The 144,179-nt window shown below is 33.4% G+C and overlaps 12 protein-coding genes, 2 long non-coding RNA genes and 3 pseudogenes across 17 annotated transcripts; 12 read left to right on the top strand and 5 right to left on the bottom strand.

The window, feature by feature from the left end:
- Positions 1-1,273: 1,273 nt before the first annotated feature.
- Positions 1,274-5,074, top strand: LOC148543669 (uncharacterized). The gene is made up of 9 exons (XM_088498631.1): positions 1,274-1,312; positions 1,406-1,582; positions 1,793-1,844; positions 2,759-2,852; positions 2,949-3,081; positions 3,286-3,347; positions 4,480-4,594; positions 4,709-4,855; positions 4,994-5,074. The coding sequence occupies exons 1-9, from the start codon at positions 1,274-1,276 to the stop codon at positions 5,072-5,074; spliced, it is 900 nt and encodes a 299-aa protein (XP_088354757.1).
- A 1,083-nt stretch (positions 5,075-6,157) lies between these two features.
- Positions 6,158-8,333, top strand: LOC107619666 (small ribosomal subunit protein uS14z/uS14y/uS14x). The gene is made up of 4 exons (XM_016321960.3): positions 6,158-6,294; positions 6,812-6,915; positions 7,915-8,014; positions 8,111-8,333. The coding sequence occupies exons 2-4, from the start codon at positions 6,854-6,856 to the stop codon at positions 8,117-8,119; spliced, it is 171 nt and encodes a 56-aa protein (XP_016177446.1). The 5' UTR covers positions 6,158-6,294; positions 6,812-6,853; the 3' UTR covers positions 8,120-8,333.
- Positions 8,334-14,212: 5,879 nt separating this feature from the next.
- LOC107616859 (uncharacterized) lies at positions 14,213-14,903 on the top strand. The gene is made up of 2 exons (XR_001614671.3): positions 14,213-14,454; positions 14,538-14,903. It is a non-coding gene; the product is annotated as an uncharacterized LOC107616859 (long non-coding RNA).
- Positions 14,904-16,828: 1,925 nt separating this feature from the next.
- LOC107618300 (putative F-box/FBD/LRR-repeat protein At1g78840) lies at positions 16,829-21,357 on the top strand. Of its 2 annotated transcripts, none has more exons than XM_016320323.3 (4): positions 16,829-16,965; positions 17,628-18,887; positions 18,998-19,177; positions 20,537-21,357. In XM_016320323.3, the coding sequence occupies exons 2-3, from the start codon at positions 17,730-17,732 to the stop codon at positions 19,172-19,174; spliced, it is 1,335 nt and encodes a 444-aa protein (XP_016175809.1). In that variant the 5' UTR covers positions 16,829-16,965; positions 17,628-17,729; the 3' UTR covers positions 19,175-19,177; positions 20,537-21,357. The 2 variants fall into 2 exon arrangements, with proteins under 2 accessions (XP_016175809.1, XP_016175810.1); XM_016320324.3 differs by having other exon boundaries at positions 16,952-17,350.
- Positions 21,358-22,213: 856 nt separating this feature from the next.
- LOC148543668 (uncharacterized) lies at positions 22,214-23,196 on the top strand (annotated as a pseudogene).
- A 4,152-nt stretch (positions 23,197-27,348) lies between these two features.
- On the top strand, positions 27,349-28,903 carry LOC107616653 (AP2/B3-like transcriptional factor family protein). 2 transcript variants are annotated; one of them, XM_016318607.3, is made up of 5 exons: positions 27,349-27,578; positions 27,645-27,740; positions 27,819-28,037; positions 28,264-28,470; positions 28,700-28,903. In XM_016318607.3, exons 1-5 carry the CDS (start codon positions 27,429-27,431, stop codon positions 28,745-28,747), a joined length of 720 nt encoding a protein of 239 aa, XP_016174093.1. In that variant the 5' UTR covers positions 27,349-27,428; the 3' UTR covers positions 28,748-28,903. The 2 variants fall into 2 exon arrangements, with proteins under 2 accessions (XP_016174093.1, XP_088356054.1); XM_088499928.1 differs by having other exon boundaries at positions 27,363-27,740.
- Positions 28,904-33,841: 4,938 nt separating this feature from the next.
- Positions 33,842-35,696, bottom strand: LOC110266636 (uncharacterized). The gene is made up of 3 exons (XR_002354093.2): positions 35,450-35,696; positions 34,471-34,589; positions 33,842-33,858 (listed from the first exon to the last, which is right to left on the bottom strand). It is a non-coding gene; the product is annotated as an uncharacterized LOC110266636 (long non-coding RNA).
- Positions 35,697-56,275: 20,579 nt separating this feature from the next.
- On the top strand, positions 56,276-61,232 carry LOC107618212 (uncharacterized protein At3g49140). Its single transcript, XM_016320211.3, has 11 exons — positions 56,276-56,464; positions 56,662-56,737; positions 57,509-57,731; positions 58,223-58,325; positions 58,411-58,478; positions 59,062-59,241; positions 59,354-59,482; positions 59,655-59,987; positions 60,080-60,232; positions 60,549-60,644; positions 60,943-61,232. Exons 1-11 carry the CDS (start codon positions 56,419-56,421, stop codon positions 61,045-61,047), a joined length of 1,512 nt encoding a protein of 503 aa, XP_016175697.1. The 5' UTR covers positions 56,276-56,418; the 3' UTR covers positions 61,048-61,232.
- A 384-nt stretch (positions 61,233-61,616) lies between these two features.
- Positions 61,617-62,789, bottom strand: LOC107618214 (NAD(P)-binding Rossmann-fold superfamily protein). The gene has a single exon (XM_016320212.3). The coding sequence runs from the start codon at positions 62,687-62,689 to the stop codon at positions 61,694-61,696; it is 996 nt and encodes a 331-aa protein (XP_016175698.1). The 5' UTR covers positions 62,690-62,789; the 3' UTR covers positions 61,617-61,693.
- Positions 62,790-65,752: 2,963 nt separating this feature from the next.
- LOC110266743 (uncharacterized) lies at positions 65,753-67,532 on the top strand. Its single transcript, XM_088498630.1, has 5 exons — positions 65,753-65,773; positions 65,867-66,134; positions 67,079-67,163; positions 67,267-67,399; positions 67,461-67,532. Exons 1-5 carry the CDS (start codon positions 65,753-65,755, stop codon positions 67,530-67,532), a joined length of 579 nt encoding a protein of 192 aa, XP_088354756.1.
- Positions 67,533-82,478: 14,946 nt separating this feature from the next.
- On the top strand, positions 82,479-84,909 carry LOC110272129 (uncharacterized). Its single transcript, XM_088498629.1, has 5 exons — positions 82,479-82,639; positions 82,682-82,875; positions 82,954-83,184; positions 83,278-83,844; positions 84,548-84,909. Exons 1-5 carry the CDS (start codon positions 82,479-82,481, stop codon positions 84,907-84,909), a joined length of 1,515 nt encoding a protein of 504 aa, XP_088354755.1.
- A 417-nt stretch (positions 84,910-85,326) lies between these two features.
- LOC107641165 (uncharacterized) lies at positions 85,327-85,973 on the top strand. Its single transcript, XM_088498628.1, has 2 exons — positions 85,327-85,432; positions 85,546-85,973. The coding sequence occupies exons 1-2, from the start codon at positions 85,327-85,329 to the stop codon at positions 85,971-85,973; spliced, it is 534 nt and encodes a 177-aa protein (XP_088354754.1).
- A 6,566-nt stretch (positions 85,974-92,539) lies between these two features.
- Positions 92,540-93,746, top strand: LOC107619115 (uncharacterized). The gene has a single exon (XM_016321338.3). It carries the CDS (start codon positions 92,610-92,612, stop codon positions 93,402-93,404), a length of 795 nt encoding a protein of 264 aa, XP_016176824.1. The 5' UTR covers positions 92,540-92,609; the 3' UTR covers positions 93,405-93,746.
- A 653-nt stretch (positions 93,747-94,399) lies between these two features.
- LOC107614908 (putative serine/threonine protein phosphatase 2A regulatory subunit B''delta pseudogene) lies at positions 94,400-95,876 on the bottom strand (annotated as a pseudogene).
- A 9,977-nt stretch (positions 95,877-105,853) lies between these two features.
- Positions 105,854-106,345, bottom strand: LOC110266716 (uncharacterized; annotated as a pseudogene).
- Positions 106,346-118,463: 12,118 nt separating this feature from the next.
- On the bottom strand, positions 118,464-118,913 carry LOC148543667 (uncharacterized). Its single transcript, XM_088498627.1, has one exon. The coding sequence runs from the start codon at positions 118,911-118,913 to the stop codon at positions 118,464-118,466; it is 450 nt and encodes a 149-aa protein (XP_088354753.1).
- A 10,097-nt stretch (positions 118,914-129,010) lies between these two features.
- LOC107619099 (Metallo-hydrolase/oxidoreductase superfamily protein) lies at positions 129,011-134,622 on the top strand. Of its 2 annotated transcripts, XM_016321318.3 has the most exons (13): positions 129,020-129,285; positions 129,486-129,613; positions 129,725-129,837; positions 131,100-131,141; positions 131,820-131,875; positions 132,001-132,077; positions 132,277-132,378; positions 133,043-133,162; positions 133,371-133,447; positions 133,543-133,606; positions 133,727-133,777; positions 134,205-134,253; positions 134,387-134,622. In XM_016321318.3, the coding sequence occupies exons 1-13, from the start codon at positions 129,144-129,146 to the stop codon at positions 134,503-134,505; spliced, it is 1,140 nt and encodes a 379-aa protein (XP_016176804.1). In that variant the 5' UTR covers positions 129,020-129,143; the 3' UTR covers positions 134,506-134,622. The 2 variants fall into 2 exon arrangements, with proteins under 2 accessions (XP_016176805.1, XP_016176804.1); XM_016321319.3 differs by lacking the exon at positions 132,277-132,378 and having other exon boundaries at positions 129,011-129,285.
- Positions 134,623-144,179: the final 9,557 nt, after the last annotated feature.

Here is a 144,179-nt window from a genome sequence, read left to right as displayed (position 1 = left end):
CTTAAAAGATGTTATGAGTAAACCGTCTGACAAAAAATTGATTACAAAATCGGTCAAATCTGTAGTTAATCGATGAACTGTTAGAACTGGCCACTTTTTTAAAGGGTTTTTGGTTTGTTAATAAGTAATAACTCCTCCAAACGGTGCTGTTTTGACTTTAAAAAAAAAATGAATCCCCAATGACTTAAGCCCGTAACCCGTAACCTAATCCCACTCCCACACTCCTCACTTCTCCTCTCTGAAATTGACGTGAAATTTTGATATTGAAAGAAGAACCTTACCTTAGCTCCCCAAATCGCGAGCCCGCAGCCACCGCAGCATCAGACTAAGAGAGAGCGTGCTGAGATAGAATTATCTACTATTGTAGTTAAAGCAATAGCAGAGGCTGAAGGTCAAGCGCATAAAGCAATTGACTGAGGATCATAAAAGGAGAATGCTTATAGAACGGATGCAAGGTGAAAGAGATAAATGGCTTGCTGCGATCAACACAATCTTTGGTTATATTGAAGGTACTATTAACAAACCTTTTAGGAATTATATCAGATTAAGAAACAAAAAATTGGTGCTATATATCAAATTTTATTCTCATACCCTTTTTATTCTGTACCTCTTGAAATGCCAGTATCTATGATATAGAATAATTTGACAACATACAAAAATAAAATAATTTCATGCCTTTTCGAAACTTCTTGTGATTTACAGTACCTAATTAGTGTATGTAAATATAGTGATTACCTCTTCAGCATATATTGCTTCTTATTTTGATTTTTCAAAATTAAACTCCAGTTTGCGATGTAAATAGAACACAATAAATGTTGGCCGTTAATTTCTATCCTAATTTTGATAATTATTTTATTGATATGATTCAGATTCTTTAATCCTGAATAGTCCAAAAATTTTCCGTGTTTTTTAGTTGGATTTTGATAGAAACATAAAGATTATTGCAATCCTTACTAATACTGGGACTGAAAAGTGTTGTGACTCTCTATAAGTATAGCATAGGTGATCACCACTCTTACTCTTTATCTAGATTGAAATTCATAATATTTGAGTAATTTTGTAGTGGCAGGTAGTAATGGCAGCTAAGTGAGTTTATGTGCCATGTGGATTGTTTCACAATATATTTTTTTTTAATTTTTCACTAAATATGAGGTCCTTGATTTTTAGGTATGATCTCATCAAGTGTATCAATGCTGGTCCAGTGTATAAGGTGTGACAGCTTAAAGTACGTGTCATTAGACTTTGAATCGTTTCTCACTTTGCAAAATCTGGGATGAAGGCACCTGTAGAGATGGTTGTCCTTGATAAAGAGGTAAAATCTTCACTTTGCATGTGAGATTTATTTTGGTAATGACTCAGCAATAAACCTCATTTATCTATGACTCTATAAAATTAATACATTCAGGGAAATACAATTCAATGCACTGTTAAAGACATATTTGTTCCTATCTTCGAGGGCCTACTCGCTGAGGGCAACGTGTACGTGGTCACTAATTTTGGAGTTGCTTTGAATACCATCAAGTTCAAGTCTACTAGACACGAATTTAGAATCCACTTCAAGAGGGATACGATTGTGCGTCCGGTATAAAATTCTTCAGTTCCATTGAACGGATTTAATTTTGTTCCGTTCAAAACAATTCACACAAAGTCTAAAGAAGATGGTTATTTAGTTGGTAAGTACTTTGTTAGATTAATCTATAATAAATGTGTTGTTTAATTCTTTGAGGTCTAATTTTTTAATCTTATATATTATTTTGCACCATTTGCTGTCTTTTTTATTATGAGCATATAGTGGACAGATATGGATTCAAGTAATGGTTGTTGCTATTCCTCTCAAGTCTCAAGTATTATAGATTCATATAATTTTCGTGAAATTTATTTAAGTAAAATTTGCTTTTCTTTTTATCTTCTGACCAAATATACACCTCAAAAGTTTATAGGGTCTAACCCGTAAGAAATTAGTTATTACCCATGGAAAAGAGTTTGGCTTTATTTTGGGCTTTTGCCGTGAATGTTAACTTTGTATCTTTTGAATTGATTGAAAATTTTTACATAATATAATATAATATATTGTGACGGAGCATGTCTTATTTTTAAAATTTGTTTCATTAAGAAATTATATTAAGGATTAATTTTTTTATTATTCCCTTCCTATAACAATTATTCCCTTCCTATAATTTTATATTAAGAAATAATATAATTTCTAACTCAATTAAATATTGTTTTATTTAAATTTTGTTTAATAAAAAAATTTATATAATTTTATGTATTATCCTTATAATATCCTATAACAATTAAATAATACTTTAAAAATTAATGAAAAGATTCGTGCCTTTATTTTGTAGATATGATAGGTCAGCTTGCCTCTAAAGGTAACTTGGTCGAGTTCACACGGGACGAAAAGCCGTCAAGTTATATCACCATAGAACTTGATGATCTTGAGTAATGCTTAATATCTTTTTGATAGTAGCTTTTGTTTTAAAATCTTATTTTAGAATTTTGTGCCTCTCTTTACTCTACAAGCATTGCTATTTCTTATAGGGGTGGACAGAAATTAAGGATAACGTTGTGACAGTCTTTTGCTTTTGATTTGCTCAAATATCTGGATAAACACCCGTGTCTTATCTATGTGGTTATTTTCCAAATGGGCAAGATGAAATTTTATAGTGGTTTATTTATTTTACTGGTATTTGAATGCATGTTTTGTGTCATCATATGCTTCTGATATTTTCTTTAATTTGTTATGTCTTTTTTGTAGGGGTTATGGGTGTTTCCAACATAAACTACAATTTGAAACTGTTTATCAATGTTGAGTTTTCAGTTGCCAAGGATTTTTTTTTGCAAGGTACAGTGTATAGATCAGTAGTGTGGCCAGCAAAATATTTATACAAGGCTTTTGATTAGTTAACTATTAGCAAATTTCATAAATTCTTATTTAAAAATGCAAGGGTGAACAAATTGGATCATGTTGACGGACAAGGCATAATGCCGCTGGTCTGTGATCAACCTATTTCAGTTGAGAACGATTTTTTGCATCTGTCAGTTTACAAAACAATTGTTGAGATAAAGGAGCATAATCAGGTAAAATTCTTTCTTTATTAGTCTTCCTTTTTTTCAATTATTAATTCTAATGTTTGTTGGATCATAATCTCAATTGTTGTGTTGTACCCTTGCATCCATCGATTTTATGATGCTGTATCTGTTACTGTCGGGACGATTAAAGAAGTTGAGACCGAGTTTGGTTGGTGGTACAAAGGATGTAAGAAGTGTCGTTGTGGCTTAAAGGAACTTGAGAAAAGATATTTCTATTCCAATTGCATTAAAGACTATGGGTTCTATGTGCTAAGGTATGACTCACGATACTTCTTTAACATTCACACACTACATACTCATTGTCTAAGAAAATAATGGTATAAACTAATCATTTGTATTATTTCTTGATAAATTTTGTTGTTGAGTTCTATCATTCGTGATTCAGTTAGCCTAATAGGTTAAAGATAATTGATTTTAAATAAGGTTAACCATCTCTTTCAAAGCATAACATATAGCAAGAGTTAAACATAATTAACCAAATAAAACGGTTTCATTGTCATTTAGAGGTGGATAGGTATATTAAAGTGTACATAGTATTTTTTTGTGGGTCGTGCTGTTTGGGATTGTGATGTGCTGTTAAACTATTCTCATTTATGTTTTCATTTAATAATCATATGTAATAAATTAATTAGTTACCGGGGTTATAATTTAATTGTGTCATTTTATTATCATATTTTTATTAGAATAGATTTATTTTCTAACGGTAAAATATTGTGAATATTGGGATTCACATATCTGTATGTTACAAAGGAGAGATGCATTTTACTTTTATGTTCTGTTCATTTTTATGTTCAATGCGGTGGATTGTTTAATTTTTTTTTTAAATTAACAATTTTTTGCTTAGACACTATTAAGTAATTATTATTTTAATTGATAGTTTTTCATTGTACGTTGTATATATTCCGATTACTTATGTATACTTTTTCAACAGTTTTAATTTATATATGAATTTACGTAATAGAATTATTTTTATTTTGGTAAGCTATAATTGAATAATTGTTACTTATAATTTACTGTTTGAAATATTATTAGAATCATGTTATATACTTTCAGTGCGAATTAAATTACATGAGAATGTTTTACATTAAATAAATATTTATTTATTTATTATCAATATTAATATATATATATATATATATATATATATATATATTAGGAGACATTAATGTAAGGACTAATTCACTTTTTTATAATATTTTTTTTATGAATTATATATAATAAGAATTATTTTAAACTATTCTCCTGTGTGGGATGGAGACTTTTGGATAAGCCATTAAAAAATTATTTGCGTCCAATTCAATAATAACATAGTATAGACAGTCTGACTATTTATATAATTTATGTAGTATATTGTTCTTGAATTGTAAATTTTTTGGTGAATAATAGGTACATCATCCACATAAGGGTGATAGACCACACCGATGCTGCCTCTTTTGTTTTGTTCGATGGAGAAGCTGCAAATTTTCTTGGAGTTTCTGCCAATGACCTTAGGCAGTGTCTTGTGTGACTAAGGTTTGATGTCATATTAATTTTTTTGTGTTATTTGTTTTGAACTATATCTTAATTTTTATTATTTATGAGAGCATGAATGAACTTTTTTTCGCTAAATGTGAAGGGTGTTGAGAAAAATTTCTGTCCCAAAGACATTGATATGTTTAGGGATATTAAGTTCATCTTCAAAGTGCAACTCAAGATGAGGAATCTGAACTCTTATGAACCATATGTGATTCATGTGTTAAGAATGACTAATGAGAATTCTTTGGTCTCTGCTTTCCTGGATAAATACAATCCTGACCCTATAACCCCTTCTGGCTAATAACTTTGTCTTTTGTTTCGGTATTGCAAAAACAGATCAACCAGATTTTGATGATGTCTTTTTATTGAATCAATTGTTTTGTAGGGCCTTTTGTCGCATGAAAATTCGGAACTATTGAGTTTGTCTACTGGTCCATACAACACTTCTAAGATTTGTGTCAAATAATTTCCAATTTAAATTGTTACAATGATGTTCTTAGTCTATATAGTAACTAAAATATTATTATTCTTATACTGACTCCCACTGTCCCACACTAGACATCGTTCAAGAGGTCAACAACCATCTGATAGCTATCATTCCTAGAGGAAAAAAAATTATATCTTAGTTCGGATTCCATTTGTATGGATGAAGGGAATATGGAGAGTCAACTAGATCTCTATGATTCTGAATTATTGAATAGCATAAATTGTTCTGGTTTGCCTCCACATAAATTAATACTCAAGGTTGGTGTTCCAGTGATGTTACTGAGGAATATTGACCAATCCAGTGGTCTTTGTAATGGTACAAGGCTACAAGTTAGGAAGTTTGGAAATCATGTCATAGAATGTGAAGTCTTAATGGGTAACAATGTTGGTCATATTGCTTTGATTCCAAGAATGAATATGGTACCAACAAATGAAATTGTCCCAGTTAGATTCCAACGAAGATAGTTTCCCATAATAGTATCGTTTGCCATGACAATTAATAAGTTTCAGGGACAAACTTTATCTCATGTTGGATTGTACTTGTCCAAACCAGTTTTTACACATGGCCAATTATATGTGGCACTTTCAAGAATTAAGAGTAAGAGAGGTTTAAAAATTTTACTTATGAATCACGTAGGAATGTCTGCAAATTCAACCATCAATGTTGTTTATAGAGAAGTTTTTGAAAAAATAATATTCTGATGTAAATATTTTAATTTTATTTTAAATTCTGTATCAGTGTATAATTATTTTACTTTAAAAAATATAAAATAATTAGTACTCACTTTTTTTAAGTTAAACTTTGATTTTGATAATAATTTTATAAATTTTTTAAAATAATAATTATTTTGTATTTTTATTTTAAATATTGAAGTATATAAAATTTTTTTTTAACTTTTATAAATTTTTTCGTGCTGAGCACGGGTTCATACACTAGTTATATTTAACAAGTGCAAAAAACTCATTTTTATATAATAGGATAGAAGCATAGAGAGATAGAAAAGGCACATAGATTATTATGTAGTCAAATTAAATTAAATTAGATTGAGTTTTTCCTAGTCACCACAAAAAAAAAAGATTGAGTTTTTCCTATGTTTTATGAGAGAATGAAAGTGTATATATGCATGTTAACTCACGGCGCCTAATACTAGGGTTTTCACTCACACTCTAAGGCAGGCGCTTCCATCGTCTTCTTCTGAGGTACGATTTTGATTCATCCTTATTTCTTCTCAACTATTCGGCGTTTAAAATCAAAGTTCTCTTTTTTAAGACTTTCTCTGCAATTTTTGTGTGTGAGTGAATGATATTGGAAGATTTATGATTTCTAATCTTTCGCACTACTTCTTGAATGGAATCATTACCATTAATCTTAATCTTAATTTCTCAATTCCCAATTTCAATAAACTTATTCTTTGAATTGAATTGAATGTATTGTATGTCATGCTTTGTATTTACTATTTAGGTTCCTTTTATAATAGCTACATTATTCTCGTTGTGACCTTCGATTATATTATAACTTGAAGTTTCAACTCAATCGCTTAGCTGAATTATGAAACTTCTGATTTGAAGCGTTAGGTTAATGAATGATTAGCTCATTAACAATTGTTTCGTCAATGCTTATGATATTTTGTATCTTCTGTCGTGCTCATATTGATCAAGATTTTTCGATGGATATGTTTGTGTGATGCTTGTTTTCTTTGTAAATTGGTATTTGCAGCTTGAGATTTTGTGCATTTGAATTTGGTCTAGCGGAAACATCATGGGACACACCAACATTTGGAACTCTCACCCAAAGAACTACGGGCCTGGTTCTCGCACTTGGTATATTACTGAGCCTTATCTCTGTTCCCATTAATTTTAAATTTTAACCATTTGTTTGAAATTTTTTTTTGTCAATCCTATGGTGTGGTGCTAGTAAAGATTTTTCTTTCCTTATTAAGATTTTTTTTTCTTATGGGAGTGAAAAGTGGGAGGAGATTTTTTGTCAATCGGTCATGCCATTTTTTGTGATAAAAGAAGAAATATTATGCACAAGAAGAAAGATAAGACAGAGCATGGAGGACGAGAGATCCTCAATACTTAAGCTTGGAATAGCCAACAAAATTTCAAAAGTGTAAAGCTTTCCCACAGTTTATATCTATAGAGACATTCCTCTGCAAAGATTCTCCTCCTTTGATGAATCATAAGATGGTTGGATCATTGCTACATGGTTGGCCTTCTCTATTTTCCACGCTTCGATGTGCCTTATGTAATAACGTTGTCGAATCACTCTCTAGTCTCTAGTACTTGTATTGACCCCTACATGACTTTCACATCTCTAGAGAATATTGCTTGCATTTGGTTCAATTTAGATGTTAGCTTTGCTTTCTTTTCATTTGGTTGTCCTGTTCTGTGAATACTCGTAGCCTTCCCCTTGTAGGATCTGTATGTGACTTGGTGTTTTAGAGGGGAAGAGAGGGTAGGGAAGGTTCTGAATCATAAACCTCACTTCAGCCGTTCCCTTTCCTTCCCTCCCTTCTCGAAACTAAACTTGCTAGCGCCCCATTATATGAAATCATTTGTGAGCTATTATTTACGTTGTACGGCTGTCCAGCCTAGTAGAGGGAACTTTTTAGCTTGTATGAGGCCTACCCCTTCTGGTGTAGTTTTAGTTTTTCTTTCAATATGGAATCAACACATGAATTCTAGACTATTATATTCTAGATATTCTCAAAATTGTCGCTGATTGAACTGAAGTTTTTATATAGTATTTTACTTATGCATTTTGTTTTTGCCAATTATGGCGGATAGTGATTGTTCGTTCCTGTTCTCTCCTTGCAGTCGCGTGTGTGGAAACCCACATGGATTAATCAGGAAGTATGGCCTCATGTGCTGCAGGCAGTGCTTCCGTAGCAATGCCAAGGAAATCGGATTCATTAAGGTATGAAACATTTGAATATAGTTAATTAATCCAAAGTGAATTTTTCTCTATATCACTAGTTCATTAACTTTATGCTGATTGTCTCTGTTTTTGCAGTACCGCTGAAGAGCTTTGACGCTTAGCTGCAAAACCAGCTGTTTTAGATTATTGATTTACGATGTTATGTTTGAAGAAACTTGATTTTTGTTTATGGCAACTAGTTAATCATCAGACCAAAGTTTTGGATTACTCAGAATATTTTCTATACATTGTTGATTGTTTTCAACGTCCAATCTGATCCTTTAATCATATATTTCAATTTTGTGTGTTTGCTGTGTCACGCAGGTGCATTACCATCTATTCTTCCATTTGCTTATTTATGTTTATATTTATAATAGGAAATATACTATCAGACAATCATTAAAATATACAGAAAACATAAGTTTGTTATATACAAATTATATATATAGTCATTTGTAATTAATCTTGACATCAATTTTGTTAGTGTTTTGACTGTTTGTAAAGTTGATTCTAGGTAGAATTAATCCTATCATAATTGGTTTTTGATAGAAAGGTGATTTTCATTGAATCAATTCTATGCTGTGCAATTCAAATATGATATTACACAACTAGAATCAATTTTACCCTCCAAGAACTAATTCTACGCACCTGAATGGATTCACCATAAGGAATATGTTAACAATATAGACGGATGAGAAATAATATAAGTGCACCTAAATTGATATTATGCTTTTATGTACACGTCAATTGTCATTTATAATTATTTGTCAGATTGTAATTATAAAGTAATACATTGTATACAAATCCTTTATAATCCTTTCTATGTGGGGTAGTCCGTACCTCCTAAACTACGGCTTTTGGAATTAAATCTATTTAATTTCTTATACAGTATTATAGAAAAAAATAAAAATTAAAAAAATCTATTTTTTACTTATTCTCACATCATGCACAAGTTTATAATTAAACTATCAAAATTCATGCTCCAAGTTGAGTAGCCTTTATGATTATGAAAGAGGTAACTATTATTTTTTATGCTCATTTTTGAAGTTAAAGTTAGACTTATTTAATTGGTTAGAGTAATTTTTATCTGGTATATTTTTATCTTTAGAGTAAATTATCATTTTTATCTACGAAAGTTGAAAATACTGACATATTTATCCATAAAAAAAAAAAATTACCATTTGTACCAATGAAATATGGATTTCGCACAACAAAATTATCTAAATATTAAAAAATTACCTAAAATTTCTAAATTACCCTTATCACCACCACACCACCCATTCACCCAATTACCTTTCTAACCCTAACCCTCTTCACCCAGTCACCACCCCTTTTTCCTTTCTAATTTCAACACCACCACCCCCCTTTCTCTTTCTAATCTCAAATCCCACCACTACCCTCTTCATCCAGCCACCTTTTTAACCCTAGTCCTCTTCACCCAGCCATCACTCCCTTTCCCTCCAAAACTCACACATGGAGACATTACACACACACTCCCACCCAAGGAAGAAGAAGAGAAGAGGAGGGGGAGGGAGACCACACTGGCAACGTGGGGACTCGCTGCATCATCGTCGCTGTTGTTGAGGGAGTCCGAAGAGGAGTTGCGAGCCAGAACCAAGGAAGGAGGAGCTGTCGCCGTTGTCGCGCCCTGCTGCTGCCGGCTTCGTCACGTCTGTCGCCGCCATTGATTGAGTCCGTCGCTGTCGTTGTCGTTGGCCTGGAAAGAAGAGAGCGCGCAAGAGATCGGAGAAGGAGGAGAGGGCGACGGCGCCGGTGGGTGTCACTGCCACCATCGTCGTCGACGCTGTTCAATGAGGGAGGAAGAACCGTTTTTTCTCTTTGCTTTTTCTATTGTTGTTGTTGTTGTTGTTGCTTTATGTGAAGAAGATGATGATGGAGGTATAGTAGTGGTGGTGGTGATGGTAGTGATAAAGGAAATGAGATGGTGGTGCATTTGAATTCAGAGTTTAGCTCAGGCGAGGGCAAGACAGGAAAGGAGAGAAGGAGGGGTGGATGATGCAGATGATGATAAAAGTAATTTGGGAATTTTACGTGATTTTTTAGTGTTTGGATAATTTTGTTACAAAAAACTCATGTTTTATGGGTACAAATAATAATTTCTTTTTTATATAGATAGTATCAGCGTGTTCAACTTTCGTGGGTAGAAATAGTAGTTTACTCTTATCTTTATTATACTTCCTAATCTTACTAGTAAGCAAATGTGTTAAACATGAAATTAAACAAAAATGAAGGAAATAGTTATGAAAGATAGATACGTAACGTTAACGTCAAAACCCATGTAGTTGTAGGCCACACTTTTGCTCTCAACTACTTTTGAAGCCTTTCTTCTCCTCTATTATTTGTCCCTAACCTTGATGTAATATTTCTTGCCTTGCTAGTCTGTTTAGAGGTTTATGATGATATTGAAACAAATATGTTAATTAGTGAAATAACGGTAAATAAATAACAAAGGGGTGTCAGTGTGTCATATCACTCGTTTGTTTCTTTGTGCAATCTATGTGAGATGAGAGACTCTTTGTCCTTATGAAACCATGGCAAATTACGTGATCTTAAAATTTTGTCGCTATTTCCTTTCCTTTTGCTTTTCACAAAATTTATCATGAACCAATTTGTGAGAGGAAATTTGCATTGCATTTCCCACTTACTGTCTTGCCGATTTAAGCATATGATGGAATTGAGTAACAGTCTAAAATATATAACAAATAATGAGAGTTAAAAATTATTAGATAATAATTTAGTTAAACGTATTAAATTATCTAATAATTTTTAACTATTAACATCACATGAAAATAATTACATATGATTCTTCACCAATAGTTAATCATTATTGCACAATATAATAAATAAAATACAAGTACGTTTGAGAACTATTATCTTCGTTTTTTAGTCATAATTATTTTCATTTCAATCATTTTTTAAATAGAAAACAAATAAATATTTGTGAACTCCCAACATATCATTTTAAATTGATTCATTCATAAAATTTAACATTCGATTGACTCTGGTATTTTGAGTTTTATTCATAAAAATATAATCTCTTTGGATTCCCATGATGAATGAATTTCACTAGTAAGAGTTTATAAGATTTGGGAAAAGATTAATTGAGTTTGGTCAAATAGGTACAAATTATTGCATATACTGTATCTAGTAAGGATAAGATTTTTCTAGAATTTACAAGTGTGAGTATCTTTCAACTAAGGAGTTAGCTTTTTTAGATTCTATTTAATTTAATGTTGTTGAGTTACTTACTTACAAATAATCATTCTTGTGCGTGAAGACAATGTTTTACAAGTCCCATATTAATTAAAGATAAAATCTCTACAGAATTTATAAATATGATACATCCTTTAATCTATAAATTAGTTTTTGAAATTGAATTAGACCCGGTTAATCTCAATTTTAATACAAATGAACTAAACACCGTTTTTCTGATCATGATTTTTAATAGCTAAGGTGTAGTATTTTTAGAGACCGCTGATATTTATGTCCTTAATCTGTTTACCAAAACTTCAAAATTGAAAGTTAATTTGTCTAAGTCTTTCTGCTCTAACAATATTTCTAAAAAAGAAAAAAGGTGTTAGGAAGTCTCTCATATTCAACTTACTCAAAATTTGGACAAGTATTTGGGTCAATATTGGCCATGAGAGAACGACAAAAAGAATAGCTCAAGAGGTAATTGAAAAAGTTCACATATTGGTCGAATAATCAGTTTACTCGTCCGTTTAAGCAAGTATTTCGAATTCCGCCTTGTGCATGCAGCAATTCATTGGCCAGCGGCAGACCCTTAAATGGAGATCAGATCTACGACGGATTAGTCCTTGACCTATCAAATTGGGTGATACCGTGAGAAACCAAAAAAAGAAAAGAACGTCTTCTCAACAATACGGGTAGACTGTGTTTAGTTAAATCAGATCTTTTGGAAGGGTCAGGTAGACAAGAGGGGCCTAGCTCTTGTGAAGTGGGAGAAGATTGTAACTCCTAAAAAATTTGGAGGTTTGGGAGTCCGTGATTCGCAACGTGTTAACGTAGTTCTTCTCGAAAAGCTTGTTTGACAACTTTTCCATAACAAAGACAAGCTTTGGACAGAACTCTTAATCAAGAAATATTTTTCTGCTACCAAAGATTGGAAAAATACGAATGGAGCATTTCAGGTTTACAAGAGTGTGTGATGAATGCTTATAACCACTTAAAAGATGGTTTTGTGTGGTGTTGTGGAAACTTGCATCAATTGTTATAGTTTGAAACGTGGACCCCTTTTGATAATCTGGCGGATGTCATTCTTGATGTACATATAACTGATATTTGTTTTTCGATTGGTAATGTGATACATAATAGAAGTTAGAATTTTAGCAAGCTATATTTTTCTCTTCTCAAATGTCAAACTGTTTTTAGAAAATTTGTCTATCCCTGGCCATTGTCATGACGTTTCAAGTTAGTTTTGGAATCTTTCCTCTTCTGTCGATTACACCACAAAAAGTGAATACCATTGGTTAGCTAAGAGAAATACCACTGGAATGAGAATGATAACTGGAATTGACTGTGTAAGATGTTTATTCCGAAGAAGATTAGGTTGTTGCTGAGGCAATCCCTGCATGATTCCCACTGAGCTTCGGTTAGTGCTGCGGGAATCATCCTAAAACTACCTTGCATTGTTTCTGTAATTGTGATAAAGTAAAGGCTATTTAGCATAATTTTGGTCTATCTTATATCGTAAACTATAGTGCTGTAGATTTTTTTTTTGGCTCAAGTAGAGTTTGAAGGGCAGAGAAGAACTTTTAGCGGTAGGAATTTGGTGGATTTAGAGACATAGATGTCAAGACACGTTCAATCCTAGCGAACCTTGGTCTGACATGTAGGTAACAATATTAATTAGAAGTCTAAATAATGAGTTGGTTTTTTTAAGGAACACCCAATCTACAAACTTCATTTTAGAGTGCAAATATGTGTAGATCTCTCCTTCTAGCAATTGCATCAAGGTTAACTGTAATGGAAGCTTAATTCAGGATACGCAGTTGGCTAGTCTTGGATGCGCTTTGAGAGACGAGAGAGGAAGATGGCTTCTTGGTTGTTCCAGTGCTATTCCACCTTGACTTATAAATTGTTGTGAGCTGTTGGTATTATGGCAAGGTCTTATACTAACTTGGGAAGTTGGTTGCAAGTGGGTGATTTGTGAATCAGATTCCTTGGAGGCGTATTTGATTCTAGGACTAGGAGTGAGCCGAGTTGAATCGAGCTAGACCAAACTCAAGCTCGACTCACGAAAATTAAGTTCGGCTCACGGCTCGACTCATTAACAATCGAATCTATTTCTTAAGCTCAAACTTGACTCACCGAAAGCTCACGAGGTGGCTCAAATAAAAAAAAAACATAATCTATAATTCTATATCAATAAATTATAACTTATATATTTTAAACAATATTTAAAAAGATAAATTTATCTATCAATAAATTGAAAATTTTTTATTTATACCCTACATCAAAATTATATATAAAAAATAAATATAAAATTTTAAATAATTAAGATCACTCATGTATATATACACTACTATTTCATATGTATATATATAATATTAAAAATATAAATTAAATGCATATAAGATGTGTGTGTGTCTATATAATTGAGTCAGCTCACGAGTTAATGACCTAAACTTATCCAAACTCAAACTCGATTCATTTAATTTATAAGCTCAATTCCAAACTCAAGCATAGGGCTGGCAATTTATACCCTACTCGCGGGTGTCCAACCCGTTCGGATAGGGTAGGCTATCCGACCCGCTGCGGATAGGGTAGGGTACGGGTTTAGGGTGTACCCTACCCTACCCTACCTGCACCTCATATATAACACATATTTTATAAAAATTAGATATATAGTGAAGGAAGTAAAAGTTGAACCCACAACCTCCCTTAAGTAATGACTTATAATAAGTGAATAACCACTAAAACTAATTAGTTAATTTAGTAGTTTAGAGCATTAGTTTTTTTATTTTTTATGTTATTAATAGGGTTAAGTACTATTTTCGTCCCCAAGGTCTTGGGCCAAAATCAAAATCGTCCCCACCTTTTTTTCTTATTAAAATCATCCTCAACGTTATAAAACGTTAAAAAATCGTCCTTTCTCAAATTTTTGGACAAAAATGCCCTCCATCCATCATTTACCCTCATCTGTTCTTTTTCCTTCAACAACATAGAGAGGAGGGAGTGCAAGCCATGAAGAAAAGAAGAGAGGGAAGGGTGGAAAACGAAGAGGAAAAAGAAGAGAAGAGGAAGAAGAAGACGCCGCCAGCGAGAAAGGGCGTCGTTGCTGACGTTCTCCTTCGTTATTGACGTTCATCTATGCTGCTTTCTGTTCTGCTTCCTGTTCTGCTTCTCTGTTTCTCTGTTCTACTTCCTGGAGCTCATCTCTTTTCAGATCTATTCATGTAGCTAGTTCTTCCTCTCTTCCTCTCTTTCCAGATCTCTACTCATGTTGTTTGATATGAAATTTTTGTTAATTTTGCTGAAGGTGGCGTCGGTAGTGTGCCGATCGTGGTGGTAGGTGTTGCGGCCGCTGAGGGAGGCGATGATGCTACTCCAATGGGAAAGAAGTTCAAGCACGGAAACCTACGGGTGAAGCAGAATCTAGAAAAGGCACGGAGTCGTTCAAGAAGGCGGCAGCGCATGGGTCACCACTCGCCATGGTGGATTTCGATTTATTCCTAAAATCTGCGTTCTCTCTTTTTGAGTTTGAAAGATTGGATTTTTGAAATTTTTTGTCTTGAATTTGAATGTGGTGGTATTGTTGTTGATGAATTTTTGAATTTGAATGTGGTGTTGTTGTTGTTGTTGGATTTTTGAATCTGAATTTGAATGTTGGTGGTGTTGTTGTTGATTCTAGGTTAGTTTTTTTGTTTGTTTTTTTTAATTAAAAAAATAATAATTGGTATTGTTGTTGTTGAAGATTTGGGTGAAGAGTTGTTGAAGATTTGGATGAAGAGAATGGAGCAGGAAGGCTGAGGAACGGTGGAGTGAGGAGGGTGAAGAGGAGAGATGATGATGAAGGGTATTTTAGTCTAAAAATTTTAAAAAGGATGATTTTAAAGCGTTTTTAAACGTTGAGGATGATTTTAATAAGAAAAAAGGTCGGGGACTATTTTGATTTTGACCTAAGACCTTAAGGATGAAAAAAATACTTAACCCTTATTAATATGTATAAAATTTGAAATGATTGAATTTTATATTTACTTTGAAAAAATTTGATATTTCTGCGGATAGGTAGGGTAGAGTAGGGTTTAGAATTTTAGGGTACAGGTAGGGTTAGGGTTGAGAGATCTGTAGGTAGGATAGGGTAGAGTTTTAATAAAATTTTCAACCCACGGGTAAGGTTAGGGTAGAGTCCAAACCCTACCCTACCCTACCCATTGCTAGCCCTAGTCAAGCATGGCTCACTAGCTCACGAATTCAACTTATCGAACTATTAACGAATCGAACTCGAGCTGGCTCATAAGCTGACTTCACTCACTTCTAACTCTATTTGATTCGGGGAGTGGTATTTAGATGTAATTTTCAATTTTAAATGTATCTGAAAGGAAAAAAGGGCTATTATTAAGGAATGAATTAAGTAATTGTTGTGGACCTAACCTCCAAGTCTATTGGTCCATTTGTACAACGATCTGGAGCCCCTAGCTGACTAGCTCCATACTGAAGGCCTTCAATTTCTGCCAGCTCAGTGCAATCTAAATTGATTTTTGGATTTGAAAACCCCAAATCTCTTAACTACTTGAAAGATAAGATAAATAACCAAATATATAGATAGAGGAGCCTCCCAGATATGTTACACACACATTTGTTAATCCCACTTTTTAAACTCTTTTTGACTTGATCACCGAAATTTTTTTGCAGCTCACCCTCCATCTTTCACATAATTGAATCGGAGACCGTAAAAATCATCAACTTAGAGAACAATGAATTTCAACATTTCAGAGATTCATGAACGGTAATATATTACTCCCCTCATCCAAAGTGAAACTAGTACAATTTTGCTCTTAATTCTTGAATGTATTCAAACACAACAATGTACAAACTACAAACACATTTACTTTTTGAGTAAACTGATTTTGATTAATTCTATGTTTTCATTCCGCTAATTGATTAGTCTTTCCAATCCAATTTGAAAAAAGAAAAATGCTATAAACATTATTTTTATATATACTTTTATATATATATTTTTCATTTTTGACAATAAAAAATTCATCTTTTATGCTATAAAAAAAATATACACATTTTCTCTTTAAAAAATGTTAAGAAAGTTAATAGTTAAAAACTTAAAATAGAAATGATGTCTCCTTCTACATTCAAATCCAAATTCTCTGTATTGTAGATTTCTATGAGTATCCATTCCAAGTATTATTGATAGGATTAATATTTTACTAATTTCTTAAATATCAAATCTGTGATTTTATCGAAAATAAAACATTATTGAGAGAGAGAAGAAGGAAAAAACGAAAAAGAGGGTCACTTTTGTCGCAGCCATTGCGTGCTACCAAACAGTGCCAATTAAACTATTCGAGTTGTGCAGTAAAAAACTCTCTCACTTCATTAAATTTCATTTTAAATCTTTTTTATTACATATCATTTATACAAAATATTTTAAAGAATTTAAATTTAAAATATTTATTATCTGAATTAATTTTATATTTATGTTTTTAAATATATTTAATAAATAAAAAGTTCGATTAATAATCACATCAATATTAACTAAGATAAAAGTAATATCATCGATTACAAATTTACAATAAAAAATAAAGCTACAATAATATAATATAATATTATTTAAAATATAAAGCTCTCTCTCCCCAGAAGGAAAAAAAATCCCAACCCCTGTCAACGCGCGTGCCCATCATCAACGTGATCATCATCATCTTCTCCTTCTTCTTTCCCAGGACCTCACCCAGGTGCAAAAGTCACTTCCTTTTTTCAACTGCCCCCATTGATTTTATTTGATTATTTATATTTTTAATTTTCCACTGTGTTGTTAGGTTGTGCTTTTCTGTGACTTTTTCAACTGTGGGAAATAGTAAAGTTTTGTTTTTGATGTTCGTTTCTATCTCAAAATTGGTTAGCTGAGTGGTTTTATACTTTGGTTTCTGATGGGGTTTTGCTTTAACATGAATTTGGGGTTTCTTTGTTTCAATTTTGTTGGAGTTCTGTTTGTTTGTGAGGAATTGATTTGGGGAGAAGGTTTCAAAAGGGGATAATTTCTCTTTATGAGAGGGAATTATGCTCTGTGAATTTATGCCCTGTGTTTTCATGTTTCAATTGTTAGAAGCCGTAGTGAAGGTAGGTTACTCTTGATTTTCACTTCAATTTCTTGATTATTCAATGGAATTTTGCTAACTATATTTTTAGGTATAGATGAGATTTTTTATTTTTATGTTTTTCCTTCTCTTTCTCTTGTTGTCACAGATAGAGTAGTAGCATTACTGCTAAACCACTAAGCTAATCACTTTCACTGGATTGCTTCTTAGTATAGATAACATTTCTTGTATTAATATGCTGGATTTCATGTTAACACTTTTAGTTTTTATTTGTTTTATTCTTTTTTCTTTCATGCCAGATTACAGATAAATTAGTACTATAGCTAAACTACGGTACTGCTAAAGCACTAAGCTAGTCACTTGGTTGTTCCAAATTTGGAGAGCAATAATTTGATGGGAATATGATTGAGGGCTTCGACCAGTGCAATTCGATGTTGTGCTGGGAAGAAGAAGCTGAAATGCCAAAAGTTGAATTTCAGGAATCTGGTCCTGCTTTGAAGAAAGCCAAGAAAACCATTTTGGCTGCTGAAAATGTCGACAGCTATGAAGTGGCTGAAAGCCAGGACAGACTTGGTGACTTACCGGATTGCCTTATCCATCATATATTGTCGTTTATGGAAACGAAGGATGCGATTCGAACATGTGTTTTATCTAAAAGGTGGAGGTATATTTGGGCTTCAGTTCCCTGCTTGAACTTCAGCAGCAAGTCATTCAATCGGTTGGTTGATTTCAAGAAATTTGTGTTGTGGGTTCTATCCCATCGGGATGATTCTCAGGTCAAGGTTCTTATTTACTATCGCTTCGGGGTGGATTACGCAACAGATCAGTATCTGTTGAATAAGGTTATTGAATATGCAACATATCATGGTGTTGAAGAAATCAGAATCAATCTTCGGGCTAAAACCTCTGGCAGCCCACCTGTTGAAATCCCTTTGCCTCTATTTACTTGTCAGTCTTTGAAACGGCTTGAGTTAAAAGATTGCAATCCTACAAATGTCTCGTCCCCCGTTGGCTGCAAGTCATTGGAAACGTTGCACCTGGAACATTTTTCAATGTATCCTGCTGCAGCTGACTTTATGAATCCATTTTCAAGTTTGGCGGAACTCTTTGGTTTTACAACATTGACGACTTTGCACCTTAACAGCTTCACTCTGTGTTATACAGGAATTGACTGTCTCAACCCATTTGCTACATGTGTCAATTTGAAGAATTTGCACTTAGGTGAAATGTCCTTTAAGTCCGATTTGAACCCTAAGGATTTTGTTATATCTGCTCCCAAACTCAAAAACTTGAGCCTAATGTGCAACCGCTTCAAATGTAAGATTGTAGTTGCTGCGCCAACTCTTACCAATTTCAGCTACTTGTATTCTACATCTTGTGCCTTCTTTGAGTTCAGTCTTCCATCTTTGGATGGCTTGGTCATTGATATTCATGAACCGCGTGATCAATTGGAAAAATCAATCCGGAGGAAGAGAGAGGAGACTTTGCATGGTTTGATCAATATGATACGGGGACATTGTAAATCTGAAGCAGTTAAACTATCATTCTGTACAGTAGCGGTTAGTATGTCAGAGACATAGACAGTTTGATTTTACTGTTTTGCATTTTCAAGTGAAATATCGTACGGTTTGCCTGATTTTTATTTATTTATTTTTGTGCTTTTTTCCAGGTTACCTGTGGTACTGCAGTTTTTCTAAAGCCAGAGTTTTACTCCTGTAGTAAATTGAAATCATTGAACTTCGGGGTGGGTTCAACATACAAAATCTTCATTAGCAACCTTGACAATATAACGGCCTACTTCCGCGATTGCTCTCAACATGCAGATTTTGAAATCCTGACTATTTAGAAGGTATTCATAAATCCCCTTCATCTTGAATTAATTTGATCAACTTTTATTATGCTAAACAATGCCTGTGGATATATTCGTTAGAGATTGCTTTCTTTACTATGGCTGATCATATATAAATCTGAATTCATGGTTAAAGTTTGTATGTGGATAATACTCTACATTGACTATTTTAGTATCTAAGTTTGTATGGTGTCTTGCATTTACTTTGCACACATGTTTTCCAATGTGAAATTATATTTTTAGACAAAGAAGCCCATGCATTTGTAACCTATAACAAATTTTCATACTAGTGTGAATTTACAAATTTTCACTTATTTGCGTCATCTTTCTTTGTTTCTTCATAGGATATTTGATGTAATGCCAGTGTAAATGTTGCATTAAGGTGTAGCGTTTGATAATTGTTTAGATATTTATACTAGTTTTGCTATAGATGTCGATTATGGGGAATAGCGATCTATAAGAAGGATAGTATAAGCTTATAGTACAATGATAATGGGCTACAATCTATTTCAGTTTTTTCCTTTATTCATTTCTTGTTTTATTTGATAATTACAATAATACCATGTTTTTGTTTTGCTTCAAGCTTTCTTGAGTGAAATTCCTTTAGAATTATCTTAAAAAGATGTTATACAAATGACCACATGGTATCTTTTTTTCAATTAACTAAAAGATTATCTTTCCTTTAGATTTATCTTATTTATAGTGTACTTAGAACTTTTACAGCTTATCAAACTTTTAAAAGATTTAAATTGCTATAGTGATCAGTGACTTGGCTTCAATCTTTTAGTTATTAGGATGAACTGAGGTGTATCATATGTGTAACATGTATGGTTATTAAGCTAGAAACCGTGAAGCGTTGATTTAGATTTTGATGTCTTGGCTATAGACGTGATATATGATAGTATATAGTAGCATGGTTTGTCCATGGAGTAGACTCCACCAAATGGAAAGTGGCTAGTTTATTGTTGTATATGGTTATGAAGTATAGTGAAAGATAATACTCGCTCTTCTTTTTTACCTTCTGTCATAACTATTTTTTTGTCACTTCCCTGGATCAATTTGTATATGGATACAATACAATTGTACCGAAATACCTTGACAAAGATGTTCCAAAAAGTGACAATGATGTATAAAAGAAATTTAAGTCTTCTGCATTGTGTTACATATCATTAAACCTTTTGTGCATCTAATTTAAACCGTGCTTAGGGCTTATCACTATTAAATGTCTGTGTTGCTACTATCTATTCTTGTTCTAAATAAGCTATTGTCTCCTTATTTTTACCATTGAGGCTGTTGATATTAACTCCTTAATATTCTTTCCATTCCTCTATTTTTTTTTTTTTTTTTTTGATTTCAAAGGATACATCGCGGAGCAGGCTTGGCTTATGCTGGGGTGGAGGTTAACCCAATACTTGGATCATTGTTGTATAAACAAGGATTAGTGCTCGGTAATAGTTTCACTGGGAAAGGATTGGGGTATACTCATATGTGGTCAATTTTAGAAGATAGGTCACAGTGAAATAGAAATTCAAACACTTTTTGTATCTTGATTCTCCTTTTGTAGTCATTTTCACCCCAAAAAAAGGGGAGAAAAGAAGCAGAATATAGACCCTTTTTTTCCTTAATATTTTCTAGTTTCTTTTATGGGGTAAAAGGAAGGAAAAGGAAATAAAGATCCAAGTTATTAGCTTGCTTAGACAGTTTTAGTTTAAGTGGCTATAAATTGGGAGTTGATGTGAAATGAATTTGGATTCTTTAGAATGAGGAGGTTTGTAGAGTGATAAAGCGAGAAGATCATTTGACAGTTGTAGTTTTAGTGATCTAGGGGTGTTTATACCCTCGCTTAATTACTTAACAGATATCTTCATTTCGGAGGATTCAGATTCATACTAAAATAAGGCATTTTATGCTGATAATTTTTAGATAAAAAGTCAAAAGGATTGATGGCTGAAAATGTTGCAGCAATCTTTTTACTCCTATATTCACTGTTGACTGCTGAAACAGCCAAAAGAACAAGTGTTCATTTCAAGGTGAAAGACAAGGAATGCCAGAAACTATTCAATGGGAGAAATGTTTGCATTTAGCTGCCTGGTGAATGGTGATCCAAGGTTGTAGTTTCATTGTAATTCGGCATGTACTGATAATTTTAATATTTAGCAAGGATATATTTATTTTTGGTTTTTTCTTTTTGAATTATTATTATTATTATTATTATTATTATTATTATTATTATTATTATCTCCGTTTTAAAATATCTATCATTTTAGAATTTTGGTACTTGAAAAGCTTAATGTATTTGAATATAATTTATATTAAGATACATTAAATCTTTTTAACATAGCAAAATTCTAGAGTGATAGATAGTTCCTGGTTCATAGGAAATATTTACCACGGATATCAATTTGGTTTTTGGTAGTGGCGAGAATATCGTTTATTTTGGGGGAAGTTCTTACTTATTCTATGGAAGCAAAATAATTGTTTCTCCAAATGATTTATTTATTTAGGATAAAGGATAAATAGGTAACTGAGCTTTTAATTTGCAAACATCTAACTCTCTCAAAATTGAAAACTACAAAACAATTTCTGATCTCTCAAAATGTCGTATAAATTGGTCCTTTCGTTCAATCTGTTTTGCAACACGTTACGGATTCAGATTACTGGCGCTTATGTGGCGTAGCAATGGGTACGCATCTTCAACATACTATGAATGGGGCTGGCGTGTTCCACTGGAAAAAAGTTATGGGACATTGTGGTCCTTGTGCACTAAGACGACGTCGTTTCGAAAAACGTTGTGTAATAGTTCTTATGAGATATGCCCATATAGGAAGCGCTAACACTTACGTTTTTCCTCCAAAAAATACAACGCTTCGTCTTCGTGTTGTCGTCGTTGCTGTTCCGTGAAGCAGTTCCATTGAAGCTTCGTGGTGCTACTTGCGTCTGCTGTAGAGAGTGGTAAATACATTGTTATTCAAATTTGTTCTACTTATGCATTTATTTGTTATCAATGTCGTAGGATGGGACTTATATGGACTGTAAGTGAGTGTAGTAGCTGATTAGTTGTGGGGTTAGTCATTTGTTGGGTATTGTTTAGTGAGGTTTTGGAGATTTTGATAATAAGGGTTGGTTTTGTGTCGTGTTGTGTATTAAAAAATGTTACAGATGGTTGATGTATTTGGTGTTTCCATGTTTCATCATGGGGCTATTTTTCAAGAGTACCTACCAGTGAGTTAGTTTATCTGCATGGTCAAGTTGAGAGATTTCCGTCGATGGACCTGAATTTTGTCAATTTTAGAGATCTGATCACGATGTTCAAAGGACTGGGGTATCAATCGTATAAGGATTTTGTCAGGGTTGCATGTACTGAGGAGGGATGTAGGGATCAACCAAATGCGACAGGCTAAGTTGAGGAACAAAGACACGGATGAGTTTTACATTTTTTTTGACCATCTTGTTGATCAACCTGAGATCGCAGATGGTGATTGTGAGAAAATGATGAGGTTGAGGAAGAAGTCGATCCAAATGACTTGGAGAAGTTGGATGACTCATCTACAGATGATGATAGTGATGGTAGTGAAGAATATGAACTTTATAAACTACCACCTGCTGGTTATCAAAGTGGGAGTGAGAGTGGTGAAGATGATGAGGGCAGAAGGATGAGAGCTGCCAAAGAGAAGAGGAAACAAGTGTTTCCATCGTCGAGAAAAGGGGTTGAACCAAAGCAAAAGCAAAAAAAAAAAGCAACACATAAGTCTAAAATGCAGAGATTTAAAGCAAGAAGAGTGGGCTCATTTGAAAAAGGTTCCTCAAGGTTCACTAGGCCTGCTAAACAGCCCGGTACAAGTGGGCCAAAAAGACAGCCCAATAGAGCTAGGCCTGCTAAGGAGCCCAGCATGAGGCCAGCCATTGCAGAGTATGTCAGTGATATAGACACAGAGGATGAGGACATTGTGTTCGAGTATGAATCTAAGGAGCTGCATACCCCTGTCTCATCAGAGGAGGAAGGGAACAAACTACACTAGCCTGAGTTTGGTGAACAGTATGGCTTCGGAGAAGGCAGATTTGAGCTTGGAACAAGATTTGCTACAATAGAAAGATTCAAGGAGGTTGTGAAGGATTCATTTATTGCTGAGGGGAGGGAGTTGGTCTGGATTAAAAATAACAGGAAAAGGGTTAGAGTTGGCTGCAAGGGTGAGAATTGTCCTTGAATTGCCTATCTCTCCTACTATAAACAGCTGCAGTGTGGAAACACATATTGGAGTGAACATATGTGTGCAAGAGATCTAGGAAGCAATGCAGCTGACCAACACTGGATCAGCAAAAAAGTAGAGAAAAGGATGACCACCCATCCCACAATGTGTGAGGAAGTGCGCTACTATCTCATGAGGCGTATGGTTCAATACAAGAGACTAATAGATTGCCATCACAGAAAGCTTGCACCAATTCAAGAGAAAAGGTTGAAGTCTCAAGCCAAGTAACAAGTGGACTGCGGAGTGGATTGGTGATAACGAGCGCAAGCGTTTTGAAGTCACCTACAAGAGATCTAAATTGGATGTGGACCTGATCAAACATACATGCACATGTAATAGGTGGCAACTAACCGGTCAGTGTGAAATTATATTTACTTTAGTGAAAATTGCATTTCTCTACTTGCTGCTAGTATTATTATTACTTGAAATTGTATTTGTATACTTGTTTTGGCTGTCTTTGCCTTGCTGCTCATATTATGATTGCTTGAGTTTGTATTTTGCTGTTATCCTTACTTGCATTGCTGTTACCAATTTGTTGTATTTTCTGAAAAAGAAATGTCGTGCACTCATGCCATAGCTGCAATCAACAAAAGACATGATAACATGGAAGATTACGTGCATCCATGGTTATGCATGGAATCTCTGAAGAAGACTTACGAGCACTTCATCCAGTCTGTTACTAGTGAAAAGTTTTGGACACGGACTGATCAGACTAGGACTTCTGAACCTGTCATTAAGAGGGCAATTGGTCGTCCAAAGGTCCATAATAGGTAAAAAGACCTAGCAGAAATGGTTATTAAAGGTAAAAAATTGAAGAGAAATTTCTATGTGACCTACAGCAAGTGTGGTCAGACAGGACACAACTATAAGACTTGCAAGGGTGCACCATCGAACCCAAATTGAAAACCTAATACCAGGAAACCAAAGAGGAAGACCGATAACAACCTTTCACTTGTGATTCTACCACTGTCACAATCAGCCCCTCGGGCAGAGGTACTTGACTGGACGAAGGATCTTTATGTCCCCCTAATAAAAAGTTGTAGGATTTAGTTGTCCATTTTAAAAGTGTTAAAGGACCTACTTGTATCTTTTAAATTTGCTTGATGACTTTAATGTCTTTCTTCATTCATGACATGAACATAACATGGTGTTTTAGGGTGAAGAGTAAAATTCAGCTGACGTAACCAACCAGAACCATTCTGCAGCTAGCACAACTCCAGATGTGGTCCAACAAGAAGCTACTCCAGAAGCTTCATATGTGCCTGTTTCTGCAATTCCTACAAGGCAAGGCCAAATTCCATTCAAACCTCCAGCCAAAATTCTAGCAAAGCCATCCAACAAAACCTTGAGACCAAAACAACCAATTAGAAGGAAGGATGTTGGCAACAACATGTTCAACCATCACAGCAGCCAAGTGCAGAAGCAAGTGGAAGGCCATCTGATGAGACTTTGGCTATAGCTAGCACTGAAACTAAAAGAATGTTTTGGTTTATCCCCACCCCAAGAGTAAAAAATTCCAAGAAATGATGTTTCTATTTTAGAAAGTCAGTCGTAGTTGATGTAAAAATTTGACAAACTTATTTTGGTGTGTTATGCATTTTAGTATCTTTTTGGCAAAATTATTGTGCTCAGGTGGTTCAATGTTTTGTTAGGATTGTAATCCTTCAAACTTATCTTATTTGGTGTGAGACTGCTTATCATATTTTGTATATTTTGTTAGGATTGTAATCCTTTAAACGTATCTTATGGTTCAATGTTTAATGATCTAAATTATTTAATGAATTTTACATACCTGGACCATCAACATGATATTAGATATAGCCATTTAAACACATGATATTACCGCAACAAAATATTATCATTCATCAAAGGATAAACATAACTACATTATGTCAATTGTTCCTCACAACATCTAATAACACCTAATAACAGCAACAGCGGCACAAATTACTACCAAACATACAACAATAACTCACATATTAGATTTTTTTTCCCTCTCTAGACAGGCAAGCTTCTTTTCCAACTTAACCAACCTCTATTCTACTTTATTCTTGTACAAGTACTGCTCTAAGTCGTCAACCTCGTTGTTACAAATTGACTTCTCTATACCCCCAATTTTTGTAATCAAACCAGACAAAGAACTTGCAGTAGGATGGATTTTTCAACTGCAACATCAACAATAAAATCAAAATTCAGCTAAATACATGAGCAGCTTCAAGCTTCACAGAACCATGTTACCTTGAAGAAGGGGCACCCAAGAAGCAACTGGTTGGGGTTAGTTGGCGTCTTGGACTTGTACAGTACAGCATACACGCCATACTTGCACATCGGAGCAATGCCGTTCTTCTCTTCTCCAGCCTTCACGCAACGAATGTGAGATGGCAATCGGACTCGTTGGGTGCTCGAAGAACCTCTTTCACTGGCCATAGATGCCCTAGACGCAACAACTCCCTAACTATACAAGTGCGATGGCGTCTGGGACCAATTTGAAGAATAAGGACACCTCCTAAAACGTCATTGTTTTGGGAGCAGAACAGAAGGACCTTCTTGTCCTCCAAATAAATGCCAATATCTCATCTTACACCGTAACGGATACATCACTACATTATCGCTATATGGACACTACATCAGTCTTGTCCATTTCACATTAGAGAACAGATTGAACGGCAGGACCAATTTATACGGTGTTTTGAGAGGTTAGAGATTATTTTGTATTTTTTAATTCTAAAGGTATTAAATATCCGCAAATAAAAAATTCAGGAACCTATTTATCTTTTACCCATTTATTTATTATTTATATTTCTATATTTTATTCTTTCTCTTGTTTTGTGTTGCTTACTTATTTTCCGTTGTATCTTTGCCTTCTATTAGTCTTAGGTAGATTTGTTCAAGGCGAAGGTCTAAATATACCTTTGGACTTGTTAAACACTCAGAACAGACCAGTAGTGTAGGTTCAGTCTCAACAAATTAATAATAGAGTAATTATTTAAATCAATTTGTAAGGTTTTTAATATCGGATAATTCTTTAAATTTTAAAATATAATTTTTAATATTTATTTTCATTAGACAATATATTTTTTCTCCAATTTGATTAGGTTAATAGAAATAACTGTTTGAATTTTTTAAGATTTTTTAAAAATTGTTTTGAAATTTTTTAAATTCTTTTAGAATTGTTTTGTATTTCACTCTTCAAATCAAATTGAAAGAAAATTTTATTGTCTAATGAAAATAAATATTGAGAGTTATTTTATATATTTTAAAATTTAAAAGGCTATAGTATTTAATTTTAAAAATTAATTTGAGTAAGGGTGAGTGATTACTCTTAATAATAATAAATAAATAGAGTACTTCAATTGTAATTTTTTTTTTTCAATTGAATTTTATAATCATCTTACGAATGACGAACTGATATTATACGATAACAGATAAATTCTTAATTTATTTAAGTATTATATTTTGAATTTAATCTTTAAAAATTAGGTATGCAACAAATTTTATAGTCAAGTTTTATTCAACCAAAAATAAACTAATAAAATTAAGAATTAGTTGGTAATTTCTGCTCAATTGAGAATTTATACATAAAGAAAAAATATTATATCAAATCTATTCCGGAAAAAAAATCCTAAGCTTAGTTTGTATCTTAAGAACAAAATTTTTAATTTTTTTGAATTAAAATTATTAAAGTTTTTGGAAAATGAAAGTGTTGTTAAGTATAATATTAATTTTTAGAATTAAGATTATCTAAACACATGAATTGAAGTATTTTCATAAATGTCATTTTTCTTTCCTGCCCTTTGATTCCTAGTAGAGAAAAAGAAAAAAAAAAAATTAAATATTGTCATTTTTAATTTATATGTTATTTTAAAATTATTTTAATAATAAAATTTGTCTCTTTTTAAATGGCATCCCCTTGTGTGGGAAAACAACGGTCGTCTCCACACTGCCCTAGACTCTGGTCCTCATTTTGAATCTCTCCGTTGTAAGAAACTTGAAAGAAGAAGAAGATGACGGCAAAGGCCAGTGAATACGAGGAGATTCGGCGGAAGAGGTTGGAGGAGAACAAGAAGAGGATGGAGGCCCTCAATCTCCCCAACCTCTCTCAGGCCCTCCACACCTCTCCTCTTTCCAAATCCAAATCACACTCTCCCTCTCCGGTATCTCTTCTCTTCTCTTTTCTCTTCTTCAACCATCATTTCCCTCACTCTCCTCTTTGCCTGCAGCTGAAGCGCGTCAAGTCACGCACCATTGAGAAGCAGGTGGTTGTGGTGAGGAGGTCCAGCCGCGTCGCCAACATGCCAGCTCCTGTTTACAAAGAAGTCTCTCATCTTTCTCTCTTCTTCTACTTTTCCCCTTTTCCCTTCTTCACTTAATTTCTTTTCAATCTCGCATGGCAGGTGGTTATTGATCGTGTTGTCACACCTAGAAGCCGCAGATATGGCGGCTCCTACGATCGCTACAGGGATTATTCAAAGCGGGTGTATGCTTCCGATGAAGCCAGACAGGAAGCCCTAGACAAGGCCGATAAGATACAATCGGATTTGCAGTCTAAGTCTCATCATCCATCCTTCGTTAAAACCATGCTCCAGTCTCACGTCACCGGCGGATTCTGGCTGGTCCGTAATCTTAATTCTCTCTCTTTTTTTTTTCTCGTTATTTTTGTGGAATTGTTCTAATGAAAAGAATTAGGAGCTCAGCAAGGTTTACAGCTTTTGAAGTTTTGTTAGGAATAGAATGTTGTAAGTTTATTTATCTTTAGAAAGGATTAGTAAAATGCAATGTTTGATGTTTATCCGCAATGATTATAATCGGTTTATCATTGTGGCTATCTTTGACAAACAGGGTCTTTCAGTCCAGTTCTGTAAGACGCATCTTCCAAATCGTGACGAAAGAATTACTTTGATTGATGAGGATGGGGATGAGTATGAAACACTATATTTGGCTCGAAAAACAGGACTTAGTGCAGGATGGAGAGGCTTTTCAATTGCTCATAACCTAGTTGATGGGGACGCTTTAGTTTTTGAACTAATTAGCCGCACTACATTCAAGGTGACTAAACATTCATCATTTTCGGTTTTTAGTACATTCATCTCGTATAATTAAGAGAATGGTATGTGTGAATGTGATTATTAACACTGCTATGGCATGTGATGACTACTGTTACACAGTTTTCTTTTCCCCTTTTATGCTATCTCATTTCTGCAATTTCTAATCCTTGCATTCTCCCCATTCTGCAGGTTTTAATAACGTTATTGTGGTTTCTGTTATTTTCTTTCAGGTTTACATTGTTAGAGTGAATAGTCCTGCAGAGGGTGAAGAGCAATGAATTTCAATAGAAATTTGGAGTCAGTAAAACTAATGTGTAGGTATTATTTTGTTGGTAACTAATTAAAGTTTGTAGTTAGCTCCACTCCTGGAGTCTTTCAAATACTGCTATAAAATTGTAATGATATTTAAGTTGTTAGTCCTCAGACCCTTAAAATTTTAGTGCTATGGAATTTTGATGATCTTTGCTGGATAAAGCTATATAGAGAGAAAACAATGTGTCTTAAAACCATAAAAGTGACAAAAAGCTTTGGAGTCCAAAATTACTCATATTTATAAGAAATAGATCAGCATTGTATTGCTATTGAATACTAATTGAAAAAACTACCATCGGTTAAAAATACATATAAATTTTACTAAGAAAATATTGAATTAATAAATAAAGGTCAAGTGATGTTACTGAAATACATTGTGAACCATTTATTTTGTTTGGTTTCATTATATACATAGTTATCAGACCCGGCTCAACCCAGTCGGTTCAACCGGAAACCCGGTCACCTAATTATTTGGTCGGACCGAGTCACACGTTGAACCGAAAATACAATTGATCCGGAGAAATTCGATTTATCCGGTCGGATTTTGATGAAAACCGGCGACCCAAACGGGTTATTTGACCCGGTCCGAGTAGTACAGAATTTTTTATTTTATTTTTTATTTGTATACTAAAACGGCGTCGTTCTAATATCCCGTTGAAATGAAACCCTAGGCTATCCCCCTTTTCTATTGTCTTACATCTCTGATCTCCCTAATGGCAGTAATGCAGTATCTCTTGAGTCTTGAGAGTTGAGTGAGTCACTGCCGAAGTCACCAGTCACCGCCGATATATAGGTAATGCTAGGTAGACAAAAAAAAAAACCAGAATTTGCCTTATTTAGCATTCGACAATTAATGAATGCTAAATAAGACAAGTTATGGTTGTTTTTTGCTGATTTTCTTTAGTTACCAAACATTTCCGAAAATATATTATCATGCACGATTTTAATAACTTAAAATGCTTGAAATAAATATCATAAGAAAATAGAATTATAACGGGTTTAAGTAATAAAAAAATTATAATTTTAAAATATGAACAAAAATTATAACGGGTTATATTTTATTATTATTATTATTATTATTATTATTATTATTATTGAATAATGAATAAGAATTAGAATTATATCAATATTTTTAAAATTAATATAATTAAAATATCTAAAAATATTTAAAATTAATGTGCGTTATTAATATTATTATTATTATTATTATTATTATTATTATTAAAAGTATTTTTAATTGATAATTGACAAGTAATTTAATAGTGCATTAAATATTGATTTGATATAATTATAATGAAGATATGTTTCTAAAGTAGTATAATTATATATTATTCATTAAATATTAATTATAATATAATTACAATAAAGATATTTTTTATAAAATAATTTAGAATAAAAAAAATTTTACTCATTTTGGAGGAAAACGGAAGCGTGAGAGACCTAATTTTAATATATTAAGTAGATAGATATTAACTAAATCTTTTATTTTTTTTTTGGGGGATTTCTCTTCCTTTTCTTTTGTCAGCATATGACATTGAAAAATTTTTAAATATAACATTGATATTTTAGTAATTTTAATCATTAATTTTAATTAATATTAATATTATATATATAATTAAAATCAACAGTTAATTTTGTCAAAATGCAAACCCTCTCTCAATCTCATTTCATTTTTTCCTCCAAACCTGCGTGACATCTCTCCCGCAGCTCTCTCTCATTTCATCTCCTTCCATCCTTTTCCCTCCAAAGATTACAACAATTCTTTAATTTCTTGGTGTAATTTCAACGCAGATAACTATTTATTCTCAGCTTAGCTTAATTTTTCTTGCTGCCCTCTTTCTACACGGCCTCTGGCCGGTATTCTCCTCTGTTCAACGGCTGCGGTAGGTTTTTTTCAACATTATTCTTTTTTTATTTTAACCTTTCGATTTTTTTCTCACTCTACTACCTTGGATCTTGTCTTTCGTTGAAATGAAATCCTAGGGTATCCCCCTTTCCCATTGCCTCACATCTCTGATCTCCCTAATGGCAGCAATGCAATATCTCTTGAGTCTTGAGAGTTGAGTGAGTGTTGAGACTCTGAGTTCATCAATCGGCCTCATCAGTCACCGCCGATACCCCTCAGCCAACCTCGTCTCTCCGTCACCTTCGTCGTCACTCTCCGCGGCGTGGTTCCTTCTCCCGGCCGTCACTGCTTCTCCCCTCACCTCGCCGTGCTCTGAGTTCATCAATCGGCCTCATCAGTCACCGCCGAAGTCACCAGTCACCGCCGATACCCCTCAGCCAATCTCGTCTCTCCATCACCCTCGTCGTCACTTGATATTTGATTATTAATGTTTGTAAGACTCGCATTTTAAGTTTTAAGACATTATTTTAATTTTATTAATATAATTTTATATTTTTTTAATTATGACTGAGTTAACCGAATAAATTAGTGATCTACTAGTTGAATCAATAATCCAATAACCTGATCATATGACCGGGTTGATTACCGATTCGGTTTTGATAACTATGATTATATATAGTAGGGGTTTCATCGAAAAATATGCCAAAAAATAAATAACTATTATTTTTTATAAACATTTGTCATTGAAATAACCAATTTTTATTCTTTCATTGTTGAGATTGCATTGTGTCTTATGCTGACTCATGTGATCCATTAAAGTTGTTTTTTTAATAAGTCGTATATACCAGCTACCAGCTCTTTAAAGAAAACCCTCTTTTTGTTATAAAACTTTCTGTTCAATTTATTTAAAACTACCTTTATATCCGTTAACACCAAGTATATTTGTTTTGCATTATAACTCACAGTGTAACATATAGCGAGAGCTGTTTCATAAATTTATTTTATCTTTTGATTTTTCAATTTATGTATAGAAGTATTCATATATGAATGACAAAGTTTTCAATGACATATTCATGTACTTGTCCAACCAAAACTATGTGTTTCAAAAGGTTACTTCAACGAAGATTTTATGATTGTTATCATATAAAAATACTTTATTTTGATTATTAGATGATAAGTTGTAGGGTTTGATTTTTATTTGAAGTAAAAGTATTACTTTTATTTAAAATATTGCTAAATAAATAAGTCACACTTTTTAAACAAAGATCATCATAAAAAGATGTTTTTAGCATTTTCATTGGAATAATTGGCTAAAAAAAAGTCAAAAAAACATTTAGTCGTGTATGCCCACACTTGGCGGCTAATTTTTTTTATATTGGGAGAGTGTGTGAGTTGTGTTTGGTTATGGTGTATACAGGTGTTAGACACAGGTGTGGGACAGGGAGAAATCGGACCGTCCGAGTTCTTTGTTAAAAAATTCGTTAATCACAAATCGGACCGTCCGATTAGTTTTTGTTTTTTTTTTATTTAACATGAAATCGGACCCTCCGTTACATTTTTTGTTTTTTTGTTTTTAAAAATTTGAAAATGGACCTTCCGTTAACAATGTTTTTTTTTCCTTTAAAACAAAACGGACCCTCCGTTTTCAGTTTTTTTTTTTTTTTAAATCAAAACGGACCGTCCGAGTTTTATAAAAGAATTATTTTTTTGTAGATTTTCTCTAATCGGACCGTCCGAGTTCCTTACTCTAAATCGCTCGGTCCGATTTCAGCCTCCTGACACCACATGCAAGAAAAACACCCATATTCTCCATAACAGGATTACACCCCACACCTTCCTCCATATTAAAAATAAAAACCTCACACTTGGTAGATTTGCTTTGATTGTCTTCTCTTCAATCAATTTAATGATCAGCTTGCACATCACCTCTTCTGCTAATCCATAAGTCTTGTAGCAATTGGCAACTAACACAAAAAAAAAAAAAAACCTTACACAATAATCTATAATAATCAAAGAGACATTTAAGTAAATTTGATTAAAAATATTATCATAATCTAATTTGTATGAGATCATTCTTTTGAATTTTCAAAGTCTTGTGTGACGGCTTTGGATAAAATTCAACGCTACTGTATTTGCACCCAGACTTCAATGCTAAACTCAAAGAGTTAAGACCAAATCAGTCTAATCCTCAATATTTAGCAAGAAAACTAAGAATACAAGAGAAAAAAAGCTTTGGTTAAAAGAACACTTTATTATTCAAGTGTTTGTTACAAATGACTTACACACCCAAACTTTAACTCTCACCTCTATTTCCACCTCTTCAATAGATGGTTATGATTAAAATTTAACTAACGGTCCAGATTGATCATCCAGACCTTCACTACAAATATCTATCCTACTATATTTTTCTAAATACTTCTAGATTATTTCATACTACTTTTCATACTTCTATATACATCCACACTCTTCTAAAATATTCTATGACCTTCCAAAGTCTTTTAGAACCTTTTAGGATATTCTGGGACCTTTTAAAGCATTCTAAAATATTCTGAAACTATTTAAAACATTCTCAAACACGGTAGAATATTATACAAACACCTTAAATCTAACATTCTAAAACCGTGACACTTGGTTCCTGATATCACTCGGAACTCCCTGATTGCAAGCTTTCCATTGAGTGAATAACTCAGATTTCTTCAGAGGTGCCTCAGAGTAGCTAACAGGAGATGATAAGCTTAAAACACTAACTTCTTACTATTTTTGAGAGTTTATGTAATACCCTAAAAAACTTTGGTTTGCATTTTCACAAAGATATAGCTTTATCAACCAAAAATTAAAGAAGTTACAAGTTATCATATAATAAAGCTTCCACTGCAAAATTATAATCTAATATGTACATTCTACATATAGAGATAACTAGCATATCTCGTACAGATATTCTAGCTCTATTTCAGTGGCTGTCTTAGGTGCCCCTCCTTTACTAAATACATATAATGATGAGGAATGCTAGGGGCCAACAATTTTGGTATTTTGTAATTATCAATTGGCCATCAATAGTGTTTTTAATGGTGTAAGATTACATCTAATGGTGAGAAATCACTCACTTTTATTTTGATGGTTAAGTGCTGGTCAGAAAACACAAAAGTTGTTGGTCCCCTAGACTTTTACTTATGATGATTCACCACAATGTGGACACTTAAAGCAGCTCACGTTCTCTACAATTCCCAAAATCTGCAAGAACGGTTGAAGATGTCATATGAAATGAGAGAAAACATAGTATGCATTCAGGGTTTCAGATATTATGTAAACACCATATATGAGGGTAAGGAACGATCTATATATCAATGCTAGCCTTTTGGAGTTCATTCAACAGTCAACAGTGAAATTGTATTATGAAACAAATACAAAAACACACATAAAAACAAAACATATAAGCACAAAATGAATTTGCTTCAAGTACACGTTTGATATAAGATATGCTTCTCATCCTTAATTAAAATAATTCACAGAAATAAGCCACTAAGATTTACAAAATCAAGACACTTGCTTTCATAACTAAAAACTAATTCCAACCTAATGTAATATAGTGATTCAACATAGTTCGAAATTGCAGATAATCAAATAGTGGTTCAACATAAACGAAGTGGAACATTGAGATATATTATCATAGGATAATCTCTATTAAGAAATATATACAATTGGAACATTGGAACGTGTAGCAAATTAACTCCTCTATATTAGTAAATAGATAAATAAGAAAAAAAATTAAGGAACACCAAGTGACTATCATACCGGAACACCAAGTCATAGAATAAAGACATAAGAAAAGAGGGAATAATATACCTATAACTTTTGGATAAGAAATTGGTTTATTGGAGAGAGAGACTGGATTTCTTGATCAAGCTTTTGTAGTGCTTCTCGAACCTTATTTGGATTTACCTCATATTGTGCTATGAATCTTCCTGCATGAACTATCCAACCATTAGATGGGTTTAATATTAGCCCTTTATCCTTCAATAATAAGCCATTATTATGATCACTGTGCACTAAGTTTTCACATAATATTTTTTTCTTTTGTTTTTTTTACTCAATTCAGTTAAAACATCATCAATGAATACAAATTTTATCCCATGTTATATAATATTGTTACATGCCTAAATATGACTGCATAGAGGAGAGTATAAGCTTCTAAGAGTAAAAGAGGAAAAATTCTGCTATTTTGTATAATACTGTTATATATTTTCTTTCTACTTTCAAAAAAAGATGAACTTCAAAGAGAAGAGTATTATTACGTACCTAAATATGATTGTAGGAGTGAGAGTAGAAGCTTCTAAAACTAAGAAAAGAAAAATTATGTAATAAAAATAAAAATATTCTTGTAATTAACGTGCCACTTGGCACTAGAAGTGAGAGAGACGTGAAAGAATGTCAAAAGAGTGATCCTAACTGAATTAGTTGTGGATGTATAGGGGTATTATTAGTAGTAACAGAATGAAGAGGAAGGTAAAAATTCAGCATAGAGAATAGAAAGGCTTAGGAAAAAGGCTAGCTCTCCAAATTCTCATCTAAGCACCTTTGTATTGTTCTTATTCTTTATGCAGTTTTTCTTCATAATAATATCAAGAGAGTGTGATCATCCTGATTCACCCATTTTCTTCTTATTTGGTTATATGTGTGTGAATTATTTTTCTCAGGTACTAGTTGTAACAATTGGTATCAGAGCAACAATGTTAGGAGGTTAATGAATGGTGTTTACGCGACCTGCAATTATGGAGGCATGTATGAAACATCTAGAACGACATATAGAGGAGCAGGCTCATACCATAGAGGAGTAGAGTGGCACCATGGAAATGATCCTGAAGAGGTTGGAAGAGTTAGGCTGCCGCGAGAGAAAGCACATTGAGAGAGAAGAAGAACGAGCAGAGGTGGAGGGTGAGAGAGTGAGAGAGTAAGCAAGAATTCCACACTGTAGCAAGGCCCAAATGTCCAAACGAGTAATAGAGTGCGAGGTGCAGGAGTGGCCAAGTGTATTGTGGGCCCAAACATTACTTCTACTTCAATGAATACTGTCGGAATAAGTAGTAGTGGGTCAAATAGGCCAAAAGCGTAAGGAGTGAGGAGATTGTCTCAAGAAGAATTGGCTGATAGACAAAGAAAGGGATTATGGTTTTAAGTGTGGAGAGAAATGGGAGCAAGACCATGTTTGCTAAATAAAAAATTTTCAAATTATTTTGATGGATTAGGAAGAGGAGGAAGAACTTGAAGATGAAGCTTTGAGTCTTGTGGAGCAGGAAATTGAGACTGAACCATTAGAACTTCAGCTTTTATCCTACATTTTTTGGGGTCTAACTACTCATAAGACCTTTAAGGCATTGTTTGGATGAAACATGAAAAAATGAGAGGGAAGAAAATGAGACGGAAAAAAGAAAATGAGATAAAAGAAAATAAAAGAAAAAGTAGATTTTTTTTTTGGATGAAGAAAAAATGAAAAGAAAGAAAATAAATTTTTTTTTTGGATGAAAGAAAAAGTAAGAAGAGAAAAAATTATAATAGAATAAAATTATATTAATATTCTTACTTATATTATATATAAATTATAATTTATTATAGCTTTTTCTATATTACACAAAGGATAAGTTTATAATTTGTTAATTTTCATCATTTTTCTTTGCATGATTGAAGAAAAAATTTTGACATAGACCCCACATCACTTTTTCTCTCTTCCACAACTCCACCCAATTTTTCTTCTCATCCAATCAAAGAAAAACTTATGTTTTCATTCATTTTTTTTCTCTACATTTTCTTTTTTCCCAAATTTCTTTGATCCAAACATAGTGTTAAGGTGCAAGATGAGATGATGGGTTAGTTATAGTTTTAATTGATCAAGAGACTTTTATCAGTTTCATTGATACTAAGGTGGTGAAAAAATGTGGTTGAGACTTGCCTCAATGGCAAATATATTTGCCTCCTAAGAGTGTGAGATGAGTTTGAATCTTTCTTGATAAAAAAGAAAGTATCCATGGGTGTGCGAGTAGGGTGGGTCGATGTTCTTTGTTGTATTGACAAAAAAAAAGTGATAAAAATTTAGGATAGAAGTAAAAAATAGTGCATTTAAAAGTTGGAATGAGGGTGTAACTTGAGTGGAATTGAAGATTTAAGAAATCACTATTGGTCAATCTTAAGTTTTGGGAGGACTACAATGCCATAGTTCTTTACTAGAAAGAGAGAGGTAAGAAACAACAAATTTTAAATAACGTTATTTTTAATATTTTTAACATTAAAAATGTTAAATTTTAATTTTAATTATAATTTTGTAAAATATTTATAGTGATAATTATTATATATATTTTTTAATTTTTTAATAAAAAATTCATATATTTTTATGTATTATCTAACCAAAATAATAAATAAAATACTAAAATTTAGTAACCATTAGAATTTATTCTATAAATATTATTTATATACACTTTTATTATCACAATTTCTTTCAATTTTTTTAAATATTTTTTTCAATTTTTTTAGACTAGAATTTTGCTAGTATTTTTTCTTCAAAAACTAGCCTAAATCAATTCAATTCTTTTTGAAATTGAGTAATGTTACTAATTAGTTAAAATTCAAAGTATATATTGTTTATTACCATTATTATTTATGAAGTTATTAAATTTTTTTTGTATATCATTAATTTAATAGATTATTTTTAATTTATAAATTTAAATAATATTATTGTAAAAATATTAATTTAACAGTTATATTAATTTATTTTATTTTAATTAATTAAATAGATGAAATCATAATAAAAATTAAAGCTATTTTTTTAATTGGAAAAGAGAGATATCTTTAATCCTTATTTATTATTTTATAACATAAAAATTAATATAAAATTATTTTTTACGATGAGTGAACCATAAAGAGAAACGAGTGAATTTTTGAGTTTTTCACTAAAGCAGTAAAACTCTCTAAATCCTAGTAGGTAACCCACTCAGAATCTGCTAGGGGTGAGCACGGGTGGCGGGTACCCGATTACCTGTCCGAATCCGAACCGAACCAATTAAATTGATTTTGAAATCAACGAATAGTCGGGTCCAACCCGAATCAAAATGACGACTTTTGTTAGTGATTGGTTCGGATATCGGTTTTGAGGGTACAGAACCCGAACCAACCCACGAACCCGATCATATATTAATTAAATAAAAAATAAAAAAATATATATGACTTTTTCATTAGACAATGATTATTCATTATTAATATGTTTGGATTTTAATAAGTTTAGTTTTTAATGTAGTATTTGGTGTTTAACATTGATGGTTTCAGTGGCTAAAAGAAGGGGGGTTGAATCTTAGCCCCCTTTTTGACTTGATTACGCTTTCTGGTCTTTGAGGAGACTTTTGTGTTTTTATCTCGTCCTTAGCCACGAGACTTTTTATTTTTGTCTCGTCACTTGGCACGGGCTATTTCTGGTTTTAGCTCCTGTGCAGTAGAAACAGAAATGTAGTAGAGAGAATATTACACCCAGATATATCCTGGTTCAGCTGCTAAGTGCTATGCAGCCTACATCCAGTCTCCATCACAACAATGATGGAATTTCACTATAATCAATCCTGATTACAAACTGTAAAGTGCTAACCCAATTTACAAGGAAATTCCCACAGAATCATGAAATACAACATAGATGAACAAAGGAACTCTAAGAACATCTATGGCTTTTTTCTTTTAATTTTGCACTCTCTACCTTTTTCCGCTCTATGGCTTTTTCATACAAACCTCACTGTTTGCCTTTTTCCATGAGACTCAAGACATGACAAAATTAAACAGAAAAATACTAAACATAATACATTGAAGGAGAAGAAAATCTGTAAGCTTAGGTAGCTCTGAGAATCCTGTGCCTTGCACTCTCACTGTTTACTTCTAACTCCTTGCTCCAAACAGTGGGTGTTCACTCTTTTTATAGAAGAGAGAAGCCTCCACACTTGAAGTCAAAAACCCAAGCCAACTTCTTCTTCTCCAAGAAACAGAACTGGTTCGGCCACATAGAGAGAGAAGAGATAACTATGCAAAACCCAACATGCAATTACCTCTAGTCCTTCCTTGGTCATCACCCTTCATCAATCCGAGCTCTCCATCCTTGACTTGCTCTCCAAGAAGGATTTCTGGCCTTTGATGCTTCATGATGATGATGACTTCATCTGCTTCAATCTCTGCCTCTATCATCACTTCGCCACTCTAGCTACTTCCTGTGGTGGTTGAGCAGAATCAAAGACAAGCCATGCCTCCAAGAATCTCTTTCTTGCTGGCCGAAATCTTCTTCAACCCTTTTTGGTATGAAGAAGCCAAGATCTTGTCACCATATCTTACCATTTATGGTCGAAGATCTCAGCCACAACATACTTTTTTTTTTTTATGTTTTCTTGCCATCATTGAGATGGTCTTTAGCTTGCTCATAGCTTCATCTTGATATGTTGCAAGAGCTTTCATGGTTTGCTGTGTAAAGACCAAAACAGGAAGCAAAGATGAGAGAGAGGAGAGAGAAATTTAAACACTAACTAATGGGTAATGATAAAGTAAAATTAAAGTTCAACTTCCTTGCATAAGGTAGCGTGTAAAGCTACTGAAGCCATCAAATCAATTTCTCTCTCTCACATTTATGTTTCCAATGCTAGCAAATTAGATTTTGAGATCCATCCCATAATGATAAATGGAATCCGTTGGAAAAATGAATTAACTTTGCTTTCTTTCTCATTTTGGTTTCGGACCAAACAAGCATGAGAGGCATTCATCAAAATTAAAATTGGGCTTGGTAGCAACAACATTTAATCTGGCCCAATAATATTTTGATTTAGCCAAACCAATTGGGCTTATGGTAATGTTTGAGTTCTGGCCCAATTTATCATAAATTGCTTCAGCCATAATGATCACAATAGTTTAACACCAAGGCTGATAGTTTTAAGCCTATTAGGCTTGCAACATTTTCTTTTATTTTCGGCCCAATATAAACATGCATTGCAAAATTATTTTAATCAACATTTAATCCAAAATTAATTTTGCAATTAATAATGTTTAGTCATCACAAATATTAATTTAGAGTTTTCCAAACTCATCAATCTCCCCCTTGATGACAAACATTAAAAAAAATTGAAATGGAAAGAAATTAAAGATTGAGTAAAGAATACTCCCTTTGAATTTGAATTTCTCCCCCTTTCTAATTGTCACATAGCTCCCCCTTAATATATGCCATTTTTACCAAGGGAAGCACTAACCTGTAACAATTTTAATCAAGCTTCAAGTGACAATGTTATTCAACATATTAATTTTGAAAATGTTGAATGCTTGATTTATGAGCAGAATTGGATGATAATCAAAACTCATTTGTTATCAATAAATTGATTTTCTGCTCAAACTACACCATAATCAATCAAATCTGTTTTTGGCAAAAGGCTTGCTGTTCAAAAATATTTTTCAATAAATCAGAGCAATCTTGTTGGGAAAAGTATTTTTCAATCATGATTTAATCTTTCCAAACACAACAATTTTCACCATTAAGAGCTAAAGGAACTGCCAAAAATAAATCCAACATAAATCATTTTATCAAGGTAAATAACATGTATTATAGGCACAGTAAACGCCTTTTACCAAGATAAACATCAAATAATGGCAGTAATCAATATAAACCAAATGCATGAACCGATCGCATTATCAATTATCAACAGAGGTGATCATAAATTCTCACAGAATTTCATCCCCTGTTCCAGTTTCAATTTTGGAATCATTTTCCTCCCCCTTTTGGCATCAAGGGGCACCTGCAAAGAAGGTATTGACAGCACAATAAAATATGCATATTAAAGTGATAAAAGTATATCAAAGTGTCATGGAGCAGTGAGTATCAAGTCATGCCTCTACAAAATAAGATTGAGCCTAATAATTCCAATATCAAATAAAACACAGAAACAGTTATCAATCATCAGAAAGATTGAACTCTGAAGTAGAATCATCTTCTTTATCCTCTGTCCCCATCTCATCCTCAAAGCTTTGAATCATGAAACCCACCCTTTTGTGACATTTCTTCCAAACCTTTTCATTTTCATATGCCAACTTCCGGGCAGCCTTGTGGAATTAAACCATTAACTTTGACATGTTGAGGAATTCATTAAGAACTTCCCTGATTGATGCAGTTACTTTGGAAGGTTCAGGGGGACGACTCTCAAGATCGCTGAGTGACGGCTCGGAGGGGATTGAGCGCTTGCTTTTCCTACCCGAAACTCTTCCTCCTTTAATCGTCGAAACCTTGTTCTCAACAACTTTATTAGATAAATCAACCTTAAAATACTCAAAGATACATGTGAGGAACATTCCATAAGGAAGATTGGCCTTTTTAGTACTTTTAACTGCTTCCCACATATGACGTATCATAATATAAGCAAATGAAATTGGAGAGGAAGTAATAAGGGCAAAGAGAATAATGGAGTCAGAAACTGTTACTCTATGGTGAGACCCACTTTGTGGAGTGAGGATGTGAGTGATGATCCGATGCAAGAGTGAGTTCTCAGGACCGAGTACTCGATGGGTTGGGATCAAACCGTCTAATCCAGAAAGATTTGCACAGATGTGTTGCAAGACAGTTTGCTGTGTGACTCCAACTTGATCATCCCATTTATCAATCATGTAAATTTTTTGTCCTTCATCCTCGTACCCAAGAGCAACGCTTATGGTTTGAGGATTGAGAGTCATGTAAACACGCTTGACATAAGAATGAATTGAGCCATCTATCAAACGCATATTTGCATAGAATTCCCGGACCAGCCCCGGGTAAACAAGTTTCTGAATGTGAACCAGTGGAGTCCACTTCAGGGCATCGAACAGAGAAGAAAAGTTGATTCCTTTGGTGGCCAGATTTTCAAGATTTACCAGGTATGAGGGGCAGAGATGACGTTTCAGCAGAACCTCTTTGTGGAATTCGTAGAAGGCACAGGAGTAGAATCGAGAGGGATCAAAATGTGAATGAGTTTTGTGAAATTTGTTCTTGAACTCTAGTGATTCCAAATTTGCGGGTTCTCTAGTATCATGCAACACAAAGCTTTTCTTCTTCTGAGAGCTTTTTGCATGTGGAGTGGATTTCTTGGGTGGTGATGGAGGGGGTGAAGTATGTGATTCCTCTTCATCTTCTTCAACACTCGGTTGCTTGTTCTTTCCAGTCTTTCCTCTCCCTGAAGTTTTCTGAGCAACGACTTTCTGGCGCATAGTTTCGGTCTCTTTGGAGGGGGTGTATGAGTAGAAGAGGATGTTGAATGAAGATGGATATGTGTGTGAGTTTGAGGTGATGAAAAAGGTAGATTTTTAGGAATGGGGTTCGGCCACTTCTTCTAAGTGCCGTTTTCTTTTTCATGGTGATCGAAAAGAATGGGGTTGGAAGATGAAGTGATGCCAGAAGGTGTGGTGAGTGGAGGGAGGTTAGAGGGCATTAAATGTTGATTGGAAAGAGATGATGGGGAAGTTAATGACCATTATGGCGCGGTTATTTGATGCGTGAGCATCTTTCCTATCTTTTCCTAGTGAATTTGCATCTAATTTGTTGAGTTTAATTAAGAATTAATTATATTTTAGCCACTATGGATGCTATTTTGAGTTTTATGCAATTTTATTTAATTTAGGTAGCATTCGGATGGATTTGATGAAGTTTCTGCAGAGAAAGAGAAGAAGCCAATGAGATGACCAGCGAATACCGACGCAGACACATAGCTCACGCAACCGCGCGGAATGGAGGAAATCGCAATGACGCGATCGCGTGCCTGACGCGAATGCGTGGACTGGAATCTGCATAAATGACGCGAACGCGTGGACGACGCGGACGCATCACATGAGCGATCTGCAGAATTGACAGAAAACGATGGGGGCAATTTTTGGGCTGTTTTGACTCAGTTTTCAGCCCAGAAAACATAGATTAGAAGCTGCAGAATGGACAAATCAAGTGGTCCCCATCCATCCATTGAAGATTTGATTATTTAAATTAATTCAAATTTAAATTCAAATTTGAATTCTAGGAAAAGATATTATCTTAATTTTAAATTTTAGATTTTAAATTAATTAGGATTAGTTATAAAAATGGGAGACTTCTCTCCTAGTAAACAGTACCATTAGGGGGATTCCATTAGGGAATTCTATACAAATTTACATTCCGTATTCCATAACATTCTACCATGAGCAACTAATCCTCTACTGTTAAGGTTAGGAGCTCTGTCTATTTGTAAGGATTGATTTTATTACTTTTTCTATTTTAATTTATGTATGGATTTATATTTAAGAATTGTTTTCGCTCTTTATTTTATGAATTTGGGTGGAACGGAAGTATGACCCTCTTTCTATTTGAGTTCTTGTAAAACTTGGAAAAGCTCTTTACTTGAACAACAGTTTGAAAACATATTCTCCTAAATTTTAATTATCTGGATTTAACGGGATACGTGTCATATAATCCTTTTATTTTTAGGTAATTAGAGTTTTTGTGGCATATAAACTGGAATTTGATTATCACCCTCTAATTGGAATTAATTGACCAAGGAATTGGCTGTTGATGAATTTTAGAGGAGACTAGGAAGGTCTAAGGAATTAGGGTCTAGTCACATATAGTTTGCCATAAATTAAATCCTGCATAATTAAATTAGTTAGTAAGAAAAGTTAATCCGGAAAAATAGATAACTCTGAAACCTTAACTATCTTCTCCATATTTTCTTCCCAAAGTATTTACTTGCCTTTCTTCAATATTCTTTATATTGTTTAATGTCTTTTATATTGCATCTCAACACTATTTTCTATTTGTCTAACTAATCCTATCAAACACTATTGTTGCTTAATCCATCAATCCTCGTGGGATCGACCCTTACTCACGTAAGGTATTACTTGGTACGACCTAGTGCACTTGCCGGTAAGTTAGTGGGTTACAAATACCGCACCAAGTTTTTGGCGCCGTTGTCGGAGATTGATTGTGATTAACAACTATTAGTTGTTTGATTGTTTAGATTAGGCGTTTTAATTTTAATTTTATTAAAAAAAATTGTTTTATTATTTTTCAAAAAAAAAAAATATTCCCTTGTTTCGCGTTAGCAATTCCCCTCCCCTCCCCTGTTTCGTTCTCTTTAATTTTTTTCTTTTATTATAAAAAAAAATTTAATTTTCCTTGTTTTTTTCCGTTCCCCCTTACTGTTTCGTTCTATTTTTATTTTTTTTGTTTTGTCCGTTTTTAATTTTTATTTTATCCTTTTTTTATTTTATTTTTATTTTCGTTTTTTTTCCTTCCATTAATTTTTTTATTAGTTTTGTTTTATTTTTGTCTTTAATTTTCAATTAAAAAAAATTTTTATATTAGTAATTTTTTTTTATTTCTAAAATTAAGTTTGGTGTTTCCTAGTTAGTTTTATTTTAATTTTTCTTATTTTAATTTTTAGAATTCTGTTCTTTCTTCTTTGCTTTCCTGTGTACCACATGGTGCGTTTAATCCTTTTTGGTGTGTTGTGCTAAGGAAAAATAATGGAGAGAGATCATATGGGTTACTACTCACACCCGAGTAGTGATTCATATCCTTATGAATGGGGAAATTACCCAAATTTTGGTTGGCAAGGTCAAAACCAAAGAAACCTCAGTGCTCCATGTTCCAACTATCAAGAACCACCACCTCTCTATCCGTATCATGAACCATCATCTTTCTACCCATATCAAGAGCCACTATCTCCCTATCCATACCAAGAACTATCCTCTTTTTACACTTATCAAGAACCATCACCTCCTTCTTATTCATCTCAAATACCATCAGATCTTGAGCTTCTCATGAAAGAATGCTTACATGATATAAAGACAAGTGTCAAAAATATAGAGAAGTATATGCAGTCGATTATCAAGTACCAGGAAGAGGAACAAGCAAATTCCCAAAAGATACAATGCAAGATCCTATGGAAGAAAGTGAGGAAATCAATCAAAGGAGTTTATACTCCAGTGCATTAGAGAACTTTCCATCCTCACACATGGAAGAAGAGGAAGATGCAAAAACAAAGGAGGAAGATGCACCCACAAAGGAGGAAGATACACAACCTCCCATGCCCTTGGTAAGCAATGAAGAAGAGATTGAATTAAAAGAAAGCTACCAAGAAGAAGAGGTTGAAATTGAGGAAGCTTGCAAGGAGGTGGTAGAATTCAAAGTAGAACACAAGGGAGTAGAGCTTGCAAGACCTCTTCCAAAGCCATCACCATCCAATACAACATTCCAGTGGGTAAAATTCCTATCATTAATCCTTACTTTCTCACTTGAATATAGGCTACTGGAGACAGATGGTCAACTTAGAGCTCTTTGTGGCATTAAGAGTAAGAGAAAGATGGTTAGTGGTAAGAGTTGTCAAGCAAGTTTCAATATGGTTGCATGCTCCAAATCGAAGTACAAGGATTGGTGTAGAGCTCAATTGAATGGGTCCAGAAGATTGTTTGGATGCCTCTGTGAGAATTCAGATTGCTTGCCACCCGGTGGGAACAATGGTGATACACAAGAAGACGAGTGTAAAAGCAAGGTTTGGGACCCTGGAATTCATTCCCACAATCAACACCCTTGGGGCCCTGTCACTTGTTTCCACTTGCTCAAAGGCGTTATGCGCCTCGTTTGGGATCCTGGTAGCCATTGGAATTACAAACATTGGTGGAGATTCCTGGATCAGTACAAGCACAAGCCACCATGACAAGAAGCTCACAACATGTCCAACTTAAGGACTTTAACTAAAAGTGCTTGGTGGGAGACAACCCACCGTGGTATGATCGTTCTTTTTCATTCTTAGTTGTTTTTCGTAGTAGTAGTTTTTACTTAGTTGATTTTTATTAAGTTCTTACTAATTTTCTGATCATGCAGCTATTTTATGACAGGAACCAAACACCTCAGGCTAAAAAAAAAAATTTGCATACGACGTGCAAGCGTCATCGACGCGAACGCGTCATTTATGTGTGCATGAAAAATAAATTTGAACAGAGAGTTGCGAAGGAGTGGCGCTGGAATAGTGCCTTTGGCACAAATTGTTCCACGCGATCGCGTCGATGACGCGCCCGCGTCATGTGGAAAAACTGCCCCCCACGCGTCCGCGTCACTCACGCGAACGCGTGACCTGCAGAATCGACGTAAAAGAGTGTTTGGGCAGAGAGTTGTGCTGGCTTGGGGCAAGAAGTGTGCTAAAAGCACAAATTTGATCACGCGAACGCGTACCCCACGCGTCCGCGTCGTTTTTTTTTAATACCGGCCATCCACGCGATCGCATCCCCACGCGTTCGCGTCACTTCAACAGTGCACTAATCGCGCGATCGCGTGACCCACGCGAACGCGTCGCTTGCGCCGCCCAGTTTTCTTTCTCTCTCTCTCCCAATCCTAATTCTCTCTTATTCTCTTATCCTTTTATTTTTCTTTCATCTAAATATTTGTCTCTTCTATTTTCAGTTCTTCTTTGCTTGAGGACAAGCAAACCTTTAAGTTTGGTGTTGACGCTTCGCTTAAGGGTTTTCTGTTTATTCTTATGGCACCAAAGGGAGGCGAATCATCTTCACAAAGGAGCACAACCTGAAGAATAAAACGACCGCTAAGATAACCCAGGTGGTTGAGTTCCTTTCATTTTTTATTTCCTTCCCTCTTTTTCTATGTTATGTTCCGATTTTCTGCTATTTTTGCTTTGTTTGTTGCATGATCCTTTATTAGTGAAAATCCTAGGTCTAGTTTAGTTTTCTCTTTATTGCTTTAATTCTGAAAAGACGTCTCATGTATTACTCACTGAGCTTAAATTCAAATAAAAAAATACAGGAGTGATATATTGCATGAGAAAGTGGGTCTATATTGAAGAATGGTCTTATTTACTTAAATGTGGTGGTATTTTCTGTGATTCTGAATGCATGACATAAACAGTACATATTTTTAATAGTGAAGTTTAAGAATGTTAAAATTGTTGGCTCTTGAAAGAATGATGAAAAAAGAGAAATGTTATTGATAATCTGAAAAATCATAAAATTAATTCTTGAAGCAAGAAAAAGTAGTGAAAAAACACAAAGCTTGCAGAAAAAAAAAGAAGAAAAAGCAAGCAGAAAAAAAAAACCAATAACCCTTTAAACAAAAAGGCAAAGGGTAGAAAGGATCCAAAGCTTTGAGCATTAATGGATAGGAGGGCCAAAGAAATAAAATCCTGGCCTAAGCGGCTAAATCAAGCTGTCCCTAACCATGTGCTTGTGGCGTGAAGGTGTCAAGTGAAAAGCTTGAGACTGAGCGGTTAAAGTCGTGATCCAAAGCAAAAAGAGTGTGCTTAAGAACTCTGGGCACCTCTAACTGAGGACTCTAGCAAAGCTGAGTCACAATCTGAAAAGGTTCACTCAGTTATGTGTCTGTGGCATTTATGTATCCGGTGGTAATACTGGAAAACAAAATGCTTAGGGTCACGGCCAAGACTCATAAAGTAGCTGTGTTCAAGAATCAACATGCTGAACTAGGAGAATCAATAACACTATCTGAATTCTGAGTTCCTATGGATGCCAATCATTCTGAACTTCAAAGGATAAAGTGAGATGCCAAAACTGTTCAGGATTGCAGTTGTAAACTCCACTATAAGAGAAGACATGGGCTTAATCGAACTCTCACTCATGCAAATTCACATCCTAAGCTTATATTAGTTTTGGTTGCTTGAGGACAAGCAACAGTTTAAGTTTGGTGTTGTGATGCGTGAGCATCTTTCCTATCTTTTCCTAGTGAATTTACATCTAATTTGTTGAGTTTAATTAAGAATTAATTATATTTTAGCCACTATGGATGCTATTTTTAGTTTTATGCAATTTTATTTAATTTAGGTAGCATTCGGATGGATTTGATGAAGTTTCTGCAGAGAAAGAGAAGAAGCCAAGGAGATGACCAGCGAATACCGACGCGGATGCATGGCTCACGCGACCGCGCGGAATGGAGGAAATCGCAATGACGCGATCGCGTGCCTGACGCGAACGCGTGGACTGGAATCTGCATAAATGACGCGAACGCGTGGACGACGCGGACGCATCACATGAGCGATCTGCAGAATTGACAGAAAACGCTGGGGGCAATTTCTGGGTTGTTTTGACTCAGTTTCCAACCCAGAAAATATAGATTAGAAGCTGCAGAATGGACAAATCAAGTGGTCCCCATCCATTCATTAAAGATTTGATTATTTAAATTAATTCAAATTTAAATTCAAATTTGAATTCTAGGAAAAGATATTATCTTAATTTTAAATTTTAGATTTTAAATTAATTAGGATTAGTTATAAAAAGGGGAGACTTCTCTCCTAGTAGACAGTACCATTAGGGGGATTCCATTAGGGAATTCTATACAAATTTACATTCCGTATTCCATAACATTCTACCATGAGCAACTAATCCTCCACTGTTAATATTAGGAGCTCTGTCTATTTGTATGGATTGATTTTATTACTTTTTCTATTTTAATTTATGTATGGATTTATATTTAAGAATTGTTTTCGCTCTTTATTTTATGAATTTGGGTGGAACGGAAGTATGACCCTCTTTCTATTTGAGTTCTTGTAAAACTTGGAAAAGCTCTTTACTTGAACAACAGCTTGAAAATATATTCTCCTAAATTTTAATTATCTGGATTTAACAGGATACGTGACATATAATCCTTTTATTTTTAGGTAATTAGAGTTTTTGTGGCATATAAACTGGAATTTGATTATCACCCTCTAATTGGAATTAATTGACCAAGGAATTGGCTGTTGATGAATTTTAGAGGAGACTAGGAAGGTCTAAGGAATTAGGGTCTAGTCACATATAATTTGCCATAAATTAAATCCTGCATAATTAAATTAGTTAGTAAGAAAAGTTAATCCGGAAAAATAGATAACTCTGAAACCTTAACTATCTTCTCCATATTTTCTTCCCAAAGTATTTACTTGCCTTTCTTCAATATTCTTTATATTGTTTAATGTCTTTTATATTGCATCTCAACACTATTTTCTGTTTGTCTAACTAATCCTATCAAACACTATTGTTGCTTAATCCATCAATCCTCGTGGGATCGACCCTTACTCACGTAAGGTATTACTTGGTACGACCCGGTGCACTTACCGGTAAGTTAGTGGGTTACAAATACCGCACCATTATTAACCAAAGGGTGTTTCAAAAATTGAAAAAGGGAGTTTCCTTGAATCAAGTGATTAGTTGGAAGGAAAGATTTGATTTGACAACATGCTTCTTCCAACAAGATTTGAAAAGACAACCAAGAGATTTTGTGATTATATTTTTCAAAAGAATGAGAAACTAACTAAACTGTCATGGTGGGGTCAAAAACTATTAGGTGGGGCCCATAAAAATTGAATTCTGCATTGCCTCCCCCTTGATCATAGCTCTTCCATCGTCATGCCCGTATTTTTATCTTGTCCAAACCTACGAGACAAAACTGAACAGAATCAACTTGTCACAAATTATCAATGAAACTTAAATCAAACATTCCCAAACTTTTCCTCAAGGTACAGAATCTGTCTTCACAGAGGGTTTTATAAAAATATCAGCAATTTGGTCTTCAGATTTTACAAATTAAATATCAATAGTACCCTTTTGCACATGTTCTCTAATGAAATGATATTTTATCTCAATGTGCTTGGTTCTTGAGTGCAGAACATGATTTTTTAAAATATTTATAGCACTTATATTATCACAAAATAAGGGTATACTATTGATCTTTAATTTGTAATCTTCCAATTGGGTTTTTAACCAAATTAATTGAGAGCAACATGCAGATGTGGAAATGTATTCTGCTTCAGCTGTGGATAAAGCCACTGTGGCTTGCTTCTTGCTTGACTACATGTTGAGTGAGCTTCCAAGGAAGCAACACATGCCTGATGTGCTTCGTCTATCCACTCTATCTCCCGCATAATTTGCATCACAAAACCCTACTGCACAAAAATCGTCAAATTTAGGATACCATAACCCATAATTACAAGTTCCCTTAATGTATCTAATGATGCGTTTAACAGCCGTAAAATGGGATTCTTTTGGGTGAGATTGAAACCTTGAACATACACCCACACTTTGGACAATATCCGGTCTAGAGGAGGTAAGGTACATGAGTGAACCTATCATTCCTCTATACCTTGTTTCATCTACATCTTGGCCATCATCATCCTTTTCAAGTTTTGTGTTAGGATGCATTGGTGTACCTATTGATTTGGAATTTTCTAGGCCAAACTTTTTGATAAGTTCTTTTGCATACTTTCCTTGGTGAATAAAAGTACCACTAGTAGTTTGTTTGATTTGGAGGCCAAGAAAGAAAGTTAGCTCTCCCATTAAACTCATTTCAAACTCACTAGTCATAAGTTTTCCAAACTCTTCACACAAGGATACATTGGCCGATCCAAATACAATGTCATCAACATAAATTTGAACAAGGAGTATATCATCATTAGATACTTTAATAAATAAAGTAGTGTCGGTGGTACCCCTTTGAAAATGATTTTCCAACAAGAAGGCACTAAGCCTTTCATACCAAGCTCTTGGAGCTTGTCTAAGACCATAAAGAGCCTTAGTTAGTTTGAAAACATGATTTAGAAACTTTTTATCCTCAAAACCGGGGGGTTGTGCCACATACACTTCTCTATCAATAAAGCCATTAAGAAAAGTACATTTAACATCCATTTGAAACATTTTGAAACCCTTATGGGCAGCATAGGCAAGAAGCAATCTAATTGCTTCCATTCTAGCTACCGGAGCAAAAGACTCACCAAAATCTATTCCCTCTTCTTGATCGTAACATTGTGCCACTAATCTAGCCTTGTTACGAACAACTTGTCCATCTTCACCAAGTTTATTTTTAAATACCCATTTAGTACCCGTTACTTTCTTACCGTCTGGATGGGGTACTAGTGTCCAAACCTCATTCTTGTCAAATTGAGCAAGTTCTTCTTGCATTGCTTTAACCCATGATGGGTCTTCAAGAGCTTGTTTGACATTGTTGGGCTCCATTTGTGACAAGAGAGCAAGATTGCTAGGTTCGGTTTGCCTTTTGGTGGAGGATCTTGTTGTTACACCTTGAGAGGGATCACCAATGATGAAGTCATGAGGATAACCCCTCATGGACTTCCATTCTCTAGGCTTTCGGACAGGTGTTGAGTTTTGATGAACTTCTGGTGGTCTTACTGTTTCAGTTTCTCGTGCCTGCTCAGGAGACAAAATGGAAATGTCTCCTCCAATCTGACGAGGCAAAACCGGGCTGACAGATTCTTCATTTTGCACAGATTTGGGATTTTCTTTACTTGTTCCAGCCTCTTCACAATCTGAATCATTATCCTTTACAATACTGGAAAATAAGTTAGTATCACAAAAAGTAACATGTATGAATTCCTCTATGGTTCTATTCTCTTTGAGATAAACTCTATAGGCCTTGCTTGTGGTGGAATATCCAACAAATATTCCTTCATAAGATTTTGGATCAAACTTTCCAAGGTTTTCTTTATTATTAAGCACAAAGCATTTGCATCCAAAAACATGAAAATACTTAAGATTTGGAGGGGTTCCCTTCCATAGCTCATAAGGAGTTTTCTTTAACCCTTTTCTAATGATTGTTCTATTCAAAATGTAACAAGCTGTATTCACAGCTTCAGCCCATAAAAATTTAGGAATCTCATCCTCACAAAGCATAGCCCTAGTCATCTCTTGAAGGCTTCTATTCCTTCTTTCAACCACCCCATTTTGTTGGGGAGTTCTAGGGCATGAAAAGTTATGAGAAATTCCTAAGTCATCACAGAATTTTTCAAAATCTTGGTTTTCAAATTCTCTTCCATGATCACTTCTCAAATGGGCAATTTTTAAATCCTTTTTATTTTGAATTTTCTTACAAAGGGTGGAGAAGGCATAAAAGGCATCATTCTTATGAGCAAGGAAAAGTGCCCAACCAAATCTAGAGTAATCATCTATTACCACAAGACCATAATGTTTACCTCCCAAACTTTGAGTTCTTGTTGGTCCAAAAAGATCAATATGTAATATCTCTAATGGCCTTTTGGTTGAGATTCCATCTTTAGGTTTAAAAGAGGATTTTACTTGTTTGCCCAATTGGCAAGCATCACAAGTAAGATCCTTATCAAATTTAATTTTTGGAATTCCTCTAACCAGATTTTTCTTAACTAGCTTAGAAATTTGGTACATGCTTGCATTACCCAACTTTCTATGCCATAGCCATTTTTCAGATTCAAGGGATGTAAAGCATGTCACATTTTGTTCTTTTAGGTCCTCAAGAGTCAATCCATACACATTATTGCATCTTTTAGCTTCAAATAAAATATCCCCAGTTTTCTCACAAACAACTAGACCAACAAACTTCCTAAAAATAACCTCAAAGCCTAAATCACACAATTGACTAACACTAAGTAAATTATGTTTCAAACCATTCACAAGAAGAACATCATTTATACAAGAAGAAAAGTTTTTACCAACTTTCCCAACAGCCACTATTTTTCCTTTCGCATCATCACCAAAAGTGACAAGTCCTCCATCATATTCATCAAGCTTTATGAAGAAGGTTGTCTTTCCGGTTATATGCCTAGAGCATCAGCTGTCCATATACCACATACTTTCTTTTCGTTTGGATACTAGGCACACCTACAAAATAAGCTCAAGTGACCTTAGGTATCCAAATTTTCTTGGATCCTTTCACGTTAAACCATCTCTTATGCCCTAAGCCATTATAATAAAAAATAACTTTACAAACTTTATCACCAATCATTCTTTCACCAAAGAAACATTGAATAGGAAAGTGTCCATTTCGATTGCATAATCTACAAAATTTTGCTGTTTTGTTAAAGTAGGTGGGGTCTTGAAATCTTGTATCATTAGAAGATGATGCAAAGTTTTCAAAATGAGATTTTTCAGCAGATTTATAAAACCCCAACCCAGCCTTGTCATAAAGAGGTTTTTGACTAGCCAAGATTTGATTCAGATTTTCAGAAATTTGGGTGAATTTGGCTAAGTTTTCCTTAAGCCTTTTAACCTCTTTAAGCAACTCTTCATTTCTTTTAAAACAATCTACATATGCAAGAACGGAATGATCACTTCCACAGCTCTTAATTTGGGCTTTTAACTGCTTATTTTCTTCAACAAGATCACAAACAGTTTCGGCCTCCCTTACTTTTTCTTTAAGAAAACTGTTTTCAGCTTTAAGAATGGTGATTTGTTGTTCAAGTTCTTGATTTTCCAGCAGAAAGCATCTTATTTTTTCAGAAAGGTGGTCTATCATAAGATGAAGATCTTCAGTGTTAGGATTATGAAAGACTACCTGATTTATGTGATCTGCCATGAGACAAGGTTGTGACTTGGTCTCGGATTCCTCATCATCATCATCCGAGTCATTTTCCAAATCTTCCCATGAAGCCATCAGTCCCTTCTTCTTTCCTCTTTTTGGCTTTTCTTCCTTCTTCAACTTGGGACAATCAGATTTGAAATGCTCCATTTCCTTGTAGTTGTAACAAGTTACTTTGCTAAGATCTTTCTTCATTTTCCTTGAGCTGCCACCTTTGCCTTTGAGCTTCACCATTTTCCTGAATTTTTTTGCAAACAACACAAATTCATTTTCAGATGAGTTATCACTGGATTCATCATCCAGAGGGTTAGTGACAGAAGAAAAAGCTATTCCTTTCTTTTTTGAATCTTTTTTCAAGTAGGTGTTTTCAAAAGCAAGTAAATTCCCTCTCAAATCATCATAAGTCATAGAGTCAAGACCACTACTCTCAGAGATAATTAAAGCTTTTGTTTCCCACTCTTTTGTGAGACATCTCAACACTCCTCTCACTAGCACAGATTCAGGATACTTGATTCCCATAGCATCCAAGCCAACAATGATGGTGTTGAAGCGTTCAAACATCTCATCAATGGATTCTCCTTCCTTCATTGCAAATATTTCATACTCTCTGTTTAACATATCAATCCTGGTCTTTTTCACAATGGTTGTTCCTTCATGAGTAACTAGGAGTTTATCCCAGATTTCCTTTGCTGTTGTGCAACATGATACCCGTCGGTACTCCTCAAAACTGATAGCACAGTTGAGCAGATTGATGGCCTTGGCGTTGAGCTCCACCTTTTTTCTATCTTCATCCGTCCAACTTGCTTCAGGTTTAAGAGAAACAACTCCTTCGGCACTTGTAACAGTTGGATATTGAGGCCCTTCCAGGATGATCTTCCACAGTCTGTAATCCACTGCTTGCACAAATATCTTCATCCTCTCCTTCTAATAGGTATAATTTTTCCCATTTGAAAAGAGGAGGTCTATTGCTTGATTGTCCTTCGGTCAGATTGTAGGACACCACATTAGAGCCGCTGCTTTCTGCCATCTGGATCTTTTCTCCAAGCTGCAAAGCTTGATCTCTTTGAGACCAAGCTCTGATACCAATTGATGGTTTCAGTGGCTAAGAGAAGGGGGGGTTGAATCTTAGCCCCCTTTTTGGCTTGATTACGCTTTTTGGTCTTTGAGGAGACTTTTGTGTTTTTATCTCGTCCCTAGCCACGAGACTTTTTATTTTTGTCTCGTCACTTGGCACAAGCTATTTCTGGTTTTAGCTCCTGTGCAGTAGAAACAGAAATGGAGTAGTAGAGAGAGAAGATTACACCTAGATATATCCTGGTTCAGCTGCTAAGTGTTATGCAGCCTACATCTAGTCTCCATCACAACAATGATGGAATTTCACTATAATCAATCCTGATTACAAACTGTAAAGTGCTAACCCAATTTACAAGGGGATTCCCACAGAATCATGAAACACAACATAGATGAACAAAGGAACTCTAAGAACATCTATGGCTTTTTTCTTTTAATTTTGCACTCTCTGCCTTTTTCCGCTCTATGGCTTTTTCATACAAACATCACTGTTTGCCTTTTTCCATGAGACTCAAGACATGACAAAATTAAACAGAAAAATACTAAACAGAATACATTGAAGGAGAAGAAAATCTGTAAGCTTAGGTAGCTCTGAGAATTCTGTGCCTTGCACTCTCACTGCTTACTTCTAACTCCTTGCTCCAAACAGTGGCTGTTCACTCTTTTTATAGAAGAGAGAAGCCTCCACACTTGAAGTAAAAAACCCAAGCCAACTTCTTCTTCTCCAAGAAACAGAACCGGTTCGGCCACATAGAGAGAGAAGAGATAACTATGCAAAACCCAACATGCAAGTACCTCTAGTCCTTCCTTGGTCATCACCCTTCATCAATCCGAGCTCTCCATCCTTGGCTTGCTCTCCAAGATGGATTTCTGGTCCTTGATGCTTCATGATGATGATGACTTCATCTGCTTCAATCTTTGCCTCTACCATCACTTCGTCACTCTAGCTACTTCCTGTGGTGGTTGAGCAGAATCAAAGACAAGCCATGCCTCCAAGAATCTCTTTCTTGCTGGCCGAAATCTTCTTCAACCCTTTTTGGTATGAAGAAGCCAAGATCTTGTCACCATATCTTACCATTCATGGTCGAAGATCTCAGCCACAGCATACTTTTTTTTTTTTTTTTTTTTATGTTTTCTTGCCATCATTGAGATGGTCTTTAGCTTGCTCATAGCTTCATCTTGATATGTTGCAAGAGCTTCCATGGTTTGCTGTGTAAAGACCAAAACAGGAAGCAAAGATGAAAGAGAGGAGAGAGAAATTTAAACACTAGCTAATGGGTAATGATAAAGTAAAATTAAAGTTCAACTTCCTTGCATAAGGTAGCGTGTAAAGCTACTGAAGCCATTAAATCAATTTCTCTCTCTCACATTTATGTTTCCAATGCTAGCAAATTAGATTTTGAGATCCATCCCATAATGATAAATGGAATCCGTTGGAAACATGAAGTAACTTTGCTTTCTTTCTCATTTTGGTTTCGGACCAAACAAGCATGAGAGGCATTCATCAAAATTAAAATTGGGCTTGGTAGCAACAACATTTAATCTGGCCCAATAATATTTTGATTTAGCCAAACCAATTGGGCTTATGGTAATGTTTGAGTTCTGGCCCAATTTATCATAAATTGCTTCAGCCATAATGATCACAATAGTTTAACACCAAGGCTGAATAGTTTTAAGCCTATTGGGCTTGCAACATTTTCTTTTATTTCTGGCCCAATATAAACCTGCATTGCAAAATTATTTTAATCAACATTTAATCCAAAATTAATTTTGCAATTAATAATGTTTAGTCATCACAAATATTAATTTAGAGTTTTCCAAACTCATCAAACATGTTTGGATTATTTCTATTGATGTTACATGTTTATTGTACTTGTTGAATTTTTAAGATAAAAATTTGGTTTTTTTTTTTTATGAATTTCAAAGTTATCGGGTATCCAATTACCCGAACCGAACCAATCCGTTCTTAATCGGTTTGGTTTGGTTCGGATACATGTATAAAAAAATGCAAATCCGAACCAAACCGAACCAATTATATTTTGATCGATTCAATTCTAATTTTACCATAAACCCGAACCAAATCGATCCGTGCTCACCCGTAGAACCTGTTACTGGCTCTGCTAGTCTGCTGGTACGAAACGACATCGTTTTACTTGACCAGGATTCAACAGGCAGCCAATGAGAGTATGCGAGATGTGCGGGTGTACAGAAATAACTATGTAGGTGCCGTATCTGATCAAAATACAAAATACCGAAGCAAGAAGGAAGAAGCCAATCACAAAAAAGAGAACCTCATCTTCAAAATGATGACGATGATGTTGTTGTTCTTTTTCCATAGGTAGGTAGTACTTTTCTTCTATCAGAGAGCAAAACTTGAAACTGCACTAACGACGATGTTTCTTGAGACCACCGTGGCCGCCTGCTTCCCCGCCATCCTCCGTACTTTCTAAACCACCCTCTTACTGTTTGTTGAAATTCCTCAAGGAGATTTTTATATACTTTTCTTCTCTTGTTTTCAATGTTAAGAAGAAAAACAGCATTTGTGTGGTTTGCCGTTTGCTACAAACAGAAACAATAATGGTTCACTGAAAATGTTGGTTGAATAATAGAAGACTAATGGTGCATTGCTGTTGCAGATAAGAGGGTTGTCCATATTGCAGCTTCATGCAAGCTCCACCCTTACAACTCCAACTGTGCTCATCATATGCTCTGGTATATTAATCATACATTCTGACTTGTGAATTGTGAATTATCATTCTTCTCACTTTGTTATTGAAATGAGAGATTGAGAGTGTCAATGTTTGTTGGAAGAGAATGAATACAACATTTTGTTTTTTTTTGTTTTTTGTTATTATGCTATTCTCTCTCTTTCATACATTCATCCAATGGCAATAGTGAGGAACATTAGGGTTCATAACTCATAATACTATGCTCCAATGCCTAATTCAATGCAAATCCATGGGTCTTATGTAGCATATTTATTGGTTTCTTTTGTTTAACATAGCAGAGGCATAGGGCCCTATGACAAACAAGTGGTATGGAATTAAATGCATGATTTGGGAAATAAAATCTTGCACAGATTTTCAAATGGATTAGATGGTGCCCTATGGTATTTTTTAGGGTCTATTGTAAAGCTGCCATCAAACGGCTTGATCCATTTTAGGAGAGTTGACCATGGAAATGGTATCAAAGCCTACCCTAAATGTGACACTAGTTAGGATTTCCATTCTTGCCACAGCCAATAGAGCTGAATGAAAGAGAGACCTGTGAGATTTGAGAATTAAATTCTAGATTTGTACACTTGTTAAAAGCAGCATAATTTCAAAACCCTCTTTTTTCTCCCTAACCTGAAATACGTTTCTAGAATGTGTATTTTTAATATGTAATCATTCATTGAAATTTCTTGATAGAGCTTAGCTTGCCTAAATGACAGTAGTAGATGCTAAATTAGGAAATATATAATAGACGAAAATAAATGCACAGGGAAAAATGTCAGAAGTGCAGTGGCATTCACTTCACAAGAAGGAACAAACTTGTGCCTGTAAAGAATAGTATTCGTGCATCAACGGAGTATCTAGGCTCAGCTCCAGATCCTATAAAGAAAAACGTGAAGTCATCATACCATCCATTTGAGGAATTTGCACAGCCAGAGAATAGTGGAGATGCTAGGCCTACATCAGCAGAAACAAGTAGAACAATTATAGAGGTATTAATTTCATAAAAAGAAAACTATTAATTAGTATTCATGTTGCCGATCAATGAAGTAACCCCTTTCGACATAAGAAGAAAGAAAAATACAAAATAAGATTTTTTTTATATAAAGGGAATTTAGTGATATAGACAAATGGTACATCAATCAAAATACCAATGTAAAATTCACGAAGTTTCTTTAATAAATTCATTGAAGTTAGATGACTAACTTCATTATCTTCTCATTCAATCAGCAGATATTCCATCTAATTAATATTCATCTTTGAAAAAAGTCAATCATCTGTACTCACTTGGAACAAACCTTAATAAATTATGTACCTTAGGTCTTTTATCTTAATGTAGTATAATATAATCAATCCTAAGCTCAACTCATGTACTTAAATGCTGAAATTGTGGCAAGACCTTTATCAAGCAGCTACTCAGTAGTTTTTCATTCGCATCCTGTTAACCACCAATGCATCGATGAATGTGGTATATCTTTTTCAGGTCAACAGCAAAGCAACACTTGTGTTCTCGGTTCTGATCAATGGTGAAGACCATGAAAATGTTGTTTGGCCAGATGTGCCATATTTGACTGATGAACGTGGAAGTGAGTGAAAATATTTATCAAATGAATAAATTTTCTTGTGTGTACGAAGTTTCATCCACCAAATTAAGTTACATGTGCATTGCAGATATATACTTTCAAATGAAAACTGGTGAAGATATTTTGCAATCCCTTACTTCAGAAGAAAACTATGTGGTATGGCCATATCTATAACATTCTATAATCATATATTGTCCTACCATTTCTTTTTTGCATATACTCATGCCGGTTGGCCTTCTTCATAATAGTTAGTGTTATGTATGTGCACTCTTCATATCTTGTCATGTCACCTAATAGGAAGTGGGAACATTCAGATGTGCTATTGGATATTTGGCTTGAGCAATCATTTCATGTTCTCACTATTTTGTTTGTACTGTTGTCAATGTACTCTAGAGGCACAGAGCACCAAGCCTTGTCTATAATATGCTTTTTTGGGACAGTTCAGCTTTCTATTTCGTAATTTATCCAGAATGTCTACACTCTTCTTGCCATTAGACATCAATAGTTCTCATGTCTTTTGTAGATTTGGAAACTGGATTCATAGTTTATCTTCAATCATCTCTCTTTCTAATCTCATGATTCCAGTTGTTCTATGCAAAGCTTGCATCTCTTCTATGTAATGACTTCAATCATCTTTTCTTTCTAATCTCATGTTTCCAGTGGTGGTTTGCAAATCTTGCATCTCGTCCAATGTAATAACAGTCAGTTTTGGCTTGTCTGTCTGTACACTGTATTGTAGCAAGTCATTGTTGGTGTGGATACCATGGAAATGATATCTGAGATGGACTTATCAAATCCTTCAGAAATTAACTTTGGGATTGAAGAAATAGGTGATGAAGATGTTGATGACTATGATGAAGAGGATGAAGATGAGGATGAGGATGAAGACGAAGATGAAGACGATGATGATTATGATGCGGTATAATTCATTTGTTTCTTTTCAATATAATTCTGAGGACTGTATTCATTTCTGAGCTGTAAACTTTACAGATGGAAACATTATGCATTATATTCTATTATCATGTTTACAGGGATGGGTATCTGTTCATTCAGATGATGATGAACAGGATGATTCTGATGAGGAGACACTTGCAGACTGGGCAAAACTGGAAACTATGCGTTTTTCACATCCAATGCATTTTGCCAAAACGTTGGCTGAGGTAAATATTAATGTTAGGATATGTTAATGGAGTTTATTGATGATATTTGTTTAAGATGACAAAGTGAAACAAGTGTGATGTGGCTTCTAGGCAATTATATGCAGAATCTTTTGAATTGCAAATATACCTAGGGTTGTTGGCACTAATCAAATCATTTATGTTTTGGGATTAGATTGCTTCAGATGATCCAATTGATTGGATGGAGCAACCTCCAGCTTGCCTAGCTATCCAAGGACTTATAAGACCCGCCTTTATTGAAGAACATTCTATGATACAGAAGCATCTATCTGCCACTCAGACCAGTAATACTGACATGAGCGAACGGATCAAAAGTAAAGGAGAAAACGTTGATGTGGTCAGTGACCATGTGCACAATTTAGAAACACCTAAACATGATGCAGCACAGATGGAGAAGAATGACAATGAAGATATTCCAATTAACGAGACTGCATTTTACAAACTGGAGATGACTAAGATCCAACTATTTACAGCACACGGGGTTCCAGTAAGTTTTAACACTTTCAACATGTGTACTAGTTTTTTACTTAGAAATGTTTGTTTAAGCACTAACGGAAGATTTGCTCATAATTGTGGCAGACTGTTCTTGAAGTAGAAGATTACATGAAAGCTCAACCTGATGCCATAGCACATGCAGCTTCCAAAATCATATCGTGTCTGCAAGCTTGCGGAGAAAAGACTGAACAAGCCCTCAAATCTCTGTGTTGGAGATGCAAGGCTATTCAAGTGGAGGTATTACATGAACTGTTGGAAAAATTACCTAGAGTTATTTCTATGCATAGATAACTGGTTGTTATACATTTTAGAGAAAATAGTTGGGTGAGGCATGATATTTGCAGTTATCTCATTACACTAAACCGAAAAATTGAGTTGATATAATCCAAAACACTATTAAAACTACTAAATATATATTGTTAATGTGGTTTAAGTGAAATTCTCCATTAGTAGAATCTTCTGTTCCAGCACAACATATGTAATAGGTATAGTATGTATAGTGTTAATAGGTTATTTCTATTGATTAATCACATTCGCTTGCAACTTATAACAGGAGGCACAACTTATCTGTGTAGACTCACTTGGGTTTGACGTAAGGGTTTGTTCAGGCACGCAAGTTCAAACGTTGAGATTTGCATTTAAGAAAAGGGTACATCAATTTTTATTTTTATCTTTTTTTTTTTCCGAAACAAATTTCAATTTCTTTAATATGTCGTTATAAATGGATATTAATCATGCTTCATGCCAACCACTGTACATCTAAACATCAATAACGCTAAGCAAGAAAATCATCTAAAGATTGCTTGATCCAGTGCACCCTTGGTTAAGTAATTTGGAAACTGTTATGGTTTAAGTGATTAGTTAGCTTTATTGCACGCTATTAAATTGATTAAAATGAAGGCTACATATCTGTATTCCCCTTCATAGTTATTAAATTTTTTGTGCAGGCTACTTCAGAGTACAGTGCTGAGAGACAACTCAATGATATACTATTTCCAGGAAGTCACCAGAAGCCACAAAAATTGACTCAGACACATCAAAATGAATGCTAAAACTAAAACCTTCAAAATGTCGCATTCCTTTTAATTTTGTATCACTAGTGTAGTAGTGTTGTATGCCATTCGCCAATGATAGTTCATAGAGGTAAAAGAAAAAGGAAAAGTAGGCATGTATCATGTATGTGCCCACCCTGTTGCATTAAATTATAATTGAAAGTAATTGCTTTCCTGTGCTGATTCTTTTCTGATATCAATTTTTTCATTTTTTGCTCACACTTATTTGTAATTAGTCTATATTGCCCACAAATACAGGTTTAAAAGAAGCATTAGACATGATGAGGTGATGATAATAACTTTATTAAATCATAACTTTAGATTAACTTGTTCTGTTGCAATCCTCATTTTGTCTAACTATTGAACCATCTGAGACTCATGATACAATTTTCTTATTATCTAGAAAACATTCATAATCTAATCATATGAATTGACTACATGTATTGCATTATGATGTCTATGTATAATCATGCCAAGACTTAGAGTTCATAAATCAAAAAGTACTAAAAAACAGACTAGATTTTGAAACTTGAACTTATTGAGATGTGAAACTATTATCAGTCGGCCACGGAATAAAAGTTTAGTAAGCACATAGATCTCTTGTACATATTGAATTATTTGGCTTTAACTACACTCAATATTATACCTAGCTCCTGATATAAGTCTCATACACAAATTGTGCTGCAAGCATATCTACAACAGCAGAACCAACAGACTTAAACACAGTAATCTGCTCCAAACTGGTTCTCCCAATTTTGTCTCCTCTAATAAGTTGCAACAAATCCCCTCCAATCTCATCTTTTCCAATCACTCCTCTCTCAAAAGCACCTACAAGCTCCCCTGCTTCTACCAAAGCAGCTTCATTATCCACAAACACAGTCCCCCTCCTAATTGCCTCATCATCACATTCCATCATTGAAGGCTTGAATGAACCCACCAAATCCAAATGAGCACCAAGCTTCAACTTTTCACCCTTCACAAGGGGTGCCTCGGAATTAGTGGCACAACTCACAATATCGCCAAATCCAACAACCTCGTCCAAATCCTCACAACCCTCAATTCTCAACCCTTCTTCAAATTCCCCACTTTCTCTCAATTTCTGTGCCAAAGTTCTTGCCTTTTCAACTGTCCTATTCCAAATCAAGACTCTCCTCAAACTGGGCCTGGCTGAAAGATGAGCCCTGATCAAATGGGGTGCCATGGCGCCAGCACCAACCATGACAAGAACCTCACTGTCATCTCTAGCCAAATACTTGGAAGCCAAGCCAGAGACACAAGAGGTTCTGTAAAGGGTGAGTTCAGTAGAGTCCATGGAAGCTAGGGTTTGGCCATTGGTGGAACTGAAGAGGACATAGCTTCCCTGAACACCAGGCAAGTTGAGTGCAGAGTTTTGAGGGAAGTGTGTAACAAGCTTGACACCAATGTAAGGGAGATAAGAAGGAGAAGAGGACCAAGATGGCATCAAGAGGAGAGAGGAAGAAGGGGAAACTGAATAGTGGTGGCGGATTGGAGTTTGGAGAAAGGTTGAAGCTTTGGGGATATTTGATTGGAAGTGATCTATGAGAGTTTTGTGGGTGAGGATGGAGCATAAGGTCTCAGTGGATATGAAGAATGGAGAAGGAGAAGAAGAAGAAGAAGACATGGTTTTGAGGTTAGGAGCAGGCACAGGTGTTATTGACTTGTTCTTCAATACAAAAGAATTTGGCTAACCAATGCTACTTAACAAAAACAATAACAGTATTCCTACCTAAACATTCATATAAAAATATATTTATTATTAATTAATTATATATTTAAATTATTTTTTAATTAACAAAATAAAGATAATTCATGTGAGTAGTTAAAATCCTCAAATGAATAACGACTGAGATTTGCCAATCTATTCTATTATATAAAAATTGGATGTCTGCACTTAATGATGAAACTGACGTGGCATGCTGTTTCCCGATTTAATTGTTTTAACTCATTCAATATAATTTATTGCACTGACTTAATTATATCAACTAATTGATTTAATTAGATATTTAAATATTAATATAATTTATTATAATTTATATTACTTAATTAATTATATTACATTAATTATAATTCGTTATATTAGTGAATTAGTCTTTTCATTTATAAAGTCTAAAATAAAATAAATAAATTGTTATTTATTTTAATTAAATTATTTATATACTATATATGAATTAACATTAATTTATAAAACATAGAACTTGTGGATTGTGATAAAAACGCAAATAAAAAAAAACGCATACAATTATAGAAGAATTATATCTTTCCTCTTTATTTATTTTTAACCATCCTTTTAGATTTTATTTTTTTTAAAACCAATGATAGTAGAATTTTATTGATGCTAGATAAAATTATAGAAGAATCAAATCATAATTTGCATTTATTGATGCTAGATAAAATTATAAATTGTTGCTCTTTCAATCAAATCGATCATACCACATACAAAAATAAATTAAATTAAATAAATCGAATTTGCATTTCTATATAAATCGAATTGAATAAATTTGATTTAGGCAAATACGTAGTAAATTGAATTCATAAGGTTCGAATTATATGCAACTTCTGAATAATTATAATATTATGGATATTTTATATAAAAATTAATACAAAAATAATTTAAATTCCGTGCAATATTTTTTTGTATTTATGAGTTATTAAAAATGAACGAAAAAATATTGTATGAAATTTGAATTTTTTTTGTATAGATTGTTGTATAAAATACTAATATCATTATAATTATTTATTTTGAAACAGAGTACAACTAAGATTTTACTAACAATTTTAAATAAAATATTTTTATAAAATTTTAAAATTTTTTATTATGAGCACTTTTTGTAATTATTATAAATAATTTTATAAAATTTAAAAATGGCTTAACAGATGTTATGAGTAAATCGTCTGACAAAAAAATTGATTATAAAACCGGTCGTATATGTGATTAATCGGTGAACCGTTAGAACTGGTCAATTTTTTTAAAGGGTTTCTGGTTTGTTAATAACTCCTCCAAACGGTGCCGTTTTGACTTAAAAAAAAACTGAATCCCCAACAGCTTAAGCCCGTAACCCATTCCCACTCCCACACTCCTCTCCTTTCCTCTCTGAAATTGACATGAAATTTTGAAATTGAAAGAAGAACCCTAACTCCACAAATCGCAAATCCGCAGCCACCGCAGCGTCAAACTTAGAGAGAGCGTGCTGAGATAGAAGAAGAAAATATTATAGTTAAAGCAATAGCAGAGGCTGAAGGTCAAGCGCATGAAGCAATTGACTGAGGATCATAAAAGGAGAATGCTTATAGAACAGATGTAGGGTGAAAGAGATAAATGGCTTGCTGCGATCAACACATCCTTTGGTCATATTGAAGGTTTGCAACTATTAACAAACCTTTTGGGAATTATATCAGATTAAGAAACAAAAAATTGGTGCTATATATCAAATCTTATTTTCATACCCTTTTTATTCTGTACGTCTTGAAATGCCAGTATTTATGATACAGGATGATTTGCCAACATACAAAAATAAAATAATTTCATGCCTTTTCAAAATTTCTTGTGATTTACAGTACCTAATTATTGCATGTAAATACGGTGATTTCCTCTTTAGCATATATTGCTTCTTATTTTGATTTTTCAAAATTAAACCGCATTTTACCATGTAAATGAAACACAATAAATGTTGGCCGTTAATTTCTATCCTAATTTTGATAATTATTTTATTTTATTGATATGATTCACATTCTTTAATCCTGAATAGTCCAAAAACTTTCCGTCTTTTTTCTTAGTTGGATTTTGATAGAAACGTCAAGATTTTTGCAATCCTTACCAATACTGGGGCTGAACTGTGCTGTGACTCTCTATAAATATAGCATGGATGATCACCATACTTACTGTTTATCTGTACTGAAATTCATAATATTTGAGTAATTTTGTTGTGGCAGGTAGCAATGGCCGTTAATTTCTATCCTAATTTTGATAATTATTTTATTTTATTGATATGATTCAGATTCTTTAATCTTGAATAGTCCAAAAACTTTCTGTCTTTTTTCTTAGTTGAATTTTGATAGAAACGTCAAGATTTTACAATCCTTACCAATACTGAGACTGAACAGTGCTGTGACTCTCTATAAATATAGCATGGATGATCACCATACTTACTGTTTATCTGTACTGAAATTCATAATATTTGAGTAATTTTGTTGTGGCAGGTAGCAATGGCCGTTAATTTCTATCCTAATTTTGATAATTATTTTATTTTATTGATATGATTCAGATTCTTTAATCCTGAATAGTCCAAAAACTTTTCATCTTTTTTCTTAGTTGGATTTTGATAGAAACGTCAAGATTTTTGCAATCCTTACCAATACTGGGGCTGAACAGTGTTGTGACTCTCTATAATATAGTATGGATGATCACCATACTTACTGTTTATCTGTACTGAAATTCATAATATTTGAGTAATTTTGTTGTGGCAAGTAGCAATGGCAGCTAGGTGAATTCATGTGCCATGTGGTGAATTTCACAATATTTTTTTTTTATCTTTCACTAAATATGAAGACTTTGATTTTTAGGTATGATCTCATCAAGTGTATCAATGCTGGTCCAGAGCATAAGGTGTGAAAGCTCAAAGTACATGTCATTAGACTTTGGACCGTTTCTCACTTTGCAAATTCTGGGGTGAAGGCACCTATTGAGATGGTTGTCTTTGATGAAGAGGTAAAATCTTCTCTTTGCATTTGAGATTTATTTTCGTAATGACTGAGCAATAAACCTCATTTATCTATGACTCTATAAAACTAATGCATTCAGGGGGATACAATTCAATACTCTATTAAAGGCATATTTGTTCCTATCTTCGAGGGCCTACTCGCTGAGGGCAACGTGTACGTGGTCACTAATTTCACAATTTCTTTGAATACCATCAAGTTCAAGCCTACTAGACACGAATTTAGAATCAACTTCAAGAGGGACACGAATGTGCGTCCGGTACAAGACTCTTCAGTTTCATTGAACGGATTCAATTTTGTTCTGTTCAAAAAAATTCATGCAGAGTCTAAAGAAGATGGTTATTTAGTTGGTAAGTACTTTGTTAGAGTAATTTATCACGCATGTGTTGTTTAATTCTTTGAAGTCTATATTTAACGCAAAATAATTTATCATAATTTTTGTATTACATAATATGTCTATATTTAATGTATGTCATTTGAATTGGCTGATACGTCATTTTTTGTTATAGGTATAGTACTAAAAAAATTGTATTATTTAGTAAAATTATTCTTCAATTCATTATTGACTTTGTTTTCTATTATTTTGTGTTTTATTTTAACACATCTAAATATAGATTTCATATATATAACAACTAAAGAATTAGTACCTTTAAAGGAATCGTTGGTAACAAGTACTAACCTATTTATTTTTTGTTTCTTCACGAACTTCAATTTCTAGGCTCTAACTATTTATTAACAGTCTTTTATATTTTTATTTTTAAGAAAATTAAAAAAATCTGATTTCAACATGGATGAAACTTTGAAAAAGATATGTCATTTTTTGACAAAAATTTGAGCAGATAGAGTTTTGTTAATGGAAAGATTGGTGCCTTTATTTTGTAGATGTGATAGGTCGACTTGCCTCTAAGGGTAACTTGGTCGAGTTCACACGGGACGGGAAGCCGTCAAGTTATATCACGATAGAACTTGATGATCTTGAGTAATGCTTAATATCTTTTTGATAGTGGCTTTTGTTTTAAAATCTTATTTTACAATTTTGTGCCTCTCTTTACTTTACAAGCATTGCTATTTCTTATAGGGGTGGACAGAAATTAAGGGTAATGTTGTGGCAGACTTTGGCTTTTAACTTGATCAAATATTTGGAGGAACACCCATGTCTTACCTATGTGGTTATTCTCCAAATGGGCAAGATGAAATTTTATAGTGGTTTGTTTACTTTACTGGTATTTGAATGCATATTTTGTGTCATCATATGCTTCTGGTATTTTCTTTAATTTGTTATGTCTTTTTGTAGGGGTCATGGGTGTTTCCAACATAATCTACAATTCGAAACTATTTATCAATGTTGAGTTTCCTGCTGCCAGGAATTTCTTTACAAGGTATAGTGTATAGATCAGTAGTGTGGCCATCAGAATATTTATACAATGCTTTTGATTATTTAACTATTAGCAAATTTCATAAATTTTGATTTAAAAATGTAAGGGTGAACAAATTGGATCATGTTGACGGACAAAGCATAATGCTGCTGGTCTGTGATCAACCTGTTTCAATTGAGGAAGATTTTTTGCGTCTGTCAGTCTACAAAACAATTGCCGAGATAAAGGAGCATAATCAGGTAAAATTCTTTCTTTATTAATCTTCCTTTTTTTTCAATTATTATGTCTAATGTTTGTTAGATCATAATCTCAATTGTTGTGTTGTGCCCTTTGACAAATGGATTTTTTGCCGGTGTAGAAATTATCAAATGATCAATCGTAGTATAGTCTAAACCGACGCAAAATCCTTTATCAAACAAATCTACAATCTATATCCGAGAGTACTAGTCTCCCGAGTCGTTCTCCCTTGGAATTGCCAAAGTGTGCATCTTATTGATTTAGTAAGCTTTGTAGGAATTCTTTGAAGGTTTTAGCAAAGCAATGAGAAACAAACAATCAATTATCAAAAGACTTGGCTTAGGGTTGGCATTTGAAATCCTATCCTTATAGTTCATTCAATGTTGACAACAATTAGGCCTTGCTCCATTTAGTTATCCCCTAGGTATAGAGGAAGGTCAAATGAAAGTAATCAACTTGAGTCACAAGTCCTAGCTTCACCTTATGGGAATCTAGCTTTAGTGCACTCCAAGCCAACTAGCAATCCCTAATTCCAAATCAACTATTAATACACTATTCAACTTCTTCCAAAGACCAAACCCTATGCCAAGTGTGAGAATTCTACTCCATAGCTAGTGCTGTCATTTTATCAAACATGTGATGAGCAAGAAGGAAAGTCATAGTAAAATGAGAAGAAAAGTCAAATTAAAAGTATTGCAACACAAAGATCTAACAACAAGTCTCAAAGAGTAGCAATGAAAATCCAAAATTACAAAGTTGAATTCTAGATCTATGAGAATTGATCAATTGTATCTACTACTTGAAATTGGAGAAGAAAATCTATGACATGAACAAAGTGGAGTGAGAATTGTAGTGGATCTCACCAAAAAGTCATTGAAAATTCAGAAATTAGATGAGGATGAACCCTAGTGAAGCTTGGAATCTCCCTCTTCTTCTCCCAAAAAGTGTAACTAACTCTCTCTTCTCTCCAAAAAAAAAAGGAAAAATATCTAGATCTAGAAGAAATGAACTAAAAGTCCCCTTAACCCTTGCTCCTTTGGTCTTCTTAAGCTTTTCCCGCCAAGGTGCTTCTCCAAAAGTGGGATCCTTAACTGCCTCCACGCCTAAGTCACGTGACTTCATTAAAAAATCATTTTCGCAAATCGGCGCGCACGCGCAAGGTACGCGCACGCGCCGTTGAGACGTCTTGTAATGTGCGCGGAGGCGTGATGTACGCGTGCGCGCCCATGAAGATCCTGGCTTAGCCGCTTCTCAAGCCGGCTCTTGGCTTTGGCTTCGCGTTGCTCTATCCGCGCGGGCGCGCCAGGTGCGCGCACGCGCCCATGCGGAAACCTTCAAAGCTTAATCCTCGTGCTTCCTTCCTTTGTACCCATCTTCCTTCTCTCTTTCGGTCCATTCCTATTCTATATCCTGAAACCACTTAACACACAAGTCACGGCATCGAATGGCATCAAGAGAAGATTAGAAATGTATCTATTTTAGTGCAAAACAAGCATGTTTTCATTCATGAGGCAAAACTAGGGAAGGAATGCAAAATCTTGTATTTTCATATGGAAAGTGTGTGGAATCATTGATAAAACCCCTGAAATCAACACAAGATAAACCCTCAAATTGGGGTTTGTCAATCTCCCCACACTTAGATTCTAGCATGTCCTCATGCTTAGAGAAATGCAAAGAAACACAGAAGACCGAGGGATTGCAAAAGTATAAGACTCATGAAGTGCAACCTACTTACATGCATGCAACTATGACTAGTGCTACTATCCACTTGGTTGGGAGCAAATTAGCTTTCTTAGGACATATGCGAGCACATGAGGTACGGGGGTGGCCAAAGCATAGGACTTGCCACTTTCTAAGCATCAAATGCAATATGCGCAACCTTGCATGAGGAATGCTCGCGAGAGCCGAGAATCAAAGGATTGAGCATCGAACCCTCACCGGAAGTGTTTGCACTCTAATCACTCGGTGTTTGGGGTTTATTCTCTCAATTCTCCCCTAATCATGCTTTCCAAGATTTGTTTTTCATCTAACAATCAACAATTATTCAATGCATGCATACACTTATCATGGGGTCTTTTCCTTAGGTTGTAATGGGGTTAGGGTCAAGGTAGGGTCATATATGGCTAGTGGACTTAGGATTTGAATCTTTGATTAACTTAAACTTTCCCACCTAACCTATATAATGACCTATACAATTAGGTACTAACCTAACTACCCATTCCTCACTTTTCCACATACTCATGCATTTTTCTTTTCGTTTCACAATATTTATGCATTGATTCCTCTTGAGCTGCACTTTGGGGCATTTTGTCCCCTTTTCTTTTTCTCTTTTCTTTCTTTTTTTTCTATATTTTTTTTTCTTTTCCATATTGTTTTCTTTCTTTTTTTTTTTCTTTTGTTCTTTTGTTTTTCTTATATTTTTTTTTTCTATATACAAGAGCGTCAATGCATAAGATTTTACATTCGATCAATTCATGAATATGTACCCAATTCCCAATATTTTCCAATAATAATACAAGATACCCTCTTATTCACCCAATGTCCCAAGGTTCCCACACTTGAATGATACTCACATACACTAGCCTAAGCTAATCAAAGATCCAAATAAGGACTTTTATTGTTTTCCGCTTTAAGGCTTGTAACGTGCTATATTAAGAACAAAGTGGGTTAATCGTAGGCTCAAATTTGGCTAACAAAGGAAGATAGAAGGTAAGGCTGTTTGGGTGAGTGAGCTAATGGAATGATGGCCTCAATCATATAAATGCATGAATACACCAAATAATGGGCATAAAGAATCAAACAAATCAAAGATCACAATCATAGAGAGGGAATAATGCACACAAGAAGGAAAAATAAGTGGTTATAAGATGTAACCACACCATTAGGCTCAAATCTCACAAGCTTGTGTTCTTAACTCAAAACCATGTTCCAAAATATAATTCTCCATGCAACTTTGGCATCAAAGCATTTAAAATTTGCAATGCCATGGTCGTCCCAAAGTGTTGGTTTCCTAAGAGAGAATTTCATTGTTCCAACCAAGCAGACTTATCATGCGAATGGTGCCAACTAAAACCTAATCATGCAACCTATTCTACTTTATTCAGATTTATTCAGATGTTACCTACGGAGATCGGTCGGCCGACCTCCCCACACTTAAAACTTAGCACGGTCCTCCGTGCTAGAGGTTAGGCGCACTCGGCCGAGTGTGCCACATCTCCAATGCCATTGCTATCTCCGCTTGAAGTTGCGGTGGAGGTGGAGATATCGGGTTCTTCCATAGGTGGGGTGATTACGCTTAGAAGCCTCTTCACATGAGCATAGCGGCGTTGGTTACGCCTCTCATAGCGGTCTAATTTGTTGTGAAGGTCCTCAAGGCGTTGGGCGGCCGATTTTTGTGATGTAGATGAAGTGGTGGCGTGGCCAGTTGGTGCGGGCAGTGCAATGTCCATGGTGACTTCCGGAGGCTTGAGGCATCTCTTGGTCGGAATGATATCACCCTCGACCGGTATTGAGGTTCGCCTATCTTTAGTCTCCCGGTTGACGCCGGCTTTCGCAACTAATGCCGTCACTAAAGCGGGGAATGGGAGATTTCCCTTGGCATGAATGCGCCCCATGGATTGGCGGATGGCATGCGGAACGTCGACCGGTTTGTCGGTCAAGATGCACCATATCAATAGGCCAAGCTCGGCGGTGATGGATGACCCATGTGTGCTCGGGAGCACGTAGTGAGCTAGAATTTGGGCCCATGCCGTAGCTTCTTGAGTGAGGTGGCGGACATCTAAACCCTTGGGTCTTCGCTTTATGGTTCCCCGAATCCAATATGCGTCGGGTGAAGCAATGACGCGGAGGATCGCGCTCCAATCGAATGTGCGGTCAACGCATGCAGCCAAGACTTCTTGGTAGGCGTCATACGCATCCGTTGACGGTGCAATCCCAAGGACTTCTCGGATGGTTTCCACGGTGACTGACACTTGTTTCCGGTGCACAAATATTGATGTGAGATGGGGTGAGTGAAAGTTGGAGTAGAATTCCACCACCCATGAGAGATTGACCTCCGTTGGTTGCCTCAATAGGAATCTCCAATGCCTCCGGTCAATGTGTGGCATCACAATCGGACTGAGGTGAGCCGGTAAGACTAGGAGGGGTTCCGGATGGTAATTCCTTTCAATAATTCTGGAGTAAACAAGTTCGCAGTAGCAGTTGGGAAACTTGTTCGAATCCTTTGGAGGGTTGTCCTTCTCTAGAACGTCAACGGGGCCCTTGGTCTTCTTCAGGAGGGGCCTGGCCGTTAGTTCTTGGCGGGCTTTATTGGAAGCTGGCTTCTTGGGGCCTTTCCCGTTGTCCTTTTTGATGACCATCCTGTGGAAGCAAGAAAGGGAAATATCAAATCCAAAGAAGCGGAGATACATGAGCTCTATGTAATGAAAAGTTATGCCATAGAATATGGGTATCTTAGTTACATGACAGCTGTAACATGTAACTAGGATAATGTGTAAAGAGCAAGGCAAATTATTTTCATGTGGTGCAAGGGTAGTTTAAGCATGCGAGGAAGAAGCATGAGAAGCACACACCCTTGGGGACCATAAATGGGGATGAATGGTTTGTGGAAAGTGGGGATGCACTCGAAAGTGATTGGTTGAGAGGCAAGGTAGTCACAATAAGTCCAAAATTCAAGTGTGCCTTTCATCGAACACTTGGTGTGCATCCCTCAAATAGTATGTGATTATGTGAAAATGAGAGCAATGTAACTTTCCACAATCCATTATTAATGATTATAATGCATATTGGGTGCAAGAAAAGTAAGCAACACCATTCATCTACTCATGTAAGTGAGTTTGGGACCTAAGTGCTCATGAGGAACAAAGAAGAAAGAAGGAGGTAACTAGAGTAAGGGGGAGGAGAGAAAGAAAAGAAGAAGGAAGCTACCTAAAAGATGGTGCAACTAAATGAATAAGAACTACAAGAGATTAATGGACTAAGAGGGAGCTTAGTATAATACCTTGTGAGATGGAGAAGGATGTGGAAGAAGAAGAGAAGTGGAATGAGAATGAAGGGGTAAGTGTGTCCCTTTTATTTTTAAGGCGTCGATCACCGGCGCGTGCGCGCGCGCTGCGCGCTCGCGCAGGGAGCGAGGTGGGCTAGGGGCGCGCGCGCGCGCAGGTCGCGTGCGCGCCCATGCGCTTGGGCTGGGGGCACAGGAGAGGCATAGGGGTGGCCTAACTCTCTGGAAGAAGTACCAGAGATGGCTTCAGCGCGTTTTGGCGCGCGCGCGCACGCGTCCTCGTGGTTGTGCCCCAGGCATGAGAGGGGCCTGGAGGGGGCTCAACTCTCTGTGAAATGGCCCAGAGAGGAGTGCAGAGTGAAAGGGCGCGTGCGCGGCTGTGGCGCGCGCGCGCATTCCGTGCTTGCTTTGGATGGACGCGTGCGCGCCAGGTGCGCGCACGCGGCAAAGGTGTTTGGGCTGGTGGCTTAGTGTAGGCTTGAGAGAGGCTTAACTCTCTGTAGAATGTACTAGGGGGGCAGCAAAGCAATCGGCGCGGTCGCGCGCCATGCGCTTGCGCGTCGATTGGTGGATTTCGCTCATGTGCGCGGACGCGCCATGTGCGCGCACGCGCAGAGGGGTGGGTTTTTTCTAAATTTGCAAGTGGTTACACCATTTTCAACATTTCAAACCCCCCTTTCCATACAGCCACTTAAGCACTATAGCAAATGAAGTCAACAAATGAAGGGGAGTTGGCATTAAAATCTAGCTAACAAACATGAAGTCAAGTGTCTATGTACAAGTCTCAAAGGAAGATCTTACCATGGTGGGGTGTCTCCCACCTAGCACTTTTGTTTAATGTCCTTAAGTTGGACTTTCAGCAGCTTATAGTGTTTATTCAAGAGTTGCATCCCTCAAGAGGAACACTTCAAATTCCTTGGCGTTCTTTCTTTGCTCACCATGATACAATTTGAGACGGTGCCCGTTTACCTTGAAGATGTCCGGGCTTGATGGGTGGCGCAAGTGGTAGACCCCATAAGGTTCTACTTTCTCCACTTGGTAGGGCCCATCCCACCTTGATCTAAGCTTTCCGGGTAGTAATCTCAACCTTGAATTGTAGAGAAGGACTAGGTCACCGGGTTGGAATTCTCTTCTCCTAATGTTCTTGTCATGGATGGCTTTCAACTTTTCCTTATAGAGTCGAGAGTTGTCATAAGCTTCCAATCTCATACATTCTAATTCAGCCAATTGAAGCTTTCTCTCTACTCCGGCCCCACCCAAGCTCATATTACACTCCTTTACGGCCCAATAAGCTTTATGTTCAATCTCTACCGGTAGGTGACATGCTTTGCCATATACAAGCCGGAAGGGGCTCATGCCAATGGGTGTCTTGTAAGCCGTTCGATAGGCCCACAATGCGTCGGAGAGTTTAATGCTCCAATCTTTCCTATTCGGCTTTACAATCCTTTCCAATACATGCTTGATTTCCCGATTAGAGACTTCGGCTTGGCCGTTTGTCTGAGGGTGGTAAGCCGTGGCGACTTTGTGGATGATGCCATATTTTCTCATGAGGCCGTCTATTCTTTTGTTGCAAAAGTGGGATCCTTGGTCACTTATGATTGCTCTTGGGGCGCCAAAGCGACAAATGATGTTGTTCCTCACAAAAGAATACACAACATTAGTGTCATCCGTTCGGGTGGGGATTGCCTCAACCCATTTTGACACATAATCGACGGCTAACAAGATGTAGAGAAAACCATTAGAGTTTGGAAATGGTCCCATGAAGTCGATTCCCCATACGTCAAAGATTTCGCAAAAAAGCATATTTTGTTGGGGAATTTCGTCCTTCTTGGAAATATCTCCAAACCTAATACATTGGGGACAAGATTTGCAATAGAGAGAAGCATCTTTGAGAAGAGTTGGCCACCAAAATCCGCAATCGAGGATTTTTCTTGCCGTTCTTTGTGGCCCATAGTGACCACCTCCTTCGGAAGCATGGCAAGCGTCCAAGATTGCTTGGAATTCGGTTTGAGGTATGCACCGTCGCACTATTTGGTCCGCTCCACACCTCCACAAATAGGGATCATCCCAAATATAGTATTTGGATTCGCTTTTCAGCTTATCCTTTTGGTGTTTGTTGAGATTGGGAGGGAAAGTGCGTGAAACCAAATAGTTTGCTATTGGGGCATACCAAGGAACCACTTCCGAGATTGCATGCAAAGCATCTAAAGGAAAGGAATCATTGATAGGAGTGGTGTCGCCTTTTGTGTGTTCGAGGCGACTTAAATGGTCCGCCACTAGGTTTTGGGCACCGCTCCTATCTTTGATTTCCAAGTCAAATTCTTGTAATAAGAGCACCCAACGAATTAATCTCGGTTTGGATTCCTTTTTTGCCAACAAGTACTTTAGTGCCGCGTGATCCGAGTACACTACTACCTTGGAACCAAGAAGATAAGCTCGGAACTTGTCCAAAGCAAAAACAATAGCTAGAAGTTCCTTTTCGGTAGTGGTGTAGTTGGATTGGGCTCCGTCTAATGTTTTGGAAGCATAAGCTATGACATAGGGAATCTTACCCTCGCGTTGTGCTAACGCGGCTCCTATCGCATAATTCGAAGCATCACACATGATTTCAAAGGGTTGAGTCCAATTGGGTCCTCGTACAATAGGGGCTTGTGTCAATGCTACCTTGAGTTTGTCATATGCTTCCATACATTCCTTGCTCATCTCAAATTCGGTGTCTTTTTGTAGTAATCGAGAAAGAGGTAAGGCCACCTTGCTAAAGTCCTTAATGAATCTCCGGTAGAATCCTGCATGTCCAAGAAAAGAACGGACTTCCCTCTCGGAGGAGGGGTAAGGTAAGCTAGATATGACATTTATCTTTGCCGGATCTACGGAGATGCCTTCCTTTGATACTATGTGTCCCAAAACAATGCCTTGTTTGACCATGAAATGACATTTTTCAAAATTTAAGACAAAGTTTGTTTTGGTGCATCTTTCTAAGACTTTTTCAAGGTTACCTAAGCAGTGCTCAAATGACTCACCATACACGCTAAAATCATCCATGAAAACTTCCATTGATTGCTCTAGAAAGTCCGCAAATAGGCTCATCATGCATCTTTGGAACGTTGCCGGTGCATTGCATAGGCCAAATGGCATACGCTTGTAAGCGTACGTTCCAAAGGGGCAAGTAAATGTGGTTTTTTCTTGGTCTTCTAGAGCAATATGAATTTGGAAGTATCCGGAGTAGCCATCAAGAAAACAATAGTATGATTTACCGGCTAACCGATCAAGCATTTGATCGATAAATGGTAGTGGAAAATGGTCTTTTCTTGTGGCCGCATTCAATCTTCGGTAGTCTATGCATACTCTCCAAGAATTCTGCACTCTTGTTGCTATAAGTTCACCACTTTCGTTTTTGATGGTTGTCACTCCGGACTTCTTTGGCACTACTTGGACCGGGCTTACCCATTCACTATCCGAGATAGGATAGATGATGTCCGCCTCAAGTAGCTTGGTGACTTCTTTCTTTACCACCTCAAGAATAGTTGGGTTGAGTCTCCTTTGAGGTTGTCGGACCGGTCTTGCTCCTTCTTCAAGAAATATGCGGTGCTCGCATACTTGGGGGCTTATTCCCACTAGATCCGCCAAACTCCACCCAATTGCCCTTTTGTTTTTCCTCAATACATTCAGCAATTTTTCTTCTTGTTGAGGAGTTAACTCTTGTGCAATTATCACGGGTAGCTTTTGGGCTTCATCAAGGTATGAATACCTTAAGTGAGGTGGTAGTGGCTTCAATTCCATCTTCTTGTCATTCCTTGAAGTTTGAGTTTCCGGATGGCTTGTATGATGTGTGGTATTTAGTTCGCTTGACTCTTCATTTGCCTCTTTGACCATGTACTTCTCATCTAATCTTGCAAGATGCACTTCGGCTACTATGTTATCGATTGGGTCACACCGAAATAAAGAATGGTTCTCCGGTGGATGCTTCATTGCTTCCTCTAGGCTAAAGCTTACAATTCTTCCATCAATTTCAAATGAGTAGTTCCCCGAGTAAGCATCAAGCTTAAATCTAGAAGTTCTCAAGAAGGGCCTTCCAAGTAGGATAGAGGATGCTCTCTCGGTTTCGCTTGACGGCATTTCAAGGACATAGAAGTCAATCGGAAATATCAACCCCTTTATATTCACCAATACATCTTCCGCAACACCCGCTACGGTTATTATGCTTTTATCCGCTAGGACAAATCTTGCCGTCGACCTTTTTAGTGGGGGCAAGTTCAATACCCGATAAACAGAGAGCGGCATGATGCTAACACATGCTCCGAGGTTACACATACAATCTCTAAATTGAACTCCATTGACGGTGCAAGTGACCATACAAGGGCCCGGGTCATCACACTTCTCCGGTAATGTTCCCATCAAAGCGGAAATAGAACTCCCCAATGGGATGGTTTCCAATTCAAGAATTCTATCCTTGTTTATGCATAAATCTTTGAGGAATTTAGCATATCTAGGAACTTGATGGATGGCATCGAAGAGGGGGATGGTTACCTCAACTTTCTTGAACATTTCTACCATTTTGGGGTCGAGTTCTATGCGCTTTTTTGCTTTCTTTGCAAGTGTTGGAAATGGAAGTGGTTGAGCACTTTCTTCTTCCAAGGTTCTTTTGGCCTTGGTTGTCTCCCTTGTTGGTTGGGCTTCATCTTCAACTGTGGCTTGTGGTGTCTCATCTTCCACTACCTCTTCTATATCTATTCTCTCTTCCCCTTGGGCGGTTGTGATAGGACTTGGGTCCTTTGCTTCCTTCTCTTTTAGTTGTGTACCGGATCTAAGGGTAATGGCATTGATGCCCCCTTTTGGATTTGGTTGAGGTTGAGAGGGAATGGCACTTTGGATTGGGGGTTGAGGAGTGGGGGTCGATGGTGTGTCCATACGTGCAAGAAGAGCTTGTAATGTAGAGGTAAGGCCGGTGAAGCCGGAAGCAAGTGTGTTTTGTAATTCCTTTTGGCCTTGGATGATGGTCCGGAGTGTTTCGTCTTGGTTGGAGGGGGTGGTTGCATATGTGAGTTGAGGAGCTTGTGATTGATTGGGTGGTGGTCTTTGATGTGGTGGTTGATATGTTTGGTAGTTTCTTTGTGTGTTTTGTTGATTGTATGGTTGATTTTGTAAGTTGTATGGTCGGTTTTGTGAGAAATTTTGCGAGTTGTTGTTCCATCTTTGACCTCCTCCATTGTTGTTGTTATCCCTATTCCCTTGTTGATGATTGTCTTTCCAATTTTGATTATTGTGTCCACTTCCTTGGTTGTAGCCTCCTCCTTGATAAGGGTGCCCTTGGTTAGGATTACCTCCTTGGTAGTACCCTTGATTGGGGCGGTCATAGAAATTATGGGTGGCCGCCAAAGTGTTGTCTTCTTGAAGGTTTGGGCACTCATCCGTGTAGTGAGAGTAGCAAGAGCAAATACCACATACTCTTTGGGGGACCAATTGTTGTTGGTTGTGTTGTTGAGATGGTGGAGGGTGTTGTTGATATGATTGAGGTTGTTGTGGTTGTTGTTGATTCAATTGGAGTTGCCTCAAGACGGATGTCATCTCATTCAAGGATTGAGTTAGAGCGGTGGCTTCACTACTAGTTGATACCTCGTTCACGGTCCTTGGACGGTTGACTCTTCGCCTCATATGTTGATTGGATTCGGCTAAGTCAATAATAAGTTGCCATGCCTCCTCCGCGGTTTTGTATTTGGACAAAGAACCATTGCTAGAAGTGTCCAAGAGGGTTCTATCTTGCTCTCGCATCCCTTGACATATGTACCCAAGCAATACTTGAGTGTCGATCATGTGATTAGGGCACGCATCTAGTAGCTTGCGAAACCGTTCCCAATACTCATATAGTGGTTCCGTCTCACCTTGCATAATACAAGACATTTCTTTCCTTAGCCTATCCATCTTTTCCGGGGGCAAGAATTTATCCAAGAATCCCCTTCTAAGTAGGTCCCAATCGGAGGTAACTTCACTAGAGAGAGTGTAGAACCATTCTCTGGCCTTGTCCTCAAGAGAGAAAGGGAAAGCAAACAACCATATAGCAACTTCATCGGACCCTTCCCGTCTAGTAGTTGAGCATATGCGGTGGAAGTCCTTGAGATGTCGAATAGGGTCTTGTGCGGGAAGCCCATGAAACTTGGGTAGGAGGTTGATCAAAGCGGTCTTCAATTCAAAGTTCGCATTCAAATTGGGGTGAGTTACATGAAGGGGTTGAAGGACATAATCCGGTGCACCCGCTTCCTTGATGGTAACTCTCCTTGGAGCGTCCATGGTATTAGTACCTAAAACAAAAGAAGAATTGTTAGTTAGATTGATGGGAGTATGATTAATGCCTTCTTTGAGTGACGGTTCAATGTTCACTTGTAGTAAGGTGGTTGAGGTGGTGAAAACCTCTTCACCCTTTCCAAATCTTAGCCGCCTCCGAGCTTGTCTAATATGAAACAAAGTTCGTTCTATTTCCGGATCAAAAGGGGCTAAGCTCGGATTCGGTTGTGAACGCGTCATGCAATGAAGGAGAAATGGAATTCATTGTAACGATGAGAAGTTAATCAATTGAGCAATTTACAATGAAGTGCAACTATGTACATATATACATGCTTGATCCAAAACAATAACATGGCACACTAAGCAAGATTCCCCGGCAACGGCGCCATTTTGACAAATGGATTTTTGCCGGTGTAGAAATTATCAAATGATCAATCGTAGTATAGTCTAAACCGACGCAAAATCCTTTATCAAACAAATCTACAATCTATATCCGAGAGTACTAGTCTCCCGAGTCGTTCTCCCTTGGAATTGCCAAAGTGTGCATCTTATTGATTTAGTAAGCTTTGTAGGAATTCTTTGAAGGTTTTAGCAAAGCAATGAGAAACAAACAATCAATTATCAAAAGACTTGGCTTAGGGTTGGCATTTGAAATCCTATCCTTATAGTTCATTCAATGTTGACAACAATTAGGCCTTGCTCCATTTAGTTATCCCCTAGGTATAGAGGAAGGTCAAATGAAAGTAATCAACTTGAGTCACAAGTCCTAGCTTCACCTTATGGGAATCTAGCTTTAGTGCACTCCAAGCCAACTAGCAATCCCTAATTCCAAATCAACTATTAATACACTATTCAACTTCTTCCAAAGACCAAACCCTATGCCAAGTGTGAGAATTCTACTCCATAGCTAGTGTTGTCATTTTATCAAACATGTGATGAGCAAGAAGGAAAGTCATAGTAAAATGAGAAGAAAAGTCAAATTAAAAGTATTGCAACACAAAGATCTAACAACAAGTCTCAAAGAGTAGCAATGAAAATCCAAAATTACAAAGTTGAATTCTAGATCTATGAGAATTGATCAATTGTATCTACTACTTGAAATTGGAGAAGAAAATCTATGACATGAACAAAGTGGAGTGAGAATTGTAGTGGATCTCACCAAAAAGTCATTGAAAATTCAGAAATTAGATGAGGATGAACCCTAGTGAAGCTTGGAATCTCCCTCTTCTTCTCCCAAAAAGTGTAACTAACTCTCTCTTCTCTCCAAAAAAAAAAAGGAAAAATATCTAGATCTAGAAGAAATGAACTAAAAGTCCCCTTAACCCTTGCTCCTTTGGTCTTCTTAAGCTTTTCCCGCCAAGGTGCTTCTCCAAAAGTGGGATCCTTAACTGCCTCCACGCCTAAGTCACGTGACTTCATTAAAAAATCATTTTCGCAAATCGGCACGCACGCGCAAGGTACGCGCACGCGCCGTTGAGACGTCTTGTAATGTGCGCGGAGGCGTGATGTACGCGTGCGCGCCCATGAAGATCCTGGCTTAGCCGCTTCTCAAGCCGGCTCTTGGCTTTGGCTTCGCGTTGCTCTATCCGCGCGGGCGCGCCAGGTGCGCGCACGCGCCCATGCGGAAACCTTCAAAGCTTAATCCTCATGCTTCCTTCCTTTGTACCCATCTTCCTTCTCTCTTTCGGTCCATTCCTATTCTATATCCTGAAACCACTTAACACACAAGTCACGGCATCGAATGGCATCAAGAGAAGATTAGAAATGTATCTATTTTAGTGCAAAACAAGCATGTTTTCATTCATGAGGCAAAACTAGGGAAGGAATGCAAAATCTTGTATTTTCATATGGAAAGTGTGTGGAATCATTGATAAAACCCCTGAAATCAACACAAGATAAACCCTCAAATTGGGGTTTGTCACCCTTACATCCATTGATTTTAGGATGCTGTATTTGTTACTGCTGGGACAATTAAAGAAGTTGAGACCGAGTTTGGTTGGTGGAACAAAGGATGTAAGAAGTGTCGTCGTGGCTTAAGGAAACTTGAGAAAAGATATTTCTGTCCCAATTGCGTTGAAGACTACGGGTTCTATGTACCAAGTTATGACTCACGATACTTTTTTAACATTGACACACTACATACTCTGTCTAAGAAAATAATGGTATAAACTAATTATTTGTATTATTTCTTGATAAATTTTGTTGTTGAATTCTATCATTCATGATTCAGTTAGCCTAATAGGTTAAAGATAATTGATTTTAAATAAGCCTAACCATCTCTTTCAAAGCATAACATATAGCAAGAGTTAAACATAATTAACCAAATAAAATGGTTTCATTGACTTAAAAGTGTAACATATAGCAAGAGTTAAACATAATTAACCAAATAAAATGGTTTCATTGACTTAAAAGTGTCGAAGAACAATAATAATACAAATTTTGACATACATAAAAATGTGCATCAGATTACTACAAGTCAAAGAACAGTGTGTCGAAAAACTGGTACCTCATCTAATATTCTCAGTTTACAATCCAGTGAAGATAAATGTGACATTTTTCTCACTGTAATTGACTCATATTTATCTAAATTTAATTTATATCAGTTTAATGATGAAAATTTTCTATATATTTCTCATTACTCATTCATAGGGAAGCAACTATCTATGTATGGTTTACACTGTGCCTCGCATGGAATTGGACAGGAAAATACTCCTCCTAATTATGTAAGACCTTCTACATCAGAGATAAGATCTAAATCTTTAACTCTACGGACGGATCCCTCATTGACAAGAACTCCACTGTCCGTGTTAACAAATAGTACGTATAATTAATGATTTCCAAATGATTCATACACCAATATTTAACAAAAGGTATACTTCATCGAAAATCATTTATATAACATAGATTTATTACAATTCTAGCATACTCCAGTGTACAAGGACCCGCCAATAATCTAACGAAAAAATATAAGGACATTTAATTCAATGTTTTGTTTTCATCAATGGCCAGAAAAATTGACCGAGGGGTGAACAATGGGACTGCTCCTCCAATTTTTAAGCTTGGGGGTCAAAACTACTATAGCATTGGTAGCTTACTTCCTCCTGATAGTTTGTGACCAACATTTGCCCAGCTATATATCTATGACACAGAAAATGAGATTGATAATCGAATAGGCACACTTCAGTAATTTTCATGCAACCAGTCAAATTTTTTAGTTATTTCTTATCTGTGAGAGAAAATAACATAAATTTTATTATTTTTTTCGTAGCTCCAATAAAGCTATAAATGAGCAGAATAGAGAAATTGTTGCAATATTAAGAAACATGCTAGACAAATATAATAGTTTGGCAAAGAGTTTTCGCTATGCAAGAGATAGGTACCAACAGAAAAATTGCACAAACATAAAGTTTAAGTTGATTAGTAAAAGGACTAAAGATGGCAAGACATACAACTTGCCATCTGCATCTGAAGTGGCTGCATTGATTATTGGCGATGTCGAACAACTTAGCAAAGATAGAGATATTATTATAGGGAGTCAATCTAGAAAGCTCCAGCGGATTGATGTTTTTCATCCATCTTATTTAGCCTTGCAATATCCATTGTTGTTTCCGTATGGGGAGGATGGATTTTGTTTAGGTATTGAAACATCAGATTCTATCTCTGCTAGGCCTACAAAGAAAAACAAAACAATCACTTTGTGACAATTCTTTACTTTTCGACTACAAAAAAGGACGGGTGAATCTCCGTTAATTCTGAGATCAAAGAGATTATTCCAACAGTTTCTGGTAGATGCCTACACAATGGTGGAATCAGAGAGGTTAAAATTCTTTAGGTGTAAACAACCACAGTTGAGGGTTGATAAATACAAATGTCTACATGAAAGTCTTATAATCGGGGATGTAGATGCTGCAAGGCTTGGCAAAAGAATCATTCTTCCCAGTACTTTTACCGGTGGACCTAGGTATATGATGAATAATTGTAAAGATGCATTTGCAATTTGCAGATATGCAGGATATCCTAGCTATTTTATCACCATGACCTGTAACCCTGAATGGGATGAGATAAAAAGAGAAATGACTTCCATTGGATTGAAGGCAGAAGACCGTCCTGATATATTGTGTCGAGTTTTCAAGATCAAGCTTGATGGTTTGATTGATGACCTAAAAGAGGAAAAAATCTTTGGCAAAATTTTGGGATGTAAGTCTGTGTTTATGCAACGCTTTATTAAAATCTTATGTTGTAATGCTTTGCTCATTTGTCTTTTTCAATTTTCAGACGTTTGCACTGTAGGGTTTCAAAAGAGAGGGCTTCCGCATGCACATATCCTTTTATTCATGAGTAACGAGTTCAAGCCACAAACACCAGATGACATAGACAAACATATAACAGCTGAGATTCCTGATGAAAATGAAAGGCAAAATCTACATGGAGCTATTCAAAATTACATGGTACATGGTCCATGTGGTCCGTACAACAAGAATTCACCTTGCATGAAGAATGGATCCTGTTCAAAGTTCTATCCTAAAGAGTTTAGACAGCGAACACTCATTGATGAGGCCAGATTTTCCAAATAAAGGTATATTGATAACGGTCAAACAGTGAAGAAAAGGGAATGTGTACTAGACAATAAGTTCATTGTTCCGTATAATCCAAAATTGTTGCTCAAGTTTGGGTGCCACATAAATGTGGAATACACATGTCAAACAAGTTCTATTAAGTATCTGTTTAAGTATGTACACAAGGGTAATGACTGCGTAATAGCTACTCTATACAATACTGGTGATCTGTCAGAAGCCACACAAGTTGTTGACAAAATTAGGAATTACTACAATTGTAAGTACATTTCGGCATGTGAGGCAGTCTGGCGTCTATTTGGATACGAAATCCAAGAGAAAGAACCATTTGTGATTAGACTTCCATTCCATTTGGAGGATGAGCAACCTTTGGTTTCTGGTGAAACTTCTAATGTGAATGATATCGTCGAAAGAGCAATATCTCATAAGTCCATGTTTTTGGGATGGATGGCGGCGAACATGTCATATCCCTATGCTCGAAGTCTGACTTATCTTGAGTTTCCAACCAAGTTTGTTTGGAAGGACGATTCTTCAAAGTGGTTTCCTCGAAAGAAAAGCTTCGCAATTGGAAGGTTGACTCATGTACCTGCAGGTAATGACAAGTTTATATTCAATTTTGATCTTACTTATTTAATGATTTAAATTTAAAATCTTAATAGCCTGTACCCCACGTCCATTTTATTCGATTTATCTACACTAAAAAATAAATGTTTAAATAACTTTCAACAGTTATAATCTGTAGATTATACAATTTTTTATTTTCTATATTTTTTAGGAAACTTATTCTTATGCGGATGTGTAGCTACATAATAATTAAAATAGCGTAGCTTAATCCATTTAACAACTTAAAAGTGGGATTTTAACCAAGTTTTTTGCAGCAAATACTGAAGAATATTACCAACGACTTCTCTTGAATACTCAAAGAGGATGTATGAGTTTTCGAGATATAAGAACAGTAGGAGGAACAATTTATGCTATGTATAGAGATGCATGCTTCGTCCTTGAACTCTTGTAAGATGACAAAGAATTTATTGATGCAATTAAGGAAGCAATCTCATGGGCCTCAGGATCATATGTTAGGAGGTTATTTGTCATTCTATTAACATCCAACAATATGTCAAGACCAGAACATGTCTGGGATAGATGTTGGCATGAACTCTCAGATGATATTTTGTATCGACAGAGAGCCGTGATGAACATGAGGGGTGAATTTTTATTAATTACAATGATAAAAGTTTTTCCTTATTGATCATTTTTAGTTTAATTGAATTTTTATAGTATTGTATGATATGCAGAGTTAACAATGTCAGATGATGAGATTAAGCAGTTGTGCTTAATGGATATAGACAATATCTTACATTCCTATGGTAAAACCTTGAAAGACTATCTTCCTATGCCTTTAGCAACTGAAGTTGATAGTTATTTGTTAACCGAAAGTGTTATTAGGGAAGAGCTAAACTTTAACATGGATGATTTAAAGAAAAATGCCTCAGACATGTTAGCCATCGCAACACCTGAGCAGAGATATGCATTCGATAAAATCGTTACAGTTGTGTATTATGATGAAGGGGGGTTTTTCTTTGTGTATGGTCATGGGGATACTGGAAAAATATTTCTCTGGAACCCTATGTCTGCTGAGATTCGCTCAAGGGGGTGATATAGTGTTAAATGTTGTTTCGAGTGGTATTGCATCTTTACTTCTTCCCAATGGAAGAACGACACACTCAAGGTTCAAAATACTGCTGAATATAACTGAGGATTCTGTATGTAACATCAAACCTGGTTCCCCTCAAGCAATGTTGCCGTTGAAAGCCAAACTTATAATTTGGGATGAGGCTCCAATGGTTAGTAGGTACTGCTATGAAGCGCTGATAAATGCTTGGGTGATATCATGAGGTGTTCTCCAACATATAGCAAAGATTTTCCCTTTGGAGGAAAAGTGGTTGTACTAGGTGGAGACTTTAGACAAATTCTTCCTGTCATTCCACGAGGATCGAGACAAGACATCGTTCATTCAACTGTGAATTCGTGTTACCTTTGAAAGTTTTGTCAGGTGCTCAAACTAACAAAAAACATGAGACTCTCTATAGGGACGACTGCTTCAGATCAAGATGAGACAGAGCAATTTGGTGAGTGGTTATTGAAAGTTGGTGATGGTCTAATAGGTGACAATATGGATGGTGAATCTGAGATATGTCTTCCAGGAGATATTGTTATTCCTTCTTCGGACCAGGCATTTGATGAGTTGGTTCATTTTTCTTATCCAAATATTTTGGAAAACATGTCCTCAAAGGATTTTTTTTCAAAGCAAGAACTATACTGGCTCCCACACTAGACATCGTTGAAGAGGTCAACAACCATCTGATGGCTATCATTCCTAGAGGGGGAAAATTATATCTTAGTTCGGATTCCATTTGTATGGATGAAGGGAATATGGAGAGTCAACTAGATATCTATAGTCCTGAATTACTGAATAGCATAAATTGCTCTGGTTTGCCTCCACATAAATTAATACTCAAGGTTGGTGTTCCGGTGATGTTACTGAGGAATATTGACAAATCCAGTGGTCTTTGTAATGGTACAAGGCTACAAGTTAGGAAGCTTGGAAATCATGTCATAGAATATGAAGTCTTAATGGGTAACAATGTTGGTCATATTGCTTTGATTCCAAGAATGAATATGGTACCAACAAATGAAACCGTCGCAGTTAGATTCCAATGAAGACAGTTTCCCATAATAGTATCGTTTGCCATGACAATTAATAAGTCTCATAGACAAACTTTATCTCATGTTGGATTGTATTTGTCCAAACCAGTTTTTACACATGGCCAACTATATATGGCACTTTCAAGAGTTAAGAGTAAGAGAGGTTTAAAAGTTTTACTTATGAATCACGTAAGAATGTCTGCAAATTCAACCATCAATGTTGTTTATAGAGAAGTCTTTGAAAAAATAGTATTCTAATGTAAATATTTTAATTTTATTTTAAATTCTGTATCAGTATATAATTATTTTACTTTAAAAAATATAAAATAATTATTACTCACTTTTTTTAAGTTAAACTTTGATTTTGATAATAATTTTATAAATTTCTTAAAATAATAATTATTTTATACTTTTGTTTTAAATATCGAAGCATATAATTTTTTTTTTACTTTTATAAATTTTTCCGTGCTGAGCACGGGGTCATACACTAGTTAGTTCAATAATATATGTACCATGCGTCTACACAAAAATATTAACATAAATCTAAATACTTTAAAATATTATTACGTATTTTTTTAAAATTATATTATTATATTTATTCATATTTTAATTATAAGTATAATTTAATTTAATTATATTATTTATGAAAATTGATTATAAATGTGAATCAAGTTGAATTATATTATTTTCCAACGAATATGTGACTATCCTATATTTCTATAAAGATAGTTAATTGGTATCTCAGTGTTCATATAAAATAATGATTGTTTCTGTCAAAAAAATAATTGATAATCTAAAATAAAAGAAATACTAAACAAATATAAATATAGTTAAACAAATTAGTTGTTCCATCTACTAATTTCATCTACTAATTTAGCAATTCTAATAGTAATCTCAATAAGTTAAAAATACTACAATAATATTTTATTTTAAATACTAACTAGTAATTTAAAAATAAAATAAATTAATCCACATACATATACTACTTTTATTAAACATAATTACAAATCTACTTCCAATTTAAATTTAAATATTGCTCTAATTATAAATACTAACTTAAATATATAAACTTTACTTAAATAAAATATTGACCCTAAAATAAATACTAAACTAATTAGCATCTAGCCTATTATTTTTAAGTGTTAACCTTATTTTAAATCAATAATTCAATATAATTATAATTTTTTTGTGACTCAATATAATTATAATTTATAAATGAATAAATATATTTCTTTTTTTTTTAAATAAGTAATGGATTTACGTTCCCAAGGCATGGTTAAAGCCTTAAAGGCAGAAAAAAATATCGATAGAATATAGTAGAGGTGCACATGGGTCGGGTGAAGCCGGGTTTGATGTGACCCAGACCCGACTCGAAATATACACCGGGTCTATTTATTAGACCCGAATCCGGCCCTAGACCCGATGAAACCAATACACTTTCGGGCCACAATTATACCGGGTGAAAATCGGGCCGTTAACATTACATCACGTTGATACCTTCTTGTAAGCTAGCATGTAAAAATATCCAAATTTTCAAGACTCCAACCATTATTTAACATGGTAAAATTCACTTAGAAAAATATAACAAGAACCAACCCTTCTTCAAAATTAAAGCATAACCACAATCAATACTAAAGTATAACCACAATCAATACTAATATTGTCTAATAATACTAAATATTTAAATCAATACAAATAACGCAATATTATGCATTAGTCTAAAGTCTTATGCATTCTAAACATAAAACATTAACTTATAGTCTTATAATGACTAATAACACAAAATATTAAGATTTACAATACTTAAATTCCACATAAGAATAGTCATGATCCATCACTAATAACACAAAATATTAATTGTGTATGATGACCGGGTCACCGGGCCGACTTCGGGTGACCCGAGCTATGGCCCGGACCCGACCCGAAATAATGACCAGGTCTATTTTTGAGACCCTTACCCGGCCCTAAACCCGATGAAATCACACCAAATTAGCCCCAAAAGTGTTCAGGACCGGGCCGGGCCTTTGGGCCGGGCTGGGTTTGTGCACCCCTAGAATATAGGCTAATTTTTTTATGAGTTTCATATGTGAGTTACTCTCATATATGGAGTATTGGGAGATTTACAGTATTGTGATGGCGTTGAAGTTTTATTTTTAGTGAGAAAAAATCAGAGCATCCAATTTTATTGCAGAAAGAGAGAGAAGACACAAATCAGATGGTCTGATTTGTACAATAAAGAACGTTGAGGGTACTGAAATCGGTCTTAGCAATTTTAGGACAGAAAAATTTGGTTGAAACTAATCGGACGGTCTGATTAGTGTTATGAAAAAATTTGAAATGCGAAGACGCAGTCGGACCGTCCGATTTGCTTATTGCTGCTGTATACATAAAGGTTACCTTGAGAACTCTCCAGTAGTTCTTCTACCTCTTCGTCCAGTTCAAAAAAATCAGGAAGTTATGTAGCTTCTCTTCTATGGTTCTCTTTCTTCTTCATTTTTGCAAAAAAAAAAATAATAATAGCGTGATTTTTTTTTTTTTACCAAATATAGGAGACTCGAACCCGCAACCTCTTAATTGAGTATGGGGAGACTATGCCATTTGAGCTATAACTCATTGGATGCAAATTTGGAAAGATAGGAGACTCGAACCCGCAACCTCTTAATTGATAATTATAGTGTGATTGAGAGTGGTTAGTATATCATTGTTATCATGGATGATAGAGTTATTTTGAAAATATATTGTTTTGGACAGATTTTATTACAAACGTATGAAGGAGTTTAATTTGTATGTGAGAATCAGTTAAATGTTGTTATTCTGCACACATTGTCGTTTGAGGAATTAAAATGTGTGATTTGTGAGAAGATAGATCCTCATCTATCTAGGAGAGTGTCGTGTATTTTGTATAGGTATCTTTTATCCGTGCTCGGTGGGTTCGTTCAATTTCAAACCAAGTACGTGACAGATGAAGCAAGATAATTAATTAGTTCAACTCTATTATTTCTATTCTATTACTAAAATCTGATACACTATTATATTTATTAAATCAAAATTTAAAATAATAAAAATTTACATAATTTGAATGATCGAAATAATTAACAATGTGAAGTTCTGACTGATTCACTTCCTTAATTTTTGGTCTTCTTGGCACTGTATACAGATTTTTTTGAGCTACTATGTGGTCCTTGCAGCCTCCAAAAATAGAGATGGTGTAAAGTTGGGGAGCAAATAGAGAGAGTTTTGGGTGTGAGGCTAAAAGTGACGCTGCTGGAGGGTGGGATACATTCAGGGTTATTGGAAGCATTGGATTCATCCGGAGGGGAGCTGCATGCGTGCCACGTGTACCGAGTGCATAAATCGGACCGAGGATTTTGTGTACCGTCCGATTTTTGTACTCGATCCGTCCGATTATAGTATCTTCATCGGACGGTCCGATTTCTTTTGGACAGCCATCATACGCTATTGAAACACCATAACACAGCTATATACCAGCCCTTTCATCCTATTAAAAATAAAAAGTTCTAGAATATACCCGTGTATATTTCCTTCTTTTGTAAATCTTTTATTTTTAGTATTAATAATTAGAATTTAATTTTGAGGTATTGTAAGTGTATAATTTTAAAAGTGTATTCAATTACATAATTTCACATTATTAAAAGTAATTATTTTTTTTATTGATCACATAAATGATCATCTAAAATAACAAATGTGATTATATAATTGTATAAAATTTTTTATACTATTAATATATTAAAATTAAACTCTAATAATTATTGATGAAAAAATAAGATTAAACATCTTTGTGGACTTGACGGACCACTAACAGTACTAACATTTCATTGATTCAATTAGTTAAGCAGGATCTTATTTTTATAAATTATTTTTAATATGAAAATAGAGATGGTGTTTTGGTTGAATATTAATATTTGAAGTGTATTATAGTATTGTGGAAATCATTCAACACGTTTCCTATGTGTTTCAACACGCCTCTCACGTGTTGGCCAATATACTTATATACTACCACGTGTTGACTTCTCATTTATAAAATTCACCCATCTGTAATTACACCAAATAATTTTATTTATAAAAAAAACCAATATTTTTTTCATAAAAAAAAAATCAGCTTTCTCTAATGGGGTAGATCTAGTTATAGCTAAAGAAATAATGACGACATTTGACATTGTAAACCAAACATTCTGATTTCTGAGTAAATTATTAATGCAAGTTTTTCACAATTAGAAGTACAAGTTCAGGTGTACTTGGCTCTAATGCTCTATATACTACAGGTGTTGCTATTTTCGTTAAAAGTATACACAATTTTCCTTTTCTATATATGTACAAGACATAGAGAGCTGGAAAACGTTAGGGACTTAAATTTATAAATAATAATCAAAATAATAAAAAAAATTTAGACGAATTTGAGTGAAGAACTCATCCTAATAAAAAAAAAAAAATACATATTACATATATATATATATATATAGTTTTTATAATAAAAATATTTTTTTAATTTATACATTTTAATAATATTATTATAAAAAATTTAATAATTATATTAATTTTAATTATTTTAATTAATTAAATAAGATCATAATAGAGATTAAATTTAGTTTTTTCTAATAAAAAAATTAGTTCCTATTTATGACATAAAAATTAATATAAAATTATTTTTTATGACAAGTGAATCATAAATAAAAATAAGAATGAATTTTACTAAAAATAATCTTATTTTAAAACACTCAAATTAGTCATCATAAAATGTTTTTTTATGTGCAAATTACTACAATAATGTACTACGTGTTATTTTTCAACACGAAATGCCTTACAAGATCTTTTAATTGAAGTTTTAATTTTGATTTGTGTGCTACTTTTAAGTTTCTTGATCAGTCTGCGAAACCTCTACATAATTAAAAAATAAAATAAACTTGGATATCAAATTGTAGTAATTTAAAGCCACTAAGAGAGATATAGTGAACTCATATATATGTTCAAATCTTATTATCATCGATCGAAAATGGGCTACGGTGGAGAACTTTTAACATCAAGTAAAAAAATACAAGAAATGTCACATTCAACTTAAAATTTTAAAATATCAAATTAACAGATTTCTCATCTTATAAATTTTTATTTTTTCTTGTTTCATATACTCCTTTACACTTGCAATATTAACTCCTACATCTACATGTATCAAAAACCTCAAAAGATTACTTTGCATGTTCATCAGAGTCCAAATTAAAGTTGAAGAGGAATTAGCTCAACAAAAAAATAATCACAGTAGTTGGCTCAAGTTTGGTACTTTAGTTACACCTAGCAAAGAAATAATTGCAACATGTAACTTATATGAGAGAAACAAAATCAAGTTAACGTAACTTTATAGTCAGCATGTCAAAATTTTGCAAATACATAATGAAGTGATGACGAGATGCATGCCACCTTGATTTTTATCAATATAGAGTAAACTTTATGTCATGTGTATTTTACCCTTTAACATTAAAAAATAAGAGAAATTGGCCACCATTATACACTTTTTCGAAATGTGATAATATATGGATATTTTTTGTTAAATTTAAGGGGGGAAAACACATCTATCAAAGTATAGCTACTAATATCGTCTTCTAGTTAGATAAGTGGTAAACAAATTAAAATTGTTACCTTATTAATGGCCACGCATTCGAATTTTGCAGGAAAAAAATGTGCTAAAACAAAAAATCGATAATCATGGGTCTCCGAACCAAATTTGTAAGAATACTTAGCATATAATTACTAAAATTTCTGTGAAGCACTAACATACTAATCCCAGGGGTGTTGTAAGTAGTGGCATATAAATGGCAACTTAAGGATTCCTAATCCCGTTGAAAAGTATATTAACATGATATAGACTATACAAAGTGAAAAATATTAAGGACATCCATCAAAATATTGAACATTAATTATTAATTAGGAGAATAGATACGATGATTACTCACACAAAAATATTTAAAATAATTTCTAATCATTTAAAAATATTAATTAATAATAATTAAATAATTTAACATGTTTGACTAAATTACTTAATATAATAAATATTTATATTTTAACTATTATCTACATATCAAAACTGCTCTAAGTATCTTAACGAATGAATCACTGATAAGTCATAATTCATCAATCAATAATCCAAGACCATCTCACCGGAATTTCTTTGTTTCTGACAAGAACCAAATTGGCACAAAATAAAATAGAACTACTGCAATGAATTTTCTCTTTTAATAATGTATGATGATATATATGTATATACTAAATAGTACTATTAAATAAAAAAAAAAAAAAGTGATGCGGCGGCTAAAATTTGGTGATGTTGGTTACACCTTGCAGAGAAACTTTGAAACAAATACCAATAAGATATTCAAAATCTAAGTCACCTAATTTTTCTAACTATCAAAGTTGCATTGGAAGTGCATGCACGAATCGTACTCTTTTCAATAATATTATTAATTAAGACTTTAAGAGGCAGGAAGTTGAACTACCCTGTACTATAGTCATCACTAGTGTCATAGAACCCATATCTATAAAAGGCCATAATCACACTCACATATATCATCATAACCATAATTACCAAAAGGCTTTGAAATCCTTTAGATCTTGAAGCTCTATCATCATCTGCTAGATCAAACCATGGCCTCTTTCAAATTTTCATTGGCAATTTTACCACTTTTGCTCTTAACTTTTTCTTCAATTACATGCCATATAATGATTGCAGAGGCACGCAGTCTCATTGACTCTATGCCGCAGCCAGAAGTGCCAAAAATTCCCAAGGCAGAGTTGCCACCATTTCCTAAGATTCCAGACATACCAAAGCCTGAGCTCCCCAAGCCTGAACCTCTACCAAAACCAGAATTGCCTTCCTTGCCCAAGGTTGAGTTACCACCACCAATGTCGAAGCCTGAGATACCCAAAGTTCCTGAAATTCCTAAGTCAGTGTTGCCTAAAGTTCCCAAGATTTCCAAACCTGAAATTCCTAAACCAGAATTGTCAAAAGTATCTAATATTCCAGAGCCAGCATTGTCTAAAATTCCTAAGCCAGAACTACCTCAGACTTCTGAAACCCCAAAGCCAGAATTGCCTAATAAAGTTCCTGAAATTCCAAAACCAGAATTTTCTAAAGTCCCTGAAATTCCGAAACCAGAATTACCAAAAATTCCTGAAATTCCTAAACCAGAATTGCCTAAAGTCCCTGAAATTCCAAAACCAGAGTTGCCAAAAGTTCCTGAAATTCCTAAACCAGAATTGCCTAAAGTCCCTGAAGTTCCAAAACCAGAATTACCAAAAGTTCCTGAAATTCCTAAACCAGAATTGCCTAAAGTCCCTGAAATTCCTAAACCAGAACTACCAAAAGTTCCTGAAATTCCTAAGCCAGAATTGCCTAAAATTCCCGAAATTCCAAAATCAGAATTACCTAAATTTCCTTAAATTTTCAAGTCAGAATTGCCAAAATTCTCAAAACCAGAGTTTGCCATTTATGCTAGAGCAAATGGAACTCAAAGTCCCTGGAATTTTAATCCATAGATTTGTACTATAGTCACTTCTGTCATATTATATGTCATGAAGTACCACTATATAGTTCCCTATCATATTACCGTTTGATGTGTGATTTACTTCATAGTGCTTAGGTTATACCATCGTCTTGATTTCTTTTCATTGTGTATTTGTTTTAATATTATTTGTTGCCAATTGAGATAGAGTGGATCCAATAAAACTTGTTTGTAATTTTTACTTTGTTCTGTATGATTAATACATATTGTTAGTCGTTCATTTGAGTTTATTAAACAATTTACCTATCAAATCGATTGGAATCCATGTGTATCAATCTTGCTAAGTGCCATTACAGATATAGCATAAACTTGAGAAATAAGAAATACAACGTTCAGATATAGTAGCCCAAGAAAACATGAATACATCAGTTTCGAAACTCTGCCTTTTTAATTGATGAAAATAGTTCAATCACAATGCAAGCAAGATGTATTAAAAAAATTTTAGCCCCGTAAAATATCTATTTATTTTAAAATTTTGGTCTGTAAATAAAAAAATTCTTTTTTTTTAGCCCATAAAACTTTATTCTTGTTAGAAGATGTTACAATTTGCTTTTAATTTCAGTGATAAATTGATAATAGAGCAAAGATAACATTAGAAAAAAATCATTATATATGTTGTTTTTTTTTAGTATTGTCAAATATCATGTTATTGAGTTTCAAATATCGAACAAAACATTAACACGATGAAAAAAAAATTGTGCAATTGGATTGTAGGTGTTTTATTTTTGTACACCTACTTTATCATCATTAATTTAAATGTGGTTCTTATACACTTTAACATCTTCTATCTTCTCCGTCCTTAAATTTAATAGGTATAGAAATCAAACAACAATGAACTAAAATAATAATAAAAACTACATATATATGGTGACCCTAAAACACCTTAACCTTGAGAAATTTAGTTAGATTGAACAGGGTATTGAAAAAATGTCCAGAGCTTTTACTACCTTTGAGGTCACGCAGAGTGATATAACCCTCATTCTTAGGGTTAATCATGTCAAACATCATGCACAATATATCCTCAAAATATATAGGTTCAAGTCCCAAACACTCCATTCGATGCAATTGCTCTTCATAGAAAAATTGCAGTTCATGCCTTGTTAGAACTTCATCTCCATCTAGATCAATGCACTTTAACCAATACTCAAGGCTTGGTTCAGCTAATTTATCCTCTTCTGCAGTTACGAAATAAACAAAATCTTCATAACTCATCCTTCCTTGAACCTTACTGGTAAATTTTCTTGGAATCTCGGTGAATATTCTGTCCACGATCCGATAGGTAAGAGCATGGTTACCGTATCTGATAAGGCTTTCTTTTTCTATCAAGAAATTGTTGTCGGAATCCAGCTCCCAAAACTGGCAGTATGTAGAGTAAAATTGTTCATAAGAGAAGAATCTCAAAACCCTATTAATGTCATCTTCTTCGTCAACTTGATCCATTGCATCAATCAAGGTTTTGCCATAACGCTTCAGCTCTCGCAGAGTAATTCTACCGTTACCAGATCTATTCACGTAGTAAAATATTTTGTATATTACGGTTTCAGCGTATCTTTCTTGGAAATCAGGTGTGTTCTTCAAGAACTCTAGCCCGGGATGAGTTTCTAGAAGCTCGTATAGCACCGGATTAAAATCGTCATGAGTAAGGTAATCGAGCTCTGGCTTCTTTAAAAGTGTGTATATTTTAGTTGCTTTGTCACACGTCAGCAAGTTCTTATTGATCCAATAATCATAGAAAGCATCCTTCGTGAGGTAGTTGTGATTTTCATTATTGTTGATTTTTCTGAACAGAACCTTCGAGAAGAAGGACGGCAGGTCGCAAACTTCCTTCGTAACAAATTTGAATTCTTTCATGTGCATAAGGTGTCCCGCTTCTTCCCCGTAATCATTGAATAATTCGTAGATCTTAAACCTGCATTCTTCAATCATCTCTTGTGGTGCTGGACGCCCATGTTCAAAGTAGAACTGCCGTATATTGTCATCGCTAGCAGCCTTCATATTATTACAGAGGTCGGTTCTCGGCGTCGCGGGGCGATTCAAGGAAGTAGGGGATGGCGTGCATTTTGGCGAGAGAGGTGGAAGACCTTTTGATGATAAATTAGACAAATTATTGAGTGTTTCATTCTTCAATTTTGCTTCGTTTAATAAAGTCGTTATGAGTCGATTGCTCTCCGGAAGAGAGAGCCATTGGTCGAAGAGAGACTCCAGAAGAGCGGCGTTACTCTTGAGAACCGGAGCAGGCACCTCCGGCAGCTCCAACAAGTCCAGGTCTAACACCGCCTCATTGCTATCGACCTCCATCTTCATCTGAATATCAAAACCGTCGTGGTGATTAGCAAGAAGCTCAAATTCAGTGCCTTTGGGATCGGAAATCTAGAAAAATGAAGTGAGATTTTTGACGGAAAAAAAAGGATGCAAGCTGTTAAAATTCTGCATGTCCCCGTTATTTTTTATATTGGTAAGGTACAGTTGTTGTTACATGCAGTTTTGAAGTTTTTTTTGGCTGGCGTTGTTATCTGAATTCTGAAGGATGCGTTGTGTAGCGTTTTTTTGTTGCAGCAAACAATTAGCAAGGTCATCTTGTCGTGTGTTAATGCTGGCTTAATACTGATTTTCATTCTAAGCGGAAATAATAACTAGCTAGTTCATTTTTAGAGAATAAAGATAAATAAGGTTATTTAGGATAATTATTTAGAGATTTTATTATTATTGGAAATGAGTAAATAGGTCACTCTAGGGTGTTTATGGTCCGGCCCGGTCTCGAAGACTCGGTCCGGTCCTGAATCTTTTAGAGGTTAATTTGGTGTGATTTTGGGTTTAGGGTCGGGTAAGGGTCTCAAAAATAGATTTGGTCGGGTTTGCACTATATCTCGGATCACCCAAACTCGATCTGGTGGCCTGGTCATCATATACAATTAATATTTTGTGTTATTAGTGATGGATGATGGCTATTCTCATGTGAAATTTAAGTATTGTAAACCTTAATATTTTGTGTTATTAGTCATTGTAAGACTATAAGTTGATGTTTTATATTTAAAATGTACAAGACTTTAGGCTAATGCATAATATTGTGTTATTTGTATTGATTTAAATATTTGGTGTTATTAGACAATATTAGTATTGATTGTGGTTATGCTTTAATTTTAAGAAAGGGTTGGTTCTTATTATATTTTTCTAAGTAAATTTTACCATGTCAAATAATGGTTGGAATATTGGAAATTTGGATATTTTCACATGTTAACTTACAAAAAGATAATGTTAACGGTCCGATTTTTACCCGATATAATCGTGACCTAAAAGTGTGTAGATATCATTGGGTTTAGGACCGGGTTTGAATCTAACGAATAAGCCCAATATATATTTCGAGTCGAATCTAAATCACATCAAATTCGTTTTTACCTGACCCATAAACACCTTAAATCACTCGGACGAAACACTTAAACTGATCTCTTTGTTATCTATGGATCGATGTTTTTACATTTTTAATGGCTGATAAATAATAATGCAACTATGTTAATGAATTTTGACACTAGATTCGGTTTTGGAAACTAATTCATTTATCAACCATGTCAAGCAAATCTATTAAATATTACTAAACTCGGTTTTTTTTTTTAATTAATAATATAGCTGATGTAACATATTTTTAAAAGTATTTTTATTAGTCACAAAAAAAAAGGTGTTTTTATTTAATTTATTTAAACACGTTAATAAATTAATTTTTGGTTTAATTTAATTGATATAAATATTAAATTATTTAATATTTTATTTGATCACATTAATTATTGTTGAGTTTGAAAAATTAATTTTGTGATGAACAAACATTATATGTCATTAATCAATTGTTTGTGTAATATATATTTTTTTTTCGGTAAATTTTGTGTAATATATTTAATTAAGTGTGCAGAAAATAAAATGAAACAATTTAGCCCAAAGAACAATTGTCTAAATCTCAAGTTAAGCTCCATCACAAATCTTGGATCCAAATAAAAGAAAAGAAAGAGTTGGCCCAAGTTCTTCAAAGTTCATGTGGTAACCTACACTTCCCACCATCACTTGAACTCCAAATTCATTTTGATTAAAGCTTTCACCAAAAGCCAACATTTCTCTTTTCTCTATCCTCTCTTTCTTGCTTTGTTCATGTCAATCAAAGAAGAAGAAAGAAGAAAATGAAAACCACGATAAAAAATCACGAAGAAAGACAAAAAGAGCATTGCCAAATCAAAGCAAAAAAAAGGAGCTACAATTAAGGGGTTACAAAATTTTTGTGTTATATCAATAATTTTTTTTAGAGTTCCACTAGGAAGTCAATAGGGTATTTATACAATGTGTACAATGAGCTGCTTATTTAGCCCAATATGAGTTAAAAATAAAAATTATCCACTAAATAATAAATTTAAAAACTCTTATTCAATTATTTCACAACAAATTTCAAATTTCAAATTCTCTAATTTCAAATTTCAAATTTTTAAAAAATTCAGTTAGTTATTTCAAAAAAATAATCATCTGAAATCCTCCAATACTCTTCTTTTTCAACCAGCGGCTACCTCACCTTCATCAATAATCATCTCATTTCACCATCGCTACTTGACTTGCCACACGCCACTCACTCTTAATAAAAATAACCATCCACTTAAGGATAAAAATAATCATCCACATACCTAATAAATTGAACATCTAACATATTTTAATTATATATAACAAAACTCAATCTAATCAAAATAATCATCTACATAAAAATAAAATAACCATCCGCATACCTATTAAAATGACCATCCTAAATTGACCATTAAAATAGAAGAAGAAGATGAATAAACAGAAGAAACTATTATTGTGGTGATTGGTGAAAAATAATTTTGAAAGACTAGTCATGACAAAAGCAGCACTGTTGTAAAGTATAGGGCTCAAATCATGAAAGAAGCTAACCATGCTTGGATCCGAAGAAGAAGAAGAACAACATGGTGGTATCATTGGTGAGAAGAGACTTGAAAGGAATGGGAGAAAGCGAAGGTGCATCGGAGGAGGTGAGGACGGTGTTGGGAAGAAGGCACACACCGGATGCGACGGAGGCGCTGGACGTCCGGATTGCTACGGTGCCGTTAGTTCGACCCACACAATATGTGCGTCCTCCCTTAGCGGTGGCCTGTGCGGCAACGGCGTCAGTCGGAACAGTGTCGGCGCGATTTTCGATGGCGGCTGGTGAACGTGGCGTTAGTGTACTGGCGAGACTCCATGAAAAGGCATAAAACATTGACAAACCGTATTGAGAGAGAGGTGAGAGAGGGAGGTAGTTTAATTGTTTCCAAAATCGACAGTAATCTTAATATTTGATTTAAATTTTAAATTGAAAACTATTTAAAATTAATTAGTTGCTTATAATTTAATTTTAATTTCAAATTAACTCCATTGTATATATTGTATAAAACATACATTGTCTTCTCATACTTTTCTTTTTTTTTTTATTTTGTAACTAAAATTTATGTACGGCAGAAAACATGAAAAAGGAGAAGTGATAACGTATGTGTGTTTTTTTTTTCTCGCTGGACTAGTGCCAATTTAATTAAAATTATTTATAAAAACGCTTACACATGTAGCATCACCAAAATAAAAATATTAATACATGATTAATCATTTCTCATAACTAGATTCAATTAAAAAAAATCACTTTTCACTAAAATTTCACCTGTCATATATATTTATGTAAAAAAAATATTAATAAATTATCAAAATGTATTATTTTTGTCATTAATTAGTCATTAATATTTAAAAATATAAATTAAAATATATTATTAGAATATTAAATTAAAAAATTGAATTGATAACTAAAAATGATAGTCAAATAATTTTTTTTTACGTAATATCAATGATAAGAAAATTAACCTAATAAATTTCTTCTAATACATACTTATATACACTTAACTCTTGGCTTTTTATATTGGCCAAGAAAGTATGCATCTTTGCATTATGATCCCTTTAATGTAGCTACCATGCATTTATATTGTTATTATTTTATATATATATATATATATATATATATATAAGGGTATCCGATCACTACATTTCATACAATTTTTTCTTTTGTATCTTTAATTTTTGTTTTCTTTTTCTTCTTTTCTAATTTGTCTGGCCAATGATTGAGCATATGACTAACCCAAATGCTCATTTTTATTTAGTTTTTCTTGCTTTTCTCTTATCTTGTCAAGTCTTTAGTGATGAACAGTCCGAAGGTGAGTTTACTCTACTTTCTAAATTCTCCTAAATCATATATTTTTCATGATCATATGCCTTTTTTCTTATCTTGGAAAAAACTTTATTTTTTAAAAATCAATTAAAAAGTTTTTATTTTAACAACAGCTACAATCGTAACACTTTTTCTTCTTTATTTTTATTTTATCTATTAGAAAAAAAAATTGAAACACATAATAATATAGTGCTTGATAAATTAAAAGGTTCAACAAATGCTGGCTCCATGACTTTTAACGGCAGATTCCTAATATTAAAACGAATTACAATAATACTACTCATGCATTCACTTAGATATTATCCTAGCGCAAATCATGTTCATGCTCCTCGTCCTCTCCGCCGTCGGCATCGCGGTGGTGCTCCCAATGCCATCCGCCGACACCGCCTCCGTCCCCGTCCACTATATCCATTATTTCCATGGGTACCTCAACCCAAGGCTTTGCCAGCTTTGACAAGGCCTCCGTCTATGCCTTCCCATCATCATGAGTAAGATGTGCTTTCACTTATTTATTAGCGAAAAATGGATAAATAGATCATTAGCTTTTTGATCCGTAAACATTTAAATTTTTAAAGATTTAAGAACACATTTAAATATTTGATTTTTTTAAAATTTGGACATATAGATCTTTTATATTCACTTGGATATGTTAAATTTAACGAAAAAATTAAACGTAACTCCTGTTATATTGACCTGGTTGATACGGATGCACACGTAAGAGAATTTTTAAAATGGGATAAATTAAACCCAGGAATCGATATGTCTAGATTTTGAAGAAGTTAGAAACTTGAATGTATTTTTAAATTCTCAGAGACTTAAATATCCGCAGGCCCAAAAATTAGGAATCGATTCATCTTTTTCTCTTTATTAGGATTAACATTTTACTCGAACGATCAAAGATGTTCTGTTTAGTAGCACTACTAAGTTAATCAATAGTTCAATAAACTTTTATGCTTATGTTTGAGTTACATTTTAAACATTTTTTAGTTTAATTTTAGTACACTTATAGTATAACATATTAACATCCGTTCTTTTTAATTATTATTCATACGATCATTATAAAAAGACTTTTTATTGAGGTGATATTGTAATTGAATACATCTGTAAAATTACTTTATATTGATAGTATATTAACATTAATTTTTTAAAAATTATTTAAACATTGTTTTAGTTAGGAGATTGCTGAAGATGTCTTCTTATTAAAATATTAGATAAACCAATTTAGGTTAATCAAATTATTAACTTATTTGTCTACTTAAGGAAGTGTTAGAAATTTGAATTTTGACTTGTGTATGCAACAATCCATTATCCAGTAACAAAAACCCTTAAATAGAGTTGAGATTCGCTACAAATTAATTGTCCGTCAGATCGAGAATGTCGTGGGAAACAAAAAAATATTAGATAACGTATAGACTCGAATGGTAACACCGTTCAACAAAGAAAAGAGGTAAAGTAACGACAACAACCAGCAAAATCGATAACACTAGCGAAAAAAAAAAACAGAAAAAAAAATAGAGAAAACAATCGATAATAGTGAGGATTTTTTGCATGATAATTACTATTGTACTTTTAATATGGTGCCTAATTTATCGAAAAGATAAATGAATAATATTTAATAAATTTTGAACATTTAATTTTTTTCATAAAAAAATAAGTTAGACAAATTAAACACCATAGAATTAGTTTTTTTTTTTTTTTTTTTGCATAAACAAATCAAAAAGAAAATAGAGATGGCCTGGGAAAATAAGCCAAGGAAAAATATATAGAATTATGATGGGCTTAATGTGTGAAAATCTTAATATTCATTCATAGTTATTAGAATCGAACTAATAATTAATTCAGCAAAGAACTGAGTCACTAGTTTATTGTTGTAAATTATAATTTTGCGAAATATATTTTTTAAATAGACTCGTTAGTTTTTGGGTTTTTAAATAAGTCAAACTCGAATCTTAAAAAACTATAATAGATAACAAAATTAGGATTGGGCTATATATTTATAATATATATGATTGAGTTAAGTTTGTCTACAGTAACGTTCAATTCGACTCGGTCTATTTTTGCTCTTGTTATGATTCAGGGTTTAAAATGTAGAGTTTAAAATTTAAAAAGTTATTTCGTTATGATCCTATAACCAATTTACGTTAAAACTTAAAGAGATGATAATATGAAAAAAAAAAAAACAAAATAGACAACTTTTTTTTTGTCGATGGATTAGGCAACTCTTAATCTTAGACATTTCTCACTCACACTCACACACAATGAGTTAATAGTCAAAATTGTCCCTAAAAGATATCCCGATCTCCATTTTGTTCCCAAAAGATAAAATTAATTGAATTCGTCCCCAAAAGATAACCAACCTGATCAAGTTCGTCTTTCCGTCATTTTTTTTGTTGAGATGGCAAACGTTCACTGACGTATCCCGTTATCTGCCAACGTGGCAGACGCCAAGTAATATCCTTTTGTTGCTGACAAAATAAGTCTTTTAGAATAATTCAAATTAGTCCCCAAATAGATGAACCTTAATTCCCAATGCAGGAGGCTCATCGGGTCCACGGCTTCCCGCTGCCAGACCAATGCAGGAGGCTCACCAGGCCAGCGTAGAGGTCCTAGCAGCTTCCCTTAACGTTATCACCTCCCAATCCATGCTGGTTACACCGGTGCTGGATGGGCACCACATGTCCCGCGAACACCAGAAGGAATGACGGCAAGGACCCGAGCTCATAGATTCGTGCGCTCTTCTGAACCTCCATCCACCTCTCTATCCTCATTGTGTACTCTTCCCTCCCCCACCTCCCCAAATCCATCACCATCACCCCGTGTTGGAGTAGCAGGGCCTGCGCCCCTTAAATGTCCCCACGAATTTGATTCCATGTAAATTTTTGTCGTGCTCAGATCTATAATGATTTACATAGAATTTCTCCCTTAAGCTTCATTTCCCCATCCGTTCCTCTATTTATTATTTTGCACCGTGTTCCTTTTGTTCCAGGTATGGGGATGAACACAAGCTTGCTGGGTTTTCCGCAACGTTACAAGCTATTATTTTATTTGTTGAAAATGGGTACTGTGATGTTTTTGTTCTGGTTAAATATTACCTAATAGTATCTACTTGCGGAGATATTATGAATTTGAATAATTTGAGAGGGACCTTGCAAACATTTCCATTCTCTATTTTCAGGGGTGACCGTGTTAAATTGGTGACGGCCAGAAATCATTAAGTCTGATCACTTGCTTTTCTCTTTTAAACGTCTTTGTTCATGGATATACAGTTTTCTTTGCACATAGCTTCGTTACAAACTAGCACTTGGAGCCATGATAATATTGTTATGCAAAATGATATTTTATCGTTGCTTAGAAGCTAGAAAGTTTTAATTGGACTTATTGGTTGTTTGCTCTAGCTTTTGGGAATTAGGGTTCATCTATCTATGGACTAATTTGAATTGTTCTAAAAGACTTATCTTGTTAGCAATAAGAGGGTATTACTTGGCGTCTGCCACACTGGCAGCTAACAGGATACGTCAGCGAACATTTATCATCTCAACCAAAGAGATGATGGAAGGACAAACATAACTAGGTTGGTTATCTTTTGGGGACGAATTCGATTAATTTTATCTTTCAGGGACAAAAATGGAGATCAGAGTATCTTTCAAGGACGATTTTGACTATTAACTCCATACACAATACAAGTTTTATCATACCCAACTATAACTGGGAATTAAACATGGGGTGTAACTATATAAGGCGAACAAATAAATCATCGGTACAAAATTTCTGCCACAGAGCCGAGTCTCTTTGAATAGTTTTGATAAGGGGGGAAGTCAAATTTAAAGAAAAAAACAAAAGAAAATCCAATATACAAACCTTAAAAAATTGTCACAATAAACTTTTTTTTTTAATTTTCAAAGCAACAGTATCTTCAATACAAACCTTAAAAAGGTGTTAATAAAAAAATTAGAAAGGCCGTAAAAAATATATAGAGTAAATGACCATTTGTACCCACGAAAGATATAAATGCTGACAAATGTAACCATAGAAGAAGGAAACTCACCTTGTAACTAGGGAAGATGACCTTCATGTGCCAGAAATACCATGACATTGGTTACGCACTTGGTCCGTTAATATCCGAACCTACGTGGCAACAAAACCACTCCAAACCTATCTACGTGTAATCCAACGTATACCTCTACAAAAACTGAAACCCTAGCATGCCTTTCTTGTTCCTTTCTTCTCCAATGTTTATCCTAACCCAGAAATTGAAACCATTTCATTTTTGTTTCTTCCTCAAACACGAACACTGACAAAGAAAAACCCTCTAACCCTGGCCATGTCTCTGCGCAGATGTAACTCTGCTATAAGTAATGTAAGTTGCAGCAATATTTCGAGTTCGAGGAAGAAGAAGGAAAAGAAGCTTGATGGGAGATGCTTCTGTGGACTGGAGGTTGCGTTAATGGAATCTGGGACGGTAACAAACCCAAATAGATGGTTCATCCGATATCCTTTCTAGAAGGTAATGGCTTAGCATCTTTCTTTTTTTTTTTTTGTGAAGGTTCCATTTTTTTATTTTCATTGACAGTTGGATGGGCATTGGTATTTTGATTTTTCAGACAAGAGACTGCAAATACTTTATGTGGGTGGATGAGATCGGAGAAGGTTGGGAAGGTCTTGCAAGATCATTAGCTAAAAGAAATACAGAGCATTCTTATGCAATATGTGAAGATGGGTTGACAATCACTGCAGTTAAAAGGGAGAATCAAGAAAGCTTCTCCATGATTGCAAGCAAAATGAAAAAACTCAAGGGCGAAGTTAGAACAAGTAGAGTGTTGCTTGTAACTATAGCATTGGTGGCTGTGTTTTGTTTAACTTGTAATTTGTATTTAGTGATGAAAATATAGGATTAATGTAATCTGGAGATTGTTGTTTATGAGCATTGTTTGTTGTTAAGAATGACAAACTAGTTTGAACCAATTCAGTTTGTTATATTTGATAGGAGTAGTCATGAATGATTAATTAGATGGCATAGATAATCATGTGTATTTGCTTTATTTGACTAAATAGGTCCTGGAAGATTAATGAGATAACCCTCTGTCCTCTCCTTTGCTTTGTCCATCGCTCTATAGATTTTTTTTTCATTAATCAGCACATCATACTCATTTCTGAAGAATTGGTCAGCCTCCCTTACTGTCAGATTTGGTTGGACTCTTATTCTCTCTTCTAATTCATCTACAACCCATTTTCTGTTAGCTGACTTACAATGGTTATCTCTGCTGTAAGTGTGTTTATTGACAAACGTCTTGACCTGATAACTCAAGGGAAATGACTTCTTAGCACAATATATTTGCCACGGGCATTCCTCATCATAGCAAATTGCTTTGCTTCTAGTTGAGTCACATCGAGAAAAGAATATGCTCCTTCCAATGTTGATGTTAAACTTTCAAACTGCCTTCTTGAAATGGCTCAGAGTTTCAAACTCCATCCCTAACTCCAACCAGACTTGGCTAACAGGAGCATCAGCATTGCTTTGAGGAAAGACAGGAGGCTGCAGCATCTTCATCACTTGCTATGCTTCTCAATTCTTCGGATTCATAATAATGGTATCCAGCATTTTCATCCGAAAATTCTTCTGACTCAATAGGCACATAGATGGATGGAGGCTTGTTAGGATCAGGATTGGGTATGAAGGATTGTCTAGTTGGGGAAGGCCTTTTTGCTGATCTTCTCTTGCTCACCTTAGGTCTTCCCTCAACCTGCTCATCTGTGTTGGTCTAATTATTTTGAGGAGTACTGTTAGTATCAGATGGTGGGACTGAGTCTGATTCAGGATTTGATTGTGAAAGTGGGTTTCTATTATGGCTGTGGAATGTATTGGGTTACTTGTTCAGCTGCTTGGGCCTCGTTCTCACTAGATAATGAGACAAAACTGCACTTGGAGATGTTGAACCAGCAGTATGTATTGGTTGCTACTCTTGTTCAATGGGATTTTGTGAAGGCTGTGATCGATTGGAAGGTGCCTCATCTGGTTGCACAGGTGTTGTGGGAGGTTGAGACATCTGTTTTGTTGGAGATATTTCTTGGGCCACATTAACAACATCCTCCTTTTAGGACTCAACCTCAATCTGGCTGCTTGCTTCATGGACCTCTTTCCTATTCTGGACCTCACCATCCATAAGTCTTCTTGTTGGAGTCTTCTTTGGAGTTGGATTTCTCTTAGCAAAAGTCTTCAATCTCATCTTTGATGGAGTGATATTCTCTTCAACAATAACAGGATCATTTACAGGGTGCTCCATGTATAAGTAAATTCTGTTACCATTCTTCACAGCAGCCTCATACAACTTAACTATGTCCATATCAACCCTTAACAATTTCAACCCATTATCAAGCTCCTTACCAGGTTCTAGTCAATAAAAATCAGTAATGGATGTATATCCAATGTCCCTTAGCAAATCATTTATGAAAAATCCATTGAGAGTATCCACATTAACCCTCTCAATCTCTGTTACTTTCCCACCAACATATCCAAGCTTCCCACATGGACCTCGCTCAAATCTCCCCCTATGATTAATACACAGAGTAATATGTACAGTGGCCATCCCTACAACCAATACAGTATAGATTTAAGGTACCATCCTATATAATTACAGACAACAACATAGCAATTGAAAATCTAACCCTAACCCAAAAATTCTGAAAACATTCTAAGATGGAAAAACTGGTAATGGCATACCTCTGTTCTCTGTGGAGTAACGATGGTGGGCTATAGATAGTAGACAACGAGATGCATACAACAATGGTGGGCTACGGGTAGTGAAGCAATGACTTGATTAAATTGGAGAAATGTCTCTGTTGCAGAATGGAGGTGCTCTGATCTTCTTCTTCGATTTGGAATGGCAGTGGTGACAACAATGGAGCTCTGCTAGGGCACAGAGAGGGTGTAAGAGTTTTTTTCTATTTCTTAATAAAAAAAATGGGTTACACGTAGATAGGTTTGGAGTTGTTTTGTTGTTACGTAGGTTCGGATATTAACGGACCAAGTACGTAACCAACGTCAGGGTATTTCTGACACACGGAGGTCATCTTCCATGGTTACAAGGTGAGTTTCCTTTTTCTATGGTTACATTTATCAGCGTTTATATCTTTCGTGGGTACAAATGGTCATTTACTCAAAATATATATTCATTCGAGATTGGACCATGCCAATAAGTATTGTGAATTTGTTTCATTTTTCAAAAGCCAATGTCAAATAAAAACAATAAAATATAAAAGAAAATGTTATTATATATTGCCGTGTAGCATTTCAGGACATCCAACAGTGCTCACATTTTTTATGCTTTGAGGGCCATTATATTAATTAAGGGTTTTTCCCCATGCGATGTAAGGATTGAATTTAATTTCATTTAAAAAAAATGTTAAAAAGTGATAATAAAATTAATAAAAAATTATGGTGGGTAATAAAATTATGAAGAGAATGTAAATTTTATGGTGGGTAATAAAATAATAAAGTTAATAAAATTATGAAGAGAATGTAAATTTTAATTTTTTCCATATCTTTCAAAAAGCTTTGTACAGTATTCTTTTTTTTTTACAATGAATAAATTCCATTTATGTATCAAAATAAATGTAACAATCATAAAAGATTGAAAGAAAGAAGTTTACAAATTAGATATCACAATGTGAAATTACTAATAGTTCTCAATTATTATGCCATAGACTGATTTTGATTTGCACACAATTCAAAAGCTTTATTGTTACAGTTATATATTCTTCTAAATTCTAATACTAATAAAAGAAAAAAAATATTATATATTCTTCTAGTATATATGTATACTTAACTCTTGGCTTTTTATATTGGTTAAGGGAGCATGCATCTTTGCATTATGATCCCTTGTATGTAGCTACCATTTATAATTTTATTTTATTAAATATTCTGAACCTGTATATATATATAAGGGTGTTAGGTAAAATAATTTATACTTTTTTCCATTGCCTCCTTTACATTATTCTTTCTATTTTCTATATATATATTATTATCTTCTTTCTTTTTAGTTGCACCTGCATGCTGATGAGTAGTCATATGATGACTAATTCAAAAGCCTATCTTTCTTTTCTTATTTTTGCTTCTCTCTTATCTTCTCATGTCTTGACTCATGAATTACCCGAGGGTGAGTTTTCTCTTGCTTCTTTAATTTCACCTACATGATATAATCTTCATTTTTTAATTAATTAGCACATATATATATATATATATATATATATATATATATATTAAAAATATTATGTACATATACAAATTTAACCATTAAATCAGTCATATTATATATTTATGTATAAATATATATAATATTTAATTTATTTTTAATATATATTTTATATCTATATTCAATTCAAAAAATAAAATTATATGTTAATATTTCCTTATATTATATATATAATTACACATATATAGTTTTAATTCCTTCTCAGCATAATACTTTCTCAATTTGCTCATGATTGGAAATCATATTATTTATCAAAAAATACTTTTATTTATGATAATATAGGGTATTCGTAATCTAAATTGGTACCTCCTATCGAACAAAATAATTTTTAATTGAAAATTTAGTAATTAAAAAATGAATAATAAAGAAAATAATTAAATAACTTCTTATAAGATAATTTAAACGATTTTAACTTCACATGCATATTATTATTATTATTATCCAATTATGTATTTTCCCTTCATTTATTAATCCTTCCTGCATAATAAAATTCCCATTTTTATGTTCTTGTATGTTTAATTATTTTGGAAGCAACTTTATTCTTTAACATTAGGTATAATTTTTTTAAACATTGCTACAATCTTAACTTTCTTATTTTTTTTTTTATTGTCTTATTTATTCATTAGAGAAAATAATTTCAGCACATAATATTACATTTTATGAATTAGAAAATTCAACAGGTAGTTATAGTGGTTACCATTCCAAGGATTTTCAATGGACTATGCCTTCTGAGCTACCTAAAGCTAAAAAGGATGAATATACTACTTATTCACTTGGTTATTTTCTCAGTGAAAAGCGTCCTAAACGTCGTCGTATTAATCCTCCTCCTCCTTCTTCTTCTCCTCGTCGTCGCTCTCCTCCTCCTCTTTCTCCTTCACAGCTAAATAAAATGTTTCTAGGTCGTCCACTTGATCCTACGCCTATGCCGCCTCTACCTACACCTCCACCAATATCCGATTTTAACCATTGGATGGTTTCATATATGGCGAGTTCTACATTGTAAAATCAATATGGACTTCTCTCTGGACAATTTATTAAAAAAATATTGATGATCCAACAAGTACCAAGTGTCTTGTGAAAAAAATAAATTCTGTCATTTACAAAGACATACAATATAAAACAGTAGTTATTACTGGAAAAATAAGATCATTATTAAGCTTGTGAATAGATTAAGTTGGTTAATTAATTTTAATTTAAAAAATAAAAAACAATATTTATATATAATATGCAATTGGACTGGGCCTAAACATGACTATACTATTGAAAGACAGGGCAATAACAATGTTTTATTTTAATTATCTTTTCTGGACTAAAGCATTGTGTCTTCGCTTCTATTTTTTTAGTCTCGAAATTTTTATAACTAGTAAAAATAATTTTAACAAAGTAGTTTAGTTTAATTTAATTAATTTTATTATTGATGGTAATCAGTAGCTAAGAGAAGGGGGTTGAATCTTAGCTCATTTTTGCTGAATATTATTTTCTGACTTTTAAAGGAACTTCAAGAGATATTTCTGCTTTTTGTCTCATAATAAGTCAAGAGATATTTTCTATTTGTCTTGCAACCAGTTAGGAGATATTTTTCAATTTTGTCTCCAACGCAACAGAAACAGAATAGGAGTAGAAGAGAAAGAGAGAACCACACCTAGAAGTATCCTGATTCAGCTACTAAGTGCAATGCAGCCTACATCCAGTCTCCATCACAACAGTGACGGAATTTCACTATAAGCAACAGATTACAAACACCAATTCTTCCCTAGGATCTACCCAATCCTATCTGAGACAAATCCAGATTCAATCCCCAAATCTGAACTTGACTTGGACTCTTACCAAGCTTTCAACCGCAAAGTGTTAACCCAACTTGCAAGAAAATCCCCACAGGATCGTGAAACACAATATACAGATGTACAAAGAAACTCTGAGACATCTATGACTTTTTCTCTAGTATTGATCACTGTCTTTTTTCTCTCACTGACTTTTTCTTACAAACCTCATCATGTTTGCCTTTTACCATGAGACCTAGACAGACAACACTAAGAAAAAGAAAACAAAATGAACAACATTGAAGGAGAAGAACTCAGGAAGCTTGGGTAGCTATGAGAACTCTGTGCTTTTCACTTTCTCTCCTTGATCTCAATCCTTGGCCGTTCACCCTTATTATAGAAGGGGAAGCTTCCAAGGTTGAAACCGGTTCAACCAAGCCAGCAACATCTTCTCCAACAAACAGTAGCGGTTCGAACACAGAGAAGAGAGAGGGAAAACCGAAACAAAACTAACATGCATGTACCTCTCTCATCCCTTCTCATCAAGCTCCTTCACTCTGAGCCCTTGATCTTGACTTTGGCTCCAAGAAAGAACTCTGACCCTTGATGAACCTCTGATCCTTGACAGCTCCTTCCTTTCCATATTTGCTTCTTCCTCTTCGTAGCTCCAGTAGCTACCTTTTATCTTGGAATAACAAAAATGGAAATGAGCTTTACCCACTGCGATCTTCTTCTCTGACCGAGACAGATCTTTTCTTTTCTTGGCATGGAAGATCTTGAAGCTCATCTTCAAAATCTTGCCTTTAATGGCAAAGATCTAGCCACACCATGCTTCGGATCTTCCTTTTGCAAAGGCCATCATTAACCTAGCCTTTTCTTCTTCCATTAGCCTCACTGTTACTTTTTTCTGATAACTTTTACTTGCTTCTTTTCTCTGATTAAAGTGACCGAATAGAAAAAGAGAGAAGAAAGAAAAGAAACAAAACATTCAATGCACAATTAAATGAAATTGAATTGTGAATTTTGGTTACCTATGCGAGCATTTAACCAAATTAGAATTTGAGTTTCGATAACCAATGCATACATTTAATTTAATTAAAATTTGAATTCCACCAACAAAAGAAAGTGGGTAACTGAAGAGTGCATCATCAAATTGGACCCCTTTTGTTTTGTGTTTAACGTATGGCTTCCTTGGGTCATTTTCTCCATCATTTTGTTTTATCAAAATGGGCTTGAGATTTGGGCTTATCTCCAATTCAAGTCTCAGTAACTTGAATGATCCAATTTGGCACCAAGCAAATTAATTCATTTATCAATTTGGGCTCATGTGACTTTGGCCCAATAATCAAAATCTGCACACTAACAAACTCATCATACAAACAATTGGAAGCAAATATTGAAATAACAATTTTTTAATTAATATTTTTAATAATATTTGATCATCATAATAATTCAAGTTTTTCAAATTCAACAATCTCCCCCTTGATGACAAACATTATTAAAAATGAATTGAAAAGGATTAGGATTAGACAACTCCTTTGAAGATTTGGCCGAATCCTCCCCCTTTCAATTGATCAAATTGCTCCCCCTTAATGTATGCCTCATTATCCATCAATTTATGGAAGCAATACCTGTAAACATGTTTAAACAGTTCCAAAAAAAAAATTATATTTTCAAAACATGGAACCTTAAGAAGCAAAACCATATTTATCAAGTAAAAGCCTGGTTTTGAGCTAATATATTTTTATAAACATAATCAAGGCTTCAAGTTGTTATCCTTCTAATAACATACTGCTCACAGAAAAAATTGCACTTGCAAAATATGAAACAGAGTAGGACAGAGTACATTCAGAGTACATATCAAACAAAACAACTGGCCAGCCTTCAAAACAGAGCAATAATAATTTAGAGCAAACATGATGAATCAGAGCAAAGCCAACAAAACAGAACACAATAAATTAGAGCAATCAGAGCACAAATAATTAAAATAATTAGAGTAATCAGCCAGCAGCCCTAATCTTAATTTCAATTCATCCAGCCCTTTCCTCTCTTTTTTGTCATCAAGGAGGAAACCTGCAAAATAGATGAAACAGCAATGCAATTCATAACATAAATATTAAAACATAAACAAAGTATTAAAGTGATTAAGTATAGTCATCCCAAAATGAAACAGTTCAAAAGAAACTAAGTCCAAAAGCAACAAAATAAATTATGTCCATAGGCATAAGCAGCAGAGATCAAATTTCTAGACATCAGAAATATTGATATCAGAATCAAGAAAATCTTGTTCTCCTTCAGAATGAGCCATGTCCTTATTAGTAGTCTCCAAACTCTTAACAAGCAGATTGATCCTTTCACGACATTTGGTCCAGGCTTTCTCATTCTCAAAGGCTTGCTTTCGCGCCTCTTTATAGGAACTGACCATCATGCTGGACATATTAGAGAACTTTGTAAGGACATCTTTTATAGTTTCTGAGAATCGAGACTTGTCAGAAGAATCGGGAGGAAGACTTTCATCTTCACTTTTAGTAAATACAGATGCCTTGGAGCTCTTAGTCTTTTTCCCTTTTGCAGAATCGGGAACTCCCCCGCCTTTGATTACAGAGACCCTGTTCTCAACTGGCTCATTGCTGAGATCCACATTAAAATACTCAAAGATACATGTCAGAAACATACCATATGGCAGATTGGATTTCTTATCACTACGGACACAGTCCCACATGTGTCTGATCATAAGATAAGCAAAATGAAATAGAAGCAGAGTTTAGAATTGCAAACAGCACAATGGTATCACAAACAGTAATCCTCTGGTAAGAACCACTTTGAGGCATCAAAACATGAGTGATGATTCGGTATAGTAAGGCTCGCACAGGACCGAGAGCCTTATGGGTTAGATTAGTGCCATCAAGAGCAGAAAATTTTTCACACACCCGAGTCAGAGCAACTTAAAATAAAACCCCAGCATGGTTATCCCATTTACCAGACATGTATGCCCTGCCCCCTTCATCTTGGTACCTTAAAGCAGTACTTACAGTATCACGATTCAAAGTGAGATGAACCTTTTTGACATATGAATGTTGTGCACCATCATGAAACATCATGTTAGCATAGAATTCACGTACCAAGTTTGAGTAAACTGGTTTTCGAATTTTGAAAATAGGAGTCCATTTCAGATCATCAAAATATGCAGTAAAATCAATGCCTTTTTCAGAAAGGTGTTCAAGATTAACCACATCAGAGGCACAGAGATGATGATTTACCAACACTTAGGAGTGAAACTCAAAAACCGCACAAGATATAAAGCGGGAAGGATCAAAGTGAGAGTGGCTTTTACCATATTTATTTTTTAAGTCCAAAGAATCAAGATTGGATGGTTCTCTGGTGTCATGAAGGATAGGCTTCTTTGAACGTTGAGTGGGGGCTGACCGTCCTGAAGGATGAGGGGTAGAACGACGTGGTGGTGGTGACGGACGTGGAGATGGAGGTGGTGTGTCTTCTTCTTCTTTGAGTACTTGCTCTTTTCCCTTTGAACTTCTCTTTGATGATGCTGCTTCCTGCCCTGTTGAAGCCCTCGCATGGATTCCTTTCCTTGCCATGCAGTCCGTGGAGTAAGAAGAGGGTGAAGAGGTTGAATGAGAATGAATGCGTATGTGTGTATGGGATTGTGGACCTTTGGATGATGGAGGATTTTGGGTTATGGGGGTTCGGGTGCTTCGGTGAGTGGCAAGTTTCTTTCTCATGATGAAGAGAATGAAATGGAGAGGGAGAAGTTGAAGAGAGGGCCGAAGAGAATGGAAGGTGGAGAGAGGTTACACCATCATAAATACTTAGTGGGGAAAATCTCATTTAAACCAATCAGCATTAATGAAAACAGTTTTTAGTAAGAAATTTAAAAATAAAAAAGAAGTAACTAAAAAGACTTTTTTCTTGAAAAGTGGGAGAAGATATAGCAAAAAGATTTGATTTGACAAAAACTCCCTTTTTGAAGATATGATGTGAAAATCTTCTCAAAAAAATAAATTATTTAAACAAATAAAAACATGATGCCAAAAAAAATGAGCCAATATCATGGAATGGGCTCAAAGGAGGTTGAATGGACTTGAGTCCAAGGTATCAAAGTTCAGTCTCCCCCTGTTTAATGACTTGTTCATCATGTACCCAGATTTGTCTCCCTGCTGCCTACGAGACAAAAATAAACAGAGGCATAAAAATCACATTTTTTCAACAAGACTTAAATCCATCATCTCCAAATTGTTCCTTAATGAACAAAATCTATCTTCACACAGTGGTTTAGTGAAAATGTCAACAAGTTGCTCTTCAGATTTTACAAATTAGATATCAACAGTACCCTTTTTCACATGTTCCCTAATGAAGTGATATCAAACCTCAATGTGCTTGGTTCTAGAGTGCAGTACAGGATTTTTTGAAATGTTTATTGCACTCATGTTGTCACAAAACAAAGGTATACTATTGATTTTCAATTTGTTATCTTCCAATTGAGTTTTCAACCAAATTAATTGTGAGCAACATGCAACGGCAGATATATATTCAGCTTCAGCCGTGGACAGAGCAACCGTGACTCGCTTCTTGCTTGACCATATGTTTAGTGAGCTTCCAAGGAAGCAAGACATTCCGAAAATGCTTTTTCTATCTACTCGGTCTCCCGCATAATCTGCATCACAAAACCCCACTACACAGAATTCATTAGATTTAGGATACCACAAGCCAAGATCACAAGTGCCTTTAATGTATCTAATTATTCTTTTAACGGCTGAAAGATTGGATTCTTTTGGGTGAGATTGAAACCTTGAACATACTCCCACACTTTGAACAATATCCGGCCTAGAAGATGTAAGATACATGAGGGATCCTATCATTCCTCTATATTTTGTTTCATCCACATCTTTTCCATTTTCATCCTTGTCAAGTTTTGTGTTTGGATATATAGGAGTTCCCATTGGTTTGAAATTTTCAAGACCAAATTTATTGATTAACTCTTTGGCATATTTACCTTGGTGAATAAAAATACCACTAGGGGTTTGTTTAATTTGAAGACCAAGAAAGAAGGTCAATTCTCCCATTAAACTCATTTCAAACTCACTTGTCATAAGTTTTCCAAACTCTTCACACAAGGATTCATTGGCCGAACCAAACACAATGTCATCCACATAAACTTGAACAAGCAAGATATCATCATTAGATTCTTTTATAAATAAAGTAGTATCGGTGGTACCCCTTTGAAATTTATTTTTCAACAAGAAGGCACTAAGCCTTTCATACCAAGTTCTTGGAGCTTGCCTAAGGCCATAAAGAGCCTTAGAGAGTTTAAAAACATGATTTGGAGAGTCTTTGCTTTCAAAACCGGGGAGTTGAGGTACAAATATTTTCGTATCTATAAAACCATTAAGAAAAGCACATTTGACATCAATTTGAAACATTTTAAAGTCCTTGTAGGCAGCATAGGCAAGAAGCAACCTAATTGCTTCCATTCTTGCTATCGGGGCAAATGACTCATCAAAATCTATACCTTCCTCCTGATCGTAACCTTGGGCCATTAGTCTAGCCTTGTTACGAATAACAGTACCATCCTTACCCAATTTATTTTTGAAAATCCATTGTGTACCGGTTACCTTTTTACCATTTGGATTTGGTATAAGAGTCCAAACCTCATTCTTTTCAAATTGTGCTAGCTCTTCCTTCATGGCTTTAACCCATGAGGGGTCTTCAAGAGCTTGCTTCACATTGAGAGGTTCCAACTGGGACAAGAAGGCAATATTGCTTTACTCGGTTTGCTTCTTGCTTGAGGATCTTGTGGTTATGCCTTGTGAAGGATCACGAATGATGAATTCATGTGGGTAATCCTTCAAGAATTTCCATTCACGTGGAGTTTGAGGAAAGTTTTTGCCTTGACGAGTTTTAGTAGACAGCTCTGTTCTAGATTCTCTGGCTTGTTCAGGAGACAAAACTGAAATGTCTCCTCCATCCTGATGAGACATTTCTGGACAGACAGATTCATCACTTGGGACAGTTTTGGGTTTTTCTTGACTTGCTTGATGGTTCACATCAGCTTCACTTCCTGCATCATCATCTAAAAAGGCACTGGGAATTGAATTAGTATCACAAAAAGTCACATGTATGGATTCCTCAATAGTTCTATGTTCTTTGAGGTAAACCCTAAATGCTTTGCTAGTGGTGGAGTATTCAATAAACATTTGTTCATAGAATTTTGGATCAAATTTTTCAAGATTTTCTTTATTGTTAGGTACAAAATATTTGCATCCAAAAATATGGAAATACTTAAGATTTGGTGGGGTTCCTTTCCAAGGCTCATATGGAGTTTTCTTTAAACATTTTCTAATGATGATTCTATTAAGAATATAGCAAGCTGTGTTGACAGCTTCAGCCCACAAAAATTTTAGTACATCATTTTCACAAAGCATTGCCCTAGTCATTTTTTGAAGGCTTCTATTCCTTCTTTTAACTACCCCATTTTGTTGAGGAGTCCTAGGACATGAAAATTTATGAGCAATACCAAAATCATCACAAAATTTTTCAAAATTTTGATTTTTAAACTCATTTCCATGATCACTTCTCAAGTGGGCAATTTTTAAATCTTTTTCATTTTGGATATTTTTACAAAGAGAAGAAAAAGCATGAAATGCATCATTCTTGTAAGCTAAGAAAAGAACCCAACCAAATCTAGAGTAATTATCCACCACCACCAATCCATAGTGTTTACCGCTCAAACTTTGAGTTCTAGTTGGACCAAAAAGATCAATATGCAACATTTCTAATGGTCTTTTAGTGGAAATTTTATCTTTTGGTTTAAAAGGAGATATTACTTGTTTGCCTAGTTGACAAGCATCACAAGTAATATCCTTATCAAATTTAATATTAGGAATTTCTCTAGCCAAATTTTTCTTAACAAGCTTAGAAATTTGGTACATGCTTGCATGACCCAATTTCTTATGCCAAAGCCATTTTTCAGATTCAAGAGAAGTAAAACATGTTATTTTTTATCTTTTAAATCCTCTAGAGTTAATCCATATACATTATTACATCTTTTTGTTTTAAACAAAATTTCTCCGGATTTTTCACAAATAACTAAGCAATCCAATTTTCTAAAAATAACTAAATAACCAAGATCACACACTTGGCTAATGCTTAGTAGGTTGTGCTTTAATCCATCAATAAGCAAAACATCATTAATGAAAGAAGAGAAATTCTTACCCACTTTACCTATGGCCACTATTTTTTCTTTTCTATTGTCACCGAAAGTAACAAAGCCTCCATCATACTCATCAAGCTTGATGAAGAATGTTGACTTTCCGGTCATATGCCTAGAGTACCCACTATCCATATACCACATGTTGTCCTTTCTCTTGGATGCTAGGCAAACCTACAAAACAAGCTTAAGTGACCCTAGTATAGGTATCCAAATCTTTTTGGATCCTTTGATGTCAAACCATCTTTTTTGTCCCAAGCCATTATAATCACAAATAATTTTGTAAACTTTATCTCCAATCATCCTTTCACTTATGAAGCACTGAATAGGGAAATGTCCATTCCGATTGTATAATCTACAAAATTTTTGAGTTGCTATTTTTCTAAAGCTTGTTTGGTTTTGAAACCTTATGTTATCCGAAGAGGATGCCATGTTGGTAAAAGAAAATTTTTCAATGAATTTTTCAGATTTGTGAAAACCTAAACCAGCTTTATCATAAAGAGGTTTTTGGCTAGCCAAGAGTTAATTTAAATTATCAGAACTTTGAGCAAAGTTGGCTAGGTCCTCTTTTAAGTCTTTTTACCTCTTTATGCAGCCACTCATTTTTCTCAAAATAATTTAGATTTGCGGTCACAGAATGATGATATTCACAGCTCTTAAGTTCAGCTTTTAACCGCTTGTTTTCTTCAACAAGATCAACAGCAGTTTCGGCTTCCCTTAATTTAGCTTTAAGAAAACCATTTTCAGCTTTTAGTATTTCTATTTGAGACTCAAGATCTTGATTTTTCATTTAGGAAACATTTAATCTTTTCAGAAAGATGATCAATCATAAGATGAAGGTATTTAGTGGAAGGATCATAAAATACTACCTGCTCTATGTGATCGGCCATGAGACAAGTTTGAGATTTGGTTTTTGATTCTTCGTCTTCTCAGTGTCATTTTCCAAGTCTTCCCAAGATGCCATGAGACCTTTCTTCTTTCCTCTTTTCGGCTTGTCCTCCTTCTTCAGTTTTGGACAATCAGACTTGAAGTACCCAGCTTCTTTACAGTTGTAACAGATCACTTTGCTGAAATCCCTCTTTGGCTTCCTTGAGCTGCCTCCTTTGTTTCGTTCCTTTAGTTTCACCATTTTCCTGAATTTCTTAGCAAACAAAACAAAATCATTTTCAGATGAGTTATCGCTGGATTCATCATCCAGAGGTTCAATAACAGATTTGAGAGCAATTCCTTTTTTTGTATCTTTTTTCAAATATGTGTTTTCAAAGGCAAGTAAATTTCCTCTCAAATCATCATAAGTCATAGTATCAATGCCACTGCTCTCAGCTATTACTATTGCCTTGGTTTCCCACTCTTTACTGAGACATCTCAATATTCTCCTCACAAGCATATATTCGGAATATGTAATCCCCATAGCATCCAAGCCAGTGATGATAACGTTGAATCTTTCAAACATTTCATTAATCGTCTCTCATTCCTTCATTGAGAATATTTCATATTCTCTGTTTAGCATGTCTATTCTGGATCTTTTGACTAGAGTTGTGCCTTCATGAGTAACTTGAAGTTTGTCCCATATTTCCTTTGCTGTTATGCATCTTGATACCCATCGGTATTCCTCGAAGCTGACTGCACAGTTGAGCAAGTTGACCGCTTTGGCGTTGAGTTCTACTTTTTTTCTATCATCATCATTCCATTCAGCTTCACCTTTCAGAGTAACCACACAATCAGCTCCTGTAATGGTTGGAAATTGTGGACCTTCCAGGATTATCTTCCAAAGTCTGTAATCTACAGATTGAACAAATATCTTCATTCTTTCTTTCCAGTAACTGTAATTCTTTCCATTGAAGAATGGAGGTCTGTTGCTTGACTGCCCTTCTGTTAGAGTATAGGCCACCACATTTGAGCCACTGTTAACCGCCATCAGGATCTTTTCTCCAAGCTGCAAAGCTTGATCTCTTTGAGACCAAGCTCTGATACCAATTGATGGTAATCAGTGGCTAAGAGAATGGGGGTTGAATCTTAGCTCTTTTTTACTGAATATTACTTTCTGACTTTTAAAGAAACTTTAGGAGATATTTCTGCTTTTTGTCTCATAACAAGTCAACAGACATTTTCTTTTTGTCTTGCAACCGGTTAGGAGATATTTTTCATTTTTGTCTCAACCGCAATAGAAACAAAATAGGTGTAGAAGAGAAAGAGAGAATCACACCCAGAAGTATTATAGTTCAATTGCTAAGTGCAATGCAGCCTACATCCAGTCTCCATCACAACAGTGAACAGATTACAAAAACCAATTCTTCCCTAGGATCTACCCAATCCTACCTGGGACAAATCCAGATTCAATCCCCAAATCTAAACTTGACTTGGACTCCTACCAAGCTTTCAATCGCAAAGTGCTAACCCAACTTGCAAGGGAATCCCTACAGGATCATGAAACACAACATACAGATGTACAAAGAAACTCTGAGACGACATCTCTAACTTTTTCTCTAGTATTGATCACTGTCTTTTTCCTCTCACTGGATTTTTCTTACAAACCTCACCATGTTTGCCTTTTACCATGAGACCTAGACAGACAACACTAAGAAAAAGAAAATAAAATGAACAACATTGAAGGAGAAGAACTCAGGAACAGGAAGCTTGGGTAGCTATGAGAACTCTGTGCTTTTCACTTTCTCTCCTTGATCTCAACCCTTGGCCCCACCCTTATTATAGAAGGGGAAGCTTCCAAGGTTGAAACCGGTTCAACCAAGCCAGCAACATCTTCTCCAACAAATAGTAGCGGTTCGGACAGAGAGAAGAGAGAGGAAAAACCGAAACAAAACTAACATGCATGTACCTCTCTCATCCCTTCTCATCAAGCTCCTTCACTTTGAGCCCTTGATCTTGACTTTGGCTCCAAGAAAGAACTCTGACCCTTGATGAACCTCTGATCCTTGACAGCTCCTTCATTTTCATATTTGCTTCTTCCTCTTCGTAGCTCCAGTAGCTACCTTCTATCTTGGAATAACAAAAATGGAAATGATCTGTACCCACTGCGATCTTCTTCTCTGACCGAGACAGATTTTTTCTTTTCTTGGCATGGAAGATCTTAAAGCTCCTTTTCAAAATCTTACCTTCAATAGCAAAGATCTAGCAACACCATGCTTCGGATCTTCCTTTTGCAAAGGCTATTATCAACCTAGCCTTTTCTTCTTCCATTAGCCTCACTGTTACTTTTCTCTGATAACTTTTACTTGCTTCTTTTCTCTGATTGAAGTGACCGAATGAAAAGAGAGAGAAGAAAGAGAAGAAACAAAACATTCAATGCACAATTAAATGAAATTGAATTGTGAATTTTGATTACCTATGTGAGCATTTAACCAAATTGAAATTTGAGTTCCAGTAACCAATGCATGCATTCAATTTAATTAAAATTTGAATTCCACCGATAAAAAAAAGTGGGTAAGCGAAGAGTGCATCATCAAATTGGACCCCTTTTATTTTGTTTTTAACGTACGGCTTCCTTGGATCATTTTCTCCATCATTTTATTTTATCAAAATGGGCTTGAGATTTGGGCTTATCTCCAATTCAAGTCTCAGCAACTTGAATGATCTAATTTGGCAACAAGCAAATTAATTCATTTATCAGTTTGGGTTCATGTGACTTTGGCCCAATTATCAAAATCTGCACACTAACAAACTCATCATACAAACAATTGGAAGTAAATATTGAAATAACAATTTTCTAATTAATATTTTTAATAATGTTTCATCATAATAATTTAAGTTTTCCAAACTCAACAATTATTAATATAATACGTTAATAATTCATTAATTAATATTATTTAAGATACACTAATTTATAATTTAAAACTAAATAAACTTTACTTTAAATTAATAAATATAACTCTAAATGTAAATATTAAAATTTATAATTTTATGATCCATTTAATTGGATTTTAAAAAAATGTTAGGATTTTAAAGTTTTATTTAATTTAAACATAACTTCTTAATGTAAATATTAAATTTTATTTTTTCTTAAAAAATAATTTTTATTTATTTATTCATTTCTTCAATTCATATTTTGTTTTAATTCAAAACGTTTTAAATTTTAGTTGATATTTTGATCACATATTTAGTTCTAATATTTATACTGAGTTTAAATTAAATAGCGTTTGATTCTAAATTATAATTTTTAAATTTTATATTTTTGAATAATATTAAATAATAAATATTATTAATTGAATTTCCAAACTTTAAAATTAATCAAGTTAGATTAAACTAATTTTGTTAAATATAATTTATTAAACATTAAAATTTTTGTCATTAAAAACGAGATAAATTCATATAAAAAAGTATAACTATATCAGGTGTACATAAAAAATTTACTATCCAAATTAGTTACTTATACAAATATATATTTATACACAAATATATAATAATAACTGATTGTTGATATGCATATAGTATCTATTCTATTATATAAAAATCGGATGTCTGTACTTAATGATAAAGCTGACGTGGCATACTTTAGAGAGTGTTTCCCGATTTAATTGTTTTATCTCATTCAATACAATTTATTACACTGACTTAATTATATCAACTAATTAATTTGATTAGATATTTAAATATTTCTTTTCTTAATATAATTTATTATAAATTATATTACTTAATTAATTATACTACATTAATTATAATTTGTTATATTAGTGAATTAGTCTTTTCATTTATAAAGTCTAAAATAAAATAAATAAATTGTTATTTATTCTAATTAAATTTGTTTATATACTATATATGAATTAATGTCTATTCTATTATATAAAAATCGAATTTCTACATTTAATGGTGGAGCTAATATGGCATGCTTTTGAGAGTGTTTTTCGATTTATTTCTTTTAACTCATTAAATATAATTTATTATGAGATTAATTATATCAACTAATTGATTTGATTAGATATTTAAATATTACATAATTATTATAATTTATATCAATTTATTTTAATAGTATTTCCTAATTTATTTCTTTTAATATTCTGGTAGTATTTTTTAATTTATTAAATCAAATTAGGTATAAATTATGTATATTAATTAATTGATTTGATTAACTTATTAATAATTAAAATAATGAATCTATAAATAAAATAAACAAATGAGATATTTTTAACTAATAATTAAATCAAATTAAATTATATGTATGGAGTCAAATTCAAATTATGTGAATTAAATACTAAACTAAAATATGATCATTTCTTACTTATTCAAATTAAATGCAATAAATACAAATTAATTTTGTTAGATAATCATGATTTTCTGGTCTTCTATATATAGACGGCCACAAAATGATAAGAATCATCATTTTTATCGATTTTGTTATTTCAACTCTTCTTTTCTTCTTTTTTTTTTCTTTATGTAAAATTTCTTTTATGGATAAATGAGAAGGTATGTATGAATAATGTTTCGTTGATTGTTTGTTTATAACTCAAAAATATCTCAATTTAAGCCTTATCGTTGCTGATGGAATTGGATGACAATGTGCTCGGCATACTTGCGGCTTAAGAAATCAGGTCATGTGTTCGAGGTGCACCGATGCAAACTTTTGGAGCACTGCCGTTGAATTCATTGTGTAGCTACAGCAAATTATGATATAGTGAAAAAACGTTTATGCATGCATGCTATTCTTCTTTATATATGTATCCCTCTATTTTTACAATTCACATCTTTATATATTAGATTCTTTTTGACATTATTTAAATTTGATATTTTTTTTCTATTTTTAAGCTTCTAATCATTTTTTGTCTTAATATTTTGTTCTCATCAATTTCTATATTTTATTTTAGGTTAACTTTGTAGTTCAAATATAATCATTTATGTCATTAATTGACTTGATATTAACAATAAATAATTCGAAAAAGGTATTTTTTTAAAACAATTCACCTAAATTTAAATTATTACGTTAAACAGATGATGATAAATATTTTTGTATTAAATCTCTTATAAAAGAAACTTATTGAAATGTTATGTTATATGATATAATTTGATTATATATATATATATATATATATATATCTTTTTTATCTCCCATCTAAATTATTTGAATTGTCATATTATTTATTTTTAAATTTAATTAAATATCTAAATATTTTACAATTTAATATAATTTAATTTATATAAATACATGATTTTAAATATTTATATAATAAATTCTAGAGATATTTTTTACAAGTTATAATTTTTTATCTGTATATTTAACTTCTAATAATATTTTTTATTTATTAATATATTATTTCTATTATTTGAGTATCCATAACGCATTTTTTCATTGTACAAGTTACTTGGAAAAAAAATGATAAAATTTGATTTATAAAAATTTAAAATTGAGCGTTTACTATGAGTAAACTCAAATTTTAATTTATTTTTTATATTATATAAATATTAAATTCTTTGATTAAACACTTATTTGTTTATGATAGGATATTATATATATAATTTTTATATTGGCAATTAAATTTCAATTGCTACACAAAAATAATATATTTTAGGTAATTGTATATTTTTTGTTATTTTAAAAATTATTATATATTTTTAAAATTATTTAATTATGTTTATTCTTTTAAAAGGATTGCTATTATTAGAGAACAACTAAATATTAATATTCTAAATTTTTGAAGTATAAATCTTAAAATAAATATATATGATTATGATTAATGGTTATAATTGGAGTTTTTATTCTATTCTAATTTTTTTCAGAACATATTTGTCTTATTTAAGTTTTATTTTTTTATTGATTGCTTTTTTTTTTGGTATACTTAACTGCCGTTAGTTTATATCAATTAAAATTTATACCTTAAATAAAATAGTTATGTGTCTAAAAAAATGAACAAAAAAAAATTTTTATTTTTAATCAAAATTGATGTCGCTTTAGCTTTTTTTCTACATCACATCTTATATTTTTACTATATTTATAAGAGAGTTTTTATTCAAATTAAGAAAGTTTTTTAGTTATTTTTCTTTCTTTTAGTTTTAAATATTATTTACTAATATAATAAAAAAATAAAAATAAAAATAATTATTCACATAATTAAAATAAATATCCTAATATATACATGATCTTATGTATACCAAGAATTATTATATATAATAAATAATTATTTATTTTTTTTAATTACTATTTATAAAATTTATTACATAATTTTATCCTCTTAATATCAATATTTAATGAATATAAGATATAAAATATTATTTATATTATTTAACATACAAAACAAATATCTTAAGTCATCATGTAGAACAAGAAGTATAATAGTGCAAATACTTATTTATTTATTCTATTTATCTATTCTATTATATAAAAATTGGGTTTCTACACTTAATGATGGAGTTGAAAGTTATTTTACTTAAAAAAATTGTAAAATGATTATTACTCACTATTTTTAAGTTAAACTTTAATTTTTAGAATAATTTTATAAATTTCTTAATATAATAATTATTTTGTGTTTTTTAAAATATCTAAACATATAATTTTTTTTTTACTTTTATAAATTTTTCCGTGCTTAGCCCGGGTTCATACACTAGTTTTTATAAAAACTAATTCACAAACATAAAAACTGTTAGAATATAATTAGAATCAATTAGAATTATTTAGTATATCTGAATATTTATTATAGAATATTACGTCTTTATTATTACGATTCTCTTAATCCCTATAAATACCCTTCTATATTGTATCATTTCACACAATTTGAATAGACAACTTAAACACACTCAATAATATACAAATCTTTTCTCCAGTTTAGTCTCTTGTTTCTAACAAAAACAAAATTATAATTGGATGGAAACCACCTTATTTGCCCTTTTTAAAAAAAATGTTAACTTTAATATTTAATGATGCTTTAATTTATTTTAAAAAACATTATTTTTAAAAATGTATTTAAGACCAATGTTTTTAAGTTTCACAACCAAAGTAAATGAAAGATTTTATTACTCAGCTAGTCCTTATAATTTCGCGAATTTTTCAATTAGATTCTTATACTTTTTTTTTTTTAATTGGATTTTTACACTAATTTTTTTTTTCAATTAGGTCCCTCTTGACAGTAATTGATTTAATTTTATAAGGATCCAACTAAAAAAAATTGGTGCAAGAACCCAAACAAAAAAAAGTGTAAGAACCCTATTAAAAAAAATTTTGATACACGAACTCAATTAAAAAAAAAAAAATATAAAGATCTAATTAAAAATTTTACAAAATTATAAGAACCAATAGATTAATTAAACCTAAATAAAACTTATTCATAGGTGTTAAGTCCATCAACGCGCCAAAAGAGAAAACAATAAAAATATGCTACTTTAGCCCAAAAAAAAAAAATCTTTTTACTCATGCCTTTTAATAATACAGTCTTTTTAGACTCCGCCCAATTATATTTTACAAATATTATTTTTTTTTACAAATTTTTAATATGAGCTCTTCTAATTAGAGCAAAATATCTTAACTAAATTGTCTACGTTTATTGTTTTGAAAGATTTTATTAGTATTTAAAAAAAATTAATTTATCCAAAATATAAATTTTTAGGAGTTTATTTGTCACTTTACTCAATTTTTAATTAGTCACACTTAATCTAACTACATGCTCAATAATGACCCTGCTTTTACATTAATAACTACTGCTATTCGTCGTAGATCAGAGCTCCATTTAAAGGTGGATTCGAACCCCCAACACTTGTTTAAGTGAACTAATAAGCTAACTACTAAACCAACCCAACTTGATTCACCTATATGTATTTTTTTTTTTGGTGAACAACTAAGTAAAAAAAACAAAAGAACAGAAAAAAAAAGAAATCAGGTTCTTAACAGTAAGAGAGAACAAACCACCTCTGACGGCTGGTGTCAAAGGTGAACCTCATCAGCTCCGCTACCTTCAGATCCTATCTTTGCCAACCGATCTGCCACGACATTAGCTTCTCTCGGGATAAGCTCAAAACGAATATCCCAATCCCTTCTTAACTTCAACTTAAAGATCAGTTGTATCACTTCTTTTTCAAGATATCAGAGTGAAACTTGCCAACCTATAAGTATTTATTATCAGGCGATTTGCCATTTTGTTTTCTTGAATTACCAAAAATTGAAAGAGACTATATGTTTTGTTGTTTGAATTATTGATTTTGAATTTTGTTTTTATTTTTCTATTTTTTCAAAATTACTATATACAATTACACACGCAAAAAGTCAATTATTTTATTTAATTAATTTATTTAATTTATTTAAACACATTAATAAATTAATTTTTTATTTAATTTAATTGATATAAATATTAAATTATTTAATATTTTATTTGATCACATTAATTATAATTAATTAATTATATTAATTATTTGATTTGAATAAAATAAATAAATTGTTTTTATTTTATTTGCATTAATTTTTTTATTTTATGTATTTTAATTATTGATTTTTAAGTGTTATAATTAACTATTTATTTGATTTAATAGAGATAAATATCAAATTATATAATATTTTATTTGACTACATTAATTATAGCTAATTAATTATATTAATTATTTGATTTGATTATAATAAATAAGTTGATTTTATTTTAATTTATATTAATCTTTTTGTCTTATGTATTTTGATTAATAATTTTTAAAAATGTTACAATTTTTACATAATATATTTATAAGATATTTTTTATTTATTTAAAATATTTTATTGAACTAAACAATTATAATTAATTCACTATATCAATTATTTAATTTAATTAATTCAAATATTTATTATTTGATTCAATTTATTATCAGTTACTGTTTGAGTTATTATTTACCAATTTTTTTTATTTTCTTTTATCTTAAATATTTTTATTTTAAATTTTAGAATTCTATTCATTGTTTTATTTTTAATATCAAATCTAATATTTTTATTAATATTTTTTATAATTTATTATCTAATAATTATATGGTCACCATTAATTATATGATCATAAATATTTTTTTAATTTATTGAAAAAATACAATCTCATTCCTTCCTTTTTTTTTTTTTAGTTTACCTATTTCTTTATTTTATAATTTATTCATGTAAAAAATTTATATATTTTAGAAGAGAATCTCATTTTTTTACTAATCGTTCTTCCATTTGATAATATTTCTTTTCTTCTATGATGCATTATTTTTACTCTTTGATTTTTTTTTATAAATTATAAAATATTAGTATTTGTTATTGTGCTCTATCTCTTCTATTTTTTATTTTGTTCCTATTTATTTAAGTTTTTATAATTTTTTATTATAAATTTTATCATTTTTATTCCATACAAGTTAATTTATCACAACTCTTTACATGTTGAGTCTTCTCAATATTTAAATTATATTATTTACATGCTTAATTTTATTTTTAATTTAGAAAAATGCATGAGTGATGAAATAGCATCGATAAATGTTGTTGTGCATCTTCTTCTTTATCGTTTTGTCTTACCACCCTTTTTGTAGGGATAATGAGTAATTATATATAATGGTGCATATGCATAAAGGATAGGTATAAATTGTATCATATCTTTTGTTAGTAAACTTTAAATACTTTGATGTAATAAAAGTAGAGGTTGGGAGTATTATTTTCCTGGGGATGGAGAAGTGTCCTCGAAGGCAGAAAAGTGGTGGAGAAAAGGCTGCAATGAAAAATTGGCACTAGAGAGGACATCCATATTGTTGGCGAGCCATGACTTCCTCTGCCATACCCCTGTATATTATCTCTGGCAGTGTACCTACAGAACACAATACTACCATTTTTTAGAGTGAAGGATTTAATAAACCAAGAATAGAGAAGTTGGAACCAATAACTCATCCAAAAGATTTTTCCTGTGGATATCAGTAATCGAATATTATAACAATCCAATTGGTGGAGGATGAAGACAACTACATTGGACTCTGAGTAATACACACCAATATTTTGTTGCATCAGGGTACAAAGTTGCCTATAATTTCTTGCACAGCCCAATCAAAAGCTGCCTAGACTCCAGACAAAGCTTCTTGTGGAAGAGGATATAGAAACTCTTAATCCCTCACAAGATAAAGAGTTTTCTCTGGAAGTCGCTACATGACCGCCTCCCAGTTTTACAAAATATTCATCGCAGGTTTCCAGAAAACATCGAGGGAGTGCCCCGTCTGCCACAGGGAAGAAGAATCAACCTCCTATTGCTTAATCTATTGTACCGAAGCTCAAGAAGTGTGGAAGAGAACGCCTATTAACTATTTATTACCGCTGCAAAGAACGACGACCTTTCGAGAGTGGTAGACACGTATAAAAGAAAAGATAGCACAATAGCACCATGCCGATTTTGAACTTAATATTCTTGTTATCACCTGCTGGAGTGTCTGCAAAAGCAAGAACCTGAGAGTATTCAAACAAACCAACAGAAGAGTGAAGCTATGAACGAACTTCAATGCTACCACAGAGGAGTTTGAGTCATAATTTTTGAAAGATCTTCTTTAATTTTTTGTTATCCTTTCAATTATTCCAAAACTACGTTATTATTGCTTTTTACTATTGCTGAGCAATTTATAAGAAATTCCCAAATTCTAATTTTAAGTCCACATTTAAACAATTTCAATTATTTTAGTAATAAAATAATACATGTCAGTGTCTTTAGAAAAAAGATTTTTTTATTCTTTATAAAAAAAATTTATAAATTACTTTAGACCAATAAATTTGTAATCATTGTAGGCAACTATAGAAATTTATATGAATTTTTTCAAAATTACATTTAAACGCAAGGACTACACGTAATATTTAAAACAATGGCATTTAAGGTGAGAGGAATCTATTTGTCCTAATTTTTTTTTTACGATGGACACACAACTTTCTCAATGACATCATATAGACACATAGGCACATAACACGCTAAATAAGCGCTATATAAGTGAAAGAATTCATCTATCATGCGTTCTAAATAAAAGGGATTTTGTATTTTTCAATTTTCAAAAACGAATTTGTGCTCGAATTAAAAGTTTAGAGACTAATTTGTCCTATTCTCATTTATATTTTACTTAATTATTTTGGAAAAAAAGATTCGGAAGAATCAGGTTCGAGAAAAGGAATACTTTTGCTGTGTCTGACACACACACAACAGAAAGAAAGAAAGATCCAGTATTCAGTGTGCGCGTCCAACGAAGCCGATTGGTCTGCTTAGCAATGGTGGTTGCTCCCTCCATTCGGCTTTTCCCACCTTCCTTCTCCTCCATTCCCTTTCCTCATCGCTCTCCCTTTTCTTCCCGTTGGCGCTCTCCTTCTTCCGTCTCTCTTCTCCTTCCCATTCACTCTCGCCTCCAATCCAGTAACTATCTAACTAACTACTCTCCAATTTTGTTCCACTTATTTATTTATTTATTATCATAATTTGATTGCATGATTGTACTCTGATATTATTTAATTGAAGCTAGAACTATGCTTTTGGATTGTTCGGACTCTTAATTTGATATGGAATTAGGTGAAATTTGTGTTGATTTTTTGCCTTTATTCTATTTGCTGCTGCAGCTTCCGCAAATGGAGATATTGGGGTTGAATTACCTGGTGATCAGGCAGAGATTATATTCATGGGGACTGGAACCAGTGAAGGGATACCTAGAGTTAGCTGCTTGACTAATCCTCTGAAAAAATGTCCGGTACAATGAAGAAAAAAAAAATCTTTTTGGTAAAAATAATTAAGATTTTGCTGCAATGGAAGTGAATGTTTAGGGTTTTGTTAAGATTTCTATTTTTCATGATTGTTGTAGGTATGTTCAAAGGCTGCTCAGCCGGGCAATAAGAATAGGAGACTTAACACGAGCATCCTTGTTCGTCACCCGGGCTCCTCAGGAACTCACAACATTCTTATAGATGCTGGAAAGTAAGTTTTTAGTCTGTGTGTGATCTGCAATTATGTTAGATTATGGATTAGGATGAGCTTTTTACTTATTTTGTTTTGATGTTAGTCCAAGTATACGATTTCATGATGGCGTTACATTTGTCCCATCACCAAAATTTAGAATGTTTTTGAACATATAAAGACTTGCTGGAACATATACTGGATTACAGTAAGCAGACAATAGATGATTTAGTTAAATTGTTTGGGATATTTTGATGCAGCAATGAATCATAATAAAACTTTAGACCTATGCAGGTAGTAATTAGAATAAGTGAGGTAACTGTTGAGAACTTAGGTTGGGAATATAAGGTGTTCCCAATGGCATTCAGGGACGTGTAATTACAACTTTGATGGACACTTGAGAATTGAGATATTGTGGCATGCCACTTGCAGTTGCTGGAAATAAGTGCGTGATTTTAGGTCCATAATGGAGAGAATTGTTGGGGTAATGACGAAGAAGTATAGATTTTTATGAGAGGGGAAGTGGAAAGCAGGGACGAACTAGAAAGTTGGAAAGCGGGGAAGGAGCCAAGAGTGTACATAATATAGAAATAAAGATCAATACCCTGGAAAGAGGATTGGATGAACCTGATGCACTTCTGTCGTTAATGTTCGTGGCTGGAGTGATGGCTGATATTTGGTTTGGTCTTCTTGGTAAAGCAAACAAACAAATGATTGGAGAACAAGAGATATTGTTCCATGGGGTAGGGTTTTCTTCATCTATATTGTGTTAGACTAGATGAAAAAAAGTGTATTTGTAAAGGGTGGCTTTACTACTCCTGCATGGTCAAATTTGTAGCTTTCCTTCAAACTGCTTCCAGTATATATTTTATTATATGCCAAAGAAACTGAAAATTGATCTATGAATAATTGAAGAACGTTCAATATTTCTGGCTTTCTGCGATAGAAAAGCCTTCAATGAATTGAAACACTGAATTGCTAGATCTACTTTGATATCTACAATATGCATGTTCCTTATAGAATTGTGAGTGTCAATGAATTTTCCTTATGTTATAGTCTTTGATATATGGATATTAGTTAGGTTTGAGCTGTCTAGTCATTATATATACATTCTGTGTGTTAGGAAATACTGACTTCTGAACAGGTACATTTAAGTTTCTGAAACTGTAGTTCTGATTTTAGGGCATTTATAAAATCTGTTTCAAGGAAAAGCCCGACAACATTGTATCATGTGCTCGGTTCATTTGGGTGTTGATTACAATTTATTATTATTGTTATTGCAGATTTTTCTATCACAGTGCTCTGCAATGGTTTCCTGCATTTGGGTTAGTTCACTTGTTAAATTCTTAAGCTGTTTCTATGTAGTTATTTGAGATGCATTCTCTTTTTGTCTGCTTTATTTCTTTTCCTTTGAAGAAAGGGTGTTTTAGAGCAACGATTGAGTTGTCTCCATGTGACCTCAAAGTCACAGGTTCAAGCTTTAGAATTAGCCACTCGTGCTTGTATCAAATTAGGCTGCCTACATTACCATTTAGATGTGACTCTTCTCCATACCCTATGTAAGACAGGATGCTTTTCAATAGACTGCCTTTTTTATTTATTTTTCTTAGGAAAATTAAGGGAAATTTGAAAATATTATACAAAATTAATAATGAGGGTAAATAAACTGGTAAGTGGGTAAAGTATTCGAATAAGGCATACGAATAGTGGCATTTGGTAAGGTTATTATTCAGTGTCAAGCATGGGAGCATGAGTAGTGGTTTGTGTTATTACCAAATAGTCAAATACCCATGCAAAATAAAGAGGGATAATCAAATAGCTAGATTGTATTTTGATACTAAACAGTTTAAGAGAGAATACATTAAAATACGAGTACAAATTTTCTGTCATAGCAGCAGTGGCATTTCTTCTTGTATTAATGCAGTTTTTCTTTCTGTTTTTCTTGTTGTTCAATTGTTTTACTTCGCTTTTTATCTCTCTTTAACTAGTGTTTTTTCTTTCAGGATAAGAACACTTGATGCAGTAATTATCACTCATTCACATGCAGATGCCATTGGAGGTCTCTGACAGTACTTTCTAGTCCTCTCTGGATAAGTAATATCAACATGAAAAGTCTAATGTTTGCTTCAAATAATAAGTCTGCTTGGTCATTTAGATCTGACCCTGCTTCTATCTTCTTCGAAGGTCTTGATGATCTTAGAGATTGGACAAACAATGTTCAGCCACACATTCCAATATACGTGGCCAAGCGTGATTTTGAGGTTCACTTTCCTATGCTTCCCTTCTAAAATTAAAATAGTCTATTTTACTTTCTGCGTGTTATTTTTTGTGTGTTTGACTTTTGGAATAAAGAAGATGGAATAGCCTCTTACATCTTTGCAATATATTAAAGAAATCATCATTTCATTTCATGAGAATTTTGTGATGTATTGACACTTGAAATTGCTGCATTTGAATCAGCTTGCTTTCAACCTTAGGTTGTTGACTATTCAAGTATATATATCTAGTCTTAATGCTTTCTCTGGATTTCTTGTGGAAGTTATGCAACTAATTATATTGAAGGTAAAAAAGATTTATACAGCAACTGAGTGAGTCTTTTTCAAAGTTTAGGAGGATTCAAATTTTGTACTATACTGTATCTGGCTTTCTTATCCTACCTGAAAGGAATTTGTTCTGAAACCTCAAATACAGCAGTCTTCTGACAAAATGAAATTTTCCTTTTCTATAGTCTGAAGGTCAGAGTTGTGTCAGAAAATTCTGTCAAATCTCTTACAAATGTTATCTTTTTAAATCCAAGTGTTCAAATATTATTTCACCGTGAGCTTTTGAAATCAGACATGGTTGGGATTTGGGAAGTTCCACATCACATGTGATGACTTCAAAAATACCCTGCACTTTTAAGATTATTGCATTACTTTAATTAGTGTAGCAGCACAAGAAATGCTTTAGGGTAGAGTTTTAAACCTTTTTCCTTCTCAAATATTTTAATTTCAGGACGGAGCATAATAAGCTTGACTTGTCCTTTTTGCATATTTACTTTCCCTTATGCTGTGGATTTGGAGTTCCTCTTCTGTTATCCTTGAGAGGAAAAAGAATGAAAGCTCATGGCTCATTTTTAATGAGTAATGACCACCTGACTCATTCACCACGTGTTACTTGAATGAACAACTATTGAGATATGTCTTGAGGATTTTCTTTTAAGAATTCGTTACACTGAAATATGCAGGTGATGAAGAATACCCATTATTATTTAGTAGATACTAGTGTCATCACAACTGGTGCTGCTGTCTCAGACTTGCAATTCAATATTATATCTGAAGAACCATTTTCTGTACATGGACTGAAGGTCAATCTTACTAAAATTTGTAATAGTTCTAAGTTTGTTTCTTAGTCCTTTATAAAGAAATCAAGTTGTAAAATCACTTTTTTGAAAATCTGGCACAACAAGATCCTTTATCTTCTCACTTATCGCTCAATTAATTAATTGATTTCTGGCCATGTTTATGTCTTGTGCATGGTGTGGCTCTGATTTTCTTTGATTGTTGTAATTACAGATTACTCCATTACCAGTGTGGCATGGCAAAGGTTACCGATCCCTTGGATTTCGTTTCGGTAATATTTGTTACATAAGGTAATGCTTGTGTATTGACTATAAGCAGAAAAGTTCTTGCAATTCGGTCTAGTCCATCAATATATATGAGCTGATTCTTATATCTAAATATGCAGTGATGTCAGTGATATTCCAGAAGAAACTTATCCACTTTTGAAGGATTGTGAAATTCTAATATTGGTGACTCACACTACCATCCTATCTATCATGTCACAATCATTGCTTCATTTTTAGATTAAATAACAAAAACATATGATCTACAAATTTCTCTGTTGCTCATATGGTGTGTGATTTATACAGGACGCTCTACGGCCTGATCGCTCCTCTGCCACACATTTTGGACTTCCAAGGGTAACCTCTTACATTTGTTAAATTTTTCTTGGAGAAAAGAAGTAACGTTAATGTATATATGTAGGAATATAAACAAAGGATGAGAAGCGGATTAGTTAGAGTCTTGAAATTTGTGAAACTAGTGTTTGGTTATTGTCCTGAAACAAAGGAGACAAGATGTTAGGAACAAAAACATTTCTGGTCAAAGGGATGGAAACAAATATTTTGTACTTCCAAAGCAAAGGGACATTATATGTTAAGTTAATTTATGTACTTCGAAAATAGGAGGGACGTGAAAAAAGTATCTCTGCCATCCTACTGTCTTTGTCCTCGTCGACGGATAACTCTTCCAGGGTTCTTGGCAAATGCCACCAATGAATTATACAATGTAAAAATTCTTCTCTTTCTAAGTCCAGTTCTAACAGTATTCTGATCTTCCGGATTTCAGGCGCTAGATGAAGTCCGAAAAATTCAACCCAAAAGGACACTCTTTACAGGTAACATTGATTAGCCTGAGCATCCTTGTTAGGAGAAATTAACTTTAAAAATGCTGGAAGTCAGCATTCCATTTTCCATGTAATTCTTTTTAGCTCAATTATGTTCAATTTCTCCTTGTTTGGCAATTTGAAGGTATGATGCATCTGATGGATCATGAAGAAGTGAATGACTATCTTACAAAATTATTGGAATCTGAGGGCCTTGATGTACAATTGAGCTATGATGGGCTTCGTATTCCAATCACAGTTTAGCTTGCAACCATATTCTCATTCATATAGAAAAAGATCAATGTTGAGATGAAGATCAGTACAATTTTTTTGACAATATGAATAAATCAACCCTGCAGACTCTTGCAGCTATTTAACTTTTTTTCCCCTCTTTTCTGTTTTATTTCCTCTCACTTTTTGAATCTGTGTGCAAGTGTGTGTCAAACAACATTAAGGATGATGGCACACATAAAAATAAGTGGGAAATGTTAGGAAATTAATACTTTTGGTAGAAAAAAAATATGAGTTAGTTATTGTTAGCTCAAATGTGAGGCAAATACAAGGAAAAAATGTTAGTCATCTAACATTTTTCAAAATAAATTAAATGAAAGATTTAACAAATGTTTTAGTAAAGTGGGGTGACATAAATGGCAGATCATGTAAAATTCAAAAACCTCAAAATTTAAAGACACATGAGATTATAAAATTTGAAAACCTTATGGCTGCATTTGTTATTTAGAACTAGGCCAAAACTGAGTATTGTGTTTGGTGATTAGAGACTCAAATTAAAATTTTATTTTCGGGACATAAAATTTCAGTTCTTTCAATATCTCTAAAAAATAGAGACACAAGATATTGAAATTTTTAAAAATGAAATTGAAACTTTTATAATATTTCTTTGCAGAAATATTTTTATTTAACTTTTTAAATTTTGAATCCACCCCTCAATCTCTATATTTATCTTAAACCAAACATAATATTAAAACATAACTTAGTCTATCTCTTAGTCTCAATTCTCCTTTCAAAGGCAGTCTAGATGTTGAAGTTGCCTTCTACACAAAGTGTTCACAACAAGCAACAGCCATGGACTATGCTCCAAAAGGTAATAAAACGAAACTCATTTTAGATCAATGTTAATAAAAATTCGGGAAGAATAGTTTTTGCAAATTGGATTTATTGCATTGTGTCAACAATGATCGCATTATCATCATTGAATTTTAATGTGCATTGAACTCTAATAGATAAATTATTCTAACTCTCCCTCAGCTTGAAATCTTTGTAATGTAAAAAATCGATATTTACTTTGTGATGTTTAAATAACATGGGGCATAACATTCCTAGACGACGGAAAGGTCGTGTCCGGTTACATTTGATTTGGACAGCAAAACTTTCACTATGTTGGAATTAGTGCTTTGACAATGACAATAATATTATTGCGGTCGTAGATTTGGTTGCCACATTTGCTATATTGTAAATGGAACCGTAGAACATTGCCATAATGGTATCTACTTTGTTAGGTATCACCTTACACTTTCCACATCATAAAATTCATGTTGCGGTTCCAAGTCCACAATGTTTTCTATCCACCGGTCAATCAAACTAATTCAAGATATTTTTAGTTTTACTTTCATGAAATTTTCTCATGTGCCTTTATCCAATGGAAAGATTATCTTTCTCGTTAATACTAAAAGGATTTCCTTCTTTAGTCTTATTTTGATAAGAATATTTGTATTTTTATGGAATGTATACTACCATTTCTATTTCCATTGATTTCTATATAAATATGTTAAGCAATAATATAACAATGTCTCTAATAAGAACTGATATTTAGATAAGATTTACTTTTTGTCATTAAAAATTAAATAAATTTTATTTTACTTAAATTAATAAATATTATTATATGAATTTAAATTTAATGTATTATTAGTATAAAATAATTTTATATATATATTTAATTACGTAATCTTATATTAATAAAAATAATTTTATTATATGAATTTAGTGCATCAAAATTAAAATGTTTTTGTACTATAGAGATAGAGATGTTAGGTATATAAATTCAAATGTTTTCGAACGGGGCATTTGCGACGGAACTCCATGGATAGATGATTGAGCATGTGACTTGTGAAAATAAGCGTTGATAAGGAAAAATGGAAAATTAATAAATCAAATCAGCACTCAAAAGTATGGCATGAAAATTATAAAAGGATTATTGCCACCCATTTGAAAGGATGCGACGTCCTCCTTCTGCCAGAGAAGCATATCCTTATCTTTCTTTCCTTTTTTATATTATTAATAGCAAAATCAAATTTTTTTAAGTAATAATTAATCAATATTTATTTTTTTATTTTTAACATTTATTCGATCAATATTTTATTGGCGGATTACTAGACAAAAATTTAGTTCCTTAACAAAATTGAAAAACTAGTTACTAATTAGTCAACTGCATAAAAATAGTTATTAATTAGTCTATGTTCACGAAATAAATAAATAAATAAATTATAAAATAATAATGTAATAATTTAATCACCATTAAATTTATAATTTTTATTTTATGTGAATTTTATTATTTTATTTAAACATAATTAGACTCTCTTTTTTTTTTTATTTTATCAAATTTTTTTGCTTTAAAAGAGTTTGATCTCGTATACACATTATAATAGACCTTCATAATTAATATAATCAAATTAAATTCATCTTTATAATCAATTTTTATAATTAATATAATAAAAATTTACATTTTTAATTAAGTTTTGTAAATAATTTAACTAAATTGGAACTATATTTATAATCAAATATGAATAAAAATATAAAAAGTAGTGGTAATTTAAGTTTGATGTTCATAAAACTGTTTGATTTCTTGCTGCAAAAGACTCGATTGTTACACCCTAAAAAATTTGATTATTTTTATGGTTGATTACACATACGTGATAGTTAAAAACTTATAATTTTTAGTGTTGGAGCATTTTTTTTTTTTTGTCTTTTCATAGCAAATCTAAAAAGTTATAAAAATTGCTATTATAATGTATTAAGGAAAAAGTAAGGTTTCGAAAATTGGACTCATCATTGAACTGGTAAGATTGAAATTTCAAAAATTTAAAAGTTTGATTAAGATTAAGCTAGATTAATTTTTTTTAAATTAGAAGTGAGACTCGAATCCACAATTTCTAAATAAGTACAGAAAAATTATGCCACTTAAATTATAATTTATTAATACTTTAAGTAAATTAATTAAATAAGATATAATGAGATAATATATTTCTGTATAAAAAAATATTTTCCTAAAAACATAAATACTTAACCATTTTCCAAACCCAATTTTTACAATTGAATTTTTGTTTGAACCGAATTGATTAAGTTTTCGATTAATCTAATTGAACCAGTCGGTTCAATTCAATTCCTAAAATCATAAAATAAAGAATTATGAGTCAAATAAAAAATTTCAAACTTAATAAAATAATGTACCGAAAGTTAAGTATAATAAATTGCGAGCTCAACTTTAAAATAAGTATATCCTAACTTAATACATTCATAATTATTAATACAATAACATCAATTAGGGATCATAATTTATTTATGAACCTGATTTTATGGAGGCTTTTAGAGCTTGCTTACGTTTCTTTGAGCTTGACGTTTTGTGTGTGTGCGTGTCTTTTATCTACGGTATTTTCAATTCAGCAGATCGATGATTAATTTTTTATAAATCGAAATTTTATTTATGAATTTGCTCTTGGCTAATGAGTTTTACTGTATGTACAAAATAAAATCCGTGCAAATAAGATTATTACTTCACCATTCCAAATTAGCTGTTGTGTTTTTCGTTTTTTTTTTTAATTTGCTTCTTAAAAATAAATAAACAAATAAATAGAAGGATTTTAAATTTACAATACAGTGAATACACTATTCTTCGATCATTATATTAATTATAAAATAATAATTCAGGCGAAGGAGATAGGGACGCGATCGTTCTCTCCATAAGTCGTTTTCACTTTTCAATTTTTCATGTCTGTGGGATGCAATTCGTCAAAGGCTATGCCAACAATAATAATTTAATGTAATCACCTTGTGATTATGCTAATATATAATGACATATCAATATGTAGAAAGTAAAGGTGTACATGGTTCGGTCCGGTTCGAAAATCTAACTTGGTTTTGAATACTTTAGAGATTAATTTAGTGTGATTTTATCGAGTTTAGAGTTGGGTAAGGGTCTCAAAAATAGACCCGATTATTATTTTGGATCGGGTTCGGGTCATAGCTCGGATCACCTAAATTCGGCCTGGTGGTCCGGTCATCATACACAATTAATATTTTGTATTATTAACGATGGATAATGGCTATTCTTATGTGGAATTTAAATATTGTAAACTTTAATATTTTGTGTTATTAGTCATTATAAGATTATAAGTTAATGTTTTATGTTTAAAATGCATAAGACTTTAGACTAATGCATAATATTGTGTTATTTGTATTGATTTAAATATTTGGTATTATTAGACAATATTAGTATTAATTATGGTTATGCTTTAATTTTAGAGAAAGATTGGTTCTTGTTATTTTTTTTAAGTGAATTTTACTATGTGAATTGTGAAATAATTGGTGGAGATTAAGTAATTTTTACATGCTAAAGACCCGGTTTTAATTTTCACCCGACCCAAAAGTACGTAGGTTTTATCGGGTTTAAAATCGGGTTAGAGTCTAAAAATTAGGTCCGATCTATATTTCAGGTCGGATTTGGGTTAAGTCAAATCCGGTGTAACCCGACCCATGTACACCCCTAGTAAAAAAAAACTCTAGTATATGACTAATCAAAATGCAGTACAATAAAAAATCAAATACTATATTTCTATTTATATAAATACATATATTATTTTAATATATATTTGTATTTAATATATATTTTATACAAATTTTTATTTTAGTGACTATTTTTATGTGTACATATAATATAGTTAATTCTCAATTTATTATGACTAATATGTAATTTTTTAAACAGGACAACTTTTTCAATAAGAATACTAAAAATATCTTTTTATAAAAATATAACTTATTTATTTAATTTCACTTTAAATAAAAATAATATTTTATAATATATTAAAATCAAATATAATATATCATGTAATGACTAAAATAAAATATGTTTGCATAAAAATAATTAGAGAAGGATGTTGGGCTACCGTGGTTCGACTACGAGAGAAATTTCGAAAATGAATCAAGCGAGAGAACGTAAGATGAGATGATAATATATCCAACTCAAAATTTTAAAATTTCAAGTTAATGAGTCCCTCATTTTATAAACTCTTTATTCTTTGTTACTTTTTTTGATATGGAACTAATTTCATACACTCCTCGTACATACAATATTAACAAATGACACATTCATGCATTTGAATTGGCTCTTCTCATTTGATAATTGGTATATTGTTGATGCAAAAGGTCATCAGTACTACATGTGTAGTGTAGGAGGCAACACTTGAAAGTGGAAGGAAAATACTTGTTATAGAAAATAGACAAATGAGCGTGGAACCCACATGAATGGCATCATCATTTTAAAAGTAGGGGCCACTTGTATGATCTGCAGCTCTCATGTCCTCCACACTTGGGTCTTGTGTACTGTCCCATGACATTCATCTTCAAATACAAATGGAGGAACAAAAACATGGTAAAAAAAAAAAAAAGCCAGACACAAATGTTAAAAATGTGTGTAATAATAGTTAACATTTGAAAACGCGTTAAAAATTGTGAAAAAAATATTACTTTTTAGAGTAGCAAATATAGAAAATTTTTAAAATAAATTAGAAAAATGTTGAAGTCACATAGTAGCTAGAATCTCGATTTAACTCTTAAAATCTTCCGATATTACGATTTTAAATGAGTTTATCGATTTTACAAAATTTGTACTAAGTCTGACGATTTTACATTTAAATCTTATTAAGATTTTACGTTTTACGTTTTTTATTTATTTTTTCGATTTCACGTAAAATCTCGATTTTCTCTACCCTAGTCAGCCACTAAGATTATATATATATATATATATAATTTAATTTATTTTTATTATGTATTTATATTTTAACAAATATTTTATACTAATGATTAATTTTAGTGGCTGATTTTAGTGTACATATAACATACTTAAATAAATTTAGTATTTAAAATATCAAAAATATTATTTTGTATACCAAAATCAGTTACTAAAATTAGTCACCAATCATAAATATATATATAGTTTAATTTATTTTCAATGTGTATTTATATTCCAATTTTTAACATATATTTTATATTGATAATTAACTTTAGCGGCTGATTTTAGTAGTGTACATGTAACATTACTCTTAAATATATATTTAAATAGATTCCAAATTTTTTTTTTGCGTCATACGTCTTAAAAAAAATTTTATTACGTCGAGATCTTAAATGTTATAAAAGTAATATATGTAGATCATTTTGTTATATTTTTAAGGATATATTCGTCCAAATAAAAATAATAAATATAATTAAGATAAAAATGTATATATTTTATTTTTATAAAATTTAAAAAATTCAATATAATAAACTTTTGGGAAGATACAAATGTAAGCCGCAAAATTTTTTTAAAAATTTATTTAAATATATACATTAATATATAATACTTATATCGTTGGCACAACAAATAAATGTTCATATTTGATTGCTAACGACATACACAATAAAATTTATAGAAAAGTCTAAGAGCCAGCAATTTTGTTAAATTTTGGTGAGCATGTAACCAGCAAAGAAAAGTAAGCTATTAGATGAAATATCACACCAATCTTACATTAATCTCATACCATTAAAACCATTATTAATGATTATTTGATGGCTATAAATCACAAAAGTTACTAGCCTAACATTCTTAAAAATTTATTACTCGTATTTGATTTAACATTGTCCGGTAATGTGTGGTCACAAAGCCTGTTATCAGCTATTGAGAAACACCGGGAATCAATGTCTAAGATGCGTATAACATATCGGCATTGTAATAGTATTCGGTTGAGTGTGGAGAAATAAATTGAAACCGATACATACATGGAGTCAAAGGTCATACCCTGTTTATCTTTTATGAGTTTAATGATCAATTCAGTTTTTGAAAATTTTGATATTTTATAAAATATATATTAAAATAGTATCTAAAAATTTATATTACTGACAACAAAAATAATTTTAAAACATAAAAATTACAAATAAACTTTTAATATATATATATATATATATATATTATGGTATCCTCAAATCTAACAAGTTAATATTTAATTTATTACGAATAAAAATTTTATTGAAGAATTTGTTGTTAGTCAATCGGTTGGTAAATACATAAGACGAGATTTAAATTGTCTCAATATATTTATGTATAAATATATAATAACTGATTTTAGTGTATAAATAATATTTTTAAAGAATCAAATATAAACTCTTCGTTTGCTGCTTATTAAAAGATTTTTTGTTATTTCTGTAATTATTTAAATTTTTTTTAGGTTTATCCATTGTTGATATATTTGAACATTATTTTTGTGATGAATTTTTGGATATACTTGGGTAGTCTCTGCCAATTTGATATTATTCCAAAGACTACTTTATATCTCCACCAAAATGTGGTCATGATATATATCATACTAGGTAGATATGAGAAATCTACGGATAAACCAGTTGGAAGTTTGAAACCACATTCATGATTCATGGATGGGAGTAAGTGGGAACCGATTATGCAATACCCTCTTAACAAAGATATATCTTTTCTGGCTCTCTAGAAGCAACTAATAACAAACCATTTTTTTACACCCTTTTATGAATTCAGTTAGTGGCTTCAATTCATGGAATGCTTAATTGAGTAGATATTCCGATTCTCTCCAGCATCATCATCATCTAAATCTTCTCTCCCTGTTGTGGATCTTTCGGTCTAAATGGTTATCCGTTTTAGGGTAAATCTGGAAAAAGAAATAAAAATTAATCAGCAATATAACTTTTAAGAGTTTAATTTTCATATACTCACGGTGTAGTGTAAAACATCATATAATTACAATTGTTTTTTTTGTAATCATTTAATTATTTACATAGTTAATATAAAAAATAGTTATTTTTAATAATATAATATTATTATGTAATTGTATGCATTGTAAAATTATTTTACATTTATAGGATATTAAAATTAAGTGTAATTTTTTTTATTTGTTATAAACCACGCATTAAGATAGGAACCACAACTCTAAATTCTATTACATGAATAATTAAGCTAAGAAAATAATGAATTATTAGAAAACAAACACTTCCACTTCTAGCAAAATAGTTTTACTTATATATTCTTGATTTCGGAGTCAACATACTTGAGCGCGTATTTATTTTGAATTCTTCTAAATTTTAAATTTTTATTTCAGAGAGTAAAGTGTAATTTTTTATTCTTAAATAATTTTTTTATATTTTTTTTGTTTTACCTATGAAATAAATGATAAGAGATCACACCCTACTCTCTAAAATAAAATTTAAAATTTAGAGGATTCAAATCCGTTTATTTCAATGTTATAAATTGCATTCTCAAAAATTATCCTTTCGAAAATATTATATACATGACATGACGAGAATATTTTTTTTTTTGAAAAAATTTTAGTATATTCGTCTGTTTAATATTACCAATTTCTTGGAATATTTTTTAAATTTACAAGAGTAATTAAAAATAAAGTTTTGTTGTTTACAATAATTCATATCTTAGAAATATATTTATACATTTGATAATTATTAAAATAAATTTAATTTTGATATAATTAAAGTATAAAAAATTATGTTATACAATTATTTAATTATATCTATTTATTTAAATAATTATTTAGATATTAATATTTAATTATTAAAAATATATAATTTGATGTACGTATAAAATTTTTTTAGACTATTAATACATTATTAAAACTAACTTTATTAAAATATCTTCAACATGTTTAACTATAAATTTTTTTATCACTATTTTGAAGAGTTTTTTTCAGTAATTTTATATTTAAGATCTTTTCTCAATCTCTCTGATGAGAATCAAAATATTCGAAATATATATAATCCCTAGAAATATCAAATAGCGTGAGAATTATGTTTTATGTCTTGGAACATAATTCATAAAAAAATATTATTTTTAAGTCATTATACTCGAAAATAAGTCCGCAAAAATTTGAAACTAAGGTCCACTGTTGAGTATTGAGGGTTAGCATCATCAAACCAATGTAGTCCACGCAAGACTATTCCAATTTGATTCTTCCAAGTTGAAACTTGAAATTAATAATCTTATATAATTATATTATTCGTAATGCATGCTTTTCATACTGATAATGACTTATAATAAATGAAAATGACATGAGCGACAAATATTGTGGCTGTTAAGATATGGCGGTAATATAAAAGACAATAATGCAACTTCACAACTTTATACTATTTTCCTATACAATTTAAATACTCATTACTTAATTACTTAATTATTACAACTAATTTATCTTGCTTCTTCTATTTAATAATAATTAACGTATATATACAATATTTATTTATTATAAGATGAGAGGTGTCTCTGAACAGTAATATTATTATTCTTAGGCAGCTTTAGTAGATCTATATCTATATATGTATATTTAAATAAGCCATCAAGTTCTTTAATTTGTTTATGATATAATTCAAAGAACCATGCAGAAATTGTCAGAAATTCAGCTTTTTATATAGTCAATAGCTACAATGATATACAATGAAACAACAAATTGTATAAAAAAGAATTAAGGTAGCTAGAGATACCTTTTAGCCATGCTTGTTAGAATTTAATCAATGAATCAATCATATCACTGTAAATATAGAAAGCCGATCGATAGAAATAAGAAACTAGAAGAAGCTAAGGGTCTAATAGTAATAATTTAAAATAATAGTAGAACTGAACTTGACACATACAAAACACTTTCCCC

Source organism: Arachis ipaensis, chromosome B9, assembly GCF_059453495.1.
Source record: "Arachis ipaensis isolate K30076 ecotype BB chromosome B9, ASM5945349v1, whole genome shotgun sequence".
In the NCBI taxonomy this organism is placed as follows: domain Eukaryota; kingdom Viridiplantae; phylum Streptophyta; class Magnoliopsida; order Fabales; family Fabaceae; genus Arachis; species Arachis ipaensis.
Note: the sequence above shows the minus strand (reverse complement) of the source record. Positions and strands in the feature narration are given on the sequence as shown.

Excerpts from the sequence above, each read along its gene's own strand:
- LOC148543669 (XM_088498631.1), top strand. The coding sequence starts at position 1,274 with ATGAAGGCACCTGTAGAGATGGTTGTCCTTGATAAAGAG. Across the intron at positions 1,583-1,792 it reads GGGATACGATTGTGCGTCCG|TGGACAGATATGGATTCAAG; the intron begins GTATAAAATTCT and ends ATGAGCATATAG. Across the intron at positions 3,348-4,479 it reads TATGGGTTCTATGTGCTAAG|GTACATCATCCACATAAGGG; the intron begins GTATGACTCACG and ends GGTGAATAATAG.
- LOC148543667 (XM_088498627.1), bottom strand. The coding sequence starts at position 118,913 with ATGGCGGTTAACAGTGGCTCAAATGTGGTGGCCTATACTCTAACAGAA.
- LOC107618212 (XM_016320211.3), top strand. The coding sequence starts at position 56,419 with ATGTTTCTTGAGACCACCGTGGCCGCCTGCTTCCCCGCCATCCTCC. Across the intron at positions 56,465-56,661 it reads CTGCTTCCCCGCCATCCTCC|ATAAGAGGGTTGTCCATATT; the intron begins GTACTTTCTAAA and ends TTGCTGTTGCAG. Across the intron at positions 58,479-59,061 it reads CTTCAGAAGAAAACTATGTG|CAAGTCATTGTTGGTGTGGA; the intron begins GTATGGCCATAT and ends ACTGTATTGTAG.
- LOC107619666 (XM_016321960.3), top strand. The coding sequence starts at position 6,854 with ATGGGACACACCAACATTTGGAACTCTCACCCAAAGAACTACGGGCCT. Across the intron at positions 6,916-7,914 it reads GGGCCTGGTTCTCGCACTTG|TCGCGTGTGTGGAAACCCAC; the intron begins GTATATTACTGA and ends CTCTCCTTGCAG.
- LOC110272129 (XM_088498629.1), top strand. The coding sequence starts at position 82,479 with ATGGTGGAATCAGAGAGGTTAAAATTCTTTAGGTGTAAACAACCACAG. Across the intron at positions 82,640-82,681 it reads ACTTTTACCGGTGGACCTAG|ATATGCAGGATATCCTAGCT; the intron begins GTATATGATGAA and ends TGCAATTTGCAG. Across the intron at positions 82,876-82,953 it reads CTTTGGCAAAATTTTGGGAT|ACGTTTGCACTGTAGGGTTT; the intron begins GTAAGTCTGTGT and ends TTCAATTTTCAG.
- LOC107641165 (XM_088498628.1), top strand. The coding sequence starts at position 85,327 with ATGAGACTCTCTATAGGGACGACTGCTTCAGATCAAGATGAGACAGAG. Across the intron at positions 85,433-85,545 it reads AATAGGTGACAATATGGATG|GATTTTTTTTCAAAGCAAGA; the intron begins GTGAATCTGAGA and ends ATGTCCTCAAAG.
- LOC107618300 (XM_016320323.3), top strand. The coding sequence starts at position 17,730 with ATGATTGAGGGCTTCGACCAGTGCAATTCGATGTTGTGCTGGGAAGAA. Across the intron at positions 18,888-18,997 it reads TATCATTCTGTACAGTAGCG|GTTACCTGTGGTACTGCAGT; the intron begins GTTAGTATGTCA and ends GCTTTTTTCCAG.
- LOC107619115 (XM_016321338.3), top strand. The coding sequence starts at position 92,610 with ATGGCCTCTTTCAAATTTTCATTGGCAATTTTACCACTTTTGCTCTTA.
- LOC107619099 (XM_016321318.3), top strand. The coding sequence starts at position 129,144 with ATGGTGGTTGCTCCCTCCATTCGGCTTTTCCCACCTTCCTTCTCCTCC. Across the intron at positions 129,614-129,724 it reads ATCCTCTGAAAAAATGTCCG|GTATGTTCAAAGGCTGCTCA; the intron begins GTACAATGAAGA and ends TGATTGTTGTAG. Across the intron at positions 132,078-132,276 it reads TGGCCAAGCGTGATTTTGAG|CTTGCTTTCAACCTTAGGTT; the intron begins GTTCACTTTCCT and ends CATTTGAATCAG.
- LOC107616653 (XM_088499928.1), top strand. The coding sequence starts at position 27,429 with ATGACGGCAAAGGCCAGTGAATACGAGGAGATTCGGCGGAAGAGGTTG. Across the intron at positions 27,741-27,818 it reads CAGCTCCTGTTTACAAAGAA|GTGGTTATTGATCGTGTTGT; the intron begins GTCTCTCATCTT and ends CTCGCATGGCAG. Across the intron at positions 28,038-28,263 it reads TCACCGGCGGATTCTGGCTG|GGTCTTTCAGTCCAGTTCTG; the intron begins GTCCGTAATCTT and ends TTTGACAAACAG.
- LOC107618214 (XM_016320212.3), bottom strand. The coding sequence starts at position 62,689 with ATGTCTTCTTCTTCTTCTTCTCCTTCTCCATTCTTCATATCCACTGAG.
- LOC110266743 (XM_088498630.1), top strand. The coding sequence starts at position 65,753 with ATGGTTGTCTTTGATGAAGAG. Across the intron at positions 66,135-67,078 it reads AGAAGATGGTTATTTAGTTG|GGGTCATGGGTGTTTCCAAC; the intron begins GTAAGTACTTTG and ends GTCTTTTTGTAG. Across the intron at positions 67,164-67,266 it reads GCCAGGAATTTCTTTACAAG|GGTGAACAAATTGGATCATG; the intron begins GTATAGTGTATA and ends TAAAAATGTAAG.